This window comes from Apteryx mantelli, chromosome 4 (genome assembly GCF_036417845.1).
Source record: "Apteryx mantelli isolate bAptMan1 chromosome 4, bAptMan1.hap1, whole genome shotgun sequence".
NCBI lineage: Eukaryota > Metazoa > Chordata > Aves > Apterygiformes > Apterygidae > Apteryx > Apteryx mantelli.
The window spans coordinates 73,819,795-73,963,973 of record NC_089981.1 but is presented as its reverse complement, the minus strand read 5'-3'; the positions used below and the strand labels follow the sequence as shown (position 1 = coordinate 73,963,973).

The window sequence follows — 144,179 nt, the reverse complement described above, 5'->3', positions numbered from 1 at the left end:
AGGAATCCAGATCCCACCTGCCAAAGCCAGGTGCATACATCTACTTTTTTTTTTGTCAATATGCAAACCTCCACTGACATTGTCCTCTCTGCTATTTTTAGACCTGGAGCTCTTCAGACAGGAATAGAGATTGCATAAGGGACAGCAAAAGGGGATTCCTGGCTCAGTTTAAATTCCAATGTGTGGTTTGTGTTTTTTTTTTGTTTTTTTTTTTTTTGCAAATACCAAGATTACACCTGACCTGCCACATACAACAATTTTCTCTGCTGTCTTAATCCAGGCCACAGTCTCCGCAGGTGACAATACATCAGATCAACAATCAAAAGTCTCAGGCTGCTCTATTCCAGGCCTATGCATTATCCCAAGTCTTTGGGGGATTGCAAAGACAAGTAGTTAGGGGAAAAGATGGGATAAGGCGAGAAAGGCAGATATATAAATATGGCAGCCCTGAAATATCTTTGAAGTGTGTATCTTCCAGAATTAGGCTCTCAAATACCAATGTAATCTAAACACTAATACATCTTCATGCTTTATTGTAACAAAGGGTATTAGGACATAGTGAGGACAGATGATTAGACTTAAGCCATGGCTTCAATAAGAGACAGGCTTATCCCACTGGCCTGGACCCTGGGTGCATGCCTTTACCATGTCCCGTCTATTTGGCAGAATGGCAGATATTGTGATCACCCCTTTTCACCCCTGTGGTTCCTTTTGGAAGGAAACGTAGGTACAAAGGAAGGGAAGAAGCTCCCTTGCGTTCCAGTGAAGTCCCTTGGTCTTGATTGCTGGGGGTTAGGACAGAGAGCAGCCCACACCCCAGTACCACCCCACCATGACTCCCAAGCTTCCAATACCTGCATCGACTTTATGCAGACTGACTAATAATAAACCACCCTGACCCACCATGACACTGAAACAAGTCTTGTTCTGAGGGACACTCCAGTCAATCATTGATCAAGCAGATATTTTACTATGAGATTGAACAGGCAAATTCGATCCAAACAGGTTCCAGGTAGAGCTTACTTTTAATTAGGCTATGAAGACTTTAGCAGCACAGTGGTTATGACTGCTAATGTTTTGTTCAGCAATCAGACCTTAACAAATTAGCAAGGCAAGGTTCCCAGACACAAAAGGAAAGGGAGATTAGAAAAATGCTTTGAAGAGCTCTGTAAGGAAGACCCAAAAAAAGATTTACACCTTGAAGAAATTCTGTCTCTGTCAGAAAATTAATGAAAGGTGAATAATAACCATACTGTATTCAGGATTTATACACTGAATACAACTCTAGGGCTATATTTAAGACATTCAGACAGAAAGTGAGTGCTGACAGTAAGGAGTTATAACTCAAATGAAATGGTTTCAAATGGGCCATCTGGCCAACAGGGTAACAGACATGCCACGTAGCATTGCAAAACCTGAAAACACTTCATTATAGCTCACCTCAGTCACCACCAAGACTGAGTTTGTTCCAAACTCTACTTGAGCAAGCTTGCCCACACACACAGAGCCTGGCTGATAGCTGCCCTGATTCAGTGCTGAACTGCAAGGGCTCAGGTGTTGGCTGCCTGCACTGACTCTCGGCACGATCTGGCCTGGCAAAGCAACGGAGGCAGCTGCCATCAGAGGGGGAGATGCACCAGCGGCTCTGCTTGCTGCCACCTCGGTGCTCCTGCGGGCTCGGAGCCGAAGCAGGGCTCCCTCCAGGTACTCGCACAGCAGTGCTGAAGAAAGTATCCACCATGGGTGCTAGGAGGAGGAGGGGCATTTCCACCGGCAGAGGGTGTTTAAACCTTCCTTGCCAAACTCAATGCTTACAGATAGTCACGTGTCCTGGTGTTTTGCTAGTGCTTTGGTCCACAGCTCACAGGTATTTTTAGCTCTTGCTTCTTTCCCCTCCACTTCCCTTTTTATGCTGAGAGGCTAATCAGGAGGTCTGAAGAAAAACACTCGATTACCTCAAAGCCATGTCTCTTACAGAATTCACTTTCCCATTTACACTGGGAAGGCATTCAAAACAGTTATGTGAAATCTTAGGGTATACATGCTCTGCTACATTGAAAAACTCCTTGACATCAGAAACTTTTGTGATCTTTAATAATATAATATGGATTTTTTCATTTCTTTCCATCTCTGATGCCTAGCAATAGAACTTAAGCCTCCAGTGCAAACTCTGCAAATGTGTCAAATGTTAATGTTCACTTTAACCTAAGTTCCTTCTAGAATATACATAGCACTATATATAGCATGTAGTTAGGTTTTAGAGGTCTGTTGGGTTGGTTTTGGCTCTGCCTTTGGGGGATGCTGGAAGGGAAAAGGTTGTTTTGTTCTTTTTCAAGGCGGGGGGGAAGGGGGAAGGAATGATTAAAATCCAAGGTTTTCTGTTGAGTCACACAATAAGGCATAGAGCACTAGACACACTCATAAAACAGTAAAAGGAGCCTGGAGAAGTGCAATCATAGCATTTCCTAACACCAAATTGCCAAGTAAGAAGATGGAGACAGACTCTTTTTGGTTCAGCACTAAGCATCTGTTTACACCAACAGCAAGAGGTGCTTTCTAACACCATTTCTTTCCTGTGCCTAACAAATACACCAGATCTCTGCTCCTGGTCTCATTATACCACAGATAAGCTCTTTGAGAAGATAGGAGTTGCATTTTAACTCCTCCTGTGCCCTCTCAGACTGGGAACAGAAAAGATGGGGAAGTTGCTTCTAGTGGGATCCAGGGAGGACTGTGGAGCCTGTGTCTCCACAAGAAGCACAGTAGCAAAATAACATCAGGTAATCATATGCAGAAGCTGTGTATTAGCATTCATTTTCCATTTCAAGAGTCATGATGTACACCTCACTGTTTATTGATAAAAATGTGGACTGGAATTATAGAGCCACTGACTCACACCGTTTCCAGCCTTCTGCAAGTCAATGGTTTAACTGATGCCTTGCAAATTAATTTTAGCCAATGGGAAAAATGTGTCCTAAATACCCTGGAGAAGTTTTGTGATGAAGTTCCCAGACATTCTTGCTTGTAGTTTCCTTTATCTTGTCATCATTGCTCTTCCTTCACATGGTTCTGTCTCCCTGGATGCTCTTCATATTCTGTTTTTAAACTCCAAGCTTTTTCATTCCTCTATCAATTTTTATTTAGGATTTACACCTTTTTCTGTCCAATTCAGATGCATAATGCATTAGCTTGGTTGAAAACTTCTGCAAGTTCTCCAAGATCACAGAATGCTTAAAACAAACTGATTTCCCACACTAGTCAGACCAGCAAATTTAATGCCTCAAGCACTGTAATAACATGATTTTAAATATACTAAAATATTAATCTTAGCATTCACTATTTTCTCACTCTGCTTCTATTGTTTGACTTTTCTCATGCCCTCAGATGTTCTCTCCCTGTCTACATTCCAATATCCTCTGGACATTATCCCATCCATAAGATGACTCATGCATTACAAGATTCATGTATTTTAAGCTTCACTGTGCTCCAAAGGAACAATTTCCTTATTCTTCATATGGATCCAATTTTCTCTGAAATATCTGACCTGTCTTTCTATCTTCTTCAAATTTAAGGATCTATTTATTTTAAAATTCATAATACTGTGGTGACCTTAGGTGATCAGACTGTAGCTTTATCTTTTCTCCTTGGGCTTGCTATTCCTCTAGCTGCTCAGACAAGTCAAAAGAAAAATAAACCAGTCCCTTAGCAATTCCCTCATTAAAGGCAAGAAACTCCAGTGAAGGGCCATTGTGAAATGTGAGAACAAGCATAGGCAGTAATATTGGACAACAGCTTTGCAAATTGAGAGATACAGTTTAAAATGGGACTCAGTTTAGACAGTCTTCTGTAAAGTTTTACATTGTATCCCAAGAACAGAGTGGTATTCAAACTGAGATTTAGTTTAGCTATTTATATATGAAGTGTAATTATTCAATGCCTGGAATTCTGTCATGTGTGTAGTATAAAAATAATTTTTCCATCTATGGCTTTGTTTAGTCTACCTGATTTAATCAAATGGTTATAAACTGCCCATGTATATATTCAAGCTAGAAACTGTAAGTGTTCTAACCGTCTGAGGAGACAGGTTCTGGAACAAATTTACAATTGGGGAAATGGGAGAAAAAGCTTTCAGTAGTTAACTTTACAGCAAAAATACTTTTATGAGAGGAATGGTAGTTGCCTCCAGCAGCAGAACCCTACATTTGATAAGCAGGAAGGCCCTCTTGCTCCCATTTGCCCCATTCCTACCTTCAACATGAATGTACTCCACACTGCAGAGCTGGCAGGATGCCCCTTTCTGCATACCTTCAAATGCACTACATACCTATTCCTCAGTCCATGACAGGTTTAAGACAAGAACAGGAGCTTCCAGCATCTTCCTCAAAAATAATATTCCACAGCTTAACAGTTCTTTCAGGGAACTCTTTTGCTCCTTTAAATTTCCAACTACACTAACAGGTGCAGCCATCACTATGAATACACATAAATGAATGGAGCTGAACTGGGGTGAGCTACATAAGGCAAGAGTAAACTCTACCTCTTCCCTCTCATCCCCACTACTGTCACAATCAACCTCATAAGCCTGCATGGACCCAGACACTTCTCAAGACTACTTAAGTGTCTCATTATTTGAGAAACCCTGCACTATGGAAAAAAAGATAAGTCATCCATATGTATAAAGTGAGAGGATGTGAACTACAGCCATTGGGGATCAACCATGAAAACTGTTATTTTAAGAACCATAGTATTAATTTGTTACACTTAACACTGTCTCTTATAACACTTGCACAAACACACACCAAAACCACATTTCTGGACTTTTATACCTATTGGTATTTGTACATTGGCAGTCTCTCTTCATAAAGGTTCATCCAGGAAAAAAAAACACTTAGAAAATTATTCCTAAGGCCAAGAACTTGAAAACTAGGGCATACCAAAAATATATTTGTTTCATTGCACAAATTGGGTACTCAGGTCTATTGCATAACAAAGCCAAGACCATAAAAAGAAAAGAATAGTATGCAATCATACAACAGAAGAACATATGATAATGCTTAGTTGCAAAGAAGAGAACTACAGCCCCAGTAGGGCCTGATAGATGCATCTCCCCAGCTCACTGCATTGTTAGCTCTCCACTTCATTCACTGTGATTCACGATGTGAATTAGTTTAAGTCAGCCGCCAAGCAGTTCAGCATTAGCTAAATACACAAGTGAGAAAGCCTGAGAGAGGTAGCTCTTTCACCTTCCTCTCCCTATATCAGCACCAGAGGCAGATTTTTCTAGCCAGGCCTCAGAGTCTTAAGCTTGCAAGATAAACCACACAGATCTAGAAAACTTCTCTCTAAACAAACAAAAAAACCCCAAATTGTGCTTTGGAGAAAGCAGCCTGTAGGCCCAGGGGAGGTTTAGACCTCACACTGTTGTTATAGAAGATTAAGGCTCAGCTCTTGTGTGCTGCTGGCAAGTGCCCTTTGGCTCACAAATAGTCTCCCACAATCCATCCAGCGCAAGGCTGGATAGGGCAAGAGTATAAGCATACACAGAGTTCATCCTGGCCTCATGTAAGAGACAGGATTTCATCCAAGCTTAGTGTGTAACAGTTGGCCTTGCTCTGAGTTTGATCCCCAGAACAAGTGCGTGCTCACCGTTTGTCTCGCTAGATGCATCTCCCTGGCAAAAAAAAAAAAAAAAACTGCTTGGTGATTGCCACTTGGAAAAAAATCATTATTTTTAAGTACTAAAAAGTGATCTTCAATTCCACCATACCCTGATGACATGTGTGCGAAGACTCCCTCCTTCCCTTGGGGGATTCTGTATTCTTTGAGTAGGAGAAAACGAACAAGAGCAACAGAAATGAATTGAGCATATCACCTTTTCTCAACTGCTTACACTTCACACTGCAGTCAGATGCCTGGGAACAAAAAACAAAAATACCAGCCTAGAGCAAGAATATCTTCTTCCGAATTCAGGCACCCAACTTTTATATGGCCAGGAGAAAGCACAAGAATGACTATTTTACAATGAATCAGGTAAAGACATTCTCTCCGCATTTTTCTAAAGAGAATGGAAGAGAGTAACTGCACTAGAGTATTTGGGTCAAGGTGATTGACATCCATATTTTCCTCAAAGCAATTTTATTACTTCTGCACACAGCTTTCTTAATAGCCAACAGAGGGGAAGCAAAAGGCACCAGGAAAGTTCCAGCTCTAAAATCAATTCACAATTGGTAGCCTGATGGAAGACATAAGGGCTCTTTGTATCATTTATAGAGTAGGCTAATGGATGGAAGGAAAAAATATACAGATAAAAAAAGATTGAAGACAGAAAGGTACATTAAAAAGTTCCGGCCACAAGCAATCCAGTTCAGTTTTACTTTCAGTCAGCAATTATCTAACACCTTATCTCATTTATATGGTAATAACTTGTCTCATGTCAACTCAACAAGCAGAGCTGCAAGCTACACAGAGCCAGCTCCTTGAATGTTCTGGCTGGCTGAAACCTGCCGTATGTGGGCGGAAGGACCTCGCTGGGTTGTAGCTGTACTCAGAGCACCAATTAGACTTGCCAATGAGCCAGACCTAGCAACAGCTGTGAGGTGCATAATAAGACATGAAATCTATTGCAGCTATGGAGTTAGTTTAACTCTTTGTAGTTTTGTGCACACTTGGCATGAAAACGTCTTTAGAGATATTTATTTGCCAGGGAAGGAGAGGCTTACCACAGCAGAGAGAACTGTTGCTGAATGAGGAGTGGGAAAATTCATGCCAAGGTTTAGAAATTATTCCAGGTTGATTATTGTAGCTGCAAAGCTGTATTTTCTCTAAAATTACAATTAAAGATAGACCAAGTGAGTAGATGGGCCAAAACAGATCTGGACTTTAATGAGGGATAAAGGCTCCAGTCTTTGGTAATTATCTCTGAAATTGCAAGAACATAGTTCATTCCCTTCTCAAAGCAGGAGGGGTGCACAGTGACCTCTGGGGTTCCAACCAACCCTAAGGTTCTAGGAGATATAAAAAAGATTTAAAGCTTCCCAGCTTGCAAACTCCAAGACAGAACAAGCATCCAAAATAAAAGTACTGGTACAGGCAATAAACCCCACATCACTGTTCTTGTTGAAAGTTCAGCTACTTTAATTAACTCTCTCAAACAGATTAATAGTGCTTCTTTGCCAATAAAGGAAGGATAATGGGTTGTGGACATACAGGAATGTGATATTAAATTAATGGTTGAAACACAACAAGCTAATCAGTGAGATATGATGCATTGTATGTAGGAGAACTCTGATCTCTGCTCAGTGGGTAGTGTTTTAATGACTAGTTGTCCAGTACATACTACCAACACTTGCCAAATGGAAAAGGCTAGGTTCTTAGGGGAGCTAAGCACAGCTGTTGTAATACAGGAGCTTCTAGCAATCAGAGTATAGTAACACATATACTGGGAACTCTGCCCATCATCCCAACAGTAACAAAAAGCATCCATTTCCACCCCAGCACAATCATAAGATTCCAGTCCTCAGTCATATCACTGACTCACAGAAGTGCTGGATCACAGACCAGCATACTGGAACAGAGAATTCAATGTCAGGGCAGAGGTGGATGGAAATATTTTGGGGAAATGTTGATGTAAAGATGGTAGCCATCAAAAGATAATTCAGTTTTGGACAATCTGAAGTAGCCTTGGGAGAAATGCATGAAGAGCGGACAAAATGGACAAGAAACTGTTTTGCTTCCATTGATACAAGCAGAGCTGAGTTTATAGGCACAGGTCATGAAGTTCAGCTTTTAAGTCTGAACACAAAGGATTCAGTTACTTGCTAGCTCAGAAGCCAGGGAAGGATTTTCAATAACCGCAAGCAGCTGCCAGCTATGCCATCTTTAAAAAAAGCAATGCAAGCATAAAATTGCTCATCAGTTGAGAACAACAGCATCAATAATGAATTTTCACTATTAATAAATCCTGCCTCCAGAGTTTTTCCAGCAAGCTTAGTAAATATTTCATTGTCTTTCATTCTGAGAAATTATCCAAGAGAGGGCTCTGAAAATCCTGAGGAAAGGTAAAGGAGTTGTTTAAAATATAAGTTTCTGAAATGCGTATAGCTATAAGAAAACGTTAGTGCAGTTTAGCTTTGCATCAAAAATGGAGTAGCTATGGGAGAGACTTAAAGAGCTAGATGTCCAGGGTGGTGCTATCAAGTACTTCTTAAGCATATTAGGGTACTATTCCAAAAACAGTGCAATCGTCACATTGTAGTCTTCAGCAGAAAGATCATTATCGCAGTGGGAGTCCTCCCACCTCCCCCCCCCAGCCCCTTGTGGATAAATTAGAACCTAAAACATCACACGCGACATGTTCACGTAAGGGAACCTTGTACCTTGGAAGCGCTCTCTGCCAATTCCCCAAGCAGAAAACAACAGGCCATGCAGGCAGGGCAAGACAAAAAATGAAGAAAAACTTGGTTAGGTGAAGAAAAACTTGGAAGGTTACGAATGTTGTGGGCAAACCTCATTTGAAGTCATAATGAAAAGCCCTCTAAAGGCCCTAATGAGTATGCTCACACACACACACAAACGTTTTAAATATGTATTCAAAGTCCTGTTAGAGTCTAATGCTCCTCTGGTGATTAAAGCTGGTTCTGCTCCCAAGTAAATAATTAAATAGCAAAGAATGGCTCGGCCCGGAAAAGAGCAGAACATTAGGCCAAGATTTTAGATAGCTTCTCTTTTCTGAGAAATTTTGGCCTCAGTTCTGATTTTGTGAAGAGAGGAATCTGCAAAAGAGAAAGTCATGCAAGAAAGTTGAAGCGCTTGTATTTGCAACTGCAATTTAGAATCAACTTCTCTGAGGTTTATTCTGTTAACGGAAGAAGAAACAGCTCATCGGATTAAAAAAAAAGAATTCAGGAACACGATTTGTATAAGGTACTGCCACAGGTGAATTATTTTCTTATTCAAAGTGCTGTTTTGTTCCCATTGTGTTTGGAGAGTTTTATCCGGTGATAAAATATGCTAGTATTAGATACCTGGGAGTATTAAATACCTAGGAACCCAGTAAAGTAGACTCAACAAAGCAAAATACCATCCCTCTGGGTTTCGTCTTTTTTTGGTCTGTTTTTTTAAACTAAACTTTAACATAAAGACGCATCTCTCTAAATACCATAGAGCACTAGGATTACACATCTACTGACAGTATACTACTGACCTGTTTCTTTTAGAGCTTTCTCTGTGACAAGCTGCTTGGTTGCGCACCCAGCTCTTCCCTGGAGACGCTCTGCAACCTGTGGCCTGGACACCATACAACAAAAGTCACACTTCAGTTTGGAGGGACAAGACTTAAGACTTAAAGTCTAATACTGATCAAATCAAGAACCATAAGTGCAGAACCACTTTATTTCCCCCGTGTCCCCAGTAAAAGCCCCGTGTGGTGAGTAGGGACGTTTAACACAAGAGCATGGCCTTCATAACACATTTCAAGGAATACTTTATAATCCAAGTAACAGTCGCAACAGAGTTTCTTCTGAGAAAACTTTGCACAAGGGAAGACTGTACACCACTATTCACTGCTGTTTCACTTTGTAAATAAAGGAAGCTACTGGCTAAAGTCCCAAAATATCAGCCGTGTATCTATGCTCCCAACTATGCAGCTTTGGTCCCTAATATTTGCCCTCCATCCCAGCTCCAGACCACACCAAGAGCAAGATGGGCTGTACCTGTCTCACAGACACCAGAGAAAAACCACTTCTTCCAGGTCAGAGCCATTAAGGGATGCCTGACTAACTGCACTTAAATGCCTTGCGGGGGGCGGGGGGTTCCCCCCACACCCACACCCACCCGACGGCACAGCCGTGGCCGCTCAGCGGCAGCGACTGGGGACACCTGTGCAGCCCGCGGAGCCACGGCCCCTGGTGCCAGCCTGGCTCCACCTGGGCCCCGGCGGCTCGACCGCAGCTCGCCCACTCGGCTGGTTGGGCCCCACGAAGGGGGCTCCCGCCGGCAGCGGGGCCCGGCGCCGGGGGGGTTTCCTCCCGTGCGTGAGGTGGCCATGCTGGGCCCTGGCCTGGCCTGCTTTGGCCGCTTCTCCCCTCCCTCATCGGCGTCCCAGCACACAGGTCTCCCCGCGCCTCCCGGCCCGGAGGGGCTGCCCGCTCCCGGCAGCAGCGCAGGCCGCGCACTCTCTAGCCCTGAAGACACGCGAGCGGGGGTGAGCGAGGCTGGCGCAGGTCACCCGGCTGCTCTCGGCGAGGGCGAACAGGCACGTTAGGTACAGGCTGCCGGCAGCCCATCGACTCTTCGACGAGCGCTGGCAGCCTCCCACCAGCCCCGCGACACCTGCGACGCCGGGCAGGGAGCCGCATGCAGGCCCAGCCGCCACGGGGACGCATGGGCACGTCCGCCGCACGGGCGCGGGAGGCCACGGCTCCCGCCTCGCACTCTGCAAAAGCCTCGGGTGCTGCTGGATTATATGCAGTCCATTAAGGTGTAAACTGTGTTAAAAGGCATGTGATTTGTATGTTATAGGACTTTCTTTTTCCGAACAGTGATTTCAAGCATTTTCTTGCTTAATGTGGGTATTTCTTATTAAAACATATCTGTACAGCAATACAGCAACTCCTTTCTTTTGCACCACTAAAGTGTTTGATTTTGTATTTCGTTTGGGCAGGCTTTCCGTTAGGAAAGGCTAACATTTGGGCTGGACCTCCCTTATTTGTCGGTGGGGGGGGACACAACATGTGAAGGACATTTGGGAGGCTACAAGCACATATCTGCTTGTCTGATGTATTGTCAGGAAAGAACAAGCTCTGAAAGATGCCTGTATTTTTGAGGGGATAAAACTGCAGCATTTTTTTGATGGAACTTTGTATATAAGACAGTAGAGAAATCCCATCTGGATGCTGTATGCAAGAACTCAAATTGCGACAGAGGCATGGAGGAGCTTACTGCGGTGACCAGAGGAGTGTGCTTTATGAGAGAAGACTAGAAGACTTGTCTTGCACAGCAAAAAAGAACTGAAAGAGGAGAGAATTGCAGTCTGTAAGGGTATCCCAGAACTAAATACCAGGAGGGGAAAAGAACTATTTAATTCAGCAGAGATCTTGACATAAAGATATTGTATATAAACTTATCATGAACACATGCATTCTGGAAACTAGAAGAAGGTTTCTAATTACAGTATTAGGAGTATGAAGCTCTGGAACTATCTTCCAAAAAGTCATCTTCTGAAGAGATGCAAATGAGGCACAAAAAAATAAGTGATCTATCCAAGGTCATATATGAACTTTGTGTCAGAGATGGAGATAAGAGTCTGGAAACCTAAATGCCAGTTCAGTTTCTTTAAAAAAAAATCAATTTTCTTGTCAGTGAGAGCCAAATATGTTGAAAAGATGGTTTGTTGAGCCAGACTTTACAGTCCGATATAGGTGAAGTGAGAGAAGTAAACTAATATAAGAAAACAAATTAGATTTTTATAATATTAATAAGCTATTATTGATTATTAGTGGCAAATCACTACCACTAAATTTTGGAGTGATTAAAAGAAAAAAAAGATTTCCATTAAATAAAAAAAAAAGATTTGCATTTTTGACACAGGGCATCACCTCGGTTGCTCCTATGATTAATCAAGATGCTGATGGGCAGTCTTTTCCTTCCTTTGCATGGCAGAGCAATAATTTATTGATAGTTCAGTGTAACCTCTCCTCTGGGGTTTAAATTTTATCATTGGAATGATCAATATAGTCGCATCTTCAGGGAATACTTTCCATGCTTATAAAGTTTGGTTAGAGACAAACAAGCTTAGACACTTCAGTTTTCTTCTGAACTCCTGTGAATTTGGGATTATTGCCTGACTGTAATTTTTTTTTTTCTATACCATGTTTGTCAGTATGTCGACCTGGCTTTTTCTTTCCCAGTGACAGAAGAAATCAATGGCAGGATTTTCATTTGGGGATTCCCAGGGACATATCCCTAATTATTCAATTTCACTGTCATTTCCGTCTTATCTCAAGATCTATACATTACTCATTTCATCACATTTCTGAAAATCTGAATTCCAATACCAAAATCACACTTTTGTTATTTCTTAGTTAATCCTCTGCTGCTCATTTTATGCAAAGAAAGAGATGCATTTGTTATTCAAGAGAGATTTTTAAAAGTGGTGTTTGGTTCCTCAATTCTCTTTTGCCTCTCTTCACCTCGGGAATAGGAACTGTGTTTCAGCTATAAACATGTTGTCACTGTACTCGGGAGGGAGACTGTGACACAGGTTCAAGGCACTCTCCCTAGTAATCCCTCATGCTCATAAAGCAGCACATTGCCTGTCTGAGGGACTCAAAGATTCCCAAACAATATTAAAAATTCAGTCCCAACATTCTTTTCCCCTCAGCCGTAAATGAGGCAGAATTTTTTATATTTTCTGGTAGCCCTAATGTGTCAAATTTCATAGTTCTTCTTAGCTTCTGACTCACATTTGAGTTAGAAAGTTACCTTGGGTAAGAGCAATTGATTCCACACTCTCATCCTGACCTCCCAAAACTGGAAACAGAAGGTGCAGTTGTTTTGTCCAGTCATCAACATGCTGGACAATATTTGAAAGGGAAATGGCAGGACATTGTAAAAAGCTGTTGGTTCTCAATGGGTACAACTGCAGTATTTAAATTCCTAGTTTCTGTGCAGCCATTTGTGTCACCTTCATCCGGCAGTTCCTAACAGCAAAATTTCCAAAGTTTTACACAGAGTTTGATCTACACAGCAGGACCATTCCAGGAGGCTGTCTTGCTGCTCTTTCTCTGTTTTTTCCACACAACATGAAAGTCCTTCATTTTTCCCTCTTCTCTTCAAAGACCAGTTTCTTTCATTCATTCAGTGGGATTGGAACAGCAATGCCTCATCATAAGGTAAAGCCTTAAGGTAAGGTGTGAAAGGATTCAGGCGTAATGGTTATTCCTGTCTTCAGATGGTTGCAGAGGTTGTGAGTTCCCATATCTCCCTGGAAACAATTTCCATCAATCTGAGTGAGAATCTCTCCTTGCTTGTCTATCAAAGTGCTACTACTGACACCCAAATGCCCTGCCTCAGCAAGGTTTGTGAGCTTTCAGCCTCACAGACTCCAATGAATTAATAACCATGGCCGCTTTGCAGAGAAAAGTACTTGAGTAGAAATAGTTTGACAGCTTAAAGGCTCAGACTTTCAAAAGGTATTTAGGTGTCCTGAACTGTGGAAAGATACCAGTGCGACTTTCAAAGCACCCACCTGCACTGTATAAACCTAAATATCTTGAATATGCTTCTGCCAAAATAACTTTAGAAAGCTGGAGCAGAGAGGACTTCAATTAAGTTCTTACACGGCCTTAGGCATTTCTGTGGTACAGCTAATAGGTGAAGCCAGGACTTCCAAGTTACTGTATGGACCCGCCAGAACATCCTCATGCACTGTACAGCTTCACCAGAGCACAGGGCCTAAGTTCCCAGGGACTTCTTAGGGCCTTCAGTGTTGAAGATGACAGCATCTTTCATAGAGTCAAACTGCACTGGAGGGTGCAGGACTCTTGCCTGTGTGTGCGCATGTGCATGCATGTGATGACAGGTGGGACAGTAAGAGTAGCTTCCCTGAAGCACCAAGGTCAGGGAGGACCCCAGATCCTCTTCTGCTCACTGGGGCCTGGAAGCTGTAGAGACATCAGCATGTTGTTCTCACAGGCGCATTGTGCAAACCTGGAGGCAAATTTCACACTGCTGCCTGCAAAATCTGGCATCTCGCTGGCACAGTATCACAGGGGTAGAGCTCCACTGCTCAGCTTGAACTAAGAATTAAACCCCACACTGGGAGCTGCCACTGGGCACGCTGAGCTGTCATTCTTCAAAGGACTTTGGTTGTGTAAGCAGGCCAAGGGAATCATTAAACCACAGACAATGAAAACAAACTTTAAATGAGAGATTAAATGAAAGGAAAAAAGTTGTCAAAATGTCAAGGTTAATGTTTTCATAAAACTAACCAGGGAATGACTAGATGATATGAGAATAAACTTTAAACTTAATTAAAACTTTTAAAATGTGAATACAAAACTAACTTCAGTCTAGCCAATCAATAAATCTATCTTCCTTAATGAAATACTGGTCCTTTTGGCATTTTTGGTCAATTTTCCTCTTCATCCTTGAGCTATATATAACTTTGTAACTCAAACTGCCCTCTGTCAAAACTAGAGGAGCCATGCTGAGCAGGATCACAGCCTCCCACAGTTTCTGCTCAGCATCATTCTTGCGTGTTTGGCTGAGGGAGAGATTTTGCCCCCCAGCTGGCCTACAGCTATGGGATTGGTAACAGCCTGTGAACATGCAGAGACAGACAGAGAAAAAGCTCATCTTAAAAATATCTGCCCTTATCGCTTAACTAGGCCATGAAAGTTTCTGCAGAGGAGTCTCACAGGTGGTTGCAGCACCTCTCTGCAAAGCATCACAACTTTCCATGGGCTCTGGAGGCAACCAAGAGCAAAGGGATTTAAAGCTCCTTGCATTACACACCATCTGCTCTGGAGAGTGCTGAAAGGAATATATGTGTGCTCTCAAAACATACAGGGCTGTTTTTCTTCCTTTCTTCCACATGTTGTTAATGCATACTTGCATGCACAAGCAGAGATTGGTTAAATTGCCAAGAATTTTGTAAACCATAACACTTTTTGCTTAGATATTCAAACATTCTTAGACAGATCCTTTCTTCTAAACCTTTCTACCATTTTTATCATGGTTTTCCTTAGACAAAAATTCCAATTTTGTGACAAATAAATACATTTTTTATCTTTTTGTTTTGATGACTTGTTCAGATAAGCTCTTTGCAGGCAAACACAGACCTAAAAATTCAACCCAGAAAATGAAAATTTTAGAAAAATATGAGTGACTGAGATCAAGTCCTTACAAGGAAATAGTCACACAACCAGCTGGCACTAACTGTTTTGCTGAATTTGTTTTTTTTTGAAGGTGAAACTCTGCTGTCATTAAGTCAGTGAAGGGGGGGAGTTATTTTTAAGGAGTTCAGGACTTCAGGACTTCATTCACAGGAGCAGTAAATGATCTACCAAAAACATGTATTTAACCTCAACACCTGATATACCATATGTAATGGGAATATATTGTAGGATTCAAAATAATACATTCATAGGAGGTTAATTCTGTGCTCCTTGCATGCCTTTAAATATACAAGTGATGCAGCACTCGGTGATTCCCTTGATGATCTATGATGAACAGTTAGTTTTTTGTGCCTGGGTGAACGGGAAGGGGAATGGACTGTAGCACCTTGCACTGTCTTAATATTTCAAACTACCAAAGGTATTTGTCTACTGCATCTTCCTTGCTCTCATTTCTTGCATTCAAAAGGCTTTCTATTGTCTGAATGTATTTAAACACATTTTCAAACAAAGAACCCGTTCCAGGGAGAAGAAATGGCATGCCAAGCTTCACCCTGGGGCGATATTTTATAACAAAGTTATACAGCCTTGAAAAATGGGGGTTATATAACACGTTAGCAAGCTCCATCAGCTCTCGTGGTGCTGTTGGTGCCCCTGCGACTGTAAATAGATCACGCAGCGCGGCTGCTCCAAGGAGCTGATCGCACATTCAGTTCAAATTCGCCCTCACTCCTAGCTATGAAGATGATAACCAGAGGGTGGTTCGTGTTTATGAGTAATAACAGCATTCGCAGCTAAATAAATAAACTTGGAGGCCTCGAGTGAGAATGATTCTCTGTCTAGGTTACAGTTATTATACAGGGTAACGGATGCCCTTTTAAGCTACTGTTCTTATTCTGACATGTCATGATTAACCTTTTCATAGCACAGCGGAGCTGTCAATTATTAAAACTGAAGGAGTTTTTTACTTCAAACCTCAACTTTGCTCTGGCTTAAGCTGGGTATTAGGCCAGTGCCCTTCACAGACATCAGATAGTGATTACGGCAGGATCACAGACATGGGCTGACACTAAACGCCTTCATTCCCCAGAGCCATACAGCACCAGCTGGTGTTTTCTATTCCTCACGCACTCGCTGCAGAAGCAGCGAGGAGGCCAGGTTAGGGCCCGTAACTTTGGTGTGCAAGGCCCTGCTCAAAACCCCCCGCTTGCTTCCTTTCCCCGCACACTTGCAAGCCCATCTCGCTGCAGTGCTACTTCCCTCGGGCGGCTGGGGAGGGCGAACACTCCCTTCCCTGCCTCGGGCACTGGCACAGCACCAGCTGTGTCGGCACTGGCCCAGCGCCACCGCAGGAGGCTGGTGCCCACAGTGGCACTTCACCGCAAGAGCCCTCGTGTGGTGGGTCCGAGATCAGCCATCGCTCCTGCAACACCCTGCCTTACAACGTATTTTATTTTCTTGTTGGAATCACCGTCTCTCCAGGAAAGCCCCTTACTGTTTTTCAGTCTGGTTTCCTCCAGAAGGATGTCTCTCTCGGTTGCACTTCTAAAAACACACTGGCTAATTGCAACCCAATTTGACAAAGGGGTAGAAGTGTCAAAGAAAACAGGCATCTTAGCACATGAGGGAGACAGCACATACTCCAGTGGCAAGGCAAGCACAGCTCAGCTGCTACTCACTGTGCTGGGCAGTGTCCAGCCAGCCAGCGCCTGTGCAGAGCTGGGCTGCTGCAGCCCAGGCGGCAGAACGAGGAGATGAGGAGAGGCATGGCAGGACCGGGGACATCAGGTGTGGGGCACATTAAAGGGCACAGAAAAGAGCAAAGGGCATTGAGATAGAAGATATTGCGATACTGCAGGGGTCTTCACGGGAAAACAGTAGGGAGCTACAAATTTAAAGCAACTCAGTTCTCAGCTCAAATGACACCTGGTCATGTCAGTCATCAGAAGGATGTCCCAGAGTACGGAGTTGCCGAAGCTCAGCCAGCCGCAGCCGCAGCCGCAGCTCCTCCTGCTCAGCCCCCCTGCGCTGAGCAGGGCAGCCATCCCCAGCCAGCCCCTCTCCCCACGCCAGGGCAGTTCAGCAGACTGGCCTCTGCTGCCAAAGCTCTGCAGCTTTCCTGAGGGCAGGATCCGGCCTTGCACTGTTCTAAAACACAGTGGGGTTGGAAAAAAGGTACAGGAATAATAGTTATGTTTATAAGCAACACTGAATTGCTGGCTGTGCCATCTGAGCCATCCTTAAACTTGAACTGATATTTGCCTTCATCTAACTGACTCGCTATGTCAGCAATAACTCCATAGCTGCACTTCTAATAAGACTATCACTATTGCTTCAGGATTGTGAGTAACAGAATGCTAAATTAATATTATGGCTCAGTAACAAAATTACTTTGATGTAAGATACTGATATCCTTATTTTGTTACAGAGTCATAAAATTAATTTAGTATTCTGCTAGTCACGAGGCTGAAACAATGCTATTTTGTGTGGTTTGATTCACAGAGAGCAAACAAACACAACCTGCAGTTCAGTTGCAAATGAGAGAATATGATTCTGTGCATTCAGTAAGAATAATTACAAGCAGGAAGACTACAGAACTGAAAGATTTCTTCAGAAGGGTCACTAACCAAACAGATCAGATTTGAAGCTCATCTTCTTTCTCTGCAGAAGAGATAATCTAAAGTTTAATTTTGTTTTCATAAGACAAAACAGAAAGGTTAACGGAGCATAAAGCAAAGAGTATATTCCAAGTATCCCAACTGAAGAAAAACATAAGCTGAAAACTAGGGTACCTCAGATGAATATACAGAATTTTAGCATTACATATACCTTTTTAGTTATGAAATCTGCCCCCATTAAGCAATGGAAAGATCTTACTCTCTTCCCAAAGAAACTTTAATATAAACCATTAATTTCTTCTCTATAAAATAATGGACTCAATGCAAATAAATCCTCAGCTTTTTGTCAGTTACTGGTGAGCAATCTCAGACATGCACCAATGTGTGACAGAATAGTAAAAAAATATATACTAACTTTATAGAAGATATGTCTTGGCATAGTAAATAAGCATTGGATGTCCCCAAGGCTACTGCTTGCATTCATTGGGGGTTGACCTGCTGGAAAGCAGCTATGCGGAGAAGGACCTGGGAGTGCTGGTGGACACCAAGTTAAGCATGAGGCAGCAAGGTGCCCTTGTGGCCAAGAAGGCCAATGGTATGCTGGGGTGCATCAGGAAGAGTGTTGCCAGCAGGTGGAGGGAGGTGATTCTCCCCCTCTACTCAGCCCTGGTGAGGCCACATCTGGAGTACTGCATCCAGTTCTGGGCTCCCCAGTACAAGAGGGATGTGGCACTACTGCAGCAAGTCCAGCGAAGGGCTACAAAGATGATTAGGGGACTGGAGCATCTCTCTTATGAGGAAAGGCTGAGAGAGCTGGGCCTGTTTAGCTTGGAGAAGAGAAGGCTGAGAGGAGATCTTATCAACGTGTACAAGTATCTGAAGGGAGGGTGTCGAGAGGATGGGACCAGACTCTTTTCAGTGGTGCCCAGTGACAGGACGCGAGGCAACAGGCACAAACTGAAACACAGACACTTCCATCTGAACATGAGGAAAAACTTTTTCACTGTGAGGGTGACAGAGCACTGGAACAGGTTGCCCCGAGAGGTGGTGGAGTCTCCTTCTCTGGAGATATTCAAAACGCGCCTGGATGCAATCCTGTGCAATGTGCTCTAGGTGACCCTGCTTGAGCAGGGGGGTTGGACTAGATGATCTCCAGAGGTCCCTTCCAACCTCAGCGATTCTGTGATTCTGTGATTCTGTGATCGCTTCCTTTTATTTTACAGTGTTTTGTTAAATTGGAACTTGATTTTCTTTTTTAAATGAAGATGTGTGTTCAGAAAGGTCTTCTTTTGGCCTTTTTCTTTTTTAACATATGACTTTTCTAGCTGTGGTAGCAATTCTGTATCATATAATCTGCCTGGAACGTGTTGGGCTGAAAACTTTACCCCCACCACTGAAACATATTTCTGAAGAAAGGGATGCAGAGATTCAGAGACCGCTATGAAGGTGACCTATTCCAGCCAGAGGAGGCTGGTTAAAAGGAAAGAGTAGACTCAAAACTGGCAATAGTTCCCAGAAATTTTGACCAGGAAAAAAAGGGACAGGTGACCTGTACTTAAAGAACCCTTAGCCACATCCACAGCTTTGGGCACGAAACACCGTATGGGAACGTGGCCAATGGTTTGCTGACCACTGGCACACATGTTGGGGCTCATTCAAGACAGCAGATCAGATGAGGAACAAGGATCATCACAACTGCAAATGTCCACACTTCAGGAGATTCACAGTGCCTGATAACGCTACTGCCATGGATGATCCACCACCAAGTACAGCAAAACAGTTTCTAGAGTCCTGTCCTTGGACCCCAGTGCCCCAGTCTCTAACACCGACTGTAGGTTAGTTTAACAAAGGGGTTCAACCATTAGAAACAACTGCAGCTTACTCAAGAACTTCTGTTACAGTAAGACAGCGCCAGAAAGTAGCACTTAGGTTAGCGTGAGCTCTGATACTTTACCAGAAAAAGGAGCAGAAGAGCAATAGAAGACCACACTCAGAGAGTCTGAAAGCTCTTGACGCAGATGTTGACACCAAGTTGGGTGTAGGACAGGCCACAGAGAGGACTTGAAGCATCTTCTGAGCCTCACACACGTTTGTGAAGCCATCTCTGGACTAGCCTGAGCTGCAGGCAAAACTCGGGGTTACCCTTCTGAGGAAGAAGGACCAGTCCAAGCCATCCCTCTCACAGGAGAGAGAAAGAGAGCTGGAGGTGAGACAGAAAGTGGCAGAGAGCCCTGGAGAGCTGCCCCTACTGCAGCCAGAGAGACTGTGAGAGACTGTGCTGAGCTGACCTGGGACACTGGACCACTTGTTGCACTGAGTCTGCATTTTGTTTTACTAAAAACTCCTTTACTTGGGGGAATTTATTCTTGGCTGTAAGACAGACATAAACAGCCATAAAAATTCTAGCTTTGCTTGTATGAATGATCCACTGATGTGTGTTAAATGCACTCTATTGCTGCACTAAAGTCAATTTGCAATCGATCATCTTGCATTTCTAGTGTCAGCAGATATAAAAACATGTCATTTACCAATGCTTAATGAACCTCTGTGCTGACAAGACATAAATATCAATAAGCAGCACTCCAGTTAAGGAGGTTAACCAGCACAGTACTCAGTGAAAGCATTAAAGACGTAATCATCTGGCAATTGCTGTATAGATGGAGCAGCTGCCCTCAAGGATGACTAAACCTATATGAAGGACTATTACAGGAAAAAAAGGAGAAAAAAAAGGAGGTAATTAACTCCATGTTGTAAGCTGAAAATAATCTATTTGAATGAAATAGTAATTGCCTTTCTGGATTGTACTGTACTCTCTTCCATGAGTACTTGAGGTAATCTACTTACTATAGCTCTTTCACCACACAGGATATTTGGAAAGGTAAAGGCAAACCAGCAAGTTGCTCCAAAACTTTCTGTTTAATTAATCCTCACAATGCTAATCCTTCCTTCTTTCTCTTTTTTGAATGTTTTCATTGCTTTCATGGCTACTTTAATCCTAAAATCTTCCTTTCTTAGGAGAAAGCTTGAAATAAAATTCAGTTTCCTGTAAAGTTAAAGAAACTCAATGAAGGGAACATTACCAGTGCTTAAAAGCACTTCATGGAAGTAAAACACAGCAGATTAAACTTTGCTTTATATTTAATGGAGCAATTTAACAGCAGCTACATTCACGACTTGGCTGAACATAAATTTCAATTTCAATTTGGATTTTAAGCAGATGTAAATGGTGTTTATATTTAATCTATGAAGCAGACAGTGGTGAGAGTTTTCTGAGAAAACTCCACAGGAGTCCAAAAAAGATTAACCTTTCAAGGCTCAGATATGCCTTCCATTTGCAGGACAGAGTACACAGAATATCCTTTTGGGAGTCAGCTCTGGCTGGAATATCTTGAAAGACTCCTTTTGACTCCAGAGTGACCTGAATCAGTCCCTACATCATCTGTAGACTGTATGTGCCAGAAAAATGCTGTTCTGCATTACTGATTCCTCTCCTTCCCAAAAGGCGATAGTATTTATTTCTCATTGGACCAATTCTGAGCAGTCAGGAAAAAGGACTGCAGCATTCAGGGCAAACCAACAGGGAGCTGTTCGCAGAAATCACATCTCCTGTTTGAGATCCTCTGACCCAGGACCATCCCTTCATTCATACAACCATTTTCCACCCCAAGCAGACACCAACTATCCTCTGCCCGCAGTAACTACCTACCCGCACCCCAAGCTGCTCTCCAGGGCAGTGATCTCCCCTCGATCCTGGCAGCAGCCCCCTGCCCAGACCCCTACCCAATAGCACCACAGCTGTGTTGGGAAGTCACTGAGTGGTCATGTTGTAAATAGTTATCTGAGGCAAAAGGAAAACTTTAGTAAAGCTGCCTTTCCTGATGTCATCTTGACAGTCAGGAATCTGCCCAAAATTAATATGAAGATGCTTTGCTCAACTTGTCAAGAATCCTCCCTTTCTGCAGAAGAAAGATATACGGATGTTCAGAGGGACTAGTCATTTAAGGAAGTTGCTACCTTTTGTATGCTCAGTAACATCTGATCATTTCAGTAACAAAAACTCCCTGATGTTTTAAAGTGTTGTAATGTTAACTGTGCAAAATCTCTACATGTATGAGACAGGAAAGGGAATTAGTTTGCACATCAAAAGAACTGCTATTGGAAGAAAAACATCTGTCCTTTGGTATAGCTTTTGCTGTATGCACTGACAGGTTTCCACATAAGTCCTTTCCATTCCAGGCATGCTTTCTAGCAAAAACTGGACATGCAAACCCAGTCCTTCTCTCGCTTGTATACATCTTATCCTATTTAGATGCAAATATGTTCCCCTTTGATAACGATCACTCACAGCTTTCCTATCACATTTTTCATCAGTAAATGTAAAAGCAAACATCAGACCAACAGAGGTCAGTTCATTATCCTCATTTTGCATGTTCGGAAACTGAGGAATGGGTGTTCAGAAACTGAGGAATGGGTAACTTCTCCAAGGCTTCCTGGCAGGCTGAAACAGAGGCAGGACTTCAGTGCCCAGCTATGCTCCCCGGGTCCCTTAGACCTGGGCTAACCTCTGTGTTTGCAGCCCAGACTTCACACAAGGACGAATTAGGTTAGCACAGTTGTATTATACAGGTTCTGGGGGATGAGTCTCAAGGCATGCAGTCTGGCTTGGCTATTTAGGTACTAATATTCCCGAGTGCGCTCAAGCTTGTTTACCTTCTGGTTACTGCCAGCGTATACACAAAGTTGCACTGATATGAACCTACATGGACACAAATGCCAGTTTGCCATACACAATCAAAGCAAAAATATTCACAAAAGGAGTAAGAACCCAAACCATTTGGGTGGCTACTTTTAAACTGTGATTTTTTTTTTAAACATACTGATATCTTCATGATGGCCAAACTCCAAGCCTCAAGTACCAAACATAAGATATGAGGGAGATAAGGAAAAGAGAAGTTTCCGATAGCCCTATTACTGAATCCATTAACAGTGGGCAATGGAATTCAGTAGGTGTAATTGTAGAAATACTTCTCAAAGGGTTTCAAAATGTGCTGAAGAATGCTGTGTACAATAAAACAAGATGACACAGAAGCCTTGATTTTCATTGCTTACAGTTTATCGGATCCCAGCTACTGCTTGGCCAACTAGAATTTGAACCAAACAAAAAGGACGACTGACAGGCAATCAGTAGCACAATCTTAATAGTTAATTAAATATATCCTGCATATCAACTGCAGTTATGAGCAAATAACTTAGGAGCATTCCATGTTGCACAGCAGCATTCTAAAAATAAATTTGCTTTCAGAGATGATTTTAGATGGCAGAGCAGTTTCTTCATAACTCACACCTGAATTTCAGAGTCTTTGCCCACTACAGTAAGCTTTAATAAAATTAAAAATTTGCTCCCAGGTATGATTACCTCTCTCAGCCTTATAAATATATCTTCTTATTATTATTGCTGCCTTGCACAGCAGAAAAAAAGCTTTATGTAACTCTGTGCTTGATTTTTCAGAAATGACTGAAATAAAAAAGAAGCCTTCTTTTGCACTGCAGGATGGCATTTCCCTCTGGATTTGATGCCCTCTAGAAATCTTTCAGTTTAAAACTACTGTACTTTTAAAATGGATTTTGCAATAATCTTCTTTAGTGAATGGTGCAGTGGGGAAGGAATAAATGAGTACAGGAAAAGCAGGAAAGAGGCAGTGTTTGAATAGTTTGTTAAGATGCTTTCTACAAAGATAAGGTGTCTTAAGATGGTGCTGTTGTCTGAGGAAAGAAGGGGGATTATATGTGTCTATGGGGGAGACAAATAGGTGCTAAACAGCAGTGCAGGGTTGGCATGAGAGGATGTCAAGCTCTATTTGCTCTACAGAAGGAGCAGTGAGATTATTGGCACATCATTCCCGCATACTGCTCTGCCAATGGGCCTCAGCTCTGATGTGGAAAAACTGATATGGAGAGGTGCAGTTCTTCTCCAAACCTCCCTTGCTGCGTCTCATGGATAGAACAGCCCTGCAAAGCTTTTCTCAGTGATGGCACACATGAGGTTGGTAGCACCACTTCAAGACATTCCAGACTTGTTCCCATTCTCTGTTGCAGAGGAAACCAAATGTTTCAGACGTCTTGACAAAAGTCTGTCTGCTAATTTCTCCATTTTCCAGTCCAGTGGCAGTTCTAATCTTTTTAGCTGGTAGGGATCTCAACAGAAAATTTTGTAGTAGATGTATGTGCATGAGTGTACTTGCATATAGTGCAATAAAGGTTTAAGAGATCAATGTCTCATGAAACAAGAGAAGTATCCTTATCAAGATAATACTAGATAACAAGAATTGGATTAGATAAGCAGGGCAGCCTATAAATAAAAGTCAAGCAGAACTGAAGTCTTTGGTTTGTTCAAGGCCAGTTGGGAAAAAGGTATGGTCTAGACTACTTCAAGCAAAAAGACCTCCCAATGACACAAGACAAGAATTGTTTCAATTATTCCACTATTTTGTGTCTTAACCATGGTGTGTACTTCAGAAAAGACTTTAAAATATATATATATTATAGGTGGAGAAAATGATCTTAAATGACCTTCCCCAGCTTAAAAGGGAAGGGAGAGTAAAGATCTGACTGAGGAGGATATCCCTGACTTCTTTTAAGTCACTGGGCCAGAATAGCATGGATTCCTCCTCACAGTGAGATGAAGATCCATGCACAACTCTGTCATGCAACTCTAGCAAGTAGCACAAAGTTACAAGCAGCCTTGACCAGCTTTGTCATCTAAGAGTTAATGTTATCCCAACCAGGGGAATTTAGTAAGAGCCAAACAATTCTGGAGATGGAAGTGATCAGTATCAGTGTCATAGCTTTACACCTTCATTACTTCTAAACTAGAATCATCTTTCTTTAGCCCATTTCTTTCAAAGTACTATGTGAATATACAGTCAAGATGGTCTTACTGCATTGATTTCTGTGATTCTGCTAATCTGCTGATAACGATCTATGTTTAAAACGAATGCTCATTTTTCCCCCCTCAATGTACAGAAAAACATAATTAGCAACAAATTAAATGTGTCTGGAAATTTGAATGAGATTGCTCATTTTGAGCTCACTATTGGAATGGGCAATGAGGACTACAACCTGCATGGTTTGCCCTTGGTACCAGAGACAACACCTATAATTCTATTAACGGACCCCAAATCTTTACCCCTGCATTTTATCCTGCTCTCAAGCAATTCAGCTCATATACAGACATAACCATAGGTTTCAAAGCATTCCAAGGGCTTTCCCCAGGCCAAATCCTGGAGAAAAGTACTTCTTTCTCAGCCTAGGCTTGAGTAGTCCTATTGATTCCAAAGGACCAGTCAGAGCAGCAAGTGCTAAGGTGTGTTTCACTGTTTGCAGGATCAGATCCTGTAGTTTGACAACTTGACAAAATTATTAGTTAGCATCTAGAAAGCACCAATCATCAAGGTCGATAACAGAAAAAACATTACTAACTCACAAGGTCAATGTAGGGTGATCAATATTATTAATTGCATGTGGGTAAGTTGAAACAGTGGTTTGGCACACTTTATCAATTATCTAAGATCACAAGTATCAAATACTAAGAATATTCAGTCACTGCTTCTCAAGAAAAGAAGCTCCCAGTTCTGCTCACCTTTTTGCAAATGAAAGAAGAGCTCGTTCAGAAAAAAACATTGCTAAATACCCTCTGTGCTATACCCAGGCCCAAACCAAATGTGTATGGAATTCAGAAAGGCAACACTTTCTCTGTGCTGTCTGTCTTAACACTAGAAATAGAAATCTCAAATTAGCACAAAATGCCCTGCCCAGGTGAAATTTCTGGCCTTACCAGAAGCTGAAAATTCCCCAAATCCACTCAGACAGCCTGTTACCAAGAGATTACAGGATGATTTTATCTATGTTGGAACTAGCATATACACACAAATACACACACACACCGAACAGCAGGCTGAAAAGATATATCTGTTTACACAGCACATGGCACCATGGACTTTTCTTCCTAGAATCCTACCAATTATTCAAAAAAATCCCCACTGAGTTTCCTAACCTTTATCATGTATCCAACTCCAAATCCAGTGTTTCACTCAGCTATTTGATGTCACCTCTAAATCCTAAACTGTTTTTCTATGGCAAGAAAACATAAATTCCTCATTTTAAATGCATGAACTTTTCCCCCCAATTTTATCATAACTAAAGTATTATCCCTGTCCTACTGTCATGCCTTCAGCTGTTGTCAGACTAATTCATCTAATTTAAGCACACTGTTCCTGAGCACCAGCTTCTTTGGTGAAATGCTTCGTTATGGTGGGACATAGCAACTTTGGGAAAGGGAATGGATGCTGGAATGAAACTGCGCTCCATGTTTGATTAAGCTGGGCCAAATGAGAGTGGGAAAATTCCCAAAGAAAGAGAATTTGTATTCAATTTTGCAAATCTCCTCAAAAATATCAGATGCTTTTTTAAGTTTCAAGCTGAACAGACAGACCTTGGCTACTATCACCAAAACTGCTGGAAAGATAGAATAAATGCTACATGGTTGCTGGTCATGCCACTTGTTGCTTGTCTGAAAAGGGTTAATTTGCTATGGTGATAAGCAGACAACAAGGATCCTGAACAGAATAAAAGTTTTGCTCTTGCTTTGGGCCAGAATCTCAGGTGGATATTAGTATTTACAAATTCAAAGATTACCACTGGTTCAGAACTAAATTTTAGGCATTCATCCAAATTGAACCTAAAGCTTAAACCTTTTGACATGAGCTTCCTCTCCACCAAGCATTTGTGTAATTAATACATCTTTTCTTTTTTTTTAAAGCCACATCAAATGAGCTGGAAAAGTACAAAGGAAAGGAGTTCAGTGTTCAGTTAGAGTCCGGAAGCTATGGCTCTAACCTAAGCGAAGGACAAGCAATGTCTTCTATATAGGAGAGTTTATTTTCCTGTCAGGATCCAAATTAATGATGAAGATGGGTTCGGCTGTCAGATGTATTATTCCAAAAGAGGGATTATGTTTTCTAGGGACAGAGTTAGCCACCCTCAAAGTGCATTGGACCATGGTTTTACTCCAATTCCACTGTCAACATCAACTGTTCTTCCTATCAGCTTAAAATGAGTGAGATCTCTCCCTCCAGTAAATAATTCCTGTTAATGAATGTGTTGCCTGAAGCAGGATGGCTGATTGATAAGGTTGCCTGAGCCTTGTGTTGACGTATGAAAACTGTGACAGCATCTGGAGGAGTGAAGGGATGGTAAAATGAGCTCAAAGAATTATAATAAGTGGTAGAAGCAGATGTGAAGGCAGAGGTGCTTTGTTGCTGGGCTTTTTTAATCTAATTCTGCCTATGGAAGCTTCCAAATAAGAGATTTAGTACTGGTTTTCAAAAAAGATATGTGTTCAGAGGGCTGAACGGAGGGAGACACAGACATGGAGAAGGAGAAGTGACTGGTATAGATACATCAAAAGTATCACTTTTTCAGCTCCGTTGCACAACCCAGGTTGCACTCTCTCCTCTCACTGCAGCGTGCCAGAAGCATCACTGCCGTCTTCTCTCTGTGTGCTTACCTTCAGCAGCCATCTTCAGGACAGAACAAATTGCTGAAGACAAGAACAGGACTGCATAGCTCACATCATAGCACGTACCTGCTCTCCCCCATGCTTGTCATGTACAGCGGACACATCTGTTACAGATGTTATCTGGCAGCTGCAGCTGGGGCCAGCAAAGGCAGCTCAGACCTACCGAGACACTGGCCTCACTCTCACAGCACTCACCAGACCTTTTTGGCTGACTACTTTAACATGAGCAGCATGCATTTCACTAGCTAAGTGTAACAAAGGAAAATTATTTATTTTGAAGATGTGTCTTCTCAGAGAAAAAAAAACACAAAACAAAGAAGGAAATTTTGGCTCTTTCCCCTTCCAGATTCTGATTATCTGAAAAAGTGTAATCAAAGAACTTTGTAAATCAAAAGATACCAACAAGAATTAACTACATTTCCAATACTTTAAAGGCAAAACCAAACTTGCCTGTTTTCAGCCCCAGAACTTGTTCACCGCAAATTTCGGGGCCATGGGAACATTGTTCTACTCATTATTAGAATTAAAGCTCTGTTTATGTCACCATACCCTAAAGGATCATGAAGCTTGAGATATACTCCAAGAAGAGTGGTAATACAAAGAAAGGCACCTCTGAAGATCTGGAAGAACTAAATGGATGGCTAAATTAGCCATAGAATTGACACATCTGTGCTAACATGTACTAACAATCAGAGTAAGGAAAAAAAGAGAGAGAAAAATTTAAGAAGTCATCTTGTGACAGGAAGTAAGAATAAAAGAAGAGAAAACTGTCAAGAGAGTGAGGATGGTTCTGGGACAAGGAAAATATTCATTACAGTGAGTGTCCCCAGGTTGGTTACAGAAGAGCTCTAATTGTAATCATTTTCTGGGTGTATGGAATTTGCCAGAAAGTTCTTCCATTGCACATTTCTTTGTCATAAACCAAACTTTTTAAGTCTCAGCAAAATGCTGTCAGCTATGTTTATATTATTCAAACAGGAGAAAAGATACCATTTTCATTACGAAGGAAGTAAATAAATAAAAGCAAATACCTCTGAGCTGGGAGTCTGAACAACTTGAGGAAATGGGCTCAATCATGAACTAAAAAAATTAAAAAGTTGTAGAAACCAACATGCTCAACTCTTATTTCAAAATTACACACCGAATGGCACACAATTTTCTGATGCATTTGAACTGTTCTGGTCACTCTCATTAGGTCTATGCAGACCTTAGGTGCCCAGGCCCAGAAGTTAGCTGAAACCCTGCAACTCCCTGATTTTTTCTTGATCTTAGAAATGTGGATATGTAAAGATCTGTAGCTCAGCACAACCCACAAGGCACAAAAAGAGAGGCTGATCTGAGGGCAAGAAAGTATTCTCATCTCCACATACTTTCTGTGCCACAAAGGTACAAAATTTTATCTACAGGCTGAAGGACAAATCCTACTCAATGGGTTAATCAGCATTAATTCATTGCTTAAAAATTCAAGTTAAATGATTGATGTAACAGGAAAAAAAAACTGGATCCTTGAGCACTGGATTTTCTAAGGCAGCATCTCTAACAAAGTTGGCAACAGAGCCTAAGGAGTCTCTTGACTCCTCCAGCTTCTTCACCACAGTCCCAACACAGACAGCTGCAAGAGGTCAGGGTCTTCTCCTGAACTGTTTGTTCTGCTCTAATTGTATGCAGAAGAGAATGCAAGTACCTCTTTGAATTTCATTAGAAACAGTACAGGTTTGGATTATTATGATAATAAAAGTATTACATTTGTTGAGCTCCAGTAGGGCATATCAGCCAAAGAAGCAATATGTTTCAAAAAAACAGTAAATCACTTTCTTTAACAGCTACACTGAACTTTGGATGCCTTCAGCTACACTTTAATGTGGTAAATAGAAAATAGGCACTTTAGGTTCAAACTTATTATCATTCCACTGTCTGTTTATAAAGGAATGGTGGGAGACGTTTAAAATATGAGTGCGTGTAGGGGCTCTTTAATCTCATGAGCCAATCTAAAGTTGAGTGAATCACTCATCTGCAGTCAACTAATAGGAGGAGAAAAACAACACTGAAAAAACAATTATAGTTTTATACCTCCATCCTCCAGCATTTGAACTCAAAGTCAAGTAAGTCCCCAGAAATCAGTTTCCAGGACTCACTGGGAATGTTCTGTGTGCCAGAATAGGGTTAAAAAAAAAAAAAGTGTTAAAAACAGAAGGTAAACTTACAGTGATCAGTTTGGCCTTAGCATTTGAAATTCCAATCAAAGTGGGACAGTTAACAGGATTAAGTATTAACCTAGTTACAGGTATAGTAAAATAAGGATTTGTCTAGCTAATAAAATTCAAACTGATAGTCAGGTTCCTGGCTTCCTCCAAGAATACCAATCCCCAATACTCTTTTGGTGGGCTGTTGTAGAGTTTAATCATGCACTGTTTATGATATCCCAAGAAAAAATGAAGTGTCAAATACTAACCTACAGAGGGGGCTCAGACGCAGCCCCCCATCTGGGGCTGAATTATTTGGGGCTGAACTCAGGGACTGCACCTCCTGGTGAAATTTAGCTGACCTCAAAGCAGAAAGAACTTCAAACAGCAAGGTTTCAGTATCTGTTAGCCCTGAAGCCTTTGAAGTAAAAGGGCTCCTCTAAGAGAAGGAGCTTCTACTTCAGCCTAGGTGCTAGAATTACTAAGTAAACCATCATGGCTTCTTACCCAGGTTTAGACACCCTGTGCAAGATTTTCAAAGCAACAAAGCACCTACAGTTCCAGCTGAGCTCTATAGTTGTGGAAATCATACTCCCAAAACTTGACCATACGAAATAATATATCTCTTTGGAAAAACTAGCCTCAACTTCCCTCTGCTTTGTCTGCTCCAAGTAGAAAAGCAGAATAAATCATAGCAGTCTCTCCTAAACACAAGATCTGAAACTTCATTCTCCCACTCCAGTTTTTTGGAGATAAAAGCTGAAAAAAACCCAACAAATTGTCTACCAGCTCACCAAAGACCCAACATTAAGCCATAAAGTGGAAAAGAAGAAAATCACAGAGTACATAGTTATAATTTGTCATCCTCTGGTGAGAATGATCATAAAAGAACTTTATGTTTTAGGGCTAGGTGAAGACAAGCCAAACATTCAAAATTTGGACATTTTAGTATCCTAAATTCTTCTAAAACCAAGAAAAGGTTTGACCCAAGATTGTGCCTATAATTCTCCATTTCCCACTCTATAGTCCTACTACTGAGGAGGAAAATTTTCCTCATTTTAATGATGAATAAAATGTTTTTGAGAAATTCTCTAACTAACCATCACCAATTCCAACATTTTATTGTGTTACCCAGTCCAGGGTAATTTCAGCTGTGGGAAGAGATGTCACAGTTGTCTGCTCTTCCACCAGTGCAAAGGTAGCAAGATCACTGCATGTTGGCTTCAGACTCAGAGATGGAAACCAGGTCTAAAGAAGAATTTGATAAACAAGCAGTTCACATTCTTTGTAGGGTCTTAGTTCTCTTGAGCTCATGATAAACAGTTATGGGTGCTTTCAGAAATGGAAAGGAGGGACCCAAATATAATAAGCCTGAAATGTTAGAGATTTAACTCTACTGTGGATCTTGCATTCAGAAAAGCCCAATGTGTGACTGACAGTCTACATCTCATCAAACTGCCTTGGCAGGCAGCTGAATTACTGTGTGACAACATGAACCACAGCATCCTGTGGTATTAGAGAACAGAGACTTTTCCAGCAGAAAAGTACTGAAACAGCTGAGTGGCAGGACCCTTGGGACTGTTGGGAAGCTGAGTGCATCAGCTACGCTGCTATACTCCATGCTGCCATGGCTAAACTGATTTGACATCTAAATTAGCTAATTTAAAGGTAGCCTTGCTACCACCCTTTCCTCCCTTCTGTGACTCTGCATAAAGAGTTTTAATAGAAAGGTGAAGCACAGTCCTCTTAAAATCTACAGTCTAGTTTATCATTCTTAAATATAGTGCTTCTCAAGGCATGTTGTTGCTGATGCTCTTCCCTACCAAATGCCCAGCAAAACACTAGACATGCTGTAGACTGCAGCCTACTGATGTGAAAATAATTGTATAGAATGTAGCAGAGGTAAAAGCAGCAGGGCTATTCCAGAAGCCTGTAAATCCAGTTTTTTAGGTTGTGTCATTTAATGTTACTGTATGTCAGTACTTCCCAACCAGCAAAATGCACTGCTATCGCGAGCTGTATGGATCTCAAAAGCGAGGCCTAGAATCCTATGCCTTCTAATTAGCTGTGCTGGCTTAATTGACTTTGGCTTTAGACTAGAGTCAGTACAGCTGTGAGCTGACAGTGTCATGAGGAGGCAGCAGCAGGGACAGAGGAAGATGAGTAGCAGCAGCATTACACATCTGGGGAGAAGTGGTGATCCTAGGAAGAAGGGACAGAGGGAGCCACAGAAGCAGAGATCACAAGAAATAAAAGGGAAAAACCACTTGCTAATGAAAACTGTGTTGATTTCTATTTATTAAAGGTCTGGGCATTAAATATTTGTTAATACTTTTTAAAAAAACATTCCACAGAATCGTGCCATAGAGGCATCATTTCTATTCTATAGAAAGAGGTTTGTAGTCCACTGAAGGTTTTTTCCAGGTAGAAGGAACATGAGGAGTTTGTCTGGCTTCACTGGCAGCGTGGAAGCAGGAGGGTGTCTCTGCAGCAGTGCGTGGGAACAAGGACCACAACGAGGAGGCCACAATTTGCATAAAATTTGGTATAAAAAACACAGTTAAAGGTAAAGGTATTGGTCCTGATGCCATTTCACCTTTAGGGCATCCAGGGTATTCCTTAAAAACATACAGGGATGTTGTTAAATGATGCTCACATTAAAACTGTATGGGATCTCAGGGGAGATATAATATAGTCCCTCTTCCTCTTTCTTCTGAAGTTAGATTTGTTGCTCTGTTCATTTTCTGTTTCCCTAACACTAAACTCCTCCTTTTACACAGCTACTTCTAGCTATTTAAAATATATATGTACCTCTAGCAAGTGTCACTAACAGAGGTAAAGAGGATTCAGACGGCCAACCCCAGGCTTTTCCTAACAAATCAGAGATTCTTAATTTTTTGTTAATGTTCTTCTACCAGTCACTTGAATGGCGTGTGCATTCAGCACAAAGCTACTGCCCTGGTGCTAGCTGCATGAAGGGCCCTCGCTCGAATTCCCCAGTCTGGTGGGATTTAGATACCCGAGGGCTGCGCTGTCTTTCAGACTAACCACACTGCCTGATGCTCCTCAGCTCTCAGTCTGTCTGCCCTCATCCATTCCCCAGAATGGCCTCTGCATCCTCCGCAGGACTTAACAAAATAGCAGCGTGTCAGCTTTCTCACTAACATTTACCTTTTCCTAACATAGGTACAGAAACACCCTGCTGCTAACCTTTCCCAGAGGTTAGAAATAGATCACTTGTTCCCTTTCTGGGTTTCTCAGCTCCAAGGGCAGCTGGCATCACCTGGAAACAAGTCACAGGACCGATACAGTAAAGAGATGCCAAGGCTGGCCAGGGCTTTTTGAACACATACTTGGCACAGTCACATCAGCCAAAAGCTACACAGTGTAGCCCTCTCCAATTCCAGACAACATATTGCCTCTGACCCCCTATCTATACAGTACCTTACGTAGGCCCAAGGTCTTCCAAAGTTTACCTATATGACAGTAATTGCTTCTTCTTCGTCCATGACTAGCTTGGCCTAGTTAGAATAATAACACATTAACAGATGAGGCATGTTTTTTCTTTGCAAAAACCTTGCTCTTCAAGTCCTAACATGTCATGATCTTCCCTGTGTTTTGGGGTTTTTTTGTTTTTGTTTTTTTGCCTACTTTAAGTTCTCTTTTTGGCCAGTTTATAAGGTAGAAATGTAAGGCTAGCTAAAAAGAGCATGGGCTTCCTCAGATCATCTCAATGCCATTTTTAACTACAGGTGTAAATGTTACCCTCCAGTTCTCTGACGAAGTAGCAGTTCTTAATTAGGGAAGGCATATTTTTGCTGAAGATCAGCTATTTCATACTAAGCTCCTTCAGAACTCTTCGATGTACCATCTGGAGCTGATGACTTACTGCCTTTTAAATTATCGATTTGTTCCAGCTCCTCTTCTTCTGACACATCTTGATTACTAGAAAAGAGCAAATCCCAGTAGGTATTGCTCTAATATTCTCTGTGCCGAAGACTGATGCACAGAAATCATTTAGATTCTCAGCAATGTCTTTATCTGCTCTAATTTCTACCTTTAATCTTCAGTGATCCAGTTTCTGAATAACCAATTAATTATTTCTACTCTTCTGACTGATATACCTGAAGCATTCTTATTTTATGCCTCTAGCTGTTTGCAGTCTACTGTATTTCTTTTAATTTACCTCTCTTCTAGTCCTTACGTGAATCAATACACCTATGTATCAGTAAGCTAAGGTTAGATTTTTAAATTTGGAAGGATTTCTGTTTGATTCAAATAACCTCTCAAGCCTTGCCATTCAGTTGTATTGGTTTACTCCTTGCCTGCTTTGTATTATTTTTGTTAGCAACACACATGCCCTCCAGACTCTATTACTGTTTTTAAGTTGAATTCATGCCATCTTTAAGGATTTTTCTTCCTTTATTTTTCCCTCAAGAGCTTTCTTAACTAATCATCGCAATGCTATCAAAATCTGAATTCTGAAGTTGTTTAGTTTCAGTCACTTTCCTGTACTTTATCTCCCACTAGGATACTGGACCATACTATGTTCATATGTCTGTTAGTGACTTCAGATGCAATCTTGAATTCCTTCCTGTATGTTGATAAGATTAAAAGCCAAATCCAGGATTTAGGCACCTAATAAAAGAGATTTTTGATCTGAAATTCCCTACCTACATATGAATCTGTCCCAGCCTGAATAGATAGACATCTACCTCCTGTTTTAGACCTGTCAGAATGCAGAAACTAGGTAGTGGCTGGCAAGCTAGAGTATGTTGTACATACCAGTAACAACGTGGTGGTCATGGTATCCACCTTCCAGGAACAGCCTACTGATTAGTATACATGCTTCCAGAAATGGGAAGCATGCACACAAATTAGTTCAAACTAGCATCCCCCACCTCAGGGGAAGAACCAGCTACCAGGCTGGGAAAGAGTCACAGGGAAAGAAGAGGACATCTGTTCTCCAACTTGTTGATGCAAGGTTCCTTGTTCAGAAAAGAGGGCAACATTTCTGGAGTGAAGACTGACTCTATAGCTTGGTGGTTTGGGGTCTCAGAGGAGGGAGGTGCCCTAGATTTGATCACCATGCTGATCCTTAGCTCTTTACTTTATCTGAGAGAGTTTACCGCAAAATACATAGATACGTCCACAAAACAGCATGTGTAACTTTAGCCTGGTGCCTGCTTATTGAGATTCTCCCTTAATACACATGGAGACATTACCTTTCTGAGGCAGGAGATGAGCAGGACTGTGTTTATGGAGTTAAAGTCATGGTCTGAGCCCTAACCCGTCTCCTGTTCACAGCATTAAATCCTAAGACCCAGGTTTGAGCAACCTCTAGTCTCAGTCTTAAAACCTGACAGTTCTTCAGCAGAGCAAGATGAATTGTACCTCAGGTCTACAAGAAAACTAAAGGTATTTGAATGGACAGGCTGTAGGCTAATTTATTTCAGTTACTCTCATTCTCAAATTGGTAGAAGTCTCTTTAGAATTTTCTTTTGATTTGCTGCTGCTGACAAATGTAATTACTGTTGGACAACAGGGTTTCTCAGCCACGTCTGTAACTAGCTTCCTCTTCACAAGTGGCCAAATGATTACTCAGGCAGTAAAAGCCCTCACAAGTGTCAGTTGAGTTTTAAATCATTTATTGTTAGCAAGTAGCTGAAAACTCAGCCTACCTCTGGTCATGCAAAAGACAATGAGAATTAACACAGCGCTGCCTGGCAAAACCACTGGAAAGGCTAAACAGTGGGTTGTTATTAATCATTTAGGAAGAGAGGAGATGAAATGCAGAATAACAAATGCAATTCCGAAATCCTTCGCTGGCCTCCATGGTGGCTTCCATGACACATTTGTCTTGCCCATCTTGACCGGGGTCAGCTCTCTCATCACCAACCATTTCACCTTAGGCAGCAGCACTCTCTTAAATCACCTAGAGCATTTGGTGCAACAAACTCAAAATGACTTGGTACCAGAACAGCAGCTGTGTTTATTAAGGCTTTATAAACCACCCAGACATCGGCAGTAGGCTTGCTATCTGCTTTCTGCATCTGAATGTAAAAAGACCTAAGTTTGTAATACCGCTTTAGACAGAAACTTAGATCCTCTGATTCGTATCACATATACTACCCAAATCAGAACTGTCTGGTTGAGCATGCAAAAAGACTCGGAGACATAAGTTCTCCTGCATCTGGGGAAAAGTCCTTTACCGAACTTCCCCATTAAACATTCTGTAAATGCCCAGCCTGGCGACTTCATGTTGCTACAGCTGCTGCCAGGGTATTCGCTGATCTGATCAGGCCACTGCAGTTCTTTCCTGACCAAATTCAAAGCCTCTGAACCCAACACCAAGACATTGGTAATACAGCGTATCAACAGGAAACTTCACCACAACTACCTCACTTGTTGCCACTCTTGGCTGAGACATCCTGGACTGAAAGAAAACCAGAAGCAAAATTCCCCTTTGCCACCTCAAAGTTCCCCATCCTAAATCAGTTTAAGACCCATGTGCTTGCTATGGCCTGCCAAGCTGCGTGTGCCAGCGAGCAGAAAGGAGTCCAGGCACCCGACACTGCTCGCAGGCACCAAGACCCCTGCTCATCAGGAACACGCGGCGAGGGCTCCCCACACACGTGCACAGGCATTTGTGGCTCCCTTCATCCTGTGGGTCTGGCACGTGCCGAACCCCAGGGCCAGCCACTGCCAAACGGTGAGCAAAATGGCATCGCGTCCCGCGCTCAGCCCCACTCGAGTGCTTGCCATGGAGCAACGGAGCTGCTCTTGCGCTTACCTTTCCGAGAAACACTTATTTGGGGACGGGCAGTCTTGCAGGTTGGCCGGAGGAAGCGCTTCTCATGCAGTTGCTCGGATTAGGGCAATTAGCTCTGAAGCCGTTCCCTGCCTCGGCTTTACTTTCTTTTTAGCCAGGCACTCCAAGGAAAAAACATCTCCTTCAGGCACTAGTGTCATTTCAATTGAGGACGTAGGATTGTCTGTCCAAAAATTGCATTACAGATCATTCTGGAATATATTCCAGGTTCAACACGGACACATTCTTTTTCTAAACGAAAACGAGGACCCTAAAGAATAATATGCAACACGAATGGAAAACGGGGAGGGCTGCATAAAGAGATGCTTCTGGGTCAGGGCTGTGCTGGTTCTTCGGTTCAATAGCACCATCTCCTGGGTGGCTCCAGCATTTCGCTTGGGCGCAAGAATTCATCCAAAAGTCTCTCCAGCCTGAGAGCATTTGCCACAGAGGGACCCTCCACATTCTTCTTTGAGAGACAGAAACTCTACAATTTTTATTTCAGCTTTGCTGCTTTGGTCCTTTCAGAAGTATTAATCTTCTTGCATCTGTTTCCTTGCACCTTAGGAAGTCAGATTAGTAAATACATGAAATAAGAAAAAAAGCACTTCCTAGATTCTATATGTTTTTAAAATCCACAGTACAAGACACTCTTGAATACCAGCCCTAATGCTGATCTTTTCTGAGCAGTGAATGTTTGGATATGTACCCAGTCTTCATGGATTACCTTCTCTTTGAAGCAGAGTAAACAAAAAAGGACTCTATTTGGAGAATACCTAAATTTTCTTTAAGCAGAAAACAACCTTAAACCTACTTGAAGAAGTGTTTAGATTTTAGACAAGTGGAATGGTGGGAAAGAACAGAAATGTTAGGTTTCACAGTACTATTATTCAACAATGAGATCCTGGCTGACAAGTAGTATTTCAAAAATATGTATTGTAGTGTGTATCTGGAGCTTTAAAATGTCTTTTGAGATACCCTTGTATAAGCAAGTGTTCTTCACTCACTAGACTATGGGTTTAAGAATAAAGACTCCAAGACTTTATTCTCAGCTCTATAGCTGTTAAAAAAATGACTAGCAAATCACTTCTCTTTACTTCAGTTTATACTAGTCCGTAAAGCAAACATTTGAGTGCCCAACTTCACTATTTTGAGGCTAAATCATATGTAAAATCCTTTGGGCTTTGAAGAATGGGCTTATATAACAAGTAAAAAGTGATTCTTCCTAATTCAACACTCCTCCAAAGTCTTTTTGACTCCATTCACCATTAAATGCCAAGTAAAATTTTACAGCAGCTCATCTTTAAAAAGTGCTAAATAAGCCCCCAAGTAAACTTTATGTTAGAAGGGACAGAGTATAACTACAAAAATACGTATATACGTGTATGTGCCTCTGTGCATGTACAGGAGCATTCTCATGGCTTTTTATGTAGAAGAGCTGTAATGATAAAAAAACTAAAACAAACAAAAAAAACCCTCGTTCCTCAATTTCTTGTTAGCATTAACTTCTTAAATTATCAAAGCTATTTCAAAAATGGATGTTGACCTTAGCCCTCGGATTCTTCTTAAGTCCTACAAACCATCACCACCTGCACATATCTAAATTATTCTTTGGAAATTGTGACAGGTATTCCAGCAGTTAGAGAAGCAAGTTTCAAATGATCTCACACCTACTGAATAAATTTTAAAGACTCCCTCCATCTTGAAGGAAGTCCAGTGTGTGCTCTGATTCAAAAGATGTTAAAACTTCTAAAACATTTGAGACTAATGTCACCCTTAAAAGATTCTCTTTCTTCTTGAGAGGGACACAAGCAGTCTGCTGTCCTGCAAGCATTTCTGGTGTCTGATTAATAAGTGGTCCTTGAAACCAGCAAATGTAAATTTTTTCTTTTTCAAATAAAATATTGCAACTTTCTTCTCAGCCAGCTACACTCCACAACTACCAAGATTTGTAAACACTATAAACATGGTCTTTCTAATTAAAACTGTCTTTGCCTCTTGCCTACCTTCCCTTACTTCCAGGGGAACAAGACCTTTGTGAGAAGCTGGATGATAATGCAAAGTCAGAATCTCCTCCCTGTCTCTTAAATCATATCAGGACTTAAGCTTATTTTTGCTTTTGATTCTTTGGCATGCAAATGCAGAGAAGCTTCTGAAGAATAACCATGACAAAGCAAAGACACAGATACTATGACCTGGAAACTACTCTTCTCGCTTCCCCTATCTGTATCCCAGTGCAAATCACTCTGTCAACATTATTGAGGTCCTTGTTTTTAGTTTAGCTTAAATCAGTTAAAGTCTGAATCTGAAATGTGAGTTTCCACATAGATCTTCCAGACAAAAAAAAAAAGTTTAAAATAGGAGCTGAATCCAACTAGCTACTTCAGTCCTATTCTCTGTGTAGTTAAAACCTATTGTTCTTAAAAAAGCAGGTCAAGATAGGCCTCAAGTCATTATATCAGTTGGTGGTTTCTATAGCAATAATCAGGCCAGGGACAAGACAAAGGTGCTTTAAGACAGAACTATTTAATAAAACAAGCAGCATCACAATTAAAAGTCAGAACCAAATAATGACCAACAGCCTTCACCAGACCATTGTTCTCAGCTTAACCCTTTCAGCCAAAAAGCAGGCTTGACCGAGCATCTAACTGAATAAATAATCCAACAGTTTCAAACACTCTTTAACCTTCCTTATTGCTCTCTCCACCTTTCTTCCTTTATAGAGACTCTTTCAAGGTAATGCGTATCTTGTAATAAATAAACACTTTCTCTTAGACAATCCAGTAATATGGACGTTGAAAATCCAACATAAGATCTGTTTTTGCAGAAGGGATACATAAGCTGGATTAGACAAGGATTTACTCTTAAAACTGCCAATTCTATATTTTAATATTACCCTTCATAGATGTAGGCACTGAAAAGGCCTTGACTGGATTCTTAGTGCTATCTGAGGGAAGATTTTCCTTGGCATGATTCTTTGATTTCACATTTCCATGCTTGGCTGTTTTCTGTGCACTTTGTTAACATTGACAGACTCCTGGAAAAATCTTGCCAAAGATATCTAGTCCACTTTTTGAAGAGAATCTCAGCATTCACTCAGAACACACACAAAAAAGGTCTCTATAACATGACCTGAATAAGGCCACTTCAAATATTTCAGGCCATTTTAAACTGCATAAACTTCTTTTTTTGTGAGACAGGAAAAGGAAAATATTGACCACATCAGAATCTTGGCTAGCAAATTTAAGCCAAGGAAAAGGACATTAGGGCTGAGAAACCGCCTTACTACATAACCATGTGTTTGTGATCTCCTTCCTTCTGCTCTCCACCTTCCCCCTTTTTCCTCCCCCTTCAGGAACAGCACTCTCTTTGGTGAAGGTTTAACCCATTAGCTTCTGGGGGCATTAGCTCCCTTTGGGAAGACAAACAATCTAAGTTGCTTAAATCAAACCACCTTGCTTTATATGTAAGAGGTGAGAAGAGTTACAAGATACAAAGGATTGGCTTAATTTTTGATCTGCTGAACAGGCTGGTCCACTTAGCTTAGCCTTTTACCACTGCAGCAGTACCAGAGGCGTAAGGCAGATCTCCTCAAAAAAAGATGCAAGTAATTATGATAATGAAAGAAAAGTTTCCAATTAGGCAAGCATTCATACTACAATCCTTTAATAACAGAAAACTTATTTGATTCTAAAGATTTTCAGTTAGGCTTAAGAGATGGAAACCTTTGAGTGCTCTGAGAAAGTTTATACATATTAAGTTCAAAGACAATCTCATTTCTAAAGCAAATGCTTTGTCAATTAAGTCTGCATTTAACATAACTTGCCAAATGTGGTTAAGAAAAATCACCAACATGAAGACCATCTTCCTGCTAAATTGCCAGTCCCTCTGATGACATTATTTGTCAATGATAGCTAGTTAGTTTACATGCTTTCTTCTCATTTTAAGCCCTCAGTACTGCAATACAGTCAAAATGAGTCCAGAAGTATCTCACTGGAGGAGCAGTCAGCCATAACGCCCTTTAAATACAACACACTAAAATTGGAAATAGTAGGAATGGGACTACAAGGCATTTCTGGAGCTGGCAACTTGATACAACTGATCTTGATGAATACAAGCAGTGCAGGTGGCAATACTCATTCACAACCTTGATGCCTGTCTCGCTGAGATGTATTCTTATGTCAACATACAAACCTCAAGACCAAGAAGCTTTGCTTCTTTCTTCACTGGAGAAAGATGGCATAGACAGCTCTGTCTTTGCTCTTGGTTGTCTTTCTCAGGAACTTCAGCCAGACCCACTATAGCCTTCTCAAGCTGCATTCCTGAGCACTGTTACCTCTTCTGCTTCCTCCTCTGTCATCGTTTTACTGGAAAGTAATCAGGGAAGGAAGAGCAGCAGTGCCCAGGGGGCTTTCCATGTTATCTGCTGCATTTGCTGCCTCCTCTGCTCCCTCTGCTCAGGGAAAAAAGTCACCCTTTCACCTTCAGAATCCTTTGCAGCACAACCATGAACTCTTCATAGATCTTGCCAGTGATTACCCAGCCAGCACCAGCCCCCCCAGTAAGAGTTCAGTACATCCACCATTATCACCCCAGACTCTATCAGTTGCTTTCTCTCACTTCCCAAAGCACACGATGAAAGCAGGTGTGAACCTCTCATCAATGAAAGGCATGGCTTTTTTTTTTCCATAAAAATCAGCTCCTTTGATCTTCCTTTGTGATTGTAAGCTTATGCTCCTTTTTTGCCTCTAGTTTGAGGAAAAGTAACAGGTGATCAGCAGAGTACAGAATACTGCACATTTTCTAAAACTATCAACCCCATTGAGAACTAGTTTGTTAGGGAATGACTCTCAGTCAACTCCTAAAATAGCCTCTTTGTGAGCATTTGAAGTTTTATACCTTAAACAGATGCTGATTTCATGTTGCAATGGGATTAATATGAGCATTTGCACAGATGCAATAGGTAAAACAACTCTGCTTAAACACAAAGACTGAAAAGATATAGACCGGACAAGAACGCAAACCAAAATCACATATTATACTCCCACTTCTGTGACTTTGCTCTATGTACTTTACGGTATTTGATTCTTTTTACTTGCTCAATTACAACACATTACAATCAGGCAAATGATTGATACAAACAGTATTGTACATTATGCAAAATTTGAACTGAATAATTAAAAGCTAAAAAGTCTAAGGGACAGTTATTTATATTTTTATTAACAGTAGGAACTCCTGAAGGGAGAAAAATTTTGACTGTTTAGAGGAGAAAGAAGAACTGACAATGCTAAAGTTACATTTATGTTAAACTAGTAGCAGAGAAAGAAAAATATTCAACTTTCATAGAATAAGAGAGAGAGCTCTGTGAAACAGTGGATTAGTGTTATAAGATTTACTAGCCAGACTAAAAGGTTAACTGCTGAAGCAGAAAATCATTGACTTTTCTTCAAGTTACTTTATTCTTCATTTACAGTATACCTTAATTTCAACTGGTCTTTTGACACAAATAACCAAAGTCTTTTGAAGTTCACATTTTTTGCCAAACTTCATTTTACATTCAGAATGGCAAAAATTACTCATGAAAGCCTAACTGTAAGAAAGATATCTTATTTAAATTGAATTCACCTATGCAAATTGAGCCTTTACCTATGGAGTGGGTCCATTTCATGAATGTAGAATTTTGCAAGTGCAAGAATACTTGCACTCATTATGTGTTCATGATTTACAGTCACAAATGACTGCCTTCAAGTGTAGTTTATTCACAATCAGTGATCATTCAAGTCACTTCTACTGGTATCAGAGCTCAGCAGCTCTATCTATTTCATGAAAGAGTAAATACTTAAGAGGATACTTACTCTTTAATCATGGTGATGCTGACTGCATTTAAAATATATAGTAAGTTTACTGTAACAAGTGTAACGCTTTGTAAATTCTGTGAAGACTGAACCAGTATATAACTTCTCCACTAGACAGCTTACTCGAACAGAAAGAAGGGATTTAGAATTGGAACTTGCATCAAACCTCTCTTGTTCAATGCTAGTCTACAAATTACAGTCCTGACTTCTTCCACTGACTGTTCATAATCTTCCTTCATTCTGAAAAAGCCATATTTTCTATCATATGTAGTGGAAAAGTTTTAAGAACATATTCAAATGAAGAGTAGTAACAGTTTCATTAGAGGGGGAAAAAAGAAAATATTGTAGACAATCAACATAAAATTCAGTTTATTTCCGATTATTTGCCTAATTCACATGCAAACATCGTTTTTTATTAATAAAGTAAATACACTTAGGAACAGCTTGATGAACTTTTAACTTTAGCAGTTTTGCTGTACAGCTGAAGCTACGCTGTTTAAGATAATTTCTTTTAACTTAGGGAAACAAGGTTACATAGCTCATGAAGGCGTCAGACTTTCCAGCAAAGAAATGTTTATCTGTTCAGGGGCCTTTCTGCTGCCCTCATTATCTACATGAAACATTTCATTTGTTTATCCCATGTTTGACGACTATACTCTTTGAAGTACAACAGCAGTCAGGAGAAAATACTTGGAAATACAACAAATCTAAAAAGATAACCTGGTAACTAGTAAATAGTATAAGATTACGGTGAGTAACTGAACTCTTCTCCTCCTGTACTATTTCAAGCAAATACACTGAAACCTTGAGCAATTCCCACATTTTAGCACTGATAAACTGCAATACAAAAAGTATATAAGCAGGGGGGAAAGCCACTTTGCGAGAGGTAGAAAAGGTTTTATAAAATCTTTAGGCACAATTCTGAGCAGTCTTTTAAAAGCAATCAGCAAGTTACAGAGTAATAACGACCATTATACATGTATTTGTACTAGTGTGTTTATTTTTACCCTTTGGAATAAAAGCATATTTCATGCACACTCACATTATTTGTTTTCTTCTATATTGTTTGAAGACTGTTTTTGTCCTATACTGTATGAGGTTACAGAAATTTTACAGGCTCTCAGGAAGTCTTATCACCAGCTGTTTATACAAAAAAAACTGATGTACTATTAGTTAACACTTTTTCAAGAGAAGCAAGAGAACTGCAAACATTGTTTGCATAGGTTCATGTATCAAAGAACAAGAAAACATACACAGACAACCCATAAAAATAATATTAGATCTTTTGGTTTACTCCTGCCTCAATCAAGAGAATCCTTTCAGATGTGAACTTTTTTGCACCATTTCTACAAATGTATGCTTTATAGTGCAGTGGTTATACTCAAATTTTCACAACAATATCCATAAATCAGAATACCACGATTACTACATATTTACCATGAGTTAACAGACATTCACAGATAAATCTTAGTGTCAGTTCAAAAAGATGCCTTCTTTGAGAAAAAGTACATAAGGCTTTTCTGGTAACAAGTTCTTGTCGAAGATTTTCTTTATTCCTGTAACAGCATCTTTTTGCTTGTTTTACTTTTTGTCTTGGTCTTTTTCTGCATCCAGAAGTGCTGAACGGATTCCTAACTTCTTCAGCTCTTCTACTAGATCTCCATTCTGATGCATCTGGAGGAGTATATCACAGCCACCAACAAATTCACCATTGAGGTATACTTGTGGGATGGTAGGCCAGTTAGAGTAGTTTTTTATTCCTGCATAAGAGAAAAATGAAACTATTAAATGTTTTTCCCCCACCCTCACCAAGTAGACTCGAATTTTAAACAGAACACATTGCTTCAGCCTGACAGAACTACTGATACTTTCATTTTTTTCCTGTTGAGGCAAAAAACTTCTCTATATTACAGAAGCACTGTAAGAAAAACTACATTAAACTTGTTTTTGGTTCTCACTCCAACTAAAAGCTGTGGATTGAAAGATATGGAGTCAGCTCCTATTCAGAGGAGTTGGAAAACAGGCAAATACAATTCTCATTCAATTAAAGAAATGTGAAGTATTCCTAAATGTTGAGAAGTGTTTCCATTTCCCCAAAGGGACTTTTAAAATATTTTATGTTTGTCCTTAATTTATACAGCAATACTTACTACCGCAAGCTCAATTGCAAGATACATCCACCCCTTTAGAAGCCTTGTGAATTTCAAATTACTTTATCTTTCATTGCCAGACTTTACAGTCCATGGGAGGGGCACAAATGTTGAATTCTCTTAAAAGTACTCACTATATAAAACAGAACGAGAGTCACAGCTATGAAGCACAGAATTAAAATTAAAAACTATACTACATAGAACACGAACATAAGACCATCCAAAAGTATTAACTGATCGGTTGGTATAAATTGAGTCCCAACTTGCACTTAAAAGACATCAGAGAAAAAAAAAAAACACAGAAAAATCAGCATATCTCATTTGTCACTTTCAAAATAACCATTCACACTGAAGGCTATTATTTTTGTAGCACAGGAAATGCAGTTAAATTCCATGTCTACATGCTCTTACACCTACTCCATCAGCATTTGCTTAGATATCAGGTTTTTAATCTTAAATTTTCAATATGCAGATGCTTAGAGTTCTTCTGTCAAAGGCATGAAAGCCCATACAGCAAACTTAAGCCTACAGACAACACACATGCCTTTTCAGATCATCAGGACTAGTCCACAGACTCTCAGGAGCCCATGGACTCTGGAAGTCACCCCTCTTCACCCAACCAGCACACCCTTTAGCATAGGCTGTCAAATTATTAACAGCAGATAGTAGGCCTGTGCAGCAAACAACACAGAGAAATTTAGAAAAGTGCTTACTAGTCCTCTCAAACACACTTCCCCACAGTTCTACAGTCTTCCAGCCTGATAAAGGATACACCCTTTATACAAAAGGTAGATAGATGTTAAAGACAAAAAAGATTATCTTTAAATCTTTTTGTAAAGGACAAAGCTTTGCAGGCATCAGCTACTATGATACAGAATTGCATAAACTACCACAGAAAGGGATGCTTATGAAAACCTGATCACTGTTAGAGGGGATAATGTATCAAGCTGAAACATCTTAACCCGATTTCTCCACTTGCAAAAACATGACCTATCCAAAGCAACTCAGTCATTTATAACCTCTGAAGACTGTAGAAGTAAAAATACCTGATGTAAAAATATAAACATATTAGCAAATTGTTCTTACTTCACTGGAACTTAAAACACTTTTCTACACTTTATTTTTAATAAATACATTTTTTTAGCCCATAATAGTTGCAACAAAGAATTCAGAGTCCCAACACTGAGGCATACTCAAGGATAACCCTTCTAAAAGCAGCCACTGTACACAGAAATAAAGCTTTGTTTTCAGTAAGATACTGTAATACTAAACACACATTGTGAACCAAGGGCACTGCATAATAAATCTACTGTTAATAAGCATTTCAAGATAATATTTACACCAATTACTCTTTTACAGGAATATTTTCTTCAAGGACCAAGTGCACATACATACAAGCACTAATAGGATTTTCAAGGATCTATTCAACTTCAGCTAAAAATATGAGTACAATCAAGCTTAATTGATCTGCATTCTGTATTTCATGCATCAGACAAACTGCTTTAAATGTTTGCATGCTTAGGCTCCACCAGATTACAAACTGAACAGCTGGTGAACCTGTTAACTATCTCCTGGTTTAATAGAACTGTTCATTGCAACTATTTTAGTAAGGTTAGAGCAAGTTAGCTTGGTCTACACTTGCTGCACTCAGGATGCGCTTTAGTGATGAATCCTTGGCAGTGCAGGCACTCAAAGAAATCTCCTCCCCATTCCCTGGAGGTTAACACTTTCCAGCTGCACTTATGCAGCTGCAAAGAGCTCAGTCACACAATTAAGGCAGTGAAAAAGCTGTAGGCTTCTGTTTTTTAAATACTGCTTGTTTGTTTTGTAAAACCATGCTCCACAGATCTGATTTAAAGCTTGATAGCTGAACTAGCACACTTAAAGGTGACTGTGAAACCAGAGTCTGTGCAAATGGCTACTGAAAGGGGTATCTAGAGCACTCTCACCCCAACTCCCCAGCTCTCTAGTTACAAATCCTCAGTCTCTCTCTTGCCAGCACTAGCACTCATGAAAAATGACCCAGATCAAAGAACTATCAAACTATTCTCCTATGCAGAACAGTAGTTTCTTTAATTGAAGAGATGCATTAGATATCTTCACAGCTGAAGCATCCCCTCACTAACATCATATGCATGCAGTACAGATTATATTCACAAAGAAGACTTAGAAAAGTGTCATATGTTGCAAATTAACTTTTCAGCACCTGAGACCAGATCCAAGAACAGACTAGAAGGGCCTTCAATCACAGGTGAATGATCCTGGGCAATGTACAGAGCTACAGCTTCTAGCAGCCCAGCCTTCTTCTCTGTCAGACAGCCATCCACTGAAAGAAGCATATACTGGCTTTTCCAGGTGCAATAGGTAATACAGCTGAAGCAATATAACAGGCCACTGGCCTTGAAAGCAATGTTGCTGTTCCCCAAGTCCTCACCTCGAGGCTCCATCCCTCATGCCGGCTCTGGCATTCACCTCACACTTCAGAAAGCTAGCTCAACTCACGAACCCAGAAACCCATTAATAAATTGAGTTGGCTCTCTATGCAGTTGGGCAAGTGCAAGGAAGGGAACAAAAAAGAATATACTCCTTTTAGCATCTGAGAACTACCAGGATTGTGCAAGCGTACCCTCAGTTACTGCATTCAGTGTGGCTTATCCAAACAATCCAGAGTAAACAACCAATTTCAATTTAAAGCTCAGATACCCAGGAGGGCAGTAACTTCTCGGATCACCTAACACAAGTCAAAGATCATCTGGAAGAAACGTTTGCTATGCTCAAAAGGGAGATTTTCTTGTTACATAGGAAGAAAATACCATACATCCATGTGGTCCAGTCCCCAAAGACTGCAACCGACTTAAGCATTGCCCATTCTAGGGTTCATGAAAGCCTCCTCTACCACAAATGAAATGTTGAACATTTTATTTCAGTGAACTGGGGGGGGGGGGAGGTTTTTAGTTTACCAATTTGTTCTAGTAAACCATAAGATTAATAAATTTAGTTATGCATTAAAGTTTAGAAAACTACCATGATTTGTTCATCTGCCAAAGGCTGGTAAAGAGATTTACTTGAATAAATTAATAAATCCAATATTCATTAATAAAGCATGTCATAATCACAGCAAAATTCTACTTTTTAAGTTTTTATACAATACCATCATACCTGTGAACTGAAAAGCATCTTGGGGGAGCAAGATTAGAGAATCAGCCTTTCAACTAACAACTAATGAAAAGCTAAGTTAGTCAGCTGAGACCAAAAACACATGAGAAGGAAGTCATTTGATACATGCCAGCCCTACTTTTTTCTGTAGAATGGGGATTTAATACACATTTTAATATATTCTGAGAAAGAAATACTAATGCTACGCACCTGCAAGACCAATTACTACTTTGTTGTTGTTGTTGTTTAAAACTTTCTCAAATAACCACATGAAACCTCAACAGTTGGTCAACTATGTATTTCCAACAAGGAAAGACAGCGCAAAAGCATCAGGTGAACACAGTATTTGCATTCTACAAATTGGCAAAAATACCTCATATAGAGTAGCTCCTATCACTTGAGTAGTAATAATGAAACTATTACTAAACATTTTTTGTGCAAGTGATTAGCATATGACAGCAAAATTTTGTACTTTCATCAAAAGTAGCAAAGATCCTTGGTTGGCAGTGCCAGCAGAGAATACAATGGTACAAGCTTGAGCTTCTCCAAGCTATTTATCAAGTTTCACAATAATGTTCACACAGAAAAACAAAAATTCTGACTAGAAAATAAAGTATTTTAAGAGTCTTCTAATGCAACTTTGTATCTATTAACTAGGAACGGCAGGATGGCAGGAAAAGCCCAGTCTCCAAGAATTTCCCTGTAAGCATAACTGTATTCTGTACATAATTAAAATGCTCAGAGACACAGTAAGTATTACAGAAATCAAACAGACTCATCTAGGCAGGGCAATCTCTAAACTTCATCTCCGCGATATGCTTCGCATGGGCACGCTTCGTATACCCCCAAACTGCTGGGATGTAAGCCTTCTCATGAAAAAGAAAACCAGAAAGCAAGCAAGAGAAAGTGATATTTCTGGAGAAAAAAAGAAAAGCCATATAATTATCAACTTGGTGAGCTAATAACCCAATTTTTAGAGCAATAAATAACCCACAAAAGAAGTCAGAAAACATAACAGAAATAATTTCTCAGGGTAGACTTATACATGCCTGACTCTCCTGAGGGGCGTTTTAGATATGAAAATTCACACTGCACAACGCGGGGCTTGCGCGGCCTAAATACCCCAGCTGTAAGCGCTGCCGACCCCTGTGCCAAAGGCGAGGCACAGCCGTGGAGGGGAAGGAACGCACGGCGGGGACACAGCGCATTTCGGACTCCCCGCAGCGGGGGCCCCGGGGGAGGCCGTGGCTAGCGGCGACCCCTCGCGGCGCGGCGCGACACCCGCCCCAGCGGCTGACCTTGGCGGAGGTCGGGGTCCTGCAGCACGTCGTGGGCGCGGTAGTCCTGCACGCCGTGCAGCCGCAGGATCTGCACCACGGCGTTGCTGAAGCCGCAGAGCGGCTGCGCCGGGCTGCCCTTCATGAACACCACCACCGGGTGCGCCCGCACCAGCCGCTCCACCGCCTCCCGCGACCCCGAGCCGCCGCCATCGCCGCCATCGCCGCCGCTGCCCTCGGCCCCGCCGGCCGCCGCCTGGCTCAGCCGCCGCCCGGCCCAGCCCCGCGCGGCGCCGCGCAGCCGCCAGGCCGCGCGCAGGGCCCCGCTCATCCTGCCCGCGCCCGCTGCCGCCCCCGCCGCGCCCCGCCGGCCTGAAGCCCCCGCCGCCCGCCTATTGGTACAGGGGAGCATAGGTCACGAGGGGCTTCTCCTCCGCATAGGAGTGGCCGCCTGCCAATCATTGCCACTAGCCAATAGTACTAGGATCCAGCCAGCCTTCTCCCACCCATCAGCCTTAAGGGCATTTTGCTTTCCTATTTGTGGAGGGAATCGGGTTGCCGCAGTTGCATTGGGTGGAGCAGCTGCCACTCCGGCTGATTTGATTAATCCCGCCTCCCCTTATCGGGCCACGATTGGTCGCCCTTCCCTCGTGAGGTATTTTGTTCGGGGAGCCCCGAGGGCGTGAGCGCGTGACTCTTTCCGCTTCCGGGTAACGGCCGCTCTTGCGGCGGCGTGGCCGGCGGCGCCCGGGGCTCCTCAGCCGCCTCCTGGCCGCCGGCCCGGCCTCCTTGCCCCTGCTCCGCCGGGGGAGGTACCGGCGTCCGCGGGGGCGGCTGGGCCGGGCCGGCCCGTGCGGCGCGGCAGGCCCTGGCTGGCGGCTCGCCGGGTGCCCGCCAGAGCTGCTGTGTGCGGGCAGGGCCCTGGCGCTTCCCGGGCGGAGCAGAGCGGTGCGGGCGGTGTGTTTGGGGCCTGTTTCGGCGCATGGGGGACTGTGGCTAATAACAACCAGTGCTCTCGGCGCTGAGGAGGGGGCTTTGTTTTCTTTCAGTCAGCCCTTTGGTGACTCAGACTGTGATAGAGCTCTCTGGGGCTGGGGGGAGGCGGTGAGCGGTGGTTTAAAACAACGTTAAGTGCTTAAATGAAACGTGTGGAAAGGGCAGGCAGTTGTGTATCTTCTGCTTATGCAGAGTAAAACTCCTTGGCGGTGAACTGTGCGAAATATATGTAAGCTGTAGTGGCAGAAGTGTGTGTCCTAAAAAGAGCAGCACTGTTGAATCGATACTTTTTGGTTCTTTTGTGTAGGCAGGTGGAAGAAACAGTGGAGGATTTACATATGCAGCTGAGAACATGCTGAAAGTGTCAGCTTTCTTGGTACCTTTGGCTGTTTCTAATGGCCAATTTGACTGCGTTTGGTTGTTGAGTTTGATTTGTTTGTTTTTACTGGGGTGAATATGGCAGTTGATATTATCAAGGAACTGGCAGTTCTCTGCATGCTTCAGTTTAGTACTTGCAGCAAAGTAACTGATACCCTTGTGCAGCTTGGTATGTTGCTGGATCAACTGGCCAGGGTTGCAACAAGATGGAGAGATGAAAGCAGAGGCTAGACTGCTTAGTTGTGTGTGCAAAAGGCTTGAGTGGTGTGGTGCTGAAAGACTGGCAGAACTGTGCTGTATCAGAAAAGTGATGAAACTGAAACAGGTCCTGGAAATGGCTGTGTGTGCTGCCAACTTCGTTAGAGCTCCTGGGCTGATTCCGAATGCTTTCCGAGAACTTGGAACAGAGCATAGAAGTCTTCTACAGAAGCAAGGTCCATTCTGTAAGTGAAGAGAAAGAGTTGAGAAGTTCTTGTTTTTACTAAAGCACAAAACCAATGTTTTTTCACACATAACAAATCAAAGTATATTCCTGAGTATTAATGTGCATTGTGGCTCTGGTATTTAGACTTCTGGTATGTTAATGGCCATTTGTATTACTTCACATATATTTGTAAGGAAAAGAAACTTTTTTCCCCAGTTATGCTAATGTGCAAGGTTTACAAACAGTAACACCTTTTCTTCAGTATTCAGAAGACTGGGTTTTCTAGTTTTTCATTTTGTGGAATCCAGCTGACACTTGAATGACATCTCAGTTTTCTACATAATCAGACAAAAAAATGCCTTTTTTTTTCTTTTTTCTTTTTAAGAATACTTTGGACAGAAACTTCTGCTCAGAAAAAGTGAGATGTATTTTTGACACTGAATTTCTAAACTGATTTAACTTCAGGCATTGCTTCTGTGGTCTTTTCTTGCAATTTAATTAGAAAAAATCACAAAAAAAATTGTGGCAAAGTTGCACTCTCTTTTAATGTGAATAGGTTATGAATACTTAAAAAAAATACAGTATTTGAGAGTGTCTGTACTTACAATGAAATGCTTTCTATTATGAATCATGAGGTAAAGTTTAATGCTGTAGTGTTGATATTGTGCATTTTGTGCATCAGTGTTTGACTCTCAGGAGCTAGGCACAATCGTGCTGATCAAGACATAGAAAAGTTGTTTTTTGCAGTTCATGTATGGTGACTAACATGGTGCAAGATGTTCAATATGTATAAAATAAGTAGCATCTGGTTCATACTGTATGATATTTTAGTAAATTCTGCAAGGAAAAACTAACATTTGCTTTTTGTTGAACTGGTATGATATCCACAGGCAGAGGCTTAATAAGTGTTATCTGTAATAGACCAAGTGGGCTACTTTGTTGCTTTTGATCTAGCAAAAAGAATCCTGCCATTTTAAGATTCTGGTAAGTGAGAAGGGAATTAAATGGAAATTGAGTTAAAAGTGAAAGACCTTTCTTTTCTGAAAGACAACTAAATGTCTTCCATTTAGAAAATGTTGGACTATGAAGAGAACTTCATGGTATTTGCCTTCCCAAATTTCATTCTGCTTATTTCTATAAGGAGATGCTTAGAAAAAAATAAAAGTGAAATGAGGATGTAAAATTGAAGTGTGTGGAAACCCTTGTGAGGATGTGCTCCTCCAGGAATAATGTAGCTGCTGTTGTAGTTTCATCCTCTGTAGTCCAAGAGGTGCCCTTGGTTGTTAGTACTCTGGGCATACCAGGCTTGCAGAGAGAGTACCTGCATGAGGAAGCCGAGGCATGCCTGTAAGAGTCTCAGCAGTAACATGTGCATTATTCCTCTGACAGTTACAATTCTGTTGCCACGGAGATAATGACTTACCCCATGTCATTATTGATCTATCAACAGTAAGAGCAATTTTGCAGTCTGATATTGTTTAGCAAATTAAGTAGCATCTGCTGAACACTTAAAACTGCTATAAATATTGGAAATGCTCTCCAAAGCCTGTGTACTGGGTTAAGCACAAGTACCTGAATTTATAATTATTCACTGTAATCTTGTGAAACAAGTGGCCTGTGTTAAGATTAATAGAATGCTTTTTAATAAAATATTTAGTACGGTCAAGGTACAGAAATGCTTTTGAATTATGAAATAATAATACGGCTGGTAAGATTTAGAACAATGAGCCAAAATACACTTGTAATAGAGAAATAATTATTTCCTATTTGCTCAAATATTCATCAGTCTAAGTGAAACTTCTTGTATTTTCCAGATAATGATTTAAATCATCTGTTCAGAAGAAATACTAACGGGACTCCCATGGGACTCCTGACATTTTGCTGATCTTCCTTTTAGAAGAACAATTATCATCTCATTCTGAAATCAGTAATAAAAGTACCAATATTCAAACTGCTGTGCTTAAACATTCAAGGTTAAAGTCACAAGTTAGATTGCTTTGGCATTTTGTTGCTGAACAGAACTTCTAGTTGTGAATTGGCAGTTTGAAGTTCTTGTACAGTGCACAGGAGGAGTTAGACATCTAAGAATGATATTGTCAGCAAAGAGAGGGGAGCAAAAAAAGCTAAATTAGCTGGTGAGAAATAAGAGATCTTTTTGCAAACCTTTCAGCTTATGGGAATGGGACACCTTCATACCCAGGTCCGGTATTTCTATGTCATCCTGACTTCTGATGGTGCCTTGAAGTCTCCTGTGTGCCTTAACCATTGAGCTCTGCTTAGGCAGCTTTATTTTTCTCTTGAAGCTTTTTAGGAGGATAGTATGAGCTCCTGCTGTTCTGCGTGCCTGGTGAATAATTTGGACATACTGTCAGGGCAATGTCTGGCAGCACCAATATATCCTTAGTTTTGAGAGCATTAAGAGTTCTTGAAGTGTACATAGTTTTGGATTGCACTGTTAAAATTTATGTGAATGCCTGAAAGGTGAATGCTGAAGAAACAGCTGTGAAAAGTTCCTGAACATTTTGAAGATGTGATAGTTTGAAAAAGTTGTGTGTCAAGCAGCAGAAATGTAGACATGCTTTGGGGGTTTTATTGGTTGAAACTTGAGTCCAATGGGAAACTGAATTTAGGTTTAGAATCTAAACAGTATCTAACTTCTTTGCAAGTTTATTTCTCTACTAGGTGGGTAATGAATTCATATTTATGGATTTATAGCATATTCCCAAGAGAGGGAATTAGGTTGAAAATAAAACAGAGTTCATGTCATAATTGACAGAGGCAAAGAACATGTATGAAATTAGCTAGGTCAGTTTAACTGATGAGTAATGTACATGATCTAAGACAGTTGTTTGACTTAGATGATGTAAGGAATACCTTTGGCAGAAAGAAGTCATACTAGTCATCAAAGGAAGACTGTTTGAGCCCAACATTTAACAAATTGAATGGAACATGATACTTGAGCCTGAATGCAGAGTTCTAAACTAGACGTTCTTTAGACTTGAAGCTTGACCCTTAAAGATGCTGATTGCTATATATGCTTCTTAGTAGTAAGTGTTGTGAACCATGAAACTGTCCTGAAGCCATGTGAGCAAGGACCGTGTAGTATGATCTTTGAAATAGATGAGTAAATTAATTCTTTTGGATAATCAAGCTTCTTGCAACTATTTTGCTTAACCAAAATCTTTTAGAATTATTTGCAGATGGCAGTGCTTGAGTCTTCCTCTACTGTAGAGGAAGCATATTTGTATAAACATCTAATTTATATGTAGAGTAGAGCTGAGGAATGTGACCTCCTATGAGAGCACCTCCTGTATCTCTTGGCCTCTTTGCACCTGAGAGTTGTGGATGCTAAAATCTTAAATAGGCACAAAAAAGATAGGGCAAACTTGAGAAAGTAAAATCTATTGGTCTGTTAAATGCAAAGATACCATCATTATGTTAAGTCTTGAGCCGCAGAAAACTAGATATTGGGATTATAACTATGTGCATGTCCTATTCTTTGTTTTCTGTGCATTCACTTTTGATCAGTGTTGAAGAGCAGGATCCTGGGCTTTGAGCTTTTGGCCTTAGTTGGTATGATAATTCTTACAAATTGTAATTTACTTGCAAATGCTGGAAGTGTCTTCTGGCCTTTCATGAATCCTGGGAAAACCCCAGGGCACTTCCTGCTTGTAGGACAGATTCCTGTGCTCTTGCTAAGGTATACCAGCAAACCCTGGCTATAGCTACAATGACAGGAGTGCTTTTGTTGACTTAGCTTTTCAGTCAAGAATGTATAGTTGCTGTGAAGCGAGAAAAGACGATTAGTGTGTACTTAATCTCCATGAGGGGGCTCTGATAGTTCGGATATGGCAACTGAAGATCTGTAACAGTTAGACTCATGCATTCTACTGAAATGGCAATCTGTAGTAACTGAATGCTTGTTACTTGCAATCGCTCTGAGAGTGATTAAATCTATTCTTGTTCAGCACTTTTGAATACCCTTATCTCTGCCATGTAAAGCTTAAAGAATAAGAGTTTATAGCAAGATATTTTTCTCATTTTGAGACATGCACAGCATCATTTCTTACAAAAATTTCCCTGAGCAGCATGGCCGTATGATAATCTATCTGATGGAGGAGAGACTGCCAAGCATGTGATATCACATGAGTGTTTACTTGAAGAAATCTCATATACAGTTGAATCTCCTGAGTTTTGCACACATCCGCCTATTTGTGAAATGGATGGAATTGTTATGGAGAACCTTAATTATGATTTTTTTGTATCTTAACATTTCTAAATTTGGTGCTACAATATTTGAATAAAGATTTGAGTTTATCATACACCCTTCAGTCTTTCAATTCTTTCTAGGAGTGCATGTATACATTTTAAAACACTTAAATCTTCATAACTTTCCTTTCAAAAGGAGTTAGTCTAACCTATGCTGTAAGCATAAATCATATGAATTGATATTGCTTAATCTTTGCTTGAGAGATCTTTATTAAAGTAATCCTGGGCAGTGTGAAAGCTTTTCTTTAAAACATTAGTCTTCAGTTGCTAGTGTTTTTGGGATAGTATTATATTAGATATAAATAAGCTGTTATTTCTATTAAAATGTTGAGGGTAAGTCTCAGCTGTATAGCACATGCTTGTGGTAGTGCAGAGGTAGCATTTTAAAGCATGAATGAAGTGAGCTTAAGAGGAACTAAACTAAAATTAATCATTGCAATTGGTGGTGTTCTTATTCCTACTATTATATGAAGTGTTCTGCAGGATAAAATGACCTCATCTCACTTGTTTACAACTTTTCATGTGGATTGACGCCTTCCATCAAGTTTTTAAATCAATTTGTATTGACTTAAACTTCCTGTGGAAGTTAATGTTTTATGTTCTAACTTAAATTTGGGTGAGATGGATATAAAATGTGATGCTTCTCAGAAAACAGGTGTGGCTTGGAATTTGAGGGTTTGAAACTTCATCTGTATGTGTGAGCTCTACCTGTCTTGGGCCTTGTCCTTTGTTTACATTGCATGATCACGTTAGACTTTGGGGTTTCATCAGTATTGTTTTCTGATTTTGTGTGTATCCTTTAGGCACAAATACTTGTCCTGAGTATTTAGAATTTCAACAAGTCTGACCTTTATCTAGACAACTAGTTGTAAGAACAACCTGGGAAAGAGTGGATGTGTTGGCATACTTGCACTTATGATATGTGGACTAAAAGTTCAAGAACAGAGTCAAAAATATCTCTTGTGGGAGACAGATAAAATACAAATTCTTAAAGGGAGGCCAGAAACCTGAATTTTAGGTGAATTTTGAATTCTCTATACTTTATTCATTAAAAAAAAAAACAAATATCAATATGGACATAAAAGGGGAGTTTGTGTTTTTTGATGTTTTAAATGATCTTTTTCTCCTTTTTGAAGTAGGAAAACGAATATCTCTTGAAAATCTGACTGTTCTAAGGAACAAAAGAACTAATTGATAAAGCACTGCCAAATGCTTCATATAAGTATTTTAATTATCTTAATTATGTTTTTTCGCGTGCAGTGTCTTTAATGATCTTAGGTGCATGATGCAAGTGTACTGGTTTGTTTGGTTGTTAACCATGCATTTTTAGAGGGCAAGCATTCCTTTCACACGATAGGCAGCTTCTCCACAAATACCTGCCTATGCACTTTCCATAAACTTGCATAAAAACATAATTGCTCAGAAACTCTCTCAAATCTTCATGTTTACCTTTCAGTCAAGTCATTTAGTCATCTAAGTTTCAATGTTGCAATGGCCTAAGCCTTTCTAAGGTTTGTAGTAGCTGCCTGCTCTCCTTGTTGGTGGCAGCTGAGATTGCTAAGCAACCTCCTTGGACATAGCTAGCAACTTGTAGGATGAAGATCTTGATGTGTGACAGTTAATTGTAGCACTCACTGTGCTTGTACAAACAGCTGTCTTATGAGCAGTTTGACTTCATTTAAAAATAAAAAAGCTTACATTTTTTTTGTCCCATGGACGAAAGCCAGGAAAAAGCTGAGTTTTAGAACAACACTTTTCTTGTGACAGTGGGGTTTTGTACAGTAAAAGCAGATCTCTTTGAATTATCCTTGGACTCACTTCCCTATTGGTAGTCCTTCAGATCTTTCTTCAGAGGTTTGTTCTGATACTAGTTTTTGACTGTTGCTAGTCATGGGAGCCATGAGAAGACAAATTACTTTCTAGCAGCTGCTGTCCATTGCTGTACTTTACTTTGAAATGCTGTTGATCTGAGGAAATACTGCTCTGTAGTACTTTCATGCTAGCTTGCTGTGGTGAATGATTTAAGGTCCATGCACCAAGGAAGGGGGAAAATTTTACTGACTTCTCCTGCAACTACACACATTTAAGTATTGGTGCACAGAGTCATTTTTGCCTAGCGTTTGTTTCCCACCTCTTAAAAGACTGGATACAAACAAATGAAGTGCTTCATAAAGTTGGCACATCTGGAAGCAGAGAGGCTAGTAGAGATGAAAGCATAGCTCCAGACTACTGAGTGTTAGGGAAATCAAAATAGCAAAGCTGCATTTATCACTGCATGTAATGTTTAAGGACCTAGGGTGAAGGGAAGCAAGGAGAGCCAAATGTAGTCACTTGTGATTAATTTTAATAATAAAAAGTTCAGGAAATGTTTTATTTTAAAGGTTAGACTTTGCTATTTGTCCAAAGGACTTCAGGTAGTATTTAAACCAGGTTGTCATCTACTTCTGTAACTGTATGGGAGTGAGGAAAAGAGCCAATGCACTGTAGTTGAACACAGGGTGTTTGGCTTCAAATCCTGTTTGAATTTCCAAAAGGCCTTGGCTTCCCACTGCCTTGTCTCCTGCTGAAGTCAATGGGAGCATTGCTGTTGAGTTAGCAAAAGTTAACACTGAGTACTTCTACATATATAACCTTCCATTTTTTTGCTACTTCTGCATTTTTAAAGCAGAAGTCAACATATCCCTTTCCTCATTTGCTTTCTACCTTGATTAGGTTGTTGCTGCTTCAGAATATTTAGTCTTTTTTCTAGGTGCATTCAGACTCCCTGGCATACTGTGTGTCTGGTTACACTTGGGGGCCTCTGGGTGCTACCTTAATACAGTCATTAAACTTTTTTTGGTCACCAGAGAGTTGACAGCATAAAGCAATAAATGCATGAAATCTAACTGACACTTCTTCAGGTGCTGTCCATAAAGATATAAAAACACTGCTTATATACAGAATTATTTATAAATCTAATGCATATTGCTCATTCCTTTCTTTAAAAAATGTGAATATTATTTTTTCTACTTAAATACAGTGTAAAACATACTAAATGGAGAATATTTTTCACTTCAAAATGAGGGTAGACATTTTGATTTCTGATTAAATCTTTATTCCTATTCCAGTTTACCATGTATGTCAAGTCTGTTCAACTTAAATAATATCAATTAATCAAATTTTCTTAGATGAGTGTGAAATTTTACAGGTGGGAAGTTGTTTCTGCTTTCAATATACCAGCTCTAATTAGCTTGGTTGGAGCTATTTTTTTTGTTGTTTGTTTTTAGCATATCACTTTCATCATTTCCAGAATTTCACTGGATTCACAAATGGTGTGTGCTGTAGAGGTGCAGTGGTCAAAACTATAAGCTTGAGCAATCCTGGAGAGTTTGCTATTGTACAGCAAGTAGTGGATACATCCACTTCTGCCTTCATCCCACTGTCTTACCACATATTTCTGTCCAGAAATGATATGAGCAAGCTTATCTACTTCTGTCTACAAGTGGAGAAAGATCTTTTTTCTTCCCTTCCCTTAAAGATACTTTTACACTCTCTAGTTTGTAGTTTCTTTCTATTTGCATGTTAGCATATCATCTTCCTAACTTAAATAGGTTATTGAGGACTGTAAGGAGACTCTAGCCTCAGGAAAACACAGAACTGTGCAGAATAGTTCACTTTCAAATACCTTGTGAAGAAAGTAACTGAAAGGGGAGATTTATCAAGAGAAACAAAGTAAACTCAATATTTTGGTCTGGGAGCAAAATGCAGACAAGTCAAACTGTATTCACTGCTTAGCTGCTATCCTTGCAGATGCCTAAATGTTATAGGCAACTTGCATAAAAGAACTCAAGTGACTTGGGAGGTGCAGAGAGCAAACTGTGGGACTTTATAGCCTACTAGTGAAAATGTTCACTGGGGCAAGGAGCATCATGGGCTTGGGGTTCTGCTCTTGAGGTTCTTTGTTGTGGTCAGTGAGCAGTAGTATTACTCCGGTCTTATTCAAAGAAAAGTTCCTATTGTAGACCTTTTCAGGTGACTTAAAAATGAAAATAGCTTGGGGATCCCAAGTGTGCAGTTCTTAGTGAGATACATAAACTTCAGGGAAGGGTTGGAGGTTGAACACTCTCTAGTCTTCATTGCTGTCCCTTGGCTCCTCCTAGGCAGTTGCATGCTGAAGCTGCTGATCACAGGTGAGCACACCTAGCACACAGTTTAATTATAATCCTATCCTTTGGCATTAAGTAAATATTATTGTGTAGGTATTGTGTAGGACTTTGAGTTCCTAATGCAGACTTTGAATCCACTCAAGGGCAGGGGACTTCATTCACCTTTTGGATTTATCTCCTAGAACTTACCTCTCATGAGGTATTGTGTGTGATGATACATTATCAAACTTTCCCTTCTCTGACCAGCCTATGAGGAGGGTGAAGCAGCATACAGCCAAGTATTCATATTCCACACATTGCTTCTCAATTTTTTTATTTTGGGCTATTGTGACAAGTCATCAAAAGTAGGTTTGAGCTTTCTTTAACTAGAATTTGGCTGTCTTTCTCACCCCACCTGTCTCTCTGACCTGGTCTATGTTTGGTTGTTTTCTGTTTGATATTTTTACCTGGGGAACATATACATCTCTAAACAGAAATAATTGTTAGTATTAATATACAGTCTTACAGTCTTTCCATGTAGAAGTGGTATAAATAAAGCCAATATAATGACTTTCACTACTGCAGATACTCCAGAAAAAACTTCACTTCAGTGTAGTTAAGTGTACCGCAACTTTTTCTATTAAAAAGCTGTGAAATGATGTCTCAAGTTTGAATGTGATCATTTTCTTTTGTCAGCTTTGAACATCCCTACTGTACCCTTCCAGGCACTGAGTGTTTTCTTGTGTTTAGGCAGAAAAGAGAAGCTTTCTGAGTGCTTTCACTAGACAGAAAACAAAGTGCAGAGTCTCTGAGGACCTGCAAAAAAAAATGGGTAGAAGAAATGATGACACTCCAGAAGGGGAGACTTGCTTTAGTTATGAATGGCATTGGAAGATGGTAGGAGGAAGGAGACCTTCTAAAATAACCGTGCTGTATTGTTAGATTCTACCATCCTTTTTGTGTAAGATAAATAGATGCAAGACACCATGGAATCAAAATCAGAGGTGCATCTTGCATATTCTTTCTCTGGAGATGTATGATACAAGAATAGGGTGGAAAAGGGTGGAGGGAGCAAAGTGAAGGCTTATTTATGCATTTTTCTCTGTCAAAAATTTCTTTTAGAAACTCACAGGAATGTCTAAAAGCCCTTTAGAGTTCACTTGGTCCTTCATTGCATAATTGCCATTGATACAAATGTAGCCCAATCCATTGGGGTTTTTTTGTTTTGTTTTTTAATAATACTGGGAGCACTAGAGATGGATTTAAGTAGCGCTGTGGTTCAAATGTGCTTTGGGCCAGTGCTGCCGCTGAAAAGAAAGCAAACACCAGGATACAAAAATATAAAATCTTATAGAAAAATAAAGGCTATTAGCATTTATTTACCTCCTGCCTGAATTGCTTTGTTCTCAAGAAAAAATTGTTTGATTTCAACAGGTATGTTGAATGTTATTTGGGAATGTTTCTAGTGTGCTGAAGGACTCCAGTACTGTCAAAATGAAAACTGTTCCTTTAGAGCATATGTTCCAATTAATATGGTGTGATTTAAGCAAGTGCTGTTCATCTGAAGAATCCTGAAATGTTTAGGACATGTGATGCAAACAGTCTGTTTTGCTTAAAAATGAATAAATGAAGCAGTTTCTCAGCTGATATGAGTTCAGTGGACTTTAGTCTGTTAAGCCTGTCCTCTTATTCTTTTTCACTGTGTTAGGCTTTCTTCTATCAATTCCAGAAGCTACAGAGATCTGAGGTTTCTTTAGCAGTGCCCTGGCCCTAGCAGAAAAGTGCTAACAAATTTCCTTTGTTCTTAGTTGCAAACTCCAGTTCTAGGAGTGGTATCAGTAGTAGTAAGTCCAGACTTAGATATTCTACATGATCAAAGTTCCTTTTTTCAGAAGGGTATATGGGTAAAAGGTGCTCAGTTTATAACTGTTAATTTGATGTAACTATCCAAGTCTTCTCATGAGTTGAACTCTGAACAGTATGTGCTTAATGGGGCTATTTGGGATAGGAGTGACCAAACTGATGCTGTATCATGAGGTCCCTCTTCATGCAGAGGTATTGAGTCTCTGCCCAGGATGAGGCGCCTAATTAGACAAAAGACGAACCTCAAAACATGAGGAAGGGAGAATGTGAAATGCCTAGTTAAGTCTCTGTTATCTCTGTGTGAATACAGAATTAAAAAATGAGCTAGTTTTACTGATGAGGTTCTTGCCCCAGTGATACTGACAGTAGCAGTTAGAGATAATGGCTCTTCATTCCTCATTCACTGAGGAAAGAGTTCTTCTGTAGCAACTCCTACTGACACCTATTGAGGTTTTCTGTCCAACAATGTGCAACTTCTAGTAGCTATAAAAGAAAAATCTAAGATGCCCCAATGTTGAAACCTCTCATGCCAAAGATGTCATTGGTATGCTGCACACATGTTTTTCTCCCAGTAAAAGCTGTTCTTCCCACCCCAAAGACTGCCAAATGACTCATTATTTGAATAATAATTTTACATTGCTGTACCCAAGCAAACATAAAGAGAAACATCTTAATATCTTGTAATACTTGTTTGTCATCAGTGAGTGTGGATAAATGGGTGTGTTATACTACGAGAGCAGTTGCCTGCAGCTTTATAAGTGCTTCTCTACTGTCATTAGTGTTGTGCAGTTCCTCCTGTGGAGTAAACCATGCCAACACCATTGTTACTTCTGCCTATCAGTAACATTATTTGGTGCTTTCCACCCAGTCTCTTGGGCATTTTGCCCATCACAGGAAACATCTGAAAATGCTATATTTACAAACAGTTATAGTTTTCTTTAGAGGCTGAGCAAACTGCTTCTAAATATATATTCCTTTCTTCCAAAAGAGATAGAGCTGCTGCTCTTTTCTGAACAGAAGCTCTCCACCCTTCCACTCTGGTTTCAGTCATTCTAACTTCTTTGTTGTTTAGGTGTGGTGGTTGGGCAGCTTTATATTGTTTGGATAATGTACTGAGCGCTCATTTGCTTAATGTATACTGTTTGCCTGAATATATTGGTCTTTATAACTCAGCATGTACAAAGCTGTTTGAAGTAGTAAAATCTAATCAGAGCCATGACAGCCTCCACTCTGGGAAATGTAGAAGAGGAACTGAAGTTCCAAACATTTTTTAGCTACAGTGGTGCATTGTTCAATACAAGCATGCTTTTTGAAGGCAAGGAGCTGTTTATATTTCTGACTTACTAAAAAAGTCAGTCACTTTTAGGTGGTGGCCTCATAAATTAATCACTGCCTCTGTGAGGGCTGCTCATATACTCACTGTGATAACCTAGCCAGTTTTCCCAATGCAAATAAGCAGATAAGATCTTATTTCAATTCTGCATCATTTATCTACTTTCAATACAACATCATTGTAGTCCAAACCTTTTGGACTGTATCCAGTTCCTCTGGCTGTTCCAAAGTTCATTAAGAGATAGTCAACTTCACATTTACTATGGGGCAAGAGCAGTTGCATGAGCATAGATGATCTAAACTTTACTCCAAGTAAATAGTATGTTAAAACCACACTAGTAAATAAATCAGACTTCCCAAGCTAAATGACAAGCTCACCTGCAAACACTGAGAGATTACAGTATTCAGATCACTAAAGGACCTGTCATGGGTATTCAGAGCCAGCTATAGAAGTACAGGCCTCACTATTAAACTGATGTTTCTATTTGCTTTTCCCTTATGGGTTAGGGAGGATGATTCTGATGGCTTGGGAGCAATTTAAATACTGAGCTATTCCTAGAAAGGCTGTGCTGTCTTGTGGATGGCTGAGAATCTGAATGCCTTGTCTGTGGGCAGAGGTGACCCTGCAAAGGCTACCCTGCCTGATGGGGCCAGATAATGCTGTTGGTGTGAGCCAGCCCCGCTCCATTCTGCGTTAAAGGAGTGGCATTACAGCGGGGCTGCTGTCTGCTGCCTCTGACTGATTCCCAGAGCTCATCCTCTTTTCACTTTGGAGCTATATATCTTGAGGGTGCTGGCTGCATTAATGCTGTATGTGGCTCAAAGATTTTATCACAAACGGTCAGTTTTTCTGCTCCTGTTGTGCAGGTGAACCATTCAAATTCTCAGCAGCAGAGGGCAGTCATATAAGATTGCCCAAAGAGTGCATTTTTGGCCCTTATGAAATATTGAAAGCTTCCTGTGTTCATTCAGTTCCCATTATATTATTGTTCAAATATGAAGAAGCTGCTCATTCTTTCCTCCTTCACACTACTTTCATGTGATTACAGCTAAACTCGCTGATAGTACTCTGGTCGACTACTAGATGCTCATCACTCTCTGGGTTCTTTGGTTACAAAACCTACGCTGTGTTTGGCAACAAAACCACACTTTTCATATTGTTTCTTAAATATGATTTTCCAGAATAATTTGGGAATATGTGTTAGACTTTTTGCTTGGATAGGTTACAGAGCAAAGAATCATCTGAATCAAACTTGCATAGTAGCATGATAGAGAGTAGAAACAGTTTTTGGTTCCTAAGTTTTGCTTCAGAAAGCTTCAGTAGTTATAATGCTCCGTGCATCTACAGGGCTTCCTGTTGGTACTGACTGCAGTGACCTGGGATTATTTCATTTACGTTTAAGTGGTGATCTGCAGGCTGTGTTGCTGTTCCCTGGGCACTCGGAGGGAAGGTGGTCTCGTTTAAAGACTTGTCTGTACGCTGCGCTTGTGTGAACGCTCGGGGGCTGCCTCCGCGCGTGAAGGGTGTTCTTGCTTAAGGACACACGGCCGCTGCGCCCGGGGGGAGGCGCCGCGGGGCCTGGCGGGCCGCGCTGCCTCGCCGTGCCGCCGCCCTGCCCTCACAGGCCGCGGGCGCCCCCGCCGCGCCGCGATTCCCTCAGCGGCCTGCGCCAGCGGGACCCCTCTGGCAGCGGCCGCGGCGCGGGTTACATAACGCTGCGCCGCGCCGCGGCGGGGAGGGGAGGGGAGGGCCGGGCCGGGCCGGGCTCTCTGCGCCGCCCCGCTCCGCCCCCGGAGCGCCGGGCCGGGCGAGCGAGCGAGCGCCCGAGCGAGCGGCCGGGGGAGGAGCCCCGCGGCCCCGTCCCTGCTCGCGGGGAGCTTGGCGGCGGCGGCGGCGGGCCCGGCGCGGCGCTGCGTGAGTGAGCGGGGGCGCTGCCTGCGGGGGGACCGGCGGCGCCCCGCGGGCGGACCGCGCCGCGCCACGGGGCCGGGCGGCGGGGGGAGGCTCGGTGACAGCCCGCCCGGGGGCGGCGGGGCGGAGGGGAGCGGCCGCCTGTTGCTCGGCTCCGAGCCTGCGGGCCGGCTCTGCGCGGTGCCTGTGGGGCGCCCCGAGTCCGCCCTGCCGCGCTCGCTGCGCCCGCCCGCCGCGCTCCTGCGCCCCGCGCCCCCGCCCGGGGTCTTGTGGGGAAGGTTTGGGCTACGGCGGCGCGGTCCTCACCGTACTGGCGAGGGTGAGCAGTGGAGGGCACGGTTTCTCCTCGCAGAGACAGCTCCCTAAACGGTGTAAGCTCCCTATGCAATAATAATAATAATAATAATAATATAGAGATATATGAACTACAGCTCCTGTAATAATAATAATATAGCTCCCTAAATATGTTAAGCTAAATGGGTAAAAACTCGTATTTAAGGTCTTTTTTAAAAAAATCGCATCTCTAAGTGAGTAGCAGCCTGGTAGAAGTGTTCAGCAGCATGCTGCAACTTTTCCTTCCCAGATGTCAGGCTCTTGCCAAATCTGGTTGCTCATCGTTATTGTCGAATTTCTTTCGGACTTGGTCCCCGCTGCCAGAACTCTAATGCGGTTTGCAAGATCCTTGTTTCTGTTTTCCATCCTGTCCTCTCTCCCCTTCAAATCCATCAAATATATCCCAGCTCAGCTCTGATTCCCCTTCAGCAGGTCTGACCTTGTCTCCCTTGTTTTTTCCAAACAGTTTGAAGAGTTCCCAGGTTTTCTGCAGGGAGAGCCATTAATGCTCATTGTTTAGACTCTGCTCAACTTTCCTATGTAAACACCCACACCCCAATATGTAGTAAGGTGCTATTTTCTCATATGCTAATTTCTGCCATCTCTTCTATTCCGAAATGTTTATTTTTATGATCTTCATGAATTTAGGTCTTCGTCCAGAAAAACTTTATTCTTGAAAATAGCTTGTACTCAATAGGTGATCACGCTGAAATCTGCAGGAATGATTGATGCATAGAATGATTAATTTTAAAAATCACGGTTGTGAGACTGTACTTTCTTTTGCAAGTTCATTAAGGCAGGATATCTGTCGTCTTCTTTGCCTTAAACCTAAGCATTGTCATCTTACATCATTAATGAAAAATAATATCATTAAGCTACTCTTGCTAGCTCTTTGCTGCTACTTCTGAATGTTACTTTAAGCCCTTGGCACACTGCATGCTTATTTGAAAACCTTTGTATGCAGTGGTTGTTTTCTAGAGAAGGAATTTAAAAAATGCCACAAAACTTTAAAAGCTGATTGGTTGCTTTTCAAGTGTTTTCTTTTTTTTCTTTCTTTCTTTCTTTTTTTTTTTTTAAGTGTCTCAAAACCGTGGGTAGTTGAGATGCACAAATGCACATCAGCTTGGCACAGTCTCTGTGGCTGCCAAGTGTGTGAGCCAGCTGCATCTCAAGGAAATGTAACTCACTGCGGTCCCATTGTGACTTTTATTTGAACAAGAGGCAAACTTTTTCTAGGGAGTCACAGGAGCATTGTTCCCTGCAAACTAGCTGTCAGGAAGCAGAGTCTGACAAGGATGGACTGTCTGTCAAAACAGCTTTCCTCCATGCCCAGTGCTGTTTTCTTGTTCTTCATGGATCACACCTTGAGTCCTCTCAGATTCCCAGCAGAGGCAGAATTTGCTGCCTTTCAGGGAGAGGTGCTGTAGTGCTTGGCTCTCTTTTACTTTTATTCCTTCTTCTGTTCTGCCTCTTCAGTCATGTGTTTCACTTTTCCCCCTTTCCCTAATATCCTGGCCAAGACTTTCACCACACTTTCAAGTCCCTTCCTTTTTGTGCACATTTCCTTCGTGCGGCCTTCACGTGCAGTCTCTACCCTTCCTTTAGTCTGAGCCATTTTCCTGTGCCCCCTCCAGTTCTCTGTGGCTCCTGAATAATCCTCAACACCTCTGTGTACACTTGTGGATCCTCGGTCCCAGGAGCCATAGCTACGCCCACATGACTTTGAAGAGCAACACCACTGTCTGAAGGGATGCTTCAAACCTTCAAAGCATCAGAAAAGATAGCTGGCTTTCATCTTTTAACATAGGTTCTGTTGGAAACAAGGATTATGCTGTCCCTTAATATGTGTATACACATGCACCTTGATATCTGTCCCTTAAATAATATTTTGTTTCCATTTCCCAGTTTCAAGCAAATGTGACATAAGGGAAGCAGTTTCAAGTTAATTAAGTTCTTGTAAGTTTGGTAAAAATAGGGCAACAGGAAAATGCAAGTATAGGGTCAGATATTTGTCAGTTTTCTCCAATGGCTTTTAACCCAATGCCTGAATGATACATTCAGATGTGACTACCTCCATGTGAGAAAAGGAGAAGGATTTCCTGAGTAAATTCCCCTAAACTGGCATCTCCCTCAAAGTTTTGAGGAGGACAGATGAGACTGATCTGATACATTGCATTTTGAACATGGAAACAGAAAATCTTAGTATAGTTCAGTGTAAACATTTAATCAACCAAGAGACACAATTCTGTAGGAAATCTGATTTCCTGAGTTGTGCTAGTCACAAAACTCTTTGTTTTCACATCACTGCATCCCCAGGGCACAGTTCCTGCTCTCTTTGTTCTGCCAGGCACACCTTTGCGCAAGTACATCAAGTACAAGAAGGGCTGAGATCTCAATAGTTTCTTTAGCTGTAGTTTATTATGTCAAAAATTGGCCAACAGTTTCAAAATTTATTGAAGTTGATAAGCATAATTACCGTAAGAAATGAGACAAAATCGATCATTACTGATCCTAATTCAGAATGATATATTCCTTGATGTGGCTGGTAGGGCAAATCACGGATCATTTGTAGCAATGACACAATATTGGCTTTTTTTTAACCGTTCAGCCTTGCCTGCCATAAAAGGGGTTTCTTGGACAGCTATGGCCTGTCCTGGAAATTTGTTCTGAGGTAGATACAGTACAATGAGGTACATTGAGTGCGCTGAGGTACATGCAGGTGCAATGGCATCCTTAGAAAGAGTTCCCTTAAAACTGCATCATACATGTCCACTTACGGATCATGGGCTAAGTTTGAAACCTAGTGATTCGGTCATCTAAAAGGAAGAAGCCATGTGGTAACAGGAAATATTCTTGAGCTCCAGGGATGCTGACAGAGTGTGTGATTGGCAAAGGAGTTCCATATTTGGCACAACTACATGAAGGCAAAGGTCAAGTCTCTTTAGTCACCTGAGATCCACAGGAGTAAAAGCCAGGTTCCTAAATATCTCTGTGAGTCTGGCCTAAAGCCTCCATCTGCCATGCTGTGCAAGTCCGTGGAGTGTCAGCTGTGGAATGCTTTTTTACCATGGCATAGTTCTTCAGGGAACATCTCTCTTACGGTGACACTCACTGATGGTCAGTAATGTCTCTGTTTTGTCAGGCTTGATTTGACTACATTCTGTGAGATCTAAAAATACAGAGCAGGTGTTCATGGCCTTCTTAGTGGTAGACCCCATATTAGACATCCTTGAATTTCATAAAAGTTTTGGTCTTAAAGGTAATTCCATTGCCTGTATCTGATATTGGCATATGTACATAAGAAGGTAGAATTTTCTTATCAAAATTCTTACATGACCAGCTGCAGTATTGTCAACATCAACTGAAATTTAGTTCTCTTCTCTTATTTGAAAATTTACTGGGTTTTTTTGCTCTCTGGTATTTGAATGTTTAGGGCATAAGCATTTCTCTCCAACCAATAGAATTGCAAAGAAACGTCTTTTTAAATGAAAGTGAAAATCCCTACATAATCACTCTTCTCCAGAGATGAAGCTTAAGTAAGTCGTTGCCTTCTACAAGAATTGACGACTCTGCGAGATGGTGAACTGCAGCTGGATGAAGCCAGGGCACGCAGTAAACACAGTTTGTTAGGCCTTGCTCTTGGCTTCCCTGATTCATGGACTTAAAGTGAAGGGAACCATTGCTTGTCAGATTATGTTCCTACATTACTAGTGATTGAATCACGGGATGATATTGCCTGTATTACAACAGAAATGACTCATGGAGTTTTGAGCTCTGGGGCATTTAATTACTGCTATCTTAAATAGCACCACCTCAATGTCAAGATAAAGATGCTAAATCTCTTTGATAGGGAAGAGCATTCTCATTGACACTTAGCGTATGTTGGGTTAATAAGCAACCTTTGATGGCCTGTTCTGTCTGAGCGCACCGCTTAATGTATTACTAGGAAAAAATGTAGTGATTTTAAAGAAGGTGTGGACTTGTTTGTTTCCCCTGGGATTCTTGCTAACTGACCTGCTTCCTTTAGCAGAACTGACCTTTCATGTCTCTATCGCTGCCAGCATCTCTGCTGTATTACAGTTAAACAGAAGACATGGGCCTGATATGAAGTCTTTCATATCATGGGATTTCAAGGGAATTTCTGCTTTGACTTTAGGCTGAGGATTAAGTGGCAATCAGCCCTGGGATCTCACTGAAACTGAATAGATAATGTAGCACGAAATAACATACTGGAAGAAAGTAAATGAGATAATAAGACACAAGGAGAACCGTGAGATCATAATTTACCTGGAATTCAGATATCAAGCTGTGGATTGCTTGTTTTGTTTTGTTCATGGTTGATCTTTGTTTAATGATATTAAAAACATGAAGTAACTGTTGTTACAGTTGTGCTATACAGAAAGTCTGTTCAGTAATACTTGGGAGCACATGATAAATGCAAGGCCCATGTGGGATAGCTTGTCCTGGCGGAGTTAGTCATCTAGTTAGGAAGTTAGTCATCTAGTGCCTGTCATGAGTAAATCCTAGAAATATTTTATTTAGGGCCACATGCTGTTCCCCCTGCTATTAATAATAAAAAATATCCACTGGCTTTAGTAGGAGGGCAATCAGACCCACAAAAGCCTCTGGGCTCCCTTGAGCAGTAGGTGAATATTACTATATCTGTAGGATAACTGAACAGACTAAGGCATGTGATGTTGTGTTGCTTGCCCAGGTGACACAGGAATTCATTGACAGAGTCAAGAACAGCAACAGGAGTCTGAGCAGCAGCCCATATTGCAGGCTTCCTCTGCAAGACATGTTCTTTCCACTACTGAAGAGTAACAGCATCTTGTAATCTCATTGAATGTCATGCCTTGTGGGACTAAATAACAGAAGATTCAGGAAATTATCTTTGATGCAGTGAGAGATGTTCTTCAAAACGCCTTGAAAATACTTGTTTTTCGAGAGCAAGTGTACTTGTGAGTATTGATTTGACCCAGGCTGGAATTCTCCTGAAGCGTTCACATCGTTTTGCTGAGCAAAAAGCATACTCATCAAGGCTCTTTTTCACGACCCAAACAGTCTATGAGTTGGATGTTGTTGAGCACATGGCCATCCTTCTCCTAATGTGTTAGACTGTGATTCAGAAGAGCTGGGTTCTGTGCTGCAGGTTTCCTGCATGATGTTGAGTGAGTGTACATGGTCAGAGGTTTAAAATGTGACCAGTGATGTTGGGTGCTTAATGGATCTTTGAATCTGGCACCTGTAGTCAGAGGCTGCTTTTGAAAGATAGGCCCTACTTAGAGCAATGGTATCTCCACCTGTGATACAGGGATACTGACATCTCACCTCACAGGGGACACTCATTGTGTGTGGCACCTGCGTTGTGAGTCACTAGGTTGGAGGGTGTCATGGGCAAGACAGAGTAAACAGCCCATGCTGGATCTGGATATTCAGGTTTACTTAAGAACCAACAAAATTAGAGGTTTTTTCCCTATGAGACTATCACACACGCTTACTCGGCTGGACTGATACAACAGCAAGAAGAAATGAAATTGTGGGGGAAAAAAAGGATGTAAGGATTATTTTTGGCTGTGTTTTCTCTTAGCCTTACGTAGCAGTGATATCTGATTTAAACCATTGCATGCTTTTATCGTTTTACTGTTTTAATGAGGCAGTTCTAGGGGAAAACATGTATTATGCCTGAGTGAGGATTGGTTTAAGAGATATAATAGCTGGTCTCTGTCCAAACTTCATACCTTGTAGTCAGTATAGCCTGAAAAAGCTCAGGGAAGCTGAGGATGGAAAGTGTACAGTCACTGATGTACCTGCTGTGGTTTCAAGTCACTTAGATGGAAAGACAGGGCCACGTGAGGAAGTTTGCCCATGCCATAAAGATTATGTGAGTAAATAAACCAACCTTTAGAGCTGTCAGTTCTTCCCCAAGCAATACATTTTCTTTAACTTAAATGACTGATTTTTCTTAATGCAGAAGTCTCACTGCATGACTGCTTATTGAGTCTCTGTGGGAATGCGGTAGTGGTTATATGAATGGCAGATGACATGGTTGGCAAATATAGGTGACGTTCCTTATGTAAGTCGGCAAGAAAGTTCCATAGCTGTCGTCGTGAAACACAGCAGGCTCAGCATGGGTTTTGTGTGTAAAGTACGTAACTAATAATGCTAGCTCGTAAACACCAGAGAAGCTTTCATCTTTATTTAGATCTCCAGCTAAAGAGAGTACCCAAGGAAAAATGTTCTTGTTACTTTGTCTTTTAAGTCAGTAGGAGTCAGGGGAGAAGTCTTGGCTCTGTGACAGTATTGCCATCGCCTTCACCAGAGCCTGGGATTTTCCCTTGTGTTCTCAGATTATAGTCCTAAAGACTGAATTAGTTGTTCTGTCAGTGAGTGTATACTGCTGATATGAGACAGCAATCTACAGAAAATATCTTCAACCTTAAAAAAGGGGGAAAAAATCAAGTATCTTTACTAACTTTTTTTTTTTTTTTTTTTTAAGCATAAAGGCTTCAAATCCCTGTATTGTAGAACTTCTCCCCTACCTCTCATGTCCTTGTTCCCTAGTTACTGGTTAATTTTTTAAAGTGCTTTTAATGTAGAATTAATTGCTTTACCCAGCTTTTTTGGCTTTTCAAACCTGGCTGCAGGCACAACTGTTTCTCCTCTGAAGCACTGCAGTTGGAAGGCAATGCCACTGCGGCCAAACTCTTGGCCCAGGACTGAAGGTTTTTGTCATAAAAATGACCATGTTGTGAAGACACTTAAAATGATAATTCCCTGCCCTGAGAAAAGCTTTGGTATCAGTCTAGAATTGTTGAGTTAATGATTAGGGAGATGGAAGAATAACGGAGAAGGAGAGTGAGGGTAAAGTAACAAGAAGAGTTATTGCAGGGAGTTAAGGGAGCAGGAGCCCATCGCTGGCGTAGACTGGCAGGCTGCCTGCACACTAGGTTGTGCAATGCTGTCACGTCTCTGCCATCCCTGCCTGTCACAGTATGGCCAGCTTTCGTCACCTGTGTGTCAGCCCACATCCCATTCGCTGCCCACATCCCTGTTTCACCTGCAAACACCTCGTACCTTCTCTAATGCCGTGGAAGAGGTGTATAAGCATCTTCTGTCTGTTTGCAAAAACAGCTCTTCTTCAGATTCCTCCTTTAGAAGCTTGTTTGCTTGTCCAGCTGTTGTGTATTGTGAGAATCCTAACCATGGAGTAGGGCTGTCACCGGCTTTCTGGTCTGCAGAGTGCAGTAGCATTTGCTATCTAATGAAAGAGCTGAAGGTGTTTTAAAAGCCATTTTTGTACATAAATACATGAACACATTTAATCCCAATGCTTTAAATGTCACAGCCCTTCTTTTTTTTTCCTAAAGTCCTGTCAGTGTTGAGTAGTTGTAGTTGGTGCTGAGGAGTTTACATGAGTGTTATTAGGCTGCTTCAGTGCTCCACTTATAATTGTTTTTTATACAGTGTCCCTTCCCATGTTGTCCATCACCATGGTATTTGTGCAACTGCCACTAGCAGCTGTACACCTTAGTTCTGGGATTTGCAAACAGGTGATTTTTCAGTTAAGCAATTATGCCAACAGCTGAGCCGCTATTTTTTTTCAGTTTTGCCCAAATCAGGTTAGACATTTTTGAGACATTTTTGATTAGATATTTTGTTTTCCACTCCAAGAGATGAATTCAGAATACTACTTTTATTGTTGAATGGAACAGAGCATAATGACTGACTTAGCCTGACCTTTCAGATGCTCAGCTTGGAGGTGACACACTTGGATTCACATCCCTGCTCTACCTAATGATTCATTCTTTACACAGAGTGAAACTGTACAGAAGGAGACTGAGAACTTGGCACCTATTTTTGCCACCCCTGCCCCAATGCCTCCAAGCCCAGTACATAGCACAACAACTTGAATGTTTGGTATAAGTGTTTCTTTTTACAAAAGCCCTTTCACAGCAGATTCTTTGGAGAGTATCAACTGTGTGGAGAGCTCTTACCTATTAATGTTGCTCTGATTCAGAATGAAAATATACTTAGAAATATGAACTTCTCCATAAGATGGAAATTTTGATTCCCATACATCCCCAGCCTGTTAGTGGGAGACCAGCTTCCACTTCTGGCCAGCCTGTGATACCAACCAACTAATACTGGGTTGATTTTCACCTGAGCCCTTCCACACTTTTTTCCTCATTCTTGTCCTCACATTTCAATGTTCCCAAATCCATGCCCTTACAATCTCTTAAATGCCTCAAAACTCTTTTGCTGCAATGTCTGTGGAAATTTGACAGTGGTTAGCTTGCTGCTGTTCTGACTGTGGCTTTTCATGCTGACTAATACTGCCTTGTTGCTTCTGTGTGTTTCCCCCTCTGTCTGCATCCGTCTTCTCTTCCGCTTGGGTAGTAGCCTCTGTGAGGTGGAGATGCCATCGTTGCCCTGCGCATGCCACCTGCATCATGGAGGGGTGCTGGTTCGCAGCTGGGACCCTGAGTCTTTGCGGAGTAGAAAGATACATAACACAGACATGTCTTCATTCTTGGAAGAAAACCTTTACACAATTACTCTGCTGCTCTGTTTCGTCCTTGAGGGATTTTGTGGCTCTTTGTCAGAGCTTTGACAGCACTTTATAATTCTTGTGACCATACTGGCGGGACAAGAACATGACAACTTCTGTCCCCTAAACAGTTAGGGGACTTGCATCTGTTACACCACTGCCTGTTCAAAGTTGCAGATGACTACTGTGTAATGAGGCCAGTCTGTCCAGAGTATCATCTGAGTAGGTTTATCAGTGAGGCAATGTATCCTTTAATGCAATGAGCTTCACTAGGTTTGCAGAAATGTGTTTCCTTTGCAGTGCGTGTAGACTGTCAGCTAATCTAAGATGCACTGTCAGCTAATCTAAGATCATCCAACTGTTTTCCTTGAAGATATAGTTGAATCCATATTTGAACGTAGAGTTGTCTGGCTACAAAGGGTGCCATTCAAGTGCCTGCTCCTAACACAACAGCAATGTTGGTGGGTCTGAGGGGTAGGAAAAATACTGTTCCATCCCTCAGGGAACCTGAACATAGCATCCTTCGTATGGGAGGGAAAGGCAGGTCAGGTGCTGTGGGAGCATTCAATGTGTTTTGCTGAAACTGCAGTTTCCTTTTAAAGTATAGACAAAATTTAAAATCAGATTGGATCTGAAGGGAATTATGCTCAATGTGGTAATTTGGGATTTATGTATTTAAAAAGTATTATGTTTTGATACCAACTTTCTGAAAGTTTTATGGGGAATTGCCAGATTTGTGACTGTTAGTTGGATCCTTTCATTGCTCATTCTGGGTTGTGACTGTCTGTACACACCATGGTAGCTGCTAGGCTCCATTGCTTTCTAGGTAAGTCGTCCAAAGAGACCACTTCTTATTGCACTTAGAAGTGACTGTATATTGCTGATCTTAATCATATATGTTTTGCTTCCTTATTATTTGTAGTCTTAGTCCAGTTATTACAGGGTTATGGTAAGTTCATAGGGGCTATGGGATTTAACATGGGAGAAAGAGAGCAGGGAAAAAGCATGTGAAGAGGTTCATTTATAGGCATTTTAAGTCCTGCCTCTCAAACAGCAACACAGTCCCAAGATGAAACTGATTTGACTTTCAGATAAATGGATCTACTCGCTCCAGGCATCATATATTTTAGTCTGTAGGCTGAAGTGTTTTGAGATGTTCTTATGATTTCTAAGGATCATGCAAGTTAGAAAAAGGCTAACAAGACCGTTTCAAAACAGCTGGTAGATCGGTTCCCTCCCTGGAGTGCACTGACTGTGTTGCCAACTCCTAAGATGTTCCTCTTCGTCTGTCCCCGATTGTTTTTATCATAATGGCAAATCTCTGCAATCAGTTGGCTGCACTATTGGGATCACTATTGCAAGTGGGGGTCACAACATAGCTTGGACTACTAGTCTTCAGTAGATATTCTATATTAGCAACTCCGCAGGGTTACCCTGATGCAGAGTTTCTGTCCCTTTCCTCTTCTTTCACTTAGATTTTCATCCCATCTCTGTTCTTCAGCTTTTCTTCATGTTGCCTTCCTGTGTTGTCTAATTCCATCCACAAAATGGATGGAGATTGTCAAAGTTTGATCCCCAAAGTTGACTTTGGAAAGAGAATTTAAACCATTATTTTTTTCTCACTTTCTTTCACTGTGATTTCTTCACCTTTCCTACTTAATGTTTACTGCAATCCTGGAAATACTGCTTAGTGTAGTACAAATTATGATACAGAGAAACTGCAAAACTAGAAGGATTTTTTTGGCCATATGGGCTAATTGTGGACTTACACTAGCTTGAGTGCAAGTGGAATCTGGTTTGGCCCTGGAGTATATTAACTAGATTTACACTATTAGGATGATGTAAATGGCAGTGGGTTGGTAGATAAAACCACTTCATTGCAAGTTTAGCGGCAAGAGTCCCCAGAGGAATCATAATTAGTTGAGGGAAAATGCTGCTTTATATTTTCCAGTAGTTTCAGAGAGTTGGGAAGTGGACAAATCATCATGCACTCAATCATGAGAGATGGCTAATGTATAAAAAGTGCATTCCGTTCAGCCAAATTGTGCCAACACTGGTATTGCTTGAAAATATTGGCTAACCTCTTCTTCGCATTGCACAGTTGTAACTGAGAGCAGAATCTAGATTAGTGTGTCAGTCTGGGAAAAAAATCTCTTGCTAGGGAGCTGAGAGTTTGAAAAAAAAGGTGGGAGATAAATTGGACACAAAGGAAAGTTATATTTCTGTTAAAGTTTGAGCCAGTGATTTCTAAAAATCTCAGCTCTGAAATGTAGCAGCACTTTTGCTTTTTGCTGTTTTTCATGCTGAGTATTCTGGACTAATTCCTGTTCAGCAAACATCTGCCAGGCATAATAATTTCAAGCATTAATCCTTACAGGAATTAATCAGCTTGTTAGTTAATGACCTGAACTCTAGATAGTTTCTGGGGATTATTGCTATTTAAATCTTACTCATCTTCCAAACAGTGGCAGCATGCCATGCTGTTTTTCTCCCTTTTTTTTTTTTTTCCTTTTTCCCCAGTCTGACTGGTCTTTAGATTGCCTTCCTCTCTCTTGCCCCTACCATTCGGTAGGAGGCAGAGAGGAAATCCTGTTCTGCCTCTGACATGAGTAAGAAGGAACCCGTTGGTTTCTCCTCCCGCCGGACTTGCTAATGTCAGTCACGCTGAACGGCGGTAACACCACCCAGGACAGGCAGCTCGAATTGTGCTTGTGGTTCCCATAGGGGAACACTGATGAAATCGCCACAGGCTTTTACCTGTCTTCCGGAATCCCCAGGATCTTGGTAAGGTTTTGGCAGGATTTGTTAATTTTGTTTCTTAAGGAAATGAGGTTGTCGTGACCATGCTGCGTGTCTGTGTTTGTCTCTTTTTTTGGCTCCTAATAACTTTTTAAACTCATTTTCCACTGTCCATTAAATTTGCTAGGGAGCTAGAAGCGTTTTGTTCCTCTAAATCTTGTGGAGTTGAATTATAATGAGAAGGAGATAGAAATAAGTGCTTTACTGGGGAGGACAATGGTTGAGCACTCCGGCAGCACCCAGCTGGCTGCTCGCAACGTGCCCAAAGATCAGCCAATTCGCGTGCTTGTCTCTGGAGAAGCCCCATGTGTCATCTTCTGCTTGGTGGAAGTGTCGCAGGGCGGTGGCAGCAAGCATGTTTGGGTTGGGAGGACCTGAGGGCACGGACGCTGTCTGATGAAATGAGGCCTGATAAACTCTGTTGTGAGCAGCAGAATATATTGTTGTGTGGAACCAGGCTGGGGGTTGTCTCCCTAATGTGAGATGGGGAAAAAGCCCTGAAAATATCCCTGCTATGGTGCTCACCATTGACTACAAGGAAGAGGGTTAGAGATAAGGGGCAGTCAGTGAAGTTAATAGGGAGAGTGTCTTTTGGGACCTGGGAGTGTTGCTACGGCTCAAGGCATGATATCAGCTTTTACAGCCCCAAAATACTCACTGAATTGGGACTGCTGGGATCGTTTCCCTAGAGTTTGTTAAGTAGTGTGGTTTTAAAATCCTATATATCACTATAGAAACATGATCTAGGTGTATACAGGCAGTTGAAAAGAGATTAAAGAAATGCAATTTTATTTTTAAATAGGGAGTATAATTTGCATGTAGCTTTTTACTTGCTTTGTGCATATTGAGCGCTTTGCAGGAAACATCTGATCATCGCAGGCTCTGTTGTGCTGCAGTTCGGCAGTGGTGCTCTACCACAGAGCCTGTTGCATTTTTGTCCAGAAAGGCGATAACTTGCTTTGCCTGTTTTCTGAGCCAACCTTTAGCTAGGTGCCTGCTGAGCCCTGAACTATGATTTCAAAGTAGAAATAGTGCAGGAAAATTCAAGTGACATGAAATGTCTTTAGAATATAACAAGTGTTTGTGGTATCCTTAAAAAATGGACACATTTTTATTCTGAAGACTTTTATGTTTTTTTGGAGATTACTGAGGAAAGATTGGTATTTTTTTTAGATCAAAGCTAAGTTTATGCCACGATGTAAATACATATTACTCCTTATAGAAGAATTGTTTATTACTTGGTTTATAAAAATCTATACTATCTTTATACTCCTTTTACTTATTCTAAATGTTTGAGAATCATTAGACCTCTGACATGTCACTCAGCAAATGTGTTTGTCCCATGTGGCAGTTTGTGTTTGTGCAGATCCTCAGCTGATGTAAATTGCAATTGCTCTGATGGTGCCTCTGCCTTAGCTCTGTTAGCCGGCAGCCCCCGAGATACGTCCCATAAGAGTTAGGGTGGGACTTTCAAAGTTGGCAAGAGGAGTAGACACTGAGCTCCCATTGGAGTCTAAATAGATCTCAGCCTCCTAATCTTTTCATGGAAGAGTGAGGCGAATAAGCATCGTCTTTACTCTTACTGCTGAGCGCAGTACTTATCTGTGAGCCCAGCTTTAAATAACTCCCTGATCATTCTCACTGCGAGTGGATTGCTGACAAACATGGTTTAAGGCTGAGTCCTGCTACCACTTTAATCAAAGACAAAACTACAGGTAACTTCAGTAGGAGCAGGTTCAAATCCCCTTTAGGTTTATAAACTATAGGACTTCAGCCTTCAAGCATGCTAAAAAGACAACTAAAAAGAGAGTCTGTTTCATCATGCATTCTTCATCCCTGTTACTGTGAAATCCTAGGTTACACAGAGTGCTTAAGTTGTTGAGATGCTCTTTACAGAACCGAAAGTACGCTCGAACTCCAACGGCTGGTAGGAGTGGTCTTTGCAATTGAAAACAGATGCCTTCTTGGTTATTGACCCACAGTGCCTAGCAAATACACACAGTGAGTGGGTGACAAAGATACGGAAACTGCAAAAGTTCAGGGAAAAATGAGTCATGAGAAAGCACTCTATTTTATTCAATTCCAGAAAGCTCTCAACCGTTCAAAATTAATTTAGATGCAGTTTCTGGTTTGCAGTGATCTGCTTCCTTTCTGTGCAAAAAAGAGCTCAGGGATAAGGTTGCTGCCAGTTCCAATAATTTATTATGTTTGGGACACAGGCAGGCCATGTTTCCCCCAGAGTCTCGGTTTGTTTGAACACAAACCAGTGCCATTTTGCAATATAAAGCTTGGCATTATCAGCCTGGTGCAAATATTACTTTAAATTATGTCCGAATGGCTGGCTGTTTAGGTGTAGCTTTACTTACCCTGGTGTATGTTTTTGAGAGCATTTCAGGATTTTAGTTTTTGCGGTGGTTATTTTTATTTTCTTTATATAAACAAATCTTCCTGTTTGGTACAAATAAAAACCTGTTAATTTTTCTACTATCATATGCTTTGATCTTAGGAAAATCACACACTTTAATCAACAAGTTCAGTATTTAGAATTAGGATTGTCCTAATTACTTGTCAACTTCTTTTTGGATCTCGCTTTTTCCACATGTAAGTAGCTCATCAGCATCATCCTGACAATAAAGTTCAGATAGACCTGAGAAATGTTATAGTTTGGGGAGCTGGCCCTTCAGGTGTTTTTCTAAAGGGGATTAAAGATACTGTGATCCTAGTATATATTTGCTTAGTACTTGTAAGTGACTTTATTTCTAATAAGTATTTGGCTAACAAGGTTTATTTGTTTAAAAGCTGCATGCCAAGTGCTCCCACAGCTCAGGCACAGTTACTCACTCAGAGGCAGAGTTTCTCAGGTACAGAACAGTGCCAAACTGATGGTCAAATAAGGTTTAACACTATTTTCTTAAAGAAAAAAAAACATATTCACAAAACCCCTCAGATCCAAATGTGGAAGCTGTTTAGGAAGAAGAGAGGGTGCAGACTTGCAGACAGATTGACATCCATCCCCTAGCCATGAGCACCCAATCAGGATTGTAGGCTTCTTCAGGACACGGTCCCTGCAAAAGGCCAGTGGTCCCACCTCCGACACTCATCCTTGCCCGCAGGTGCCTGTCTCTTGCATCGACTGCCCAGGGAATTGCCGGGCTAATACGATTCTGGCTCAGGGTGTCCCACCGGGAGCCTGAGGTTTGGTGCAATGAACCCTTCTGTCTGGCATGAGACGCTCTTCTGAGTTCCAGCACGTTTGCAGGTTCCTTGTTGAGGCTGCCTACTCTCTTTTTGAGCATCTCTGGCTCCAGGCAGTGAGGTAGGGAGATGTATATTAGAACTGGAAATGCAGCTGCAGTCTCTAATTGTCCCTTTTCCCTTCACCGCTTCCTAACCGCACACCGGTGCGGTGCTTTCACTGCTGAACCCTTCCTGATGCGTAGCCTGTAGTCTCTTCAGGACAGAGCTGTTATCCTTTTAGCTGTAAAACACTTCTGCTCACACCGCATGCTGTGGAAGGTGCGCTGTTTGTCCACTGCTTAAACGCATTGGGGTCCTGATTATGAAAATGGCCCTTGGGAGTTACTGTGTGACAATCCACACATAAATGAGATAAGCTGCTGCCAGCCAGCCAGGGAAGAGACCCGATTCTTAATAGGGTGATGGTGTCTAACCAAAATTAAGCAGTGCAGATGGAGTATTAAGAATCCCCAGGAATTACTTGGGAGCAGTCTACAGCTTAAAGCTAATTTGGAGAATTTATTTGGCAAGTAATTAGGAATAACCATACCTTTGAGAAAATCATAGATTGTCCATATGCAATATATGATCAGCAAAAGAGGAACAATTTATCAGGTATATTATTCACTCTGAATTTTTCACCTATCTCTAGCCAAGACCCAGATATTGTAGAGGTTTATTAGTCAATCTATCAGTGCTGTGACTGGCACCTGGTACTGAAGGAGGATCATACAGTCTGTAGAGGACAAGTGGGAAATAATTAAATACATAAATCCTAGCCTCCAGAAACCATGAGTCTAATGCTGTTGGCTTGTTGTGCTCTTTCCTTGGCTGACTGATGGTAAAACTTAGGGAGCTGAACAAAGTTGAAAATCTAGCCTATTTCAGCAGCTGTGTACAAGTTCACAAGATGAAGATAGCTGGTAAGCTAGTAGATACCATTTATGGGCAATTTCAGAAGTGAAAATCTACCCTGAATATGAAGAATGATGTTTTAGAGCAGAGGTATTTAACCTGAGATTTCCTGGGCTACTGCTGAAGAATCTGTGAAAGGTAATTAGGAGAAGCAAGTTGTTATCATTAAGCTTAAAGTCACTAAACAGAGATCTGCATCTCTATAGAAAAACTTGCAGGGATGCATCAATTAGAAAAGGTTGAAAACCACTCTCTGTAGTGTTTAGGCCACTAGCTGATTACATGAAATATCAATTCCATTCTTGTCCTGTCCTGCTTTTCCGTATTGCCTAGAGGCAAGGAACAAGGCACCTTTGAACCTGAGGTGGTTTCTAAAAGTGGGATGGAGTACTGCCTCACTACCCAGGGGTGCTGACTGAATAAATGCTCTAACGATTGTTTAATACCTCAATAATGCAGGGATAGAGGATCAAAATCTAAGACAAATAGCTAATACAGATGCTCTGTCTTCCTGGTGGTAAAAAGAAATTCTGGACCATTGCTAAATCCTGCATTTTACTAATTTAATTGAATCATGGTAGACCCACCTGTCTCCTAGAGTCACTTGGGAAAACAGCAGTGTGCATGCATGTGTGCATGCGTGTGTGTGTTTGTGGAGTGTAGGGACAGGGGAGAGATTTATAATTAAGGGACCTCTCCAAAACTTTTTTTCCAAATGGTTTTGAGTCAAAACTGAAAGTGCTGCAGTCAGATATACCGACTGTCGTTGCTGATATCCAAAGGGAAGATTGCCCCAGAACCCAGCTGTGCCCTTCTTGCATGCGATGATTCCATTCAGACATAGAATTATTTTAAAATTTTGATCCATTTTTTAGGAAATGGCTTCTTAGACCTGGAAATTACATACTTGCCAAAGGAGGTTTATAAAACAAAGTGATATCCCATTTGCGCTGCCTCTCACCAAAGTCTGAAATTAATCTTTAAACATGTGGTAGAAAAAATAAAGCCTTTTCAGAATTGGCCTGACCCAGAACATATCTGGCAGACACGTTTTTCAGTCTGCTTTTCAGTTTTATTGATCAATTAGATATTAAATTGTCTGATGTGATCATGTTGTGGCAGACGGTCTTGCATTAGCCATAGGCTTCCTATGGGTATTGTTTTGTAAAAGAAAGGAAATGGCTGTGATACGCATGAGTGCTGTATGCACTGTAGGTGATGTTACTATTCCTTGGTTGAAGGGGATACTTGTAACTAGGATTTGGATGTGATTATTCCAAAAACTATTTATTCTCTCTCTCATTAATTAGGACAAACAATCACTGACTAAACATTCACTTCAGATGACACAGGAAAAGGCTGTCCTGGAAGATGGCCAAGATGGTAGGATTAATGTTTTGAGCCTCAAAAAGATTATGCTGGAAATAGCAAAACCTTTTATTTGCAATCTTAAGGGCTTCCCATCTAGTTGTGCAGTTTAACTTTACTGTATGTGGGTGTAGTTCCCCAGGAGGCTTTTGGTCTTTTGGTTGGCAAAGCATCTTCTAATGGTGATTCAGAATAGCATCTCCTGGAGTGGGCCAAAAATATGCAGCTTTGGAAAGACAAAGATCAGTGCTTTGCCTCTCGGATGTGATCTGTACCAAAGATTGGCCCTCCAGTCCAGCCTGGAACAGTCCAATCAGAGCTTCCAGCTCTGCCCCTTCTCAGACCTGCTCTTACAATATCCAGGGCAGCTGAAAAGTTATTAAATTACCCCAGGAACCAGACAATTCCCAGAACCACAATTGCTTCCACACTCATGCATTTGTATAAAATTTGACACACTCCAGTGTTTTTTATAATCTTTCTCACGTGCAATCCTGGAACTTTGATTTCTACCAAATGGAAAGGCTTATGAAAAGTTTGAAGTCTTTCAATAACGGGAAAACAGTCTCCCTAATGGTGAGTGATTTGAATTTCCTGCAGCGTTTTTGTACTTTCTTTTTATTTTTGTAAGAACTGGGTTCTGGAAGTTACTCAAGTAGTATACGAACACAGGAATCCAGGACATATTGAAACCATTTAGAAGCCTGTGTTCTGTAAGGTTGTAGGGTTTAAAAGAATGTTTAAAATGTTTAAAATGGGAGAGGTTGTGAGAAATGTTTTAAGCAGGGGGAAGCAACATGACTTGGTGGAGGGGAAAAAAAGTACATTAGCAAACATTGCAAAACAGTGGGATAATCCTACCAAAAAGACACTGTGCTTGTGTAATAACTTTAAAAGCTCTTGGTAGTACTTTACAAATATTAAATAAGTAAACCTCACAGTACCCTGGTGAGGGTTATTAGATGCAGTAGAAAGATAGGTAAAGTGGATGTACTTAAGGAAGAAGTGCTCTGAGAAATTTGGCTCTGTGAGTGCTGGCTGGATCATGTGGTGGATGGTCTGTACCTCTCACTGTCTTGTGGTCTGCCCTGGAGATCTGGGCATCTCCGTATCTCTGAATGTCCCTGCTACCATGTAGTGGCTCCATGAGCTATAATACAGACCAGTCAGCTTATTACTCTGATTTATCTGCTCGTGGGACAGCGAGTGTGCTCCCAGCACCCTGTCAGCTACCTGGTCTCCTCTGGCTGTTTGGAAGCAGTTGTCTGACCTCCTTCTCGTGAAACGACTTCATAGCTGGACAAAAGGGGGTGAGAGCGGTGATGTTGGCTGGAGGGAGGTGTCTGCTGCCACAGGAGTTGATTTGTCCCTCTGTCAAAGGTGTGGCTATCCCAGCCATGGTAGCTGAGCTGCATGCCCACCATCAGCCCACCACGATGCGCTAACTGTGCCATGGGCATGCAGGGGGTCGGGCCGAGCAAGGGCCGAGGCATCATGCCTTCTGCACCACCGAAACGCCTGTGCCCTCCCAGGCACTGCTAGATGGTGTTTGGGGGACAGTGGAGGACAATTCAAAGAAAGTACGAGGACCGGCATTGCGGAGAGAATCAGCTAAAGGATTCTGGCACTGATCCATCTCTAATATCTTCCCATTCCTGAAATAGTCAAATCATTTTTATAACCTCTGGATATATTGCAGGTGCTGTCCTGGGTCAGTTATGCTCAGCACCTTGAAATATGCTTCTTGCTTGCCTGTACTAAGTGACTGCATCATTGCATTTGGGGAAATAGAATTGGTCTTTGCTCAGTGGCTCATTATTTATGCCAGAATTTCTCATGCTTAATTATTACCCTCATTTAGTAATATATGTATACAGGCTTTAAAAGCTTTCTGCAGTGTCAATATGCCTTCCACAGTATGAATTAATAAACTAATTCATGTGGCATTAAAATGACAAGAGGCTGTTTAAACAGCTACATGCATTTGAAAATGATTATGATAAAAACGTGTTTTGTTTTTTGTTCAAATTGCTCAGAGGGTTGCATCTGTGTGTTTTTTAGCAGAGGCTTTCCCTGGCACAGTGGATCCTAGTGACTGTGCCTGTGACTGGGACAGAGGCTGTCACACCATGGTACCGGTAGCCCTAACAGTACTCCAGTGCTTCAGGCAGGTCTATGAATGTTGCCTTTACACAGCTAAATAACTCTGTCTGGCTCAGGAGCTGCTATTTCTCCTTTGTCTTTCTTGTACTGAGCACAGCCCTGTATTTCATCTCCAGAAATATTGCTTAATCCTTTAGTCCCAATGATACAGCAGAAATGGGGTAAATACTTCTGATTCATAACAAACATTTATCCAGTAATCATCCCAGCTTTAGGAGCTTCTGCAAAAAAAAAAAAAAATCAAGATATTGCCAAACAACTGTTGTCATCAGCTGTTTTTCTTCCCAAGCAGGCAATAAGTCAGAAAACATACTTTTTCCCCACAGATATCAACCCATGCCTTTAAATGCCTGGGAAGAGAAAGTGGGTTCCAGAGGAAAAGACTCCAGGACATATCAACTAATTGCTTCAGCTGGGGTCTGACTGGCCCAGGGTGGACGAAGGAGGCCACAAGCAGTCTCTACAGGCAGTCCTGACGCGTATCAGGTATTGTAGGCCATAATTATCATGAAATCCACCTGGGGACTGAGTCAGAGCTAATGTTAAATCTAATTGTTTTGTGGCTCTGGATGTAGGAATTGGTCAAAATCAGTAAGTGATGTTAGGCAGGCAGTTGGAGAAAGCAAGTGTTTCTCTTCCTTTGCAAACTGCTGACCTCAGTATTGAAATAACTTTTTTCATGGCCTTCTATGTGGGCTGCATAAGTGGAATGTCTGTGTGTGTGGGATGGGAACTGACGTTTCTGTGTTCGTTGGACAGAAAACCCTTACTCTTAGAGGGCCGAAGTGTGAGGGGAGAGTATGAGTGGGGTTTTCTTCACATTAGACTATCGTAGATTTTCCAGTGCTTCTCAACCATGTTTGATTGCCCTCCACGTTTTGTGAGAAGTAGGACTGGGATAACATAATGGTCTCTTCTGGCTCCTCTGTGACTGGAGTCCTGAAGCCAGTTTTGACTATGATATGGATGTTGCCAGAAATAGAAACCTCTCCTGGAAATGAATGTCACCCCTCATCAGATTCTGTCTGGAAAATCTACTGTGAGTTTTTGTTTCACAGTAGTGTAACTGGAATCACCACAGCTTACACTCGTGCGTTCAGAGCCTGCTTGCCCAGACAGTATAAAACAAGGAAAGTGGAGAGTGAGCAGTTACTCTATGGCTTATATAGATATAAGGAGAAATGTTAGTGTGAAAATGAGCTGATCAGTCAGCTGCAGAGATGGGAGTTCTTTTATGAGAGTTAGATTATTATAGTTCAGAAACATCAGCTGTAGAGCAGTCATTGTTGGAGAAAGACACAGCTATCTAGCAAGCCACTGAAAATAACACTACTCAATTAGCCAGCTTTGTCGTTAGGACTCTTGATGTGTAAGTCAATGATTTGAGCTTTAATTATATATCCTATCATACTTTTTATATCTGACAGAGGGAGTAACTGCCCCATTCCATGCCACCCTCACTAGTGCATCCTGTTCTGTTCTTTAATCGTTTCAAGGCACGGTCAGGTTTTTTAAAACTGCCCTCTAGTTCTTAGAGTTATAGCTGTGGATTTTGCCTCTTCTGACGTCTCCCACTTACAGAATAATTCCCTCTTCCACGTAAATGCAGCTCTACTTGTCTGTGCATTGAGGTTTAACCCGTTCTCTGTTTCTTCCAGTAATTCCTGTGGGTAGGGCAGGAGGTGCTCTGTAGATGCAGTTTTCTCACTCTGTACAGGGACCTGTTGAGCATAAAGCCTGCTGAAGGCTAGGAAGCAACAATTGAGACCGTCTTTGTTGCCAAACATTAATGTTGTGAATGCAAATGTCTTGTGTCCTCCACCATGTGGAGAGGAACATCAGCAGGATGGTGGGAAGCTTTCTGCCAGTGGGCAAGAGCAGGATGCTGTCCTCTTGTGGTGACAGCTTGGTGACCTAGAATTTCAAGTGGTTACAAAACACCACTGGCCCAGCTTCAAGGGCCATCCTTTACCTCTTGCACTGAGCAGTTCCTTCCATGTGAATTGTCTCAGGGAAAGTGAGGGGGCTGTTACAGGGTCGAATTCTGTACAACAGACTTGGGTTCAGTAATTAACTCTAAAACTTTGTGTTGAAAAAGATTTCCATGATGAATAACAAAGAGGAAAAATATTTTAATTTACAAGAAACACTGGTTGCTTGGCTTTAGTATGGCAGTGCCTAAGGCCTAGCATAGGGTGGCTTTCCTTTTTTTTGAACAGGCACAGAGGATGCCGTCTGGGCTGCCAGGAGCACACACTCTAAACAGACAGGACACAAGAGTGCATTAACAGAGTGAACAGTGCAAGCAACTATCGTGTCTGCTCCTTGCAGTGGGGCAGCAGCAATGAGAGGAAAGTGAAGGAAGGGGAAAACCAAAACTTCCATGCAGCGGAGAAGAGCCTGATATGGAATAAAAGAGATGGCAAAAGAAAAAATTCATAAGTGTTTATAGATATTTCCATGCGATGGCTTATTAGTGGTTTGTCTTGGCAGTTGCTGGCCAATTCCCATTGTGTTTGTGTATCCCAGACTCACTGCACACACATTCAGATAACCTCTGCACAGCCTCAGCAGAACAAGCTAACTAAAGGTCTAAGCATCTGATCCTGATCTCACCAGCTTTAAGGGGTTTATATACCTCCAGGTTAAGCATGTGCTTAAATGCTGTGCAAGTCTGGGGTCAGATGTTCAGTACATGAGCCTGAAAGGACTTAGAGAGAGTCTTGTGCTGACTAGGCTCTAGGAAGAGACGGTATGTTTCTAACTGGTATAGCCAATCTGAAGGTACCATGAACACCAAATTAACCTCATTTGAAGGCTTTGAATTAAATCCGTTTATTGTAATGGAGCCTCCCACAATTCCCCACCTACTTTTTATTTACTGATAGATTTTTATTTGAGAAAGCTGGAATGTGAATGTCTACTCTGTGCTCTGCTGAATCATGGTACTGCTGTATGGATGAGCTTTTTTGGTACTACTATTAAAAAGGAAAGCCACAACATCAGTTGTTTCTCCTCCTTGCTCCTTTAGATTTCCTTGGATGCTTTCCTGTTTAGGTCTTAAGCAAAAACTTCTTACTTCCCTGCTTCTTATCCTTTCAGTTTCTTCAAATGCAATGACTCAGCAGCCACAGGATGAATTTGACAGTAGCGTGGAGAATGCAGAAGCTTGGATGAAGGCCATCCAAGAGAGGCTGAGGATCAATGACAACACCAAGGGACCTCGATCTGCCTTAGAAGCCAGACTGAGAGAGACTGAGGTAAGGGAAGCACGATGTAGCAGTTCAGAGCTAGGTATCACTGGAAAGAATTGCAGTTATTGCTGTGAGCCCTGGAGTTTTTCATTAGGAAACTGTCAGCTATCCCCTCTTGCTAGAGTACTGGTCCTGTGTGGATGGACTTGCATCAGTATCCTTTCTAATTTTTCCATCTGCAAAATATTTACAGACATTGTAGAAAAAGAGGAAGGCAATTGTATATCACAGGCTTCCAAACTTTTCAGTTTGGTTTGAAAGTCTAGCAGCAGTCCTGATTTATCAGATAAAAAGTTTACTCTCTCAGATGAGCATGTTTAGGAGCTGAAATGATGGTTGAGTTGCTGCTTGCAATTACCAGATGGTGGTTTGCAAAAGTCCAGTGTACAGTAGCAGAGAATCAGATCATCTTAATGTTCCATATCCTCCAGGACCCTGGCCCTGACAGTGATCGAAAAAGATTATAGGTCCAAGTAATGGGCATTCTAGAGTAACCCGCTGGACCTTTCCCATAAGACCAATTGATAAAGTGGATTTACAGCTCCCCTTTATATTCTGTCTAATGAAAATGCAAATGTTTTAATTTATTCTGTTCTTACTTAATCCCTTATATAACTATTCTCACAGAGATCCCTTTGCAGGTTATGTCTGCTCTCTTGTTGTGATTTCACATTCATTAACTTCAGTTTCATTAGATGTTATCTTGGTTTTATAATCTCAGAAACTGAAACATTACTGTTTATACCATCTGTACTATCCATGATTAGAGGGAGTGGTGATATTTCTATGATTAACATTGAAACTATTTTTATAGTTACCTTTAATTCTAACTGGTCTGTTCTCTAAATAAAACAGCCAAATCTTTTCGGTCATTCTTTACCGCAAAGTTTTTTTTTTGTGAATCTGCTCTTGTTTGGACTCCCTCTTCTGAGCATGTTTAACCAGCTCTAAAATATATTGCAGGCTTACATGGAGGGAGGAGGTGGCTTGCAGGACAATACGGTGATGTCTTCAGCTTTTTTTTCTTAACTGGGATTCTTTGAAGGGTGGATCATGTCACTGGCCTAATATAGAGACTATTCATGGAGGGATGGATGATGGATAGACTTGGATATCAGTCATGAAAATCTGAAGTGTTTCCTCTTGGAGTGTGGATTTGTTTCTACTCTTAAATTATCTGTGTCCTTTCCTTTTTGTCTGGGAAATTATGATATGTACTGTATCCAAAGACACGCAGGAAATATAGGAACTTGAGTAGGAAGAGTGATAGTTTGGCAAAAGGTGTGTGTTCATGGCAGAGATGGCAAGAGTTAAGATAGAGGGGTTTGCGGTGATTTATATGACCTGAACCAAAACCCGTTGACTTCTTTGGGCTCTGGAGGAGGTCCATAACATGCCAAAAATCATGTTAGAAGGGTGTTTTTTTTTCATTCTGGATTTTGTTTTTCTTTGGAAAGATAAATTTCCAAAGTGTCTAGTTCTCTCTTTCTATGTGTATCTTATCCACCTCCTGCTCCCTCATCCTGCTTGCCTTGTGGGCCTGGCTTCCTCATGATGTGCTCGCTGCTTCACTCATTGGCTGTTTTCAAATCCAGTGATCGTTCTTCAGTTCCTTTTTTTGCATCTGGCTTGCATTTTTTTCATGCTTCCTTTCTGTGGTTTATTTTTTGTTAATTTGTTAATGAAAATGCCAGCCAAGGACAACAATCATTTAAAAAGCAGTCTTTGGAATAGAAAAATGACTGTATAGCCACAGCTTTCTCTCTGGCTGTTGCTTACTTTCACTTCAAGTGCTGGAAAAATTTCAGGCTTAGAATATAGATTTACTTTTGAATTTTTTCTGTTGGCTGGTAGCTGTGGCTTTTATTTTCTTTCCCTGCCATACCCTTTGCTCTGCTTTTCTTTTAATCACTCATTTCATAGTAGATAGTTGTCCAAACACCTGTTTATATGTAATATGCAGATGTGCCATGTAGATGCCAAAAAATATTGGTCTCTTCCCAAAATGTGAAACTGGAAGTTCAAAGGCCTGTGATTTGGTCTCATCTTTGCAATAACTTACTTGGATTTTTTTGAGAAAATCCCATGGGCCTAATCTTTCCAAAAGTAGTTGTTAATTTTGAACCTCTCAGTGTTTTCATAAAAGAAGCCTTTTCCTTCAAACTTGAAAGCCTGCAGTTTTCCAGGACTTAGTGAAAGGAACAGCAAGAAAAGCCATTATGATGGTATCGTGAATTTGGATAAAGTGATGCTGAAAGGTGACATCCAGATTGGGACATAATTTATTCTGTAACATTTTATAGAAGTTGTGCTAGTTTTTCATCTCTGGGTACAAGAAGAGAGTTTACATAAAATCGTATGGCTTAAATTTGAGTTCCTTGCATTCAGGTTCGTGTAAGATACACATCTTCACCAACTCATAACTTTGCAATTTAGGGTTGAAGCAAAAGTTGATAACAGACAGAAAATTCTGCTAGTTAACTTCTTTTGGCTTGTTTTCTGATCCAACCTTTTTTTATAATAGGAAGTCTTTTGAATATATATCAGGATTTCTTACAGTACAGCTTAAAATTGAGACGTCACAATGTTCTCTGTGGAGATTGCCTCTATGCTCTTTGGAAAAAAAAAAGATTAATGACTGTCATGTTGCGACATAGTGGAATAACTTTATAACAGTAACAGAAACACAGCCACAAGCATTTGATAGGGCATGATTTGTTTTTGTAGCTGATTTAAACTGTTTTTTAACTGCTACTTGTTTTCAAGTCAGTTCAGTCCTTTAGGATAATTTAGAATAAACAAATCTGAGGAAAGTTCTTATTTTCTATTCAGGAGAAGCTTTGCAGCAGGGACTTCATAATTCCTGGGTAAAAACAAAGTTTGAATGTCATTAATTCTGCCTGCTTTCTTCTCATGCTTTCAGTCTCATTTGTTTTTCTAATAGAAAATACGTGAGCTGGAGCCAGAAGGCAGCTTGAAAATGGACTTGATTCTTGTGAAGGCAGATGCTGCGCTCCGCAGCATCAGTGAGGATAAGAAACATGAGGTACTATCTAAACTGAAAGACATTAAGGCCTTGTGGGAAGAGACAGCCATCTACATTACTCACTGCCACAGGTAAGGCAAATGTACTCTTTGCACAAGACTATTTGGTGTGTTGGGACAGTTGTCTCATCCAGTGCTTTCATAAAGTGCTTCCTGCCTCTCTGTGCTGCCTGGACTGTAGGTAGCAGTCACTGCTTATCCCAGTCCCAGGACCAGGTGGTGACTATGGAAAGAGACAGTCCATGGGACCTCAGCGCTCCCTCCCTTCATAGCCAGTGTAGCTCAGGGACTTAAATGATGAGTTTTGCTGGGCATAGTGCCTTGTACAGGATGTTTCCTCCACAGAGCGGGGAGAACCTGGTAAGTTAATCCTAAACTTCTGAAGTCAGAGAGAACAGCTCAAAATTGCTGAGAACCTGGTCCTTTGCTTTGAGGGCATTTTGAACTTGCCAGTCTCCACTGATCCCATCATAATTTCATCTCTCTTACTCTCTCCAACAGCCGTATTGAGTGGGTCTGGCTGCACTGGAGTGAGTACCTTAAAGCCCAAGATGAGTTTTATGCATGGATTCACAACATGAGAGTGACCTTGGAGCCTGACATTGAGTTGCAGCTTGGCTTAAAGGAGAAGCAGTGGCAGCTGAGCCACGCTCAGGTTCTGCTGAATGACGTCTTAAATCAGTCAGTCCTGCTGGAAAGGCTGCTAGAGGAAGCTGTTTCCTTGTTCAACAGGATAGGTGACCCCAGCGTTGATGAAGATGCTCAGAAGAAGATGAGGGTGGAATATGAAGGAATCAAGGAAGAAGCTCAGGTACACCTATAAAGAGTGGGAGATGTTAAATTTTCACCAGTGTACAGTATTGTACATAGTTGTGAATAGTATTTACTATTCATGTTTCTTGAATGATGGGGCTTTCCTGGTAGCAACTGCAAAGGGAAGCAGGGCTGAGGACCCCTGTTCTTTTATTCAGTGGACTGTTTGCAACAATTGTCATGCTCTCCACTGTACTTTATAATATGTTTTTGTAGACTAACTGCAAGCTGCTTACTGTGATCTAGTGAATATTGGTTTAGGTCCTCTCTGTGTAAAGTCTGATGCATCATCTTTTGATGCATCAGTGATCCTTGTATAACCAGATGCAAAGTACCTGTCCACAGCATCAGTGAATATTGCATGTGTGCACGCTTGTTGGAGGATGTAGCATTAATCCAGATCCAGATCTACACTCCTCACCTGCAGAACTGGCAAACATTGAGATGGGAATCGGGTGCTGCTCCAACACTGAACACAAATGACCAGTTCTGCTACCTGAAGGATTTTTACTGGACACACATAATTTTTTGCCTGACTCTAATGTCCCAGTTCAAGCAGCTGTTAGATAGGCTGGTGTAAGACATTCTAGTTCATCTTTCAGTGCCAGTGGTTTCCTTTCACGCTATTCCTGGGTACAGATTTTAGATAAGACTCATACTTTTCACTAAAAAACTGAGGTAAAGGTAGGATTAGATTGTGTGCCATAGCTAAAGGGCAGAGACTTGCAGATGGGCAGAAAAGTTGCATTCAGTTCCTCACTAGCCTAAATTAATAGAAATACTCAAAGGAATATTGAGATACATCTATCCCAAGCATAAAGAGCTGTCTCATAATGGCTGCCAAGAATTCTGTAAGCTGGAATTACCTGATGCAAATATAAATAATTTTCATTACATTGGCTCTACCATCTGCCTCTGTCACTTTGTCACCTTCTGTTCGTTCATGGAGATGTATGCTCTCCCTCCCTGGGTGTCGTCAGACAAGGTTAACTTTAGATCACACTGGAAGAACAACGTGGGGATGTTCATGCCATCACTCTGCTTGCTCTGCAGATACTAGTTCTGTAAAATACAGGAACTGGCAGCTTTCAGAAATGTGAAACTCGTATTTTTTTAGTCATAAAATAGTCACAACTGCTGTAATAACTCTCTCCAAAAAAAAAAGAGTATTTGGAAATTCTATATCTACAGCTGCTGCAGAGAACTGTAAAGCCTCTGATAGACTAGCACCTGAACTTTGACTTTTTTTTTTTCTTCAAAGGTAGATGTATTCATTACAAGGCAACTGGTTTTCAGAATAAGAAGGTTCCTGGGAATTCAGGGTGTTGTGTCTCTGGATTGCCATTTAAAATTGTCACTCACTCCCTTCTAACCAAAATTTGTCTTGGTTTGTAAGCAAGAGACAGTCATTAGATATTCTAATAAATAGTTCTTTTAAACAAGACATTTGAATACACAGAACCTGAATCTGACCTCTTTTGAGACTGGTTTTACATAGAGTAATTTCTCTAATTGACTTGGATAGATGCTGGTGTAAACAAGATCAGGAAGTGGCTCATAGTACTCAGTTAAAATATACCTTTATGTCTCCAGCCAACCGAGATACTAGAAAAAGGTCCTTTTCTTTGGCATTGGTTATAAATACCACATTTCACAGACAGATGGAGTAAGAAAATCCTGCTAAGAAATCCCTCTTTCAGGAGTTAGGGAATAAAGAAGGGAGTTGGGAAGCCTTAGATTTTGCAACTGAAATAAATGCAGGGTTCATTAGCTAATGCCAAGCTTACTGGCACCTTGGGAATCACTCTGGAAAGCATAACAGCAGTTGAAAGAAACCCTGCCACCTCTTCCACCAGGAGGGAGGAGTGAATGAAAGAGGCACAGGAGCTGTAAGGGGCCCCTCTCATGAGGAGAGGCCAGGCTAAATGTGAATTGCAGATGCCAGCTGAATGCCTGAGCTGCCTGTCAGAGGAGGGTTGCTGGTGTTCACAGATTACACTTGTGGTTGAAGAGCATATTTAGATGCTGTGCAGTTGTCCAGCTCTATCCGAAGACAAGCTCTTGGACAGTGTTTCTTAAATGGTTTGCCTGTGACTTTGCTCCTCTGGTATGAGCATATGTGAGCTTCTGGGGGTTTGATTTGTTTTTTTTCCTCCCTTAATGCTATCATGTTTCCTTGTCATTGACAAATTTTAAAAGAACATCATTTTCTTTTAATTACATTGACTGGGGTGGGTTTTTTTAGGTATGGCAGCCACCTCCCACATTCCCTTGCCTGATAAAATAACGATATGTGGAGGTAGAGGTTGTGATTTTTAGCATAAATGGTGACTGAAGATGGTAGGAAAAGTTACAATTTATGGTATGTTGATATTTATTCAGATTTATTCAAATTGAAGCCCTAGCAGGTCAAATCAATTTCACTGCACGTTGTCTCTGTTAACTCAAACCTAGATATTTATAATGCCATCCCTCATGTACTGCAGAGCTACTAAGACTGTAAGCACCAGGAAAGGCTACAGGGATGAGGTATCCTGTCCTGCAGGTTCATTCAACATTTCAGGTCCTTCTGTCCTTGTAATGCCACAGAGCAAAAATTTCTGTTCCACAACCCGCTGCCTCTGCCTGCACATGGAGGAGGAGGCTGGGCCCAGCCTTCCCACGTGCAGCACCGAGGCGTCCCTCCCGTCCATGGAGCGCACACAGGGCTTTTTAGCAGGGTCTGCAGCTCTGAAGAGCGCAGCCCCGGGGGACAGAGAGCTGGGGCAGCGCTGCTCCTTCCTGCGTGCTGGGAGCTGAACTTGCCCTGAAACGGCCGAGACAGCTCCTGAGAGTGCTCCAGAACAGGCCAACCTTCCCGAACGTGCCCCTGCCACGCTTCATAGCTGCGTCCTTGCGAGCTGTGGCTGCCTCCCACCTCCCTCCTGCAGCCCTCGAGCCGCCTGCACCCTTCGCGGGGCTCAGCCCAGGGCTCACAGCAACAGCAGTGCCCCCAGCCGCCTGGAGCCATGCCAGGGAAGGGAGGGGCTGATTTATAGAGGTCGGCTTTAGGCTGCATTCCCAACACAAGCAGCAGAGAGGATCCCACAGATGGCTTTAAAGCAGGAATTGCTTTATGTGCTCTAAGTTGCCTTCCAGAGGAGGCTGCATCCCTTCACTGCCTATAGGGGGAACTTAGGGAGAGGATTTCCTGTGCCTCGCGTTACCCTCGGTTAGTACCCAGGGCTGGGTGTATCCTGCCCTGACACGTCTCTTCCTCTGCAGCCCACAGGGACCATTCTGTTCCTGTCAGTGCTCTCATTTCTTCCAGGGCCACATCCTTGCTGAGCAAGTTTCCTCAGGTTTTCCAAGTGCACGTGGAGGCAGAAGGAATTCAATGCTGTCCCGTTCCCCAAACAGCAAACCTAATAGCAAGTGACAGCATCTTTTGCATCATTAGAAAAATTCCCTGCCTAACTTCGTGGTGGGGGTTCAGTCAGCAGTTGGTTAGCCTTTTGCTTGACAGCTAACAAAGTCTGTTCATATTCACGTCATCTCCTTGACCTCCCTGACCAGCAGAAGTATCCCAACCATGCACTCCTTTGTTTTGGCTGAACAGCCTGTCCTGGGGGAGGCTGTTTCTGCTTCCTCTTTAACCCTTTGGATATTAGTGTAATGGCTCTGCTTTGTTAATCTGACTTGCTCCCTTTGGAGCTTCTGATTTTGCCACTTGTATTTCTGTTGGTTCAATAAATTGGCCTAGTTCCTGGGAATCAGTAAGCTTTGACTGACTTGCTTCAGCTCAATGTTTGGCCCATTTACACCTCTAAGAGCTTTGACTTTAGGTCAAAGCAAGAGTTGTTTAACTGTTATGCACCTCTACTGACTTGAGAATCAAGGCAAGGGGGGCTAGCACACAAGTGAGGTGTTGCTGGATGCATCTTGATCACAGAAGTTTGCTACCATAATTCTGCCTTTTGATCTGTTATCCAAACCACTGTTTGCACAGATGGTGCTTTTAAAGGGGCTGCTCTAATAACGGGGCAGCATTTCGTCCACCGTGGGAAGCAGTACTGCGCCCGGTTGTCCCTTAACTGCGGCTCTTTGGTCCCAGAGCAACTCAGCTAACTTTAGGGGAGTCACTCTTGATTTGCACATATCAGCAGAGATAAGAATGTAATTGTGGAAAACGCTTGCATGGTGAGACATGGTGGCACCTGGAGAGTGATGGCTTTGCATTGCACCGTGGGCATAACCTGTCCCAAAGGTGAAGGGCAAAGCCCCCAATGGTCCATCCCCCATTAGCACAAGGGGGTGGGGGGCTCTGCCCAGAGGCTCACAGAGACAAGGAAGGTGTGGAGGGGACTCCCAAACCTCCGCCCACAGTTGCAGCTATCCTCCTGCTCTTTGTAGAGTGCAGCTGGGATTAAGCTCTGCTCAGAGGCACAGGATGTATCCAATATTACGCAAAATGAAACTCGTCCCGTTGTGCCCATTGTGCCAGTGAGAGCAAAGCCTTTGAAGGGTGCTGCAAGCACTAAATGTATTGCACAAGAGACAAATTTCTTTTTCTAGTGTAACTACGGTGTAATTTAATTGTTCTCCATGCCAACTGGGGAAGGGCAAGAAAAAAAATCAGTCTGAATTGCAGGAAATAATATTTAGGTTGGATATTATATTAGTGAAACAACAGAATAGGATTCTTCATGATTCATGTAGAATCTTCTTCAGCAAAGGACAAATCTTCAGCTGACAAACAGGGCTGGTCTGGGCAAATGTACCCTGCCTTGTTATAAGGGCTGTCAGGCTAGATCAGCTGTGAGCAACTCATGGTGTGCTGGCCTCTCTAAGTCCAGTGATTCCTCATATAGGATGCACAAAGAGTAACTCAGAAAATCAAGTCTGTTGCCCATAGGCTTAAATTTGCTTCCAGGGGCTGTACTACCACCAGAGGATCATTTGTGATCTGCAAATCAAAAAAGTACAAAAGCTCCTGGGTTGGATGATTTCGAGGGATACTTTGAGTTGAAGCTACAGTCACTTTCTTCACAGCCTGTTTAAATAGTGAATACTTTGAAATAACTGGCATGCACCTACCCCAGTCTATCTCTTTCTCATTTTGACAGGTAGGCAAAGAAAATCTATTGTATTGCTCATCTTTATTTTTTTTTACTAGGGAACATAGCTGCTTTTGCCCCCCTGAAGCCAAAACCAGAAACAGACTTCTGTCTCTTCTTTTTCCAATGAGAGAATATGAATTTTTGGAAAGGGAAAGCTAGAAATTCACCTGAGAGGATCTTGCAGTTTGCCTGCTCAGAGACTAACTGATGAGAGAGTGCAGCATGACCAAGACTTGGGACAAGCCTTTATGTACTTTTGTATCCTCTTACTTGAGACGAACTGTGAATTCCTGCAGAGCCAAGGGCTGCGGGGACTCACAGAAAGAGACTCTTGTTTGAATTTTCTGGGTTACAGCATAAAGGAAAAAGAGCCAGATAAGCACTGTCCTCACTGTTTCTGATGTCTCTCGTTACAGAGCAGAGTGAAACTGCTGGAAAAGATAACCAAAGAACACGAGCGGTACAGTGCTAACATCAACCAGTTTCAATTGTGGCTGAATGGTGTGACAGAAAGATTAAACGGCTGCATTAGAGAAGCAACCAAGTCTTCAGCAGAGGACAAGTTAAAGGCGCTGCAGGTCCTTATATGATATACTTCTGCCAAGAGGCTAGGACTGTGCATTCTCCATGTCTGTATATATTTCCCAAGCCATACAAGAATGTTCTTAGAAAAGAATTATGTAAGCAAATTCAGGTGATAGTTGTAACGTGGGCTAGCAAGGGAGAGTTATACCAGGTATGAAAGATCATTAGTACATATGATTCTCCCAACTGGATCATGAGTCACAGGCTGGTCAGGATTTTTTTTTAAAGCCTGATCTTCTACAGTTACATGAGTCTTTGAGAATTGTGCCTTTAAACTTTTTAAAATGCTTTTAAACTTTTTTAAATGATCCAAATAGAGCCTGAAGGCTGACAGACTTTGAAAGTTTAGAGCTGGCAATGAAAGCACCTGTTTTGAAAACAATATCTAACATTTTGATTCCATGGCTTAAACTGTTCAGCTTTAAATCTCTCAGAGGTCTGATTATCAGTTCTTCTTACTGCCTGCAGCTCCCGTTGTTCATCGTGGACCTCAGGTGGCAGGTATTTCTGAAAACCAAGCCAATATTTCCAGAGAGCCAATGTTTTCAGTAGTTTCTTTTTGCCAGTATTGTGGCAGTTAACATTGCTCAGAAGGCTATCAAATGCAAAGCAATAGATTGGCCTTGAGAAGAAGCATACTTTGACATAAGAAGTGAAGAAATAAAAATATACAGCCAGGAGAGATGGTTTCATTTTCCTACCATTTTCACCTTTTTCCCCTAATTTGCCCTTCCCCCAGCTTATTTTTATTTAACTTCCTCTTTCTGCAGGAAATTGCCAAAAATGTTAGGAGTGGTGGAAAGAAATGGAAGCATCTTGAAAATCAGTGTGCAGATGTGATTCAGAATACCTCCCCACTGGGAGCTGAGAGAATGAAGGATGAACTTGAAGAGCTGCGAAAAGCCTTGGAGAAGTTGAAACTGCTGTGTAATGAGGAGCAGGATAGATCGCTCAAGATCCTACAATCAGAAGATGCCTATGAGTCCCAAGCCAGACAATTAGAAGCAGACGTCCAGGAATTCAGAAGAGATCTGCAGAGACTAGAAAATGACTTGGACCCTGGGGTGGGGCAGAAGACTGAGGAAGAGTTTGTAGCTCTGTGGAGAAAATGCAATGTAAGTTGTTGCCCTTTGTAAGCCTAAAAGCAGCAGGTATTGAGTGCAGTCCTATTCTTTGTAGACTGAACACACCTAGTCACATCCAACAGATGCCTGTCCCGTTGTTGAACGGTGATAAGGAAAGAGTAGGAGGGTGTATGAAAGAGATTAAAGAAAACTGTGAATAGCAACAGTGGAATTAACTATTCTAATCTTTATCTTACTCTGCACAAGGGGTGGTGTGAAGGAAGTAATGAAGTTTGTGTCTTGACTTCAAAGGGACCATATGCAAAAAAAGCACAATACAGAGCAAACAATTTGTTCTACTTATAAAGAAGTAGAAAAAATAATGTCTCACTCTATATATGTGAGTGTATACATATATATATAGTTTGGGGTATTTGGTGGGACCATTTCTCTATTATATCCTTCATCTGGGCATGGTGGGTACCTGTATTCCCCTGTCACGAGATACATATTCATGCCTAAGAAGAAATCTGAAGTTTGTAACAATCCAGTATTTAAACCAAAATAAAACTGTTGAAGAAATAAGAATGAAAAAGTTCTCCACACATTAAGTAGGTAAGAATTTTTAACAGTCATTTCCTCAGAGAGTTGGTTTTGCATTTATTATCAATTTTCAAAATACCTTTCATTGCCATTCGTATGGCTAGCACTCGGCAGGTCTAGCTGGGAAAAGTATGTGTAAATAGGATCCACAAAATGCAAACTAGTTCAGTCCAGCTACATTTGTACTTTTTTTTTCTCCTATTTCCCCACATGACCATAGAATTAATCTCTTGTATGTATGAGTGTTTGAGAAAGATCTGTGCATGCAAACAGAAGCAGTTAAGACTGTGCCAAGCATGCATCTCACATTAGATTCAATAAACTGAAATCAGGCTTGTTTGTGATTCACTCTGTTCAAACAGTGGATCCTGCAGATCAGATGCAAAGACTGGGTAGTATGAGGGGAGTAGAGAGAGGCTGCAGGAGCAAAACTGTTCCTGAGAATGTAGTCTGTCTAACAAAGTCCATATTCATTACAACCATGAAAAAAGGCAGCAGAAAGAGGACTTGTGGCTAGCAATGTGTCTACCTTGAGAGACGGTCTTATCACTCCATTTCACATTCAAGGCACTATATAAGGTGTGATCTGTTCATTATTTCTATGTTTTAGGCAACAAGAGCGTTTCTGGCTGCAGAAGAGTCCAAGGTTGAGAGGCTGAAAGCTCAGCTTAAGGAACTGCTACGTTTTTCACAAGATGTGCAGCCACACGCTGAGAGTGTTGTCTCTGCAATACAGGAGTATCAAAGGTATTGGGAAGTCTGATCTTCTCTGACACTGAAGGGATTGACAAGGGACTATGAAAAAAGTATGAAACGCTGTCTGACTGTAGGTGACATGGTTAGAAAAGAAGGGTGTTTACCAGTTACATCGCAGTTTTAGCCATTTGTTTGGGGCTGCAGGCTGCTGGCCATTTTCAAGTAATGATCAAATGATCAATGATCATGTTGTGTATGGTTTGAAGAAAATTATATTTTGGCAGGAAATTTAGACTTCTTAGCGTTGTATAATAATTTATAAATTTTGCTTGCCTTTCATGACAGCAACTAGAAAATCAGGTCAGGAGCTGTAGCGGTAAACGGTTCAGAAGAATTGTGGCCCTTCCTTTTTGAGTTTGTTGTGATGACTCATCTGCCTTAGCAATTATTTGGCAGAGTTCATTCCCCCTTCTCCTGACGGCATATATGCATAACTCCTGTTTTCAACTTGCCTTGGATTGGAAATGCTGAAAGTTTAGCCTCTCCCCAGACTTCAGTGTTTCCGTTTCCAGGCTGCCTGGAATCAGGAAGTAAAGAAGCTGCAGCAAAATTTGCAAACTAGAAGAAAGGATCATTTTTTTGAGGAAAAGGAAAGGTCAGTTTTTTTACTGTATTCAGATTTATTTTTCTCTGTCCAGTGCACACCGTGCTGCCCATCTGGAGGGGTTATAGGTCATTATGAAAAAGGATTTTGCTTTAAAAACTAACAAGTAAATGATATTGAAAGAGAAGCAGAGAAGGCAAAAGAACTTGTCTCTCAGTAGAAAATGGCAACTGCTCTTTTGCCAGCTTCTCTCCGAAGCTTCTTTGCAAAGTGTGGCAGCTTTACGCTGAGTCTGGCAGAAGCAGCAGAGTGAATGGCAAAGGACCTTTAATATCAGAACTTTCCATTTGCAGAGCTTTTGGCCTCCGCAAACTTGTCTTTGTTTAGCTCAGTAACATCCTAGTGACACAGGTAAGATTATTGTTTCTGCTTTTATAAAAAGGCAGAATTAATCATGATTGCCCTGGAAGCCTGTGGCATTGCTCTTGCCTGCCTGTCCTGTGAGTCTGCAGGATACTGTTCCCGTATGAACATACAATTTGGGCTGCATGCTGCAATTTCAAATAGGATTCAGCAGACTGGGAGGTCAGGAAAGCTTAGAAAAACAGGAGGCAGCTGCACAGGGTGTGTCACTGCTAGGCCTGGTTACTCGGCTGTATTTTGGTTAAGTCAGTGTAAGAAAAACCTGGATATTTAGTGAATGTGTGCTGTTTTCTTTTAGCCTCTGATTTATATAGAGATAGATATGTATAGATTTATATATGTGTGTGTATATATACATATAAAAAAACTTATATAGAGAAATAAAAAATATATATGCGACTCTGCAAAGTTTAAAAAAATTAGATCAGAGACAAAAAAGGTTATGTATTTTCCTCCCTTTTTATAGGTAACTTGGGATGATCACAATTTATTTTTAATTTAATTTTTAAAGGTGCAAATACTCTGTAATATGTAAAATGATTCAGACAACTGCAGTTAAATTCTACATGCTCTTGGCTTGTTTCTCCCAACAGTCAGTGAGACTGCTCCCATAATATTATTTGGTAAATCATGCTGGTGATAGCAATGCTCACGTACAAGACAAGATTGCTGAGTGCTAGGGTGCAGAGTAATCCCTGATATGTAGTTGCACAAGAGACAAATGTGTCTCACAGCGTCCAAATAAAGTTTTGTCAGACATCTCTGACTGACAGAACAGCTGTCAGCATGCAACACCAGACTCAGAGAATAAAAAAGACTGAGGCCTTTTGTGTAGGATACGGTTTACACACAAGGATTGTGTTAATTCATTCCTTGACGAATAGGATGTTTGGACTCAGATTTCTTTGTAATTCTTCTCTCTGTTGCACTTTATCCTTGCAGTGTTAGAGGGAAGACATCTAAAATGAGTGCTGATACAGAAAGTCAACTGAGGAGGCTTTTTCAAAATCCCCTGCAAGATTTTGAACAGTGGAAGCCTTCAGTCAAGATGCTCCTGGACACTCCAGAACCAGCACTGGCTCAGATTGAGGTAGAAAACCTATTACTAAGTTAAGAAGCTGATATTTGGTTTGTATTTGCCAAAGCTGTGCCAGCGACTGCCTGCATACAGCTGTCAGACAGCAACAGCTGGAAAGGCATTTGCAATATAATAGGAAACCCCACAGTACAGAGGTCAGTCCTTACCTCTAGCTGTAATAGAATATCCTATTTTCTGCCCTCCATTTGGTGAGCTGGAGTTGTCAACTTAAACTGAGTTAAAATGCCAGATGTCACTAGCAATGATTATAATATTGCTTAGGCATTAACCCCAAATCTCCCTGGGCAGTAAGTCTGTGAACTCTGTTAATGAGCATGCAGTAATACAGTTAGAGATTAAAATGTATGGTTTCGGCGTGTGCCCTGAAAGGTGTTTGTTACTTTGTCATCCCTCTGATCTCTGGAATAAACATGTCCCTGAACAGGGAGAGAGTTTATCCTTGGGATGAGCATTCAAGCTGTCCTTTCCATCCAAACATTCTGCTGTCCTTTCTTCTGGCCTCTCCCCTGCACAGACAACTCTCTCCATAGTACAGTTTTCCTCTATTTCTGTTCACAAAATGAATGCAGGCCTGGTGTTTCTGACATTACTGGGAAGACTTCTCCTTTAACTGGCACCATCCAGGTACCTCCTGTTACCCTTTGGTGGCCCAGCAGGATGTTTTTACCTGGCTTTGTCATACTGCTTTGGTTGTGTGACTTATGTGAGAATAACATGGTTATGTGATTATTTTATTTTAGTTATGATTTCACTGGAAGAATTTTTCTCCTTCAGGCTGCTCTAGCTGAAAGCTCCCAGTTCAAAGAGAAGCTGATGACATTACAGCTGAAGAAGGATTTGCTAAACAATATCCTTGGTGAGGAAAAAGCAAAGTCTTTTCTGGTGGAAGTAGCTGAAGCTTCAAAGGAGAGAGAAATTCTACATAAAAGTCTGCTGCAAAGAAAGCGAAAACTGCAGGTAAGCTGCAACCCATCTGCAGTTTTTTTCTGTGTCAAAGACAATAATTAATCTTTTATTAAGCCAGTTTTACAGCAATAAATTTAGTACTAACCAGCTGTGCCCAATACCTTTTTCTAAATTGATCAAATATTCGTAGGAAGGTATGGCTTGTTGAACAGTGGGGCTTAGTTTTGTTCTGAGTATGAGAAGGACATTAACAAAAAATAATGCCAAGGGCATAATGTTGAATGGTGGATTTTTTTTCCTCTTTCTCCAGAATTTGATATTGCAACATAAGGACTTTGATGCTGGTTTTGCACCTTTGCAGAAGAAATTATCTGCAATCAAGGCCAAAGTAGATCTAGAGAATGAACCACAGCCTGACCTGTTAGGTAAAAAGACACAACTCCAGAGACTCCAGGTACATTACAGTGAATGTCTGTCCATCGTATCCTCAGTTAATTGTGCTCATGTTTGTACACATAATCAAGATCATTTCATCTGAGACAAAATTAGTGTTTTATTAGCATTAGAAATTCAACACCTTGTCCCCTCAATTGATTGTGTGTCAGATAATTTCATTTGGTCCAGTTTATAACGTGGACTAGAAGAAATTGAAGCAATGCAGCTGAAGGACTGGCAAATTGGTGTACAAGGGAAAGAACAAGCAACTGAAAGCTATTGGTGCCGCAACATCTTGAGCTACTTTTATTGCCAAAGAAAACGTATTCTCATAGTACCTGCTGGGGATGAAACTGCACAAGATAAACTGAACCAATCAAACAACTCAATTCCTCCAAAATCAGGAGCTCCCACTGTCCCACCTCCTTCCACATCCCCTGTTCCTGCTGTGTACCTTGTCTAAAGCTTTGACACTCACTAGATTTACTCCAAGAGCTGATTCAACTGGCCAAAATAGGAAAAAATTAATCAACAAAAAAGATGATGATAGTTTTCTACCTAGTTAGTGTTTTGAATTAGCTCAGCAAAGAGTCCAACATGGAATAGAGCTTGCTTAAGGCATGCAGTGGGACTTGCTATTGGGAGAGGGGAGAGAGGAGAGAAGAGCAGGTGAGGAAGACAAGAGGAATGTGATTCTTCCTTTTGGCCATGATGTACTGTGGAGATTCAGCTATATTGTGTCACCTCACCATGGTGACCACAGGGATGTTGTCACCATAACTTTTTGCAGTACTTAGGTGTAGTACCATCTGTCCTCTGGCAGCTTCCTAGTAGCTTGTCTTCTTTGTTATCAACTGGTAACATGTAAGAATGTCTCGGAATGTTTCGGAAACATTCACTTCTAGACATCAAAACAATTAATTTGCTTACCTTCACGCTGTCAAATAAAACTAACTTTATTTAGCATGTGGTTGTGTATCCATCTGGAGGGTCATGTTACATCTAACATATTACCCATGTGCAATCTGTCTTTTCCTCTGCAGATGCTCCAAGATGATTTGGCCGAGCTTGCAATTCAAATGGAAGAGGTAGAGAAGCTCATTCGGTCAAATACCACACACAGGCATGAAATGAACCAGCTTTCATCTGACTCTCAGGCCCTGAAGAGATCATTGGAGGTAACATAAGGAAGGGTTTTTAGCTGCCTGTGGAGTTAGCAGTTGCCACTGTTAAAAAAAAAAAAAAAAAATCTTTTACCATATGAGAGTGTATGCTTTGAATGGCTGATATTTTCATTTCAGATGTAGAAGACATTCTCCATAACTGGAGAATCCTGGAAGAGTTATCTGTAATGTGATTTCCCACTGGGACAAGATACCATCCACACAGATTCTGTATCTATATAAATTATTTCTGGAGAGGGCCTGAGGTTTTTGATCAGAAGAGCTTATAGTTGTATTAACATGGAGGTCCTTGGACTTGTTCACGGATTCCTGGATAACGCTATAGCACTGAACCAATGTTCATTGGTGTATGTGTGTGTATATATATATGTATGTATATGTATGTATATATAAAGCTATACCAACTTGTATAGCTTTATGTAACCTAAAAGTTAATGAGAAAAAAGTGTTGCTATTGCATAAGTACTCATTTTGACCTGAGGCTTTCTGTAGCTTGTAAACATAGCTATAAAACTTCCTTCCAAAACGATCTTAGAAGAGCCTCTCAAATGACCTCTAGTTATGTAGGTCAGCATAAAATTACCTATAATAAAGTGTTACCCTAATATGCATTGTGGAATTCTAGTTTGAGTTTCAGTAATTCCATTTATTGCTGCGCTGGACTTCTGCCAAAAAGAAAAAAGCATAGAAGAAATCTTCTTGTCTATACAGTTATCTCTGGTTGAAAGAGTGTAAAATGTAGGTAACATTGGTTGAGGTATTAAAAAAATCTCATTCTTTATGTTTTTTCCACTAAAAAGAAAGGGAGTTATTCTAGTGCTTAATGCCCCCCCCATGTGGTTGAATTCAGGCCTGCAGGAGCCTGTAGATAAGTCTTCCTTGTCATTGATGCTAAAATTTTTGTGTCTCATTAATGTTTTTTTTTTCCCCTTCTGTTCATGAGATTCTGTGCCATTAGTCACAGTGCTGGATCCACTAATGAAACCACCATATGTTGCTGACATATTTTTATCATTTGTAGATGATGATACAGCAGAGTGAGGAGCACATTCAGAAGCACTGGGCATTTAATGACAAACTCTCCGACCTCCAGCAGTGGATCACAGTAACCACCAAGAAACTGGACTCTTACCAGTGTGCTGATGGGGAGTGGAGCATTGAGAGCAGGGTGGCAGACCTTGAGGTGAGGAAAGCATCTTAGTGTAAGACGTTAATTATTCACTTTGCAGCATTCAGACATTAGGGGAAGGGGTTTTATAGCAAGGAGCTCCTGGCTATGGAGAGTGATACGGGTTTGTTCCTCCTCAGACAACTGTTGGTTGCAGCTGCCTCCCTGCTGCTTTGCCTTGTGCCATGGGGTATGGAGCTAGGTAAAAGAAAAGAACAGTGAGATTCTGTTGAAATGGCTAAAGTATTATTAAAGGAGAAGTGGTCTTAAAAGGAGTTCTTCCTGCCAGGGTGGTCTCTCTGGACAATACCTACCTTTGACTGTATGTATGAATCAATACATTGAACATTACCTTGTTAGTTAACCTTATACTGTATTGAACTAAGCTCTCCCACAGCTGCTGACTTTTCCCTGTGTAGCAGTATTTTGCATGCTTGAATCACTCTGATGGGTAACTTTGGCTGGCAGCTTTTGTTTTCATAGAGGAAACCAAGATATCTCATAGGGAGGCTACAGCAGGGATGCACTGGCAGATTCCCCCTTTAAATTTTGCCATCAGCTCTTTGACCTGTGTCGGCTCTTTGCAAGAATCCACAGCATATTTTTTTTCCCCGATAGGTATTTTCTAGCTAGTGTCAACAGAACCAGCATAGTCCTGGACTGAACATGGCCTTCAGTCTGACATAGACTGCTTTACCCAGGATACCTAGAAGTAACTGTAAGGGCTGTACGTTTCAGAGATTGCTAGCTGAGTTTCCAGATAAGGAGATCCAGCTGCACCTTGTGGAAGCTCATGGCCAGCTAATCATGGAAAAATCTTCCCCAGAGGAGACTGCCCATGTCCAGGCAGAGCTAAATCAACTGAAGGAGTCCTGGAGATCGCTCAAAGACATGGCAACCAAGTAAGTGGTCATGTACATCTTCCTTCTATTACTTCAAGGGGATGCTCTTTCCTACTGTATGACCAGACATACTTGATACTTTATGCTCTGTGCTGTGAAAGTGAACAACTATGTTACAACAGTAGGGAAGGAAATTGAGATTTTTTTTAACTACTTGTAAATTGGAAACCATGATTTTGAAACAACACCACTTTGAGGAATCCAGGGACCAGAGCAGTCTCTGAAGCTACCTCTTCATCACACTTGGAGTAGGTGGTATGTCCTTAGGGCCTGGCTTGCCCTCATAGAGCTGGTCCACATTGCAGAGAGAATAGGACAGAGACCCACTGACTTCTGCTGTTGTGCCTCACCTGCCAGTTCTCCTCTCTGTCTCATCTGGGGATATCTCCAAGGAGGCTGCTTCTGTACTAGGGCTTGTGCCTTTTGCTAACCTGCAGAAGTCTAAGTAGAGCCAAAATTCTCCCTTAGCTGGCAGATGTAGACTTCATTTATTTTGGACCCACTGTGCAGTATCTAACTGCTGTTCAGATTTGCTAGTCTGTATTAAAATTTAATACCATACTACATGTGTGAACGTGTGTGTATTCATACATAAATAGTTACAGAATAGGCATGAAAATGGACTGATTAAATTGAGGCAAGCCTGATTGTACTGCTTGCTGTTTTTAGACCAGAAGGTATCTTGTCAAGGTAGGGTTTTTTTGTCTCCCTCTTCCCCCCTCCCCCCCACCCCACTAAAACAAAACCAAACAGTCCAATGAAAATGAAAATGTTAGAACTGGAGAACTGGTGCTGCTCTGGGACACTCCTGGCTTGGTCTTATTTTGTTAATAAGAAGTTGGAAATAACTGCAATAGTAACAACGTTATTTCTCTAGAGGTGTCCCCCACAGCCCTAGTCAAAATGTGGATGTCTCATCATTAACTGTGTGACTACACTAATATCTCTGGTTTTGTGTTTTCAAGCCTTCTCAAACGGTGGCAGTTAAATAGACCAGTGGCTGATAAGAAGAAGAAAATAGCTTTTGTGGACAGCAGGCAAAAGTCTGGATCGGCCTTCCATCCTGCAGATGTAGATTCCAGTCATAAGCAGGTGAAAGAGGGACTCTGCTTTCTTGTCAGCTTTACAAAAACAAATTTATTGGCTTCATCTGATATTATGGGTTACAAGCTTGGAGGTGAAGATCTTGCAATCGGGCATTCAGAAGATGTGTGTGACATAAAAGGACTTTTTTTTATTCCTGTTATTCTGTAACCTAGGAGAGGATAGGAGAATGGCAAAATAAGAACAGCCACCTTAAGCTCCTACATGACTTTGAAGAGTGGTTACGAGGAGAAAACACCAAACTGACCAAAATTCTTGCTCTGGAGTCGTCGTCTGTGGAAGAAATTATAGCTCGACACAATAAGCTGGAGGTTAGTTTTCAGAGGATGAAGGTGGAGGTGAAAGTTGCAGTCAGTGAAAATTCTCTCAGAATTAAAGAAGCATCTTATACTGCCTGCTTTAGAAGACTCACAGAGAGAAGAGGGACTAGAAAGCTCAGTAATTTAGCACAAGTATTTTACTTCTTCTACTAAGGAAGGTCTGTCAGAGCCAGAGTGGTAGAAGGGAAGGAAGCAGCCTGGCCTGTAGCTGGTATGGCAAAGGTCTTCCTTAGAAGAAGCTGATTAAAACCAGTGTCTGGTATTTGGTCTCAGTATTTTGCTTTCTGTTGAATGCAGTCAGATGCAACAGCAATGGAAGCTGTAAGAGTGAATAGAACAAATGGGTTCTGCAGATTAGTGGACCATTCTGTACCATATCAGTCCAAAAAAGTAATCACAAAGATAAACATGCTAGTCCAGAGTACTTATTAGTTTGATTTAGTGCCACTGTTCTTTTAAGTGGTAGATTATGAAAGTGGGGTCTTGTTCAAATTCCAAGTTGCTGGTGACCTTGTCTTTTCTTGCAGGAGCTCCAGTCTCGTGTTCCTAATGGTCAGCGTCTCTTTGAAGACCTTCTTCATCATGTCATTGGAAACTCTGAAGATCTGGAGGACTTGCGTTACCGATGGATGCTCTACAAATCTAAACTGAAAGAATCCTTGAGTTCGCCGGTAGGTGACAGCACTTGACTCGCAGTCACTGTAGATCTCTGCCATTGCTCTTTTAGGTTGCTACACGTTGCTAGTCCCACTTCAAGAGCACATATGTGTGTGCTTAATTAAAAAAACCCTTGATAACTACCACTAAAGGCAGTACAATAAACATAAGCACAAGCATTCTTGTGTTAAAATAAAAGTCCTGCACCATCTTTTTCCTTATGTAAGCAATGCTCAGAATATTTTTCAAAGTGGAAAGTTCAAAACAAAACAACAATTGGTCAGTGTCAAAGATGAACACAGTTGGAGACTGTGTGGTTGTATGTATGAATAATCCTGTTTTACAACTCATTTTGGGCACATAAAGGAATCTTATTCTGAGATTTCTAGCTTTTGGCCCTTTCTCGACAGAACGTCTTCCACTGAATTCTTCTGAACAGTTCCTGCAGTAAGAATATATTCACCATTCATTATTTGTCTCCTGCTGTGAGAGATAGTGATTAGGATAGTCACTGACTGACTGAAGTGACTCAAAGTTACCAGAGCAGGACCTATTGCTATGTACTTCCTTTGTGAAACTTTCTTCATGGGCTAAGAATTTGGAAACGAATAAAGAGGAGGTATTTTTAAAGGACAACTGCAATGTATTTTAATGTGAGAACCAAAAGATTAAAGAACTTATCAAGCTAGTATACGTAGAAGACATACTGAGGATGGCAGAGTTTATTGCAATATATAAGATATTCCAAGTCATGCGGAAGATATTTCCAGGTTTTTAACATAAGTATACATAATTAACTAAGATTTTCTAGCATAACAATTTATTTTCTCTGTTCAAGTTCAAAATACCGTAATCAGGGGATTAGACTTCCCAGTTGTACATTTGCCAGTCTCTGCATACTTTGTAAGTATATAGAACTGTATAAAGTGTATACTTTCTATATACTTTGTATGATATCTGATCTTGAGAACCTAAAATTTGAGGCATCAAGATTTTTCCACTTTAAGAAACCTTGGATTCAAATCCAAAGTTTGCCTAGAACACAAATCCTTTAAATTGCATGGAAGATGAGCACGACCGCTATCAATAAAGAGCATATTTATAAGAACTGTGTAATTGATTATAATGAGGTATGTTTTGTTAACCAAACACCTTGTGTAAGCATAAGTATTATCAATAGGGGTCAGTAAAATCAAAGCTATTGCTACTAGAACTCTGCATCTGTTTCAAATAGTCAGGAACCTGAAACCATTTTAGTTGGCTTCCTAATGCGTGCTAAAAAGCTCATTAAATAAAAATCACCTGCTGGTTCACTCTATCCAGATGACCATGAATGTGAAAGAACCATCCATTGTGAGGTGAATATTCATTTATAGGCTCCATTAGGATCTGAAGTTCATGCATTTTTTTTATATATGTTTTTTTAACAGACTCCTAGATCTTTGGAAGGACCAGACAGATTCAGAAAGGTATGAGAGTTTCCTATCATTAAGTTAAAAAAAAAAGTTTGACCAGGCATTTCACAGGTAATTATGATTTTAAAAAGATTCTTGAGACTAATTTGATGGTTAAAAGCCTCTCTTTGAAATACTTTAACAATAAAATTTATCTTCTCCACATTTTAAAAGGGAAAAATATTAAGCTTGTTTTACTTATAAAATTTTGCTCTTGAGCTATGCTTGCTCTATCTCTAGAAGCTAAATATCTATCTTATGGCTGACTAGTGGAACTCATCTTTTACACAGCTACATGCTATATGCACTGAAATAATTTTTCAAAAAAGTCTAAGGAAGAGCCCAAATCTCTGTCCAAAGGATTCAGGGGCTAAGTGCCTAAAATAATTTTGAAAATGGAACTCCTAATTCCTTTCGGTGTTTCTTAAAAAATTACTTTGGATCATTCAGTCCACCCTCTTTCTAATGCAGCAGAATTCCTTCCGTGAAGGAATTTTTCTTGGAAGTGATGACATAAGAAACAAAAGCAGTACAAGAGACAATAAGTACAAGCTTGAAGAAAACAAAATACTGCCAGCTTCTTATTAAGCCCAAGGAGCATTTCTGATCCCATTCCTATGAAGTCAGTGAGTGTTTCCATTGACCTCAGTAGCATTGAACTGAGACCTTTCTCTGTGTCAGAACTTGCTCTGTTTATAGACACTGTTGGCTTCCACTTTGCACTGTTAACTCACTTTCCCTTGTTTTTTAGAAGGAACAGAATAGGGCTTTATTTGCCCAATACAAAGTAAATTGGACGAATAATGTGCTGTATGAACATATCACATTATCACCTTAAGCCAGATCAAAGCCTTGATTTTTCCTGTTGCAAAATTTCTGTAGAGGAGACCAATATTTAAAAGGTACTGTACAGTGCACCTCTGGTATGGTCAGAGATCACAACTTCCTCATTCGGATGAGCTACTCCTCTGGTGCACAAAGGTGGAATAGCATCTACCATATTTTTCCCTAGTGAAATACTGACCTATTCACAGTAGCTTTCATGCATCTCCTGAATAATTTTGGCCCCAGCTCAGCCTTCCTGATAATCCCCAAAGCATTTCCATTTTTGCATGTTTGGCTCAGCATTAATCATTCAGTACTGCTGGTCATACAGTATGATCACTAGAATTTTTCAGGTTGGAAAAACAACGTGACATTTTAATTCTTGTTGTGGAGGCAGCCAGACCTTAAGCAGTGCTGCTTTCCTCTAGAAAAGACCTAAAGGAATAGTCCAGAAGAATTACTAAGGAATTCTCTGCTTTCATATGATTCAGTTGGCTAGAGCTGTTCATAGCAAAAAAGAAAAATAGATAAATAGACAGGCTTTGGGCATCATTGCATCTCCACTGAGCAATTAGATGCTATTGTTGAATTCATCTGTCCCACCTAGCTCAGGGTGGGTGATATTCATTCTTCCTTGACTTCTCTGAAGAAGACTGAAGACTTCTGATAATTTTCAAGGAGAACGGAATAACATAATGGCAGGCAGCACAAGTTTGTCAGTGAGGCCTAAAGCAGGCAGCACAAAAAAGCCTTCTCTGAGATTTGAATAGCTACTGAACAAAAACAGAAACAGCTCAGTGTGGGAAGGAATGAAAAACTGAAATAGCTCGTAAGAATAAATGAAATGGCTCCCCTAGCACCAACAAGTTATTTGCAGTCCCCCCACCAGCTAGGACAAATGTTGCCCTGATTTACACCTTGCTTACAACAGTGTGATTCTGCTGACTTCAGAGCATTTAGTCTGGATTTAAACAGTGTCACTGCAATCAGTCTGAGTGCTATAAGCTGAGGTGTCTCCCCCTGCCTCCCCCCCACCATTCAATCTAAGGCTCTTATCGTTACGTAAGCCTGCCTTGGCATAAGACCACTGAGCATCACTTAAGAGAACCAGAAGATAATGTTGATCCCTTTGGGTGCATCACTATTCAGGCTGAGAGAAAGGGAGAAGCAAACCAACCAATGGTGGCTTTGAAGTTTATTTTAAATTCAGATTTAATGCTTAAAGTGTGGCTAGAAAATGAATGAAAGATTAGAAAAATATCTTTGTGTATTTTGAGTATCCTTTCAAAACCATGGTGAAAGAAACTGCCCTGAGAGAACAGCTAATTTCAGCAGTTAATATCTGCAGAAAGAATATATTATTGGGGGCTGCATCCAGTGACTTTGCATGCAATGGGCGGTTCATGGATCCCTGTTTGAGGATCAGATTGTCTAATTTGTCAGCTCTTCCTTACTTGTGGCTCGCACAGAATCAGCAGAGGAGGCAAAATTTCAGGTATTTTGGACTGATCTTGCCTTCTGCAGTATGAAGTCCCTAGTGACTCTCTGCTCATCTTTCACTTTTGAACAATGAATTTTTTTGCTGCAGCAATAGATCAGTCTGGGGAAGAGAAAGACCCAGCTGCAGCCAGTCTCATTCCACCACCTTCAGTTTTTATTCCATTCCTAGCCTGCGTGGCTGAATGTTGGTCAGGATAGAGCCTGTTCCTTGTATATTAATGTTCTTTTTTTCTGATCATTCATCCTTTGCTGAGGACATGTCTCTAGCTGCTGGTGCCCCTAGATGGAACAGTATGGTCTAATAATGATTGCGATGTGAGTGACTTCTTGTTGATTAACAAAAAGCAGTTGCAGGAAATTGCACTGGCTGCAGTGAATTTTTAGCAGGTGCCAGTGACGGGGCAATGTAGATAGATATTTCTGCAGAGCACCTAGCACACTCAAGGACATAATCAAACAAATGCTAAATAATAACTATGATGAATGTTACTTTCAAAGGTTGGCTCCCAGCTAACTGAAAATATTCCATGAGAATTCTTAGCATAAATAGGAAGTCAAAAGCTCATTATTTACAGGCCTAGGTAGTGCTGTTTGATTTATTTTCTTGAGTTCTCAGTGTAATTACACTTCCTTGCTAAACAAATGATTCTGGCTTTATTGTTTGTACAAACAAAATAATTAGGATTCATTACATTTGTGGTCAGCTAATTGTTTCCTTTGAGATAGTGCTAAGAGTATCTCCTATAACACATAGACAGAAGGAGTGTGTAATTTAATCTTATTTAGAGACACCAAGACACCATTGATCTGGAGTCAGTCAAATTAATGTAGCCATTCAGGAAACTGCGTGCAAAGCAAGAGCTGCCACAGTTTGCCAGGAAGAAAACAGTAATATGTTCTTCTCTCTTCAACTGAAGATATGACAGGAATTTTACAAGGCACAAAGTCCATTTAAAGAAGCATCACATGGACATGTTCATGTCACTGTACGATGCCTTTCTATTGAAAATATGTGGTCCATTTGTTTTCCTGAAGTCCTGCTGGGTGTTAGTCATTTGAAATCTTCTGTACCATTACAGTTTTAGTAAAACAGAAAACATGCTTATGAAAAGCTATCTTTCTCTTGGTTTTTAATTTTTCTTTTATAAACCTCTAAGGAAATTTTTTTCTTCTGAATAAAAAATGTTGGATGTAAGCAGAGATGAAGCCCAAATGCTTCAGGACCATAGGGAATTTGAGAGCTAGAGCCCTGTTTTGTAGGTCAGGCACGAGCATTTCACTGTGACAAGGGACAGTCTTGTTCTCAGAAGACCTGGTCCATGTTTTTTCATCACTGTGTCCCTTCACCTCTGCCTGCCTGGTTTAGGAATTGTATCATGGCCCAAACGCAGGAAGAAGGGTATCTAACCACTTAAGATTAACAGAAAGATTTATTTCCCCCTCAGCAGTGATGTTTGCTTGGAACAGAAACTTTCTAAGCAAAAAAAAGCTGAAAATTCTGATTGTGCCTGTTCCTGATGCTTCACCGCAAGCTGTACTGTGCCAGGCAGCATCATCCCCTTCGTCCTCTGGCTGGTCTGGGAGCTTCCCTTCACCTTACTGCAGCTGTGAGACTGCCTCTGCCCATCTGCCCTATTTCTGTGAATTTAACATTGTTTACCAGTCTACATCCCAGGATGCCAGAAAAACACTAGAAGGCAGGGACTCTTTATTTGTCTCAGATCCAGTTCTGCCACTTCTGTGCTCTGCTGATGCTCTCACTTCAAATGCAGTGCTGTTGCACGATAGAGAAGACATCTGCTTCTCAGGATGGCTACTTCTTTCTGTTAGTGTTAACATGGTGTTAGCTGTATATGTAGTTAGTGGCCCCCTGCTTCCTTGTTGGAATGATGCTTCCTTTAAGTATCCTGTCATTTTGCAGATTTTCAGTGAGGAGCAATCTTAAATTGATGTTTTCAGAGAATATTGTTTTACCTCCTAATCAAAAGGTAACAAGAGAAAGATTTATTGACTAATAGCAGCATGAAACCCATTCTCAGTAGATACCTTGAGCATATTTTTAACACTATTGTAAAAAGCACAATAAGAAAAAACTATTTTAATCAATATTTTAATTTAAAGTGAGGACATTATAGGGGTTTTTTTAAGTAAGCCTTCACATTTTTAAATGATTAAATAAAATGCAAATAATATTCAAACTGTGTAGGTTGGCTGTTTTTAAAAAGTTTAATCTTGAATTCAGGGAAGTCACTGGTAAAGCAGTAGGAAACATATCACTGAAGTTATAAGCCAGCTTTTGATGTCAGTAGCCTCTTCTACACGTGCGAGAAAATGTTGCCTTCATTTCAGGTTTATTCTTTTTATGTCCAATTCTAATTAGTGTATTTAAAGTTACAAGGCTGACTAGAAGCTGGAAATTGGGAGCTGTTGCTTTACTTACCTGCCTTCCTGAATTAATGTGGGACACTGATATAGCTACTTCTAAAATGTCAGATATACTGACTGAAAATAGTCATTCAATTCACTAGCTGCAGACAACCCTTCTTCTAAAAATAATACAGCCTTGCTTTTAAGGATAAAATATATTTGGATAAATTGTATTGCTTATGATTGTATATAAAACTGTTGACATATTTTTGTGGTTTTAATTGAATTCCAATTTCCTTCCAATTACAGCTTGACACAAATCATGAGTAAAATATTTATCATTTAAGCAAAGATGACTTACTGTTTGCCATTATCTAACATCTTACTATATAAAAATTAAAACTCTGACTAAATGTATTTTAAACAATAAAGTTGTGTCTATGTGCATAGAGTATATCCTCATGGTTAGCAAATAGAAAGTCCAAATAAACTGCAAAGATTTTATTTCATTGCAAATAAATGTAACTTAAATGTTAGTAATCACTGAGAGAGAGAATCGGTGTTATTTGGCAAAATAGGAAAAACTTGCTGTAAAAAATTTAAATTGTTTACCTAAAGTCTCTTGCAAGCTGATTTTTGGAAACAGCTGAGATTTTAAACAGCAAGCAAAATGTGTGGGTTTAAATTGTCCATTTTAAAGTTTCTGCAGTAACTTTTTTCGGGGATTGCAATCAAAGTGAGGAGTGACTATCTTTTAATACTGACTAAATTTCCAGAGTACTTATTTAAATAGTACTCTTATGCTGATCTGAAACTTGCAAATACTTCACTTGTGATACCTAGGAGACTAAGTCTAACTCACTGGCTGCTGTTAGATCTGAAACATGCTTCAAAATTATCCCAGTGGAAGTTTGTCCTTCCGTATTCTCATAAGATGGAACTAAGATCTTTGTAGTGACCCCTTCTACCTACCCCTTTACTAATCTTCCACAGGGCTTCCTAACTTTTTTATTTTGATTTGGACAGCATTTGACATGTGAAAGCAATTTTCACTGCCTATGTGTTGGAGATGCAGAATCCCAAACCAGAGACTTCTTGTGCTTGCTGAGGCCTGGAGAATTACAGAAATCAGTGCCTTCTTACACATTGTGCTACTTTAACAGATCAGGCCATAGCCCGATCAGGTCATGGCCCTTGTCCTTTAGCATTTTTATCCTAAAAGTATGTCATGTTGTATCTACACGCAGAAGCTAGCCTTTGAAAATCTGTTCGTGTCACAGTAGCATATGGCAGAGTACTTAGTTCTAAGCGACTTTGCAGCAAAAATTCTGAAATATCTGCCATATGTTACAGCTGAAACTTCAGATACAAACTGCTGGCTTTTTCTTCTTTTTCTTTTCTTTTAAATCAAGCAGTTATCAAAGATTCTAGTTTATCATCCAGCCATGTTAAGGTGCTCCAGAATCTCCCCAAGGGGGAAAACAAAGCCTGTAATTTGCCTGTATACTTACTTAATTACATACATACACTTATCCTCTTCAGAATTGATAAGAACGTTTAGGTTGCAAAGTCAAGCAATCCGAAGATAGAAGATGTCAGAGCTAAAATTGCTTGTGTGACCTCAGTTAACCTCCTTTCAGCACATGTACATTCTGGTAGCTCTTTATTAGATGGCAAATGATAAGCACAGGACTCCAAGGGGTCCCAGCCATGCTTACTCATTCCTCACTGCTTGTTGTCTAACCTGGTCAGTGTTTGTATGTAGAAAGGTCCAGTTCTGAACTCAGTGGCTCACTGTCCTTTTGCAGAGGCCAGATATCTCAGATCTGGAATATCCAGCTCTTAGTTTCTGCTGTGTTGCATGGGAAAGAGCCACAGCTTTGCTCAAGAGCGTATTGGACTTACCTGTGTATGGGCCAGTGGCACCCAACTCCCCCAAATTATGAACTCAGCAAGATAAAAGGGTTCTTTCTTGAAAATACCAGCTGTGATTTGCAATATATTGCTCCTCTCAGAGATGGATGTTCATGGCTCTCACCAAGTTGAGAGCTCGTGAAAAGCACAGCTCCACTATCTCACATAGAGGTAATAGTCCAATTTGCCTTGTTCTGAGAGAGCAGCTCCTGCACCCCCTGGAACTGATCTTTTCCCTGGTTAGCAGCATCCTGTCTCTGTAAGCAGCAACTGAATTAGTACCTAGTGGCATCAAGGGACAGAAACCCAGTGCATCTCAGAGGCAAAATATCACTGATAATGCAACTGCTCACCAAAAAAATCATGGCATGATCCTGTTCAGAATAAAAGGGAAATATGTTAGAAGGCTCTTACTCCCCTCCTGGCAACTTTGCTTATTCTCAGAGGAATAATGAAGTGGTAGAGTTCAAACCCATGTAGGCAATTGCTGCCAAGACCTACCTCTTCTTCGCATTAAAATGTTCTTCCTCAATCCCCATTGCTGCAGTTTAAGCCCTTACAGTTAAAGTTATGTTGTGGTCTGCCCACTTTGAACATATAAGCCTGGATTCATCCTGTCTAACCTGAGAAGTCTACAAAAGCATGCATGGTGCAGAATATGGATAGGGGTTGACTGTCCTTCATCTCTTCCACAAAAAGGACTAGAAGCCAGGTTCAAAGCTAACAAAAGGGGGTTGTTTTTCATGCCATAGTTAGTCAACCTGTGGAACTCCTTGTTAAGGGATATTGAGGACTTCAAAAGTTTGCATAGGTTCAAGGGTAGACTGGACAAGTACCTGGAAGAAAGGTCAACTGAGTATTGCTAGTTGGACAAGCCACATCAGGCTCAGGAAACTACCTGAGCTGAAAGCAGTTGGAGGCTGAGTGTTAAGGGGAAATATTATTTATGCTTGCCTGGGTGCCTGCCAGTCTACTATGATTGCTGCAAAATGGAGAATATGGGGCTGGATAGAGCACCGGCATGAACCAGCATGGCTGTTTGTGTATGTTTATGTCCATGTTAGGACACTAACCATTGGTCCCTTTATCCATGGACAACAGGAGTTTTCAGACAGCAGTTCTTCTCTTAGCTTTGTCATCTCAGTGAAATGCTCTAAGAGAAGATGAATTAATCCAGGCTATTTCATTTTTCTCTACTGAATCACTGATTCAGTGGTGCAAGTATGGCTTTGTTAGGCATGCTGGTGACATGCAAGCAGCAGCAAAACCCCACTAATGAGCTTGGTATAAGAGGCCGTATCCCTCTGCTCCCTCATATAGCTAGATTAACTGTGTGTTTTCCTATATTCTGGAATGTGGTCAATAGCAAAGCACTTTAGCAATTTACACAAGAATATTATGTAGCAAGTTCTAAAGTGCTTTTCTGCTGTTTCCCATCCAAGTGATTTTTCATGGTGCATTTTGTAAGGAGTTATTAACTGCAAACAGATTTAAGTGCTGAGGACTCCCTAGATCTAAACCAATGCTTGTCCTTCAAATGCCCAAACATGAATCAAGTACAAATGTGAATGTTCACAGCCAGCACAGCTCATTTGGTAACAAGCATGCATTTAGCATTACACAAAACACAGCTATCTACCTCTTGACAGTCCATGTTTGTCCTTGTATTTGGAGGGAAAAGGGAGACGTTCATCCTCGTTGGTGAACTTTTAAAGTATATTTTCATTTTTATTATCAACCTATTTCTTTTCCATGTGTGTTTCAAAAATGTCTCTGACACTTTAGCTTAATACCCAGGTGTTCCAGCTGTTATTCTAAGATGGTGGAAATTAAAGTTCTGTTGACTTCCCTGGAGCTTTGCCAATTTTTCTTAGAGGAGGATTTAGTTTCAGAATATTTTGTGAAGCCTAGATCTGACACACATATTGCATACACAGAGGGTGCTGGGTAGTAGCTCTACTGACACCAGTAGCCGGAGTGACTGGAGAAGGGGAATTCCACTGCATAGCAAGGTTTGTGGTTCCCACCTTTGATCTCATATGTAAATGAAATGTTCTATCTGTCCTTTGCAAAGGTGGAACTGTGTCAGACTGTCCTTTTCTAACCCAGAGAGATGTTCTGAAAGGTTGTGAATGTGATTCTGACTGAAAGTAGACTTTTACATCACTTTGAGTCCAGCAGAGAGGAGGTCTGAACCTTGGCCTCCTGAATTCCTTGTTGGTGCCATAGTCTCAGGTCACCACAGCCTGAAAACATCTTTCTCCCACAACACAGACCTAAAAAAATACCTTGACTTAGTCTTAGTAAAACTGAAGTGCTGCTTTTTTCACACGCAGGAGATGGAGTCTATTCCCAAAAGAGACTGCTTTTTCCAACGGTATCATCTCACCTATTAAAAGTTACTGTCTCTCCCCCGAAATTTCTGTCCTTAAACTATAACACCTTTGGTGGTACCACCACTGAAAAATTTCATATCACTAAAGTAGTTCCAGCCAGCACTAAGCAACAGGACTAATATAGGATTCATATGCACAAGAACACCAGAACCTGGGCATATAAGTTATGAATCCATTTGTAAGGGTATCTGTTAAACTCCATGAATAAGTAGTTCCCAATCCTGATTTTATTTAGTTGTCTATGTGCATAATCCTGCTGCAGACACTGAAGTTAGTGGTAAATCTCCCATGGATTTCAGTGTGTGCAAGTTGAGGCCTTCATATATTAAGGGGTTATCATTGCAAATTTGCTGAAAGCACCAAACCCTCACAGCTCATATGTGCCTCATCTTCAGTCCTGCAGAGACATCATAATACCATGTTTGTGATAGCAGAGTCATTTCCATGGCAACAAATGGAGTCAGAAATACAAGATTCTGACCTTGCTGTGTGATCAAACAAAATAGAGAAGCTGGGCAGCAAAGACAAAAGTTCATCAAACACAAACGCCTATAACCCTAGCAAGGAGGTGGGAGAGAAGCAGCAGATAAAGAAAAATTGTTTCTCCTTCTCTGAAGTTTTGCCCCCAGGTGAAAGTCCCTCCGTTGACTTATCTAATGCTAGAATTTGCCCGAATATCTCATCTGGCAGAAAGCTCCAAGCAGAGCAGACGATAGCTTGTAAATAAGGCCATTTCAGATGAATTCTTTCTGAAGGATAAGCTTTGCATGGCAGACCTATTTTACAGCTTCTTCCTGTAGATCTGAAAGCAAGGCATTTGACAAATAGCATTTCAATCTCATCACACTTCTGAGAGCTGCAATAATAGTCTATGCTTTAGAGATCAGGACAGAGCGCCACTGTCAGTGACCTGCTCTGAATCAAATGCTGCATCAGTAAAAGAATTGGGATAGGAACAATTGGAGTGATTAGTCTAACTGGCAGTGTGATCATCCTAGCAAGCCAAAGACAAAGGTGAATGACATTAAGGCACCTGCTTCATGGTCTGTGGCAGAAGTAGAGATGAGACACAACTCGAAAGGCCCAGTATCTCCCATTGGTTCATAAGCAGAAGAAGAAGATGAGTGTAGCATCTGGTCTGGCAATAGAAGAACAGTTTCAAAATGAGGTGGCTTTCAAAACCAACCCTAAAGGATGGGCAGCTGTACCACAGGAGTTTGAGGTGCTCCTAGGAAGGCTGGCAGCCTTTGTCACAATTGTGTGTCAGTGGGAGTTGGGCTTCTACCTCCCTGTTTGAATTTGTGAGGACCTTTTTGACACTCCCAGCCATAATGAACTATTGAGCAATCATGTAGTCATAGGATCCTCCTCTGCAACAGCATAAACATTAAACCTTGCTACATCTTAGAAGTAGAAGAAAGAGTGTGGCTTACATTTATTTACTTAACTCCAACCTGACCTACCACCAACAGAACTACACCTGTTAATAAATAAAAACAGATTTGTCCATGGCTTCTGGAACTTGGAAAACGCCTTATTCCTTATAGACAAGACACTATAATAAATGTCCCTGTCATGTTGCTGCACATTAGAAGAATGAGAAATGATCAATGATAGCAGAAGTTGTCAGTGACAGTCCATTGGCTTACACTGATTACACCAAGGAGTAAGCATTTCGTGGAATTACAGAGTCAAGCTCAGAAAGCTCTGACTAAGAGTTGCAACTGCTGCCCTTGCTCATAATGATTTTAGCATTGACTATAAACACATCCTCTGCAGGTTTTGTTCAGACCACAGGCTGATGAATTCCAGAGGAGATGAAGGATTTCAGAACTGGCCTCCAGGACTAGGAAAAGGGAAAGTCCCATTAAAACAGCTCATATGCCAAGCACTTTGGCTAGTGTTTGAGAACAGACTGCAGTATAAACAGATGACTACTGTAATACAGCCAGGGCAGTGCAGCTTTGATTTGATCAGTAAATGCAAGCTGTACCCAGTGAAGTTCCCCAGAGGTGTTTAAAGTCAGAGTCCCACTTACATCCTAATGTTTACCCATTGCCCACTAACCACTCACAGTTCCAGCATTCAGGAGCCTGAGTTTTTGCTGACCTCCATGAGCAGATTGCAACCCAGACACTGTGCAGGTCAGAAAAGATAGAGCAAGTAGTTATTGCTCTGCAGCCTCCACATCTGCCTGATACTATAATTAAATTTCACCAGCCCTTTGATATAATGGAAGTACCAACTACAACAGAAGGAAGATTTCACAGCACAACTGTCTCATGCTCTGTAACTGCAGCTATATGTTTGCCTTCATAATTAGATGTGCAAGCACTTACACAGAGCTGCAAGAGACTAAGAAGTTTACACAGCAAGGGAAGAGACCCTTTAAAAAATAGGAAAGAGCTATTCCTTTCCTCTGCCATCATTCTGCTTTCTTATCTTCTCTGCTGATGTTTCCTATAGACTATGCATGATGGTGCTTTAGTGGGAGGAGGGCATTGCCTAATAAGGCATCCAGTAGAGGCCAGAAGCCATAGTTTTGCCCTGGCACTGACATCCTCTGTGGCTCAAATACAATGCTAAGCACCTCTGACTTAACTTCCCCTGTGGAAAATGTGGATCCCACTTCAGTGAATATTCTGAGATGATATTTGTGAGGCAGGTTGATGCCTAATGCGGTAGCAGCATTAAGTGTTATTTCTATGTTCTGAGTATAAATCATGTTTGATGAAATAGATGGATTGTTGACCCATCTTTTTTAGGACTCCCTTACAGATAGTTGGATATGGCCTTTCTGTGAAAAAACACTGTTCAGTTTATTGGCAGGAGATATCTAGGAAACCTGCCAATGGAAATCTTACTTCTTAATTAATATTTCCTGAACTCCGTAGCTCCAAATCTGTTCTTTCTTGGTGGTGCCAATCCAGATTAAACCCATAAGTTTAACTGAGATACTCTAGATTTGCACCAGTGCAAAGAAAAGTGATATGTGACTTTGTGGCTGCTCAGCAGTGAGTGTGACTTTAAGGTCCTCTCCACTGTCTGTTGTGTTTTCCTTCATTCTCTTGCATCATGTAGAACTGTTAAGACATGCCAGGTAAGATATCAGAGGTATTGACGCAGACTTCAATGCAGGGTCCTTTTTCTGGCCTCCAGCCTCATATGCCCCAAAGTCAGGGTCCAAAGAGCATGTTGCATTGAGTAGATGACTATGAGCTGCACATGAAGCTCTTTTCTGCTAACAGAAAGGCTGGCTCCTGTCTTTTGAGCATGAGCGCTCTCCTTTTACTGACACAAGAGTTGCTAAAGCAGACCTTCTGTGCCTTATGCTTACTGTGAGGAGACCAATTGGCAGCTGTGGTGTGAGCATTTATAACCATGGAGTGGACTTGATGGCAGTTGTTTTCTTCTGCTATTAGGTCAGAAGTGTTTCCCTGCTGGAAGAAGACAGTTTACAGCAGTGAATTGTTTAGAAGAGTGAAATAATCTCCTAAGAGAAATGATTTAAGCACCAACTTCAGCCAGCTGTAGCGTACCAAACAGCCAGGCTGGATCCTAAGCCAGTTCTGCTTTGGACAGCAGAGTTGAACGACTCGTTCTGCCGCACTGTCCGGAGGTCTGATGTGTCTGAAATGTGCCTGTTTAGTGATTTGTTATTTTTCTGGCTGAGTTGCTGCTTGGTTTGTGTCTTTCAGAAGCGCTCTGGAGGTGTGTGCGCTTTCCTGCGTCGAGTGTGCTGGGCAGCACTGCCATTGCAACTACTCCTCCTGCTCCTCCTGCTTCTGGCCTTTCTCCTCCCCCTGGCAGAAGAGACCCACAGCTGCAAGCTGGCCAACAACTTTGCTCGGTCCTTCAACCTGATGCTGAGATATGAGGGCCCACCTCCAACCTAACTTCTCCGCATGGCAAGAGGTGATGGTCTCAGAAACACAGACTGCTCCTCTCTTGGTTTTTAACAATTGCAAGTATTGTAGATATTAGGGCTTCCAACAAGGCCATCATATTAACTGGATTTGCCACATAAATGCAACATAATATTAGTCCACATTAATCAGGTATTTGAGCAAATTTAATATTTTTACAATATTTTATGATTATATTTATAATGTGTATATAGAGCTTGTGTATGTGTATGTATGTGTGTGTACATATACATACATACGTATATATGTGTGTGTATGTGTATATATATATATATATATATATATATAAAATTGCATATCTGTGGTCAAACTAATATCCACCATCCACTATTTGGGGATAATCCTGCAATGTTTCTGTTTCTGCCATCTTTCAGCAAGGAATACTGAATGATGTTTTTTTTGTTTTGTTTTGTTTTTTAATCAAATTCTTGTTGTTTACAACTGAAGTCAAAGTAATTATGAGAAGATGTGGGTATGCACCAGAGCGAAAATTGGAGAGCAGGCAAAATTGAATCATGTCTGAATACAGTGGTCGACATTCAGCCCAAGCAAAATTTGAACGATTCTATTTAAAATCTTGAGCTATTTTTTCAGTAGCTCAATGCAAGGATTGCAGAAGGCAATGGAAAAATTCCCACTGACTTCAGTAGGAGTGGGGGCGGGCCTCCTCTTGTTCTCATTTTTTAACAGGTTTCTTTTCCAATTATCATATTCTCCAGCCCACCTGAATCAGGAGAGGAATACAGTAGGAGGAAAGCTGGGAAAAAGAAATTTTTTTTATACATACCTATAATAGGGTAACTTTTAAAATCAGGTAATAATTTTCTGAACAAATTGTGAGGTCCACTAAACAACACCTTGTATCAGTGATCTTGTCTTTAAAAAGCAATGGTGATTTTTTTGTTTTATGAGGAGTCATTTGTGAATAGATCATAAAGCCGAAACAGTTGATGCAGCCTTGCTCAGCATCAGCAAAGCAAAACTCGGAAGTACTTTAATAATACCACCGTGGAAACAAGATTCCTTCCTAGGACATTGTTATATTAGTGATTTGTTAAACTGATGTAAACTGATTGCATCAAAGACAGTCAAGCATAGATTTCTATACAGTATAAACTCCAAGATGATGACAACTTGTCATTTATTTACTTAACCTTATGCCTGGTTTATCAATTTTTTGAGTGTACATTTTAACATTGCCTTTTAATGTAAACACAATTCTCAGCTTTACTGTGATGAAACCATTCTTTTTGGTGTTTCACCTAACTGGACTGCTGAGAGAGAAGGTAATTTCTAAAATTTTGTGCCATTTCTGAGGGCTGTCTCTATTTTACCTTCTTTTTAGCCCCAGTGGTAATCATCCCAAAAAAATGTTAGCAGAAGAAGCAGTCACTTTCCCCATCCTAGCTGTGTTGTGGGAGGAGCTTCTCTTCTGGGTAGCAGCATGTGGTATTCAGTGTTGTTTTCCAGACAAGTCCCAAAATAATATTAAATCTGTTGTGCAGGTGAATTATTTAGTAGCTGAGGGACTAGAGGAAGAAGTCATTTTTATGTAGCAAAAACATGAAAGTTTTGCTAGAACAAGAAAGCTTGGATAGAAGACAGGAAGGCACAGAAGCAAGGAGCTTGTTTTAGGCACAGAGCAGAGGAGAACAGGCAGATGTGAAAAGAGGACTAAATAACGATAGAGAGGTGTCAAACAATGTATAAAGCCTAAGAAAGGAAGTCATGATGAACAGACAGGACAAGAATATAGGCTCTTATGAAAATAAATGTCTTCAGTCCTGTTGATCCCATCTCCCTGCTATGGCATTGTCACTATTGTATGTTAAACAGAGCTTTATTCAGTGAGATTTAAAATGGGGCAAGCAACAGGGACTCTGCCCATGTTCTGAGGAGACTTCTCCACTGTCGGGACTATCACTGTGTTCCTAATAAAGTTTCCAGTTATACTGGCTTTGCAAGACCTGGATAAAAATGTCAAATTTCCACTAAAAGCGAAAAGGAGGCTGGGAAATTAGAAGATAGCAGGGAGGGTGAAGGTATTCATGTAGAGCTCAAGGGGAGTGTGAGGAGGATCTGAACTCATACAGATTAAAACGTGACTGTTAGGAGGTAGGAGAAGAGATCTGGAGAGCAGGCAGAGGGGGAACTGAAATCCGAAAGGTGAGGAGAGAAGACATACACTGAGAGAGAGAAATAAGACATTCACGGCTAAACAGGGAGGGAAAGAAGGCATGGTCTGTGCTTTCTTTCATGAAGGAGCCAGATGGAAAGGAGCTATAATTCATCAGAGAATGGGGCAAATGAATTCCTTCTTTGCAACTGTTCTTTCTGGCGGCGAAGGATGTACCTCCTTCTCTCCCCCGATTAGCTGTTCAAGAGCCATGCACATTTTCACAATGCTTCTCTAAAAATTGCTGCCAGCCCTGAGGGAAGAACCCTGTGGCTGCGCAGCAAGGAGCTAATCATCGTACACATCTCCATTTCAAATTAAATGCTCCAGTAGAAAAGAAGTGTGGGGGAAGAGGGGCAGTAACAAAGCCTGCTGTATGTGGTTGTTTATAGGTGTACTTGTGCATGCAGTTTTCTGTGGCATAGCTACACTGCACTTCTCTGAGCTTTGCTTAGCTGTTCCCTTGTGCTGAAAGTAAAATGCCAGTGAGAGAGGAAGAAAAAAATAATGAGGAAAAAATATAACCACTAGAGAAAATCAGCAGAGAGATAGACAAGTCTTACTCTGAAAGCACAGAATCTCACATCAGGTTCCTTTCTGACCAGCCTTTCTGATCTGGATATTTTCTGTGGGTTCACAAATACACGGGACACCACAGAAGTATGCAACTGGATAATAAAATTTCCATGGAAAGGACCATAAGAGAACAACTGCATCATCACCTTGATGTTTCAGGGTTGTGGCAGGTTTTTTTTAAAAAAAAACTAAATTAGAAACACTTTTGCTGCTGGGTTTGCATTCAATTTATTCTGTAAGTCCCCTGTTTGTAATCTTGGTGTCTTTTTGCTTTAAATCTCAGCAAATCCATTCTCATAAACTTCAAATAATTTAAATATCTCACATAAGTGATGAATCTTTCTACCTTTTTGCAATGGAAACTATCCAAAGCACAGGGCCTTGGTTTTCATCTCACTTAGGACACTTTCATTCCTCTATAAATGTCATTGACCTCACCAGGGTTGTTCCTGTCTTATGCAGATGAGAGGTGAAAATTAGGCCCTTTATTTTTCTAATAAAGAATGCAAAAAAATCAGAAAAGTAAATTTGAAATGTAAATCCAAAACTTGCTGTATTTTTAATTCTCTGATTTTACTTCTGAAGAGTTTGAGATACTGATTTCTGGGAGCATAAATTCTAATCCAGTCAGTGGTTTGAACAATGAAAACAGAATGCCCGGTTCAACTTCCCGGAATGTAAGCAAAGCTCAGATTCCTTAAAATGCATATTAAATCATTTACCATTAAACCATTTCCAAATCAGTCATTAAAATCTTGAGCATTGTTCTTCATGCCTGAATCTTTGCTCACACATGATTTGGGGGTTATGCCCTAGCTTTTATACCTCTAAAATCCCAGCTCATACCTCTCTGACATCTATACATAACAGATGTTTTATAGCTCAGCTTCATATTGGAGCCACTGCCTTAAGACACTCCTTGCTGAAAGCCTAGGATGTGCAAAACGAATAAGTGTCTGCAACTGAGTACTCGTGCTACCTTACTCTAATCCAGATCCAACCACTGTCAGAGTGCTAAAACCCTAAAATAGACCGAACATGTTTGAGCTTGTAAATTGTGCATCTGTCTCAGGCCATGTAGCCTATACTGCATGCAGATACCCAGCCTGTTTACAGAGCAGAGCTCTTGTGCATCTGTCCAAGCTTTTTTGCCTGCACAATTGGACCCAGTATTTGACTGACCACATTAATGACCCTCCAGTGTTGAAGGCAAAATCCTGCTCTCCAGTGCCCATGCATTAAAGTAAGAACTCTGCACAGCCCCAAGGGCAGACTTCAGACTCAGCCTTTGGAGTGAAAGCAAGCCTAACTTATAAATTGTAACTGATTTTGTATTTCAAGAGAATTTTCTATGACTGCAGTACAGCGAGGTAGAAATTTGCTGTTGTGCCACATGTCCATTAATAGCCCTTTCTCTGATTTTAACTAGCAATTAAGATTGTATTACATACTATTTATATATGACTTCTTCAAAAATCTGTATGAAAAGCATATTCTGTTATATGCACACACATTAGAAAAATCAGAGTTTCCTGAGCACAGAAGCTTCAGAGCAATCATAATAAACACTAGCTTATTTACCCTGGCAGAGACACTTACTGAACTCAAACATTTGGGGCTGAAAAGAAAGCTACTAACCTAACTGATAAAAACACTTAATGATAACTGAATAATTTTCAGAGCTCTTAGAATCACTTTCCATTTCTCCTTAATCCTATTCATTGGGATAGTCAAAGACCCCAGAAAGAACAAATGTCTTCTAAAAATGGCCATCATTAGATATGCAGATTGCAATCACTACATATGGGAACGAGTGGTATGTTCTGTATAGCTGCTGTAGGACCTCAGGAGTTTGTTCAGTCTGATCTCTTCTTCAATATTAAATAAGAAATGTTTTACTTTATTTGATGTGTGCATACAGATCTCATTAGCACTAATGAGATTTGAAGAGTGAGTTTATATACAAGAATTCTTTTAAATTTTGTCAATGAGAGAATACATTTTTCTCTTTCCTCAAGCAAAAATAAAAATCTGTATAGCAGAGATTCCCAGAGCAAACAAAACCTTTGGGAATAACTAAAGATTAGAGACTGAAATTTATTTATTATCCACCCTAGTAAAGTGGAGAAGTAGTTTTGCCTTTCAAGAAATGCTGGTATAAATACCCCAATAAACATATCTTTGCTGGGCATCATTCATGTCTTTTCAGGTCATAGATTACGTACCCAACTGGCTAAAATAACTGATTTAGAAACTTTATTATCCATTTGTAGTATCAGTTGCTAGCTTGCAGCTGAAAACACGTTTGCCCAATGAACTATATCAGCTTCTTCCAGAGTCGCCAGAGGGCTGTCAAGGATATTCTTAGTAGTTCTCAGATCATTGATCTGCTAGGAGCCATTACAAGTCTATTGCATTAATCTAGCTGTCAGCTGTTGGCAACTCTCAGAAACCAGTTTATTAAAATACTAAAGATAACATTGTCGGTACAGACATCATGATTCATTCAGAAACCAATCTTATTACTTTGTCATATTTAAACATAATTATAAATGGGTTATCCTGGGTTATAATCAGATTAGTCATAAGTATTGGGTAACTGGGTTGCATGTTTTAGTCACAAGACTTTTTGACTTGCAAATATTTTTAAGAATTGTGGGTTCATTTTGGACTTGCTCAATGGTAAAACAAAACAAAGCTAAGAATTTTGAATATAGCATTTTCCAAAAGAGTATAAAGTGAAACGGAATCATCTGTCATACAGCTGATTTTTTTTAATTATCTTTGGTCTATCCAATTTAAAAAATACGTGTCTACCAGAGAGCTATCAGTAGATCTGGGGAAAAAAAAAAAAGATTGTATCAGAAATAAACCAATTAAAGCAGTAGCCTAAATGGCACCGTTGTTACCTAACAACTTTAGCATTTGCCAGGGTTTAAATAGTTATAGTTGTCGGCTATCCTTTCCCCTATTAAATCACGAGCAAGACTGAGCTGCACTGCTGAAGGTATAACATCCCAGTGGAGGTAGCAGGAGACAATTAAGTCTTCAAATGGCAACTTGGTTTCTTGATGCAGGAGATGAACCTGTAGGTTTGACCATCATCCTTTGCGCAGCCATCCTGGCATGATGAGAGCAACCCAGGGTCAATGGCACAGGACACAGGGCTTGCCAATCTGCTCTGTCAGACAAAATTTTGACAGTGACCATCAGCATTGTCCAGTTTCACCTCTATCTGACTGTGGAAAGAGGCTCTCTTCAGGGTGATTCACTCCAGCTGAGATTTGAACCTTGGAGGTGCTTTTTCCTCTCCATCAATATAGAGGAAACCACTAAATTAAACCCTCCAGAGACAGATTAAACACAGGTAGTAGCTGCTGGTGCCTCAGGAAAAGATGCAGGAAATGCCATTGTAGATGGAAAGATAATCATGAAGGTCTCTGTTTAATCCCTAGGAATTAGAAGCTCATTGTAGAACTGAAGTAAGAGGTTTTCAGTTCCTTTCCAAGTAAATGCTAGGTTTGACCATTAGCCTTCTGGATATTTGGGAGTGATTCTATTCAGTGCCTTATTGAACACTTGCAGGTTTCTGGCTTCAGTACCTTTCATGGCAATAAGTTCCACATCCTACCTGTAAGTTGTCTGAAAAACTTATTCCATTGAATTGTTTTTGAAGTAGAAACCTTTTGTTTGGTGAGAGGGAGGGGGTTGTTTTGTTTTGCTTTATGGGCCTCTGCTCATTGAATCCAAGGAAATAGAAAGAGCAGCATTACCTCTTCAGTCCATTCATTGTCTTTCCTTCTTTTACCACGTCTTCTCTGCTTTGTCTTCTTCCTATGAGAAACAATTCCAATCTTTTCTGCTTCTTTTCATATGAGTACTGTTCCATGTTCTTGATCATTCCTGTCACCTTTCTCTAAGCTGTTTCCAATGCTAGTTCTTCCTCCACAAGTAAAGTGAAAAATCTGGTCCTGTTTCAACAAATTGAAACATCTATCGGCTGCCCAGCCACTTTGCTCCTTGGTATTACAGCTCCATCTCTCCATCCCCTTCAGCTTCCCTGTCTCTGCCCTGGCATCCATCCCTGCTGCAGCTATTGGACTTCTCAATCTTGACTGCCAAATGCTCCCCTTTTCCCGTTCCTCCTGCCATGGGTTGTTTAGATGTCTCATCCTCATGCCTTCACCCAGCACAGTCCAGTTTCAGCCTGCCCCTTCGGTCTTGTGTCTTAGCCTCTTCACAACAGAGCCCTGCATGCAGAATCGTCCCCTTCTTTCCATACCTCCACCCACTCTTGCTTTCCTCTGTTTTCCTCCAGCCCGACACATAGGGCAGGGTCTTGGTCTTAGCGTGACCAGCCCTAACCATTCCCTGTTGCAGTTCCTCCTGCAGATACTCTGCTTCAAGGCCCATTCCCCTGTGCTCGTGTCAGAGCAACCTTGGTAGTCGTCCGAGGGTACTCTGGCCCTTGACAGCCATCTCTCCCGTGTCTCCTGGCTGTGGCTTGCCCTTATCTGTCTTCTGCGTCAGCTCAGGGCCTGTTCTTAATATTCACATCTGCAGATCAGAGCACAAGGGTGTCACTTAGCAAACAGTTATTAGTAATGAAAGCCTTGCCATTAGCATTGTTCATAACCTGCCCAGACTCTTTTCTCTTGTTCCCTCTAAGCAGGTTTTGATGGGTAATCCAATTACAATGTACAGAAAATTGCCCCTTAATCAGGGAGAGGGCCCGTGTTTCAGCTGCAGTGCTATTACCCTCTCATTGTCGCTGCCTGCATAAGCACTACCATGTGCTCCCCAGCCCTGGGCTGTACGCTGAGGGGCGTATGCCCTTGAGCTGCTGGGAATGGTTGAATATCACTGTTATACATCATAATAAGCCAAGATCTTTTTTTTGGGGGGGAACTGGAAAAAAGAAAGAAAAGAAAATGGTCACTTTTAAGCAACTCATTTCACAACCCATTTATCAAGCACTTTAGCAAACCATTTATTTTAGCTCCTTTTTGTTCACTCAAAAGCTGTAAGTTAAAAAAAGAGAAAAGGAGAGGTGAATTTCAAGAGGCTGGAAGCTGGAGGCAGGCTGTGGTGCCACCCGCTGCTATCAGCTCTTTGCCTTGAGTCCGCCAGCTAGAATTCAGGGTTAGGATCTGTTATTTTTTCCTAACATAACCCGTCTTCAAAATCGAACTGTTTCTTTTGTCAAGTCAAATACGCATTGAACACCACAGACTTGGTTTCATTGCAGATATGAATGCCTCTGTATGGTACTTTCCATTGCTATGAAATATATATATATATATATATATATATGTAGATGTATACATATGTAATGGGGAATGTAATTATTCTACTTAAAGAAAGGTGACATTCCACATCAATGTAACTTTCAAGTGCAGCTTTTAAAGGAAAGTGTGTCTGGAAGGGAAGCTGGGAGAGTTTAGAGGTATGTGTTTTAATGACCTTTAATGAGCTTTAATAAGCTTTGAGTTAGGGCCTCATCCTCTGAGGTGAAAAGCACCCAAGATGATTTTCCCATCAGCTTCTCAGACCAGTCCCTGTAAAAGTTTTTAACCTGATAATCACAGATTGAGCACTGGCTATTTCTGAAGGTATCTGGATGTTGCATGTACCAAATATATGTCAGTTCTCAAAGTACCAACTTCCATTTTGTGAACACACTTGACTGAAAGTCAAAAGACACATCTTTGTCTTGCTCTGAGGCCCTGACTGTCTTTTTTGTCTCAATGGATGTATTGCTTTTGATCAGTCTCATTCTTTCCATTTTTCCCTTCCTTTTAATTTGTGCTTACTCAGTTTATCAGGTGATTGCAGAAGGGCATATTCCACCTGCTCAGCCTCAGAGCTACCTTTCTGGCAGTTTACTTTCTTCTCGTGTTTACTTGGGGGTACTGGACCACTGTGAAACAGTTACACAAGCAATAATGCGGGTGTTGCATTTTTCCGTCATTACCTTTTGTGAGATGTAGCACTGCATTGACACTGAAAAGTGGTAGGAGACCCAGAAGCTGCATTATTCTTTACTAGCAACTTAAGCAATGTACAGTGCTTCTGCAGAGGACCTGTCCTCACTTCTCAAAGCAGCTGGCTGTGTTGGGCCCAACTTAATTAACAAGGCTGGATTATAAACAATCTTGGATTCACTTCACCAGCACTCCATCAGTCTTGCTTCCATCAGTTTTTGTACTTTTGTTTAGTTTTAAGCTAGAAGAAAGTTTAAGGAATTGTGCTATGAGCCCCTTATAGGGTACATAAATATCCCATATACGTCACAAAAATTAAAACAAAATCAACTCTTACATTGAACAGAATTAATAAGTTCTAATTAACTTATTAAAAAGTTAATAGGAACAGGCTGGAGTGAAGTTTTCTGTAATCAAACCGTTGTCTGTTTTTAGTTTAAAAATCACCAAATATCAAGATACATTTTGCCACCTTCTGTTAGAAATGAACTGGTAACTAAAATGTGAATACTCCGGAATGAGAGGTTTGTCGATGTGGATCTAAATTTCACCAGTATGTCCTATATGCTATCACTGCTTCTGAGCACTAAGGAAATCTGAGGCCATTCACAACAGGAACTCATCTTGAGAATGGTTTTAAAATTCTCTAGAGCTCCTATCCCCTTACACATGTTTGCAGTGGGGAGGATCAGAAAACTTCATGTGAACCCTGTGGATTCTGTGTGTTTGAAACCCTGGCTTGAATTCAGGTCCCCACCTCAGCTTCTTGTAAATGTTAATATTCAAGTAGAACAAAAATGTTAGTGGCAATTACAGCATGAACATCGCTTGTTTATGTGTAGTAGCTGATAGCAGAGTCTGTAATAATAATCTATGTTTATACATGTGCTGTTCAATGTAACAGTTGGGTACAAAATACTTTTTAGTGTCACAAGAAAATAACTGGACTGATGTCACTTTTTGCTTGTATGAGCATAATTATTTGCATTGCAGGGACCAGTTCCACTTTTGTCATGTTATTTATGCTTTTTAAATACATTTGTGATAAATTAGGCTCATTTCTAAAGTAAACAATACTGGAGCCAAACAGCTGCCTCTGTACATGTGCATGTTGTCACAGCTGATATCAAGTCTAAGTCAGACTCCTTGTCTTGCTTAGACCTTTCCTTAACCTTTCTGGCTTGATTCAGGGAAATGTGGACCAGTCTATTTTCTTATTAAAAATGTGTTTTTTTGAAAAGCTAAACTTATTTTTTAGATCCTTTCTTTTTACAACTATTGATGCAGAAAGACTGTAACAATCATATTTTTCTAAACTGCCTCTTGCTTTGCATTGGGAAATAATATATAGATATATATTTTATTCTACAAAATTCCATGTAGTTTTGAAACTCTTTGTTTTCATGTATATCCTCCTATATGCCAGAATTATCTAAAGATGCTGTAAGCTTCTGTATACTGACTCTCTATGAAAATGTATAAAAATTTAACTGCATAAGAAGACTGACTTTATTTTTTATTTAAATGTACTGGAGCTAAGTCATCCTTAGTGTTATTCTACACTATATTTAAAGAAAGAAATCAGGTCATTTTTTCAGAAGTCTGGACCTCGTTATGTAACACTTCCTAAAAAGTCTTGACTGAAAGTCATGAGAATTATCCAAGAAATGGTGCCATTTCAGGGCCTGATTTTGTAGTTTATTCACACTGTTTAGGACCTTATTTCACAAGTACTCCCATGAAATTTTACTGGAAATGTTACAAGTAAGAGCCTATGATGTGTGAATAGCCAGGCAGAATAAAACCCATTTCTAATGAAGAACAGAACCTTTTAACTAGAGAAGAGGTTATGTTTTGAATATTTTAGGACAACATTTTATTTCTCTTCTGCACTGTGGATTTCTCCTGTATATTCTGGATTTATTCCATAACTGGAATGCCAGATTAAATCGATTGAAGTCTCATGCACAGATGAATGTAATAGAAATCTGCAGTGAAATATTGCAGAAAATGGCCTGATTTCCTTCTTCAAAACAATAGTTTGTATTTAAAGGCATTCGCAGCCTTGGCTTCTGTGCACATTTGAAATAGAGGTTGTTGGTTTGTACCTTGATCATGGTGTAATATGGAAGGACTTTTGCTCTCTGCCTGGAAAAGAGTAATATTTTCTCAAATAAAAGAATCAGATTCTGCAAAACTCTTCTGGGAATTAAGGGCAATTGGGACTTTCTGGGATCAGGCCACATTATTCTGAAAGTTTATCCCTTGATGACAAATAAAATATGATGTGGCTTTGTTGTTTGCAGGTAGGATAAAGAGACTGGAAATACATCATCCCCAGCCCTAGCCTTGTGACTGTTTTGTGATGCTTTATTGTTACAACTGAGCTATGCTGAATCAGATTATAAAATCAGAGTACTTTATTGCATGTGTCCTTTTTTGTAATGAAAAAATAATTGTATTTGACATTGCAGTTACAATGCAGTAAATAAACACATATGTATTTCTTTTTAAGGGCTTATATATTTTTCTGGGGGGTGGTCTCACATTTCCTCTGTGCTGATTTCTTACCATCAGTAGATTTGTGATGACCTAGAAGCACCCCGAACAAGCGAAGCAAGGGTAACATTTGCTGCTGCCTGCCTCCCTCTTTGCGCATGTACTGCTGGAAGATGGTTGTGCTGAATATACCTACTTCATCTAACCCTGTAAGATGTAAGACCATGCTGTTGTTTGAACAGAATTCTACAGGGCCCATAGAAAAAGTGTGTTTACTAAATCATATTATATTTCTGTATGATTTCTTAGGGCTCTATCCTTTGAGACTCCTTCTCTGGGGAGCCCAAATCTTTTAAGACAAAGGATTTTTTTCACAACCTCAGATTTGACATTAACTCTGATCACATGCAGTGAGTGAGCAGTTTAGCCACTGCTGACTTCTCTGAAGACTAATCACTGCAGCATCCGTGTGTGTGGATGCACAGCTCTTGTTAGCATCCAAGTAATTGCCAGTTTCTTTCTTGCATCTTTAACAGATAGTGTCTGCCAGGATCTCTGACATGAAAGGACTCCACGGGCAGTTACTTCTGGAAGAGTAGAAAACCACTAAGATGTTTTTAGATAATCTATGGCTAGATTGCCTGTTGCTTTTATGAATGCACTGACCTTTATTGAGTCTTTGTGACTTCTCTGAGGCTTTTTGTACCATGTGGTCCTATGAGCTGTCTCCTGCTAAGCCCCAAAAATACAAATACAAACACTTTAGCTGCTCATAGCTGTGTGAAGATCAGGGCAGCAGCTTGGATCCCTCCCAGGAGAGGACAGGGGAAACTGGAGTGCAGGGCTTTAGGAACAGCAAACTACGATGGTGATGGTTACGTTGCCATGGGTGCTATAATCAGTGCATGAAAGAAATTTCTGTTCTTACTAATTTCCTTTTTTCCTTTGCAAAGTATTTTCCTTTTGCAAAGTATTTTCCTTCTTGCAGCTTATTTTTTTGTGGCACCAGAAACAAGGCTTCTGGGGTATTCATGATCTTTATGTATATCAGGCCAATTCTTCTGGAACCATTAAAGAAACTTGGGAAGAACTGGTTTTGTCTCAGATACTGTAGACTGACCCAGAAGACTCTCTTCCAGCAGGGAGGAGAGAAAAGTGTCAGAAAAGAGAAAATAGCTCACAATTACATGGTGAGTGAATATTTTGTTGACCAGGTTCAGGCTGCAAACAACTCTGCAGCTGATCTGTGGGAGATGATACGGTCAAGGAGAATTACTCTAAATGCTTTTAGAGGACACCGAAATACTCCAGCCAGTTGTAAATCTCTAAGTCATACAGTACTGGAGAAACACCTGTTTTAGATAGCAACCCTGCTGTGAGAGGATGAAAGTATCTCTTTAGGTTGTAGCAACAAAAGGTGGCAAGTTCAATAAATAAAAATAATAGGGTAAGACCCTCAAGTGGAGTAAATCAGTGTTAGCTTCATTGAAGTTGTTGGAACTAAGTCAATTTACAGTGGTGAGGATCTGGCTCGTAGTCAACTGGGATTTTACAGAATGCTTAAAACCTCTCCAGTTTGTAGTTCTTTTCTCCCTTATGTTTGTGCACTAAATCGTATCCACAGAAAAGTCCTTGCTAGTATAATGAAGTCATTTCGGTTGTGAGCGTTCATTATATGATTAGGTAAAATTAAGAAAAGAAAAAAATCATTAGCAAAATCTTAAATAAAAAAGGATGGAGCAAGGTTACTGAGTGAGAACTATTTAAGTAAAATCAAACTCAGCCCCGGAGAGTTAATGGGGAGCGGCTTTCCATGGAAAAGGGCTGATGGTGTGGTTGATGCTGCGCATAGACACTGAGCGTTCCAGCCCTGAGAGATTAAAAGCGGTGGTTGGGGGGTTTTCTAGGCTAATATTTCAAGCTTTCTAAATTTCGTTTTTTGACATACCATGAATACAGCCTCGGCTTCCAACTGTAGAAAAACACTCTGATAAACACATATTGCTGGGGCAAATGAGACTGAAGTTTCATCCTGCTTTACTGTAGCATTCATGGCATTAAGAAGGATTGTAATATAATCCTCTTCAATGAATAACCCTAACAGATGTTATCAGGGTTGCTCTGTACGCGCTGCGGACCTCTTGCTAGAACTCCCTCTGTGGAAGTCCAGTTCATAAATTGTCCTAATGGGCTGCTTGAGTAGTCCTGCTGCTGCAGCCGCATGAAAGAGAGGTGGTTAACAGCGCCCTTGAAAGCCTGCATTATTCCCATCTGGTTTGCATTACAATACTGCTAAATATTTCATGCTTTTTGTTTTACAAACAAATAAGACTAGAACTAATCTTTTTGTTTAATGTTCCTTGATTGACATTTGAGTGGGAAAAAAGTTTTGTTTTGTTTTTTACTTCAGATCTTGATGTGGCTCTGCAAAAGCTTTTAATGGAAGATAGATCAACTCCGTCAACTTTTCTGGTGGGCTTTTTATGGCACCATTGATACAGAAAAAGATACGCGGGAAATGCAGATGATGAATGTGCTGTTCGGTGAGCTGGGATTTCTTTGCTTGCGAGGAGATAACTCGATGAAGTGCAAACAGAGACAGGGAGCAGACGGTGACTGCTTGTCAGCCTTACACAGAACTATCTCTGGCTGGGGCTGCTGGAAAACACGGCAGCTATTAGTACCCCTTTGCCCTTTCACAGCGCCCTGTCAGAGGATCTCCGAGCACTGTATCACGAGCGAGCCATTAAACCGCAGCGCGCTGAGCGTGCTTAATCACCACCATTTTACAGCGAGGGAAACCGTAGCCCTGGGAGGATTTGGTCGGCATTTTAACCTCCTGGTTCCCTAAATTCCCAGCTAGGTGCACAGTGAAGGTGTTCCTGTGCACGCTTTACAGGACCTTGTATTTTTGGAGCAGTAAGGGTGCCACTTCTGCAATGAGTTGTGCGCAGGCAGGATGCGGCGGGCAGGGAGGGGGCTGCTCCCTGCAGACACATTAATCCGCAGCACAGAGTTCACAGACGGGTCAGGAGCCCCGTTCGGATGCGCAGACTCCCCTCAGGCACCCGGCTGCAGAAACGTCGACCAAAGTAATGTTTCAGGTGGTTTCCTTTGACTCCCAAGCTGGCCCCGCAATAGCCGGGGCCCCTTGGCTACTTCTTCTCTGCTTTAATGGCTGCATCAGCTGTTTCAGCCGGCATTTGGAAAAATAACTTCGTTAGGTTTCCCACAGCTGCCCATTAGGCTGTGTTATCCATGAGGCCTCATCGCAGGATGGGATGTAAGGTATAAAACATTAAAATATTCACTCTCTCAGCCTTTTGCAACCTGGCTCTGCAAGGGCGTGATGGTAGTAGTTTGCATCTTGCATTGCAAGATGAAATTTTTCCTCAATGGAGACTGCATCAATCACCGCCCCCCCCCCCCCCCCCCCCCCCGTATTCACTCAGGGGCAAAAGTGAGTGGCAGGGACTGGCCTAATGCTTGTCTGCAAATATGCTCTATAACCTATGCTGAGCAAGACATCCATGCAGTAAAATTATTTATTGCTTTGTTTCTTATTTTTCTAGCATTTTCCTCCTGGCTGTCAAGGCACACTGCAAAGTTTAACTACATCTTGAATTCAACAGTCATCTGTGAATTAAGTCCTTTTTGCTAGTTAAGGCGGAAAGACAGTAGTCCTCAAGCACCTTACTACAATAGTACCCAATAGTTCCACTCAGGACTGTAAAAATAAATTGTAACTAACTTATAAACGCTGCAGTTTCTAGTATTTAATCATTTTCATTGTAAAATTTGACATTCCTTTTAAAAATTTTCAAATCCAGGAATAGTTAATGCCGAGTCATAAAAGCTTAGGAAACGGGTAAAATCCAGAGTGCAAGGCAGCATTACAGTGTCTGATCTGCTGTCTCCGATAATGCCCTCACAAGACAAGGGTCTTTTTTTTTTCCATTCCTGAACAAATGAATTGCAGCATGTATGAAATCTCCAGAGGCCATCTGTGACTGTAATTCATTTACCCACCATATTATGGAACAGATTTTCCAGTGAGTTCAAAAATCTGGGGAGGGGGAGGGAAGAGTATGATGAGAAGGATCTGTGATCCATATCTAAAAATAAAAATATTATTCAATTGTCATATTTGATGGATAAAGTGTCTGACACACCCAGCGAAGTCATAGCAACTAGATAAATATGTTTAAAACATTTAATTTTGATACATTAAGAATGAGTTGGAGCAGGGGCTTATCGATGTTGAAATTAAGCAGGCATTTCTAAGTTCCTAAAAGCCTCTGATATTGTTTAGCTTAGAAAAATTTTTGCTGTAGATAACTTGGAAGTGTAAGGGGAAGTTGTGCTCTGTGCACAGTGGAGCGGTTCTGACAGGTCAGGACTAGCAATTACCTTTCTTCGTCATCTGTTATTTTCCAAGTGCCAGCAGCCCATACCTGATTTGCATTAGACCGGACGAGGCCCCTAGGCAAACTTACAGATCCTTGGCTTCTGCTTTTAAATTGAAATTAGTACATTCATTTATGACCTTAGCTGCTACAAAAATTTTTTTGTATACAGGGCACTCTCAGTATTTCTGTAGTGCTGTTAACATTCAGTAATTGTAATTAGTAACACATCCTCGTGAACAGCCAATTAGTTATGTGGTTTTAAGTGTCAGATTTCCTCCCTGAGTAATTCCAAGGAGGTCACTGAAGTTATGGGAGGAATGAATTCAGCCTGCAGTGGCCAGCAGGGTTAGTGTTTATATTGCGTGCAATGTTGGTGACTACTGAAGAGGTTTAGGCTTTGCACCAGGGTCCTGTGTTCTTTCATAAAATGATATCATGCAGAAGAGGAAAATAATGCAAACTTCTAAAAATTGTTTTCTATAGACATCTGACCAGAAGTTATGTCTGAAGGAGGAAAAACGTTCCCTTCCAAGCAGTCAGTAAGGGAATGTGTCTGAGGAGAGCTGGAAAGGAAAGAGAGAGAGAAGGAACAACCACCACGAGCAGGCTTGTAGCTCGCCATGAATCTGCGAAATCACTTCAAGGCGCTGCACTGAGCCTTTCACCCACAGTCCTGGCTCTTGTGAGCGCCAGTGGCAACCTTTTCCTCCTACTGAGGCAGGACCTGAAATAACACCCTTCTGACTCAGTGCAGAGGTGAAGAAGGCCTGTGCAGCCACTCTCTTTCCCTCCTCTCCAAAGGCTTGCAAACCTCCATGCATCCCGCCTCGCTCACACAGGTGCCAAGGGGCCCAAATCGGGAAGCGGCTTGGGGCGTCTGGTGCAGCGGAGTTTTAGCAGTCCAAACTCCAGCCCCTGGAGCAGGATTCATAGCTCTTTATTTGTGCAAACAGGGCCAAGTGTGCTTGCTTGGAGGCCAAATTTAGCCTAATACTGCTAATATTACTACATTACCGCTTTCAACATGATCATCACAGCCTATTAAGGATGAAGTAGTTGCAGATCGTATTTCTTTTTTGGTCATGCTTTCAAATATATAGCAGATAAACTACTTTATACTGTGCCACACTGCTGAATATAGCTTTTTGATTGAAATTATACAATATTGGCAAAATATGTAGTGACAGGACACCGTTTATATCAACAAAACTGCATCTTTTTAACAACACTGAGTATTTATTTTTGCACTGGAGAGCTAAGTTATATTGGCTGAAATATGCTTTCACTGGTACGGCTGTATCTATACAACAGGCTTTTTGTTACTAGCTAATTTAAAAAAAAACATATTCCATCACAGTCCTGACCAACAATGTCTGTAGCATTGGCCTTGCCTTAATGAACATGGGCGCTAGGTGAGAGGTTAGTAAATAAAAGCAATTTAGGCCTGCTTCTCCCTGTCTCGGCTCTGCTCATCATTCTTCAAAAAACTGCAGAAGATGATGAGACATGTGACCGCTTCAGCATCATCATTTAATTTATACAAGGGAGCAATTTGACCCCAGATGACTAAAATCAAATTCGAAGAGGAACAAAAATCATTCACCACCCAAACTGTGCAAGGCAAAAATCAGGAAGTGGAAAAACAAATGAAAGATGCAGCAGTTAGGTTAAAAATAATAATAATAACAGCATTTACATATGGATAATAAAAAGGGTAGATGACAAATGAAGTGTCAGCTTTCCAACAGAAGGAAGGGGAAAGCCGGAGCGGCTGCCGATGGGAGCGCTGCCTCGGCGGGCGGGGGGCTGAGGGGACCCCGGGGGAGCGGGCTCGGGAGCTGGGCAGGAGGGAGGCAGCTGGGGCAGCCCCAGGGCAGGGCTGGCACAGGGGGAGGGTGGCACCGGGGCACGTCTGAACCGGACCCCCGGGTGGCGGGGGAACTGGTGCCTTGTGCCTCCGGAGGCTGCCGGCGCCTCCTCGTGCCAGCCCCGCAGCCGGGACCCGCGGAGAGGAGACGGGCAGGGCTCAGCCGCGCTTCCCGCACGCCTGAGGAAACTCGTGCTGTGGAGCGGCGATGGGTTCCCGGGGGCAGAGGAGGGCAGAGGGCAGCGCTCCGGGGCCTGGAGGGGCACAGCAGCGCTCCAGCAGCTCCAACAGCTCCAGCCCGTTAGCCTGCTTGTGCCTTGGGCCTGGGCTGAGCTGAGCGGAAAAGAAAAATCCCTGCTGCTAAAAACTGCAACTATATATTTTAAATAACATTTCAAATCGGGAGTCACACAGCTTGCAGCAAGCAATTCCAAGCTGTTTTTTTCTGAGGTTGTCGCTCTCTTGCTCGGCGGGATGCTCCAGCCCTCTGTTGGCAGCTAGTTCCCGAAGAAATGACGCCCAGTGCAGGCACCCATGGGAGGCCCATTCCCCAGCAGCCATCTCCCCATGGAGGAGCCGGGCAGCCCCATTGCCCCCAGCCCCATCCCACGCTGCCCAGCCACAGGCTGTGTCCTTGCCCTGGCGTCACTGGCAGCGTTGGGTTGTCCCAGCCCTCCCTGTGGCTCGCCTGCCTGCAGGCACAGCATTACCGCCCTCCACACCTCCATGTGCACCTCTGAGCACCAAGGAAAGCTCAAAAAAAGCCAGAGAGAAAAATTTGTGGGAGAGAAAGGCGTTGGTTAAATTTCTGTGTTAACGCAAGCAGCCTCTCCTAGTGCTCGTCTGTGGGGCTGGGATTTGCCCAGAGAGGCTGTTAAGTCTCCATCCTTGGAGATATTCAAAAGCTGTCTGGACATGGTCCTGGGCAACCTGCTCTAGGTGATCCTGTTTGAGCAGGGGCGTTGGACTAGATGATCTCCAGAGGTCCCTTCCAATATCAACCATTCTGGGATTCTGGGATACGGACAGCCAGGATGTGCAGTTATTTTGGTTCAAAGGAGTCTCAAAATGTGAGGTTTCATTTTTGCAAAATATTTCATGTCTTTCAGAGGCCCCAGTCTGAGCTTGGCTGGCTGCCATTGGGACTGAGGTAAGCTGGTCATCTGGGGCCACATTTTGAGAAGAGTGGCTTCTGATCTTGCACTCAGAGCAACTTCTAACTCAGATGAATGGTTCATATTTTTGCATGGTAAAAGCCTTGCTTTGTCTGACTTATTTTTACAGTATTTTTAACTACTAGTGAGCCACCTTGTTTTTGTTGCAGGAAGAGCTAAATGTAGCAATTGCCATAGTACTTTGCAATGTGATTTGCTCATTAGCAGCATTAGATTTGGTTTCACTGATGGCATTTGAGAGAACCAACTCCAGACTAGTGAAGCCCCTCCTGGCGTAGTTTCACAGTGAACAGTTAAAATATCCTGAAGAGGAAGCTGCCCTTGTCTTTGAAGCCAGGTCCTCCACCAGTTTAGGATGCGGTAGAGAGTGTGTTACTCTGGGAGCTACTCCATTTAGTGCATGGCGTTTCAGCCGTGGGTAATGTAAAATGGAAAGGCCAATATGTGCGTTGCTGGGTGCTTCCTCCAAGACAGCAAAAACCCAATTAATTTCTTATGACAGAAAACTAGGTCAAGAGAAGACTTTTATTAAGTAGAAGATAGAGGGAGAAATGTAAGTATTTCCCTTCAGTGCTACTTTCTTCCCAATGAAAATGGAAGTTGATATTCTGGAAAGGTGTGTTGGATCAAATTAGTGATGCAAGGTATCATTGTGAACATATGTTTTGGGCTATCAGTGTCTCATGCTAGAAGTCATATTGCTCTGGCCTTTTTTGCCTAAGCATAGGGAAAAACCTGAGTTCATTAAAAATCAAAACTAGTTGTGCTAGGATGCAGGCAGCTCTTGTTTGCATTTTGTGCAAATGCACTAATATCAGGGATGTTCAAGGGAGGGGAGAAAGCCAGAACTTTTTTACCTGTGTCTAACAAGCTAAAAATAACATGCTGGAGTGCATGTCATGCTACTCACCACCAGACTCTCAGCTCGGATTAGGGGAGACAAACTGTCAGCAGCTGGCAGAAAAATGATGAAATGAAAATGCTAGAAACCTATTTTTTAAATTCATTTGTATCAACATCTTACCTGCGAGGAAACTGAGCACTCATGCGGAAACAGGAAGAGCTGGAAAGCCTTGCAGGCAGCCTCGTCCGGGCGGTCAGAGGCACAAGGTCCCACGCCGCCTGGCTGAGCAGTGCCGGCGAGCCAAGGCTGGTCCGTGGCCGCGGGCTGTGGCGAGGCAGGCGCCTGTCTTGGAGCACCTCGCAGCACGGCGGGGAAGCCAAAGGGTGAGCAGCTTTTGAATGTCCAGGAGGAAGCATTTCTGATCTGGACCAGGCCAGCAAGTGAAATACTGATGGCGACAGCATGGTGGAAGTGTTCCTAGACAATGATTGAAAGCTCCAGAAATGATGCTTTTAATGAAGCCAGTCAATAACAAAGAAACCATCAACTAAAATCAACTGAAATCAGTGAATACAGCTCTAAAGAAATTATTTACTTTTTCATTTTTCCTAGGTTTTGAAAGAAGATTATGTTTTGGTTTGGGGCTGTTGTTGTTGGGTTTGTTTTTTGAATTTAGGATTCTATTACTCAAAGCCAGCTGACACCACTGGTCCTCACCAGAGACCTCGTTCCCTTGGTGCTGCAGGGTCTACACCCAAAGCTGAAGAAGATGTGAGAAATTGTTGTTGTGTAGGAATGGTATCTGTATTTGTCCAGCATCCTTTGAATTTATCTGAATGGTTTCAAAGTAAACATGAATACGAGACAGGAGGAAAAATTTCCAAGAATACAGCACAGTATTTCTGGCATTTTAAATTTAAGAGTTTCTTTCTTTCTTCCTCTGCCACCTCTCCCCTCAGCATACTCAGTCATAAGGATAGAAGGTACCTTTGTTCTCTCTGAAGATGTCTGAGACAGAGGAGGGGAAGAATAAGAAGGAAAAGAAATTTCCAGAGCACCAAGCCCTCTGTTATGGGACACAGGAATCCACCTACATCAGTCAAATCACCTTTGAAGTGGCTTGGAGCCTCACAAAGAGGCTTATTTCCATATTGCTGGGTGTTCACTCAGCAGAAAGGTGCTACATGCGAGTGGCTGGGACCGAACAAAGAACTGCAGAATGAGAGATCATCTGATTTTTGTTTTTTGAGGACTTGGCTGATAAGATCCTCCTTGGAGAACCCCAAGTGTTGGCTTTGGGTAGAATCAAGTTCCTAGTTTATATCTCCAGTTTGCACCTTTGCTGTGGGAAGCTCTGTTGTGCATGCATGTGTGTTCGCACACGTGAGGACATGCACAGTTCTTAAGGGAATAGGGCAGACCCCACTTCCTTTGCTGCTTTTATGCCAAGGCCTGTAACACTTGTGTTTAAATTCTGTCACATCATGCAAAATCTCTTCTGTTTCTACTGTCCAAAACCAGCTGCTATTTTTTCTTTTGTTTGAAATAGCTAAACAAAACAATGTTTACTTTTATTTTTAAGAGTGTCACACATAATCTGTGGGATGGAGTCCACATTTTCCATGTACTCTGAAACCACTGAGTGTCATGCACAGCTGTTGGTGCTACAATAAATGAAATCAAGTTGCTCAGCTCAGACAAAGGCAGACAAAAATTGTGTGTGTGTTTTCCTGAGACAAAAAAGGAGGAAGGGATGAAGAGAAGAATCTTAAAATAAAAGAAATATGAGGATTTTAGAGACTCACAAGAGGATAAAGGAATCTGAAATCTGCCAGTAAAGAGGGATCTGTTGCCTTCCTGAAGCATGGGGATCTAATTACTGTTTTCCCCCTTCATTATAAAGCAACTATTGCAGAACATAAATGACCTTGTAGACTCACTAGATATTCCTGCCAAAAAGCATATCCATTATCAAGTAATACATTTTCTGCTTGTATAGGTTCAGTGTGCTCTTTTGAAAAGCAGTAAGTTCTTTTTTGACTCCCTTATCACATTTCAGTATGCCTTTAGTCATGGGACTCTGCTTATTCAGTAGTTCATGTCAAATTTACTTCAGTTAGCGAAACTTAAAGTTCTTTCAGAATTGCTTTCCTGTTCCACAGTGAGGGAGGTGTTGGGCTTGCTCCTTCTCTCACTAAAATGCATTTGAGGTTTGTTATTGATTTCAGTGAGGCCATGAAGGCATAAAACAATACTTTTCAAGACCAAGTCTTCTCAGAGCTATGCTAATTCACACCATCTGAAGTGTTTTTGTGCAAGAAATTAGCAGTAAAAAAGAAGAAAATTGGAGTTTGAGAAGAGTACTTCAAAAAGTTAGAAACAGCTATCAAAGTGGGTCTGCAGAACTTTAAAATATATCATAGTTCAAAAATCATCCTGGCTGATAGTATAGCTACACAACTTGTATATTACAAAACCTAGGTCTTGGGTAGGGAATATCTTTAGAACCCTGTCAGATGACAATTATTCTTGGTAAGCAGGACACCAGACACTAGCAGCCATCTTTCCCAGAAGTTCTTATACCCATGTTTCAAAGATAAGCATGCTAGGCATTTTGACTATTCCTATACCAGTAAATGAAATGTTTCCAGCCAAGCTAGCTTTCTGGCATCAAGGTCAATGACATACAGCAGCCTACATTTGTAGTATCAATCTCTCTACCTCTTGAAACAGGGTGGCTGTAGGCCAGTGCCTGCAGGGAGCAGTCCTGGCTAATGCTTACTCCTGAACTGTACCCAGGAATGGTTTAGGGTTGTGTTGGTTGGTGGCAGCCACAAGTGTGTCCTGGACCATTCAAACAGGTTAACTACATACATGACCACTCAGTGTGAATGGTCACTGGGAAATTTGGTAGTATAGGCATAGCTTTAGAGTCTCTAGTTCAGGTACTTACATTGGCCTCTGGTGCCTAAGCCTGGATTTGAATGCTTTGCTTTATGTTACATGAAGTGGCACAAAAATAATATATTATAGTTATGTTAAGAGAGGAAAAATATCCACTATTTCTGGCTTAGAAAGTGAGTCTTTTGTTTGCTCAAAATAACTCATGAATGGGAGTTGG

At 41.2% G+C, this 144,179-nt stretch overlaps 2 protein-coding genes, 1 long non-coding RNA gene and 1 other non-coding gene across 11 annotated transcripts; 3 read left to right on the top strand and 1 right to left on the bottom strand.

Annotated features, from left to right (window-relative positions):
- Positions 1-42,292: 42,292 nt before the first annotated feature.
- GLRX5 (glutaredoxin 5) lies at positions 42,293-48,858 on the bottom strand. Of its 2 annotated transcripts, XM_067294931.1 has the most exons (3): positions 48,543-48,858; positions 46,295-46,414; positions 42,293-43,698 (listed from the first exon to the last, which is right to left on the bottom strand). In XM_067294931.1, exons 1-3 carry the CDS (start codon positions 48,850-48,852, stop codon positions 43,520-43,522), a joined length of 609 nt encoding a protein of 202 aa, XP_067151032.1. In that variant the 5' UTR covers positions 48,853-48,858; the 3' UTR covers positions 42,293-43,519. The 2 variants fall into 2 exon arrangements, with proteins under 2 accessions (XP_067151032.1, XP_067151033.1); XM_067294932.1 differs by lacking the exon at positions 46,295-46,414.
- A 484-nt stretch (positions 48,859-49,342) lies between these two features.
- LOC106482947 (uncharacterized) lies at positions 49,343-54,641 on the top strand. 2 transcript variants are annotated; one of them, XR_001292272.2, is made up of 2 exons: positions 49,343-50,338; positions 52,134-54,641. It is a non-coding gene; the product is annotated as an uncharacterized lncRNA (long non-coding RNA). The 2 variants fall into 2 exon arrangements; XR_010883951.1 differs by having other exon boundaries at positions 49,343-51,303.
- Positions 51,573-51,844, top strand: LOC136992103 (small Cajal body-specific RNA 13). The gene has a single exon (XR_010884227.1). It is a non-coding gene; the product is annotated as a small Cajal body-specific RNA 13 (non-coding RNA).
- Positions 54,642-63,782: 9,141 nt separating the features above from the next.
- SYNE3 (spectrin repeat containing nuclear envelope family member 3) lies at positions 63,783-136,543 on the top strand. 6 transcript variants are annotated; one of them, XM_067294928.1, is made up of 22 exons: positions 63,789-63,826; positions 83,512-83,671; positions 86,288-86,445; positions 89,384-89,556; positions 89,986-90,295; positions 95,813-95,974; positions 96,752-97,096; positions 98,259-98,395; positions 100,314-100,461; positions 101,245-101,427; positions 101,687-101,830; positions 102,855-102,989; positions 104,017-104,178; positions 104,902-105,065; positions 106,031-106,157; positions 106,325-106,480; positions 107,017-107,160; positions 108,577-108,615; positions 121,301-121,517; positions 132,845-132,972; positions 135,174-135,306; positions 136,336-136,543. In XM_067294928.1, the coding sequence occupies exons 3-19, from the start codon at positions 86,302-86,304 to the stop codon at positions 121,496-121,498; spliced, it is 2,871 nt and encodes a 956-aa protein (XP_067151029.1). In that variant the 5' UTR covers positions 63,789-63,826; positions 83,512-83,671; positions 86,288-86,301; the 3' UTR covers positions 121,499-121,517; positions 132,845-132,972; positions 135,174-135,306; positions 136,336-136,543. The 6 variants fall into 6 exon arrangements, with proteins under 6 accessions (XP_067151026.1, XP_067151029.1, XP_067151027.1 ...); XM_067294926.1 differs by having other exon boundaries at positions 132,842-132,972; XM_067294925.1 differs by lacking the exon at positions 132,845-132,972 and having other exon boundaries at positions 63,783-63,822; positions 121,301-121,660.
- Positions 136,544-144,179: the final 7,636 nt, after the last annotated feature.

What these genes read in the sequence shown, in the direction of transcription:
- SYNE3 (XM_067294925.1), top strand. Translation starts at nt 86,302, where the DNA reads ATGACTCAGCAGCCACAGGATGAATTTGACAGTAGCGTGGAGAATGCA. An exon ending in CCAGACTGAGAGAGACTGAG is followed by an intron (nt 86,446 to 89,383) that starts GTAAGGGAAGCA and finishes TTTTTCTAATAG; the next exon opens with AAAATACGTGAGCTGGAGCC. An exon ending in AAGAATCCTTGAGTTCGCCG is followed by an intron (nt 107,161 to 108,576) that starts GTAGGTGACAGC and finishes TTTTTTTAACAG; the next exon opens with ACTCCTAGATCTTTGGAAGG.
- GLRX5 (XM_067294931.1), bottom strand. Translation starts at nt 48,852, where the DNA reads ATGAGCGGGGCCCTGCGCGCGGCCTGGCGGCTGCGCGGCGCCGCGCGG. An exon ending in GGACCCCGACCTCCGCCAAG is followed by an intron (nt 46,415 to 48,542) that starts GTCAGCCGCTGG and finishes TGCTTCTTTCAG; the next exon opens with TGGATGGCTGTCTGACAGAG. An exon ending in GTTCTTGGATCTGGTCTCAG is followed by an intron (nt 43,699 to 46,294) that starts GTGCTGAAAAGT and finishes TCTCTTATGCAG; the next exon opens with GAATAAAAAACTACTCTAAC.